At 41.9% G+C, this 129,029-nt stretch overlaps 2 protein-coding genes across 6 annotated transcripts; one reads left to right on the forward strand and one right to left on the reverse strand.

The window, feature by feature from the left end:
• Positions 1-444: 444 nt before the first annotated feature.
• Positions 445-66,749, reverse strand: TBC1D30 (TBC1 domain family member 30). 5 transcript variants are annotated; one of them, XM_081130732.1, is made up of 13 exons: positions 66,289-66,749; positions 62,289-62,453; positions 33,882-33,943; positions 32,853-32,918; positions 30,605-30,730; positions 28,777-28,962; positions 22,856-23,024; positions 20,707-20,875; positions 17,284-17,389; positions 11,027-11,139; positions 9,932-10,071; positions 6,837-7,043; positions 445-3,971 (listed from the first exon to the last, which is right to left on the reverse strand). In XM_081130732.1, exons 1-13 carry the CDS (start codon positions 66,722-66,724, stop codon positions 3,190-3,192), a joined length of 2,727 nt encoding a protein of 908 aa, XP_080986858.1. In that variant the 5' UTR covers positions 66,725-66,749; the 3' UTR covers positions 445-3,189. The 5 variants fall into 5 exon arrangements, with proteins under 5 accessions (XP_080986858.1, XP_080986860.1, XP_080986862.1 ...); XM_081130733.1 differs by having other exon boundaries at positions 451-3,899; XM_081130734.1 differs by lacking the exons at positions 62,289-62,453; positions 66,289-66,749 and adding an exon at positions 37,038-37,568.
• A 13,454-nt stretch (positions 66,750-80,203) lies between these two features.
• Positions 80,204-122,893, forward strand: GNS (glucosamine (N-acetyl)-6-sulfatase). The gene is made up of 14 exons (XM_081129466.1): positions 80,204-80,567; positions 86,389-86,448; positions 89,292-89,498; positions 91,613-91,678; positions 92,374-92,472; positions 93,981-94,148; positions 95,607-95,689; positions 96,965-97,083; positions 98,822-98,925; positions 111,794-111,895; positions 115,862-115,969; positions 116,898-117,008; positions 118,303-118,463; positions 120,227-122,893. The coding sequence occupies exons 1-14, from the start codon at positions 80,370-80,372 to the stop codon at positions 120,303-120,305; spliced, it is 1,665 nt and encodes a 554-aa protein (XP_080985592.1). The 5' UTR covers positions 80,204-80,369; the 3' UTR covers positions 120,306-122,893.
• The last annotated feature ends 6,136 nt before the right edge of the window (positions 122,894-129,029 follow it).

The following is a 129,029-nucleotide window of genomic DNA, read 5'->3' on the forward strand; positions in this document are numbered from 1 at the left end:
CATTCTCTTAAAACAGGTGTCACTTTCCTAACTAGGCGGCCCATCTGCTTCCAACACTGGCTCCATGGTGGGTGGAGGCAGCCGCCGTGCAAGGACTGGGTCGCAGCTCTCCTTTCATCTCGGACCCACAGCCTCGACGGCTACGTTGCACTCTTATTGTTCAACGTTATCAAAGGAAAACCTTAAGGTTAATTTTATACGCGCACATACACATGCTCTCCAGAGATCCCCTCGCTCACTCATATTCAGGAAACCGCTCTTCGGCCAAGTTCTTGGCAGACCACAGGCCACCGTGCAACCCAGAGATGAGACTGGGGGTGAGGGAGCTCACTGGGCTGTCCCCCTGGCCAAGGTGGGGGAGCGTGGAAGGGAGGAGAGAAGAGGAAGGGGGACCTCACAGCCATGTGCTGTGCGCGCGCTCAGACAGAAAACCCCACCACGGCTACAGCAAGGAGGATCTTTATGTACGTATCTTTGTAATCAACATGGTTCTTCAGAACAGCAAGAGACAAAAAGGAATAGAATGTTCTAAACAGGTACAGCCCTAGGTCGACATGACAAACCCAGTTAGGATCGTCTGGAGGCGTCTGTGAGAGACTGAGGTGCAGAGACATCGGAAGGAGTGGCTCCTGGTGTTAGTGCCGACGACAGGTACAGGCATCTCTAAAGATAAAGAAACCAGTGCTCGGTGAGTGCTTTGGGTGCTTGCATCCAGTGTCCGACACGTGGGCAAGAGAAGGAGTCCACGCTGGTCCGTGCCCGAGCTGTGCGGCAGAGGCCACTGCAGATTTCTTTATGTTCTAAAGTCGGCGAGGCTTCTGCGTTGGCTGGTTCATAATTGAAAGCAATTACACGGTACAGTGCATGCACATTACTGGTACAGAGAGTGCTTTAACAGGGAATCTGTTGGTTTCTAAAATTCTGACAAGGTCTTTTTTTTTTTTTAACCTCAAAAGACGATTATCCATTCATTCAAAAAATACTGATCCCACACGGTGTGCCGTCTCACCCATCCCTTTCTCAGACTGGTGTGTGCTGCTGACACTGAGACAATGGGGGACAGCATGCTGATCCTCAGGGCTGCCATCCGCGGCCTCGACACCATCACCTTTGCCTTCCCAGGCCCAGACCCTCAGGGAGCAGGGAGCTGACTCAACAGAGAAAAGAGTAATTCTCTGTACAAGTCAGACATCCCTCAAGGGAAACAAGGCTGTTCTGACTCATTGGGGTGGAGAAGGAGAAAAGAATTCAAGGTGGAATCATTCCTATCTGCAAAGTTCAGCAGGTGGAAGGAAATCGTGTCATTTGCTTGACTTTGGGAAATGCAGCGGGTCTCCGTCCCCGGGTGGTTTGCAAAGTCAGCCCAATCTTCCACCTACACCCTCCCCAAGACACAGGCTGTGGGCTTGGCTGCTTTTTAAGAAGCTACATGCTGACTTCAGGTGGCACAGAATTCAAGCAACACTGCAATGTCTTACTAGTCATGTCTTCCATCTTCAGTTCCTTTGGGGGTAAAAATACTGCAAAAGGAATAAAATGGCTTTTTCTCGCTATATCTATCATTCCTGTGTTTCCTGTTCAAAAAAGCCCACACAACCACATTCTCAATTTTACTATAAAAATGTACACCTCTCTTAGTAAAAGCCCTGTCTAAAACTATAGCTTTGGTTTCAGAATTAGCAATCCAATCAGCTCAGATGAATATTGGCTGCATCAGTACTATGCCTGCAAACATGGCCTCGGTCCACAGGCAGGATAAAGATGCTGTCTATTCTTGTGATGGTGAGAGAAGGGGATTGAGGAGTGAGCCTTCAGTTTAGCCAAATGACAGCTGCATGTAGCAGTTTTTAAAATGCACTATCTGTTCAGGTAAAAAGGGTCGAGCTGGTTTTGTGAGCCCACCACAGGACTGCAAAGAGCTGGAGAAAGGCCCTTGGAGTCAGGAGGGAGTGCAGCGCATGGCTTCCCAGTCATGGTTTGTAGAAACTTTGTAGCCAATGCATCTGTGTGCAAAGAGCATGAAACCCGCCTATTGCAGGAGGAAATGTGGCTAAGTCGCGCTGAGTGCCGGCAGTATTTACCTAGAGTATCTGAAGTGCTACTTCACCTCTCTGTGGCTCAGTTCCCATCTGCATAGTGGCAATAACAGGTCTGTCTCTGACCTGCTGAGACAGGGGGAGGAGTGGGGGAGACAGTGCTAGAAAGCACAGAGGCCTTCTCCAGAGAAAGGCAGTGTTCAAGTAACAAAGTATTCAGAGTATTCCAATCAAAAGAAGCACAAAATTCAAGTAACGGAGTTGCAGGTGCTATGTTCTGGCTTCTGAGCTGAGCCTGGCTCCATCTGCCGTGGAGAGCTGGTGGTTCGAGGGGGGGGGGGGGCAGGACAAGCTGCACGTGGGGCCCATACGCCATCCCACCACCGAGGACCAAAACGCTCAAGAGGAGAAAACGAACCTTGGGGAAAGCTTAGTGGAATTAGCAAGCTGTTCGGGCAGTTGCCGAGTGCATATCCCACTGGTGTTCTCCGCATAAGATCTTCAAGCGAGTGAGTGACCTAAATTTCAACGGAGAAGAGCTTTCTTTGTTTTGCAGGTAGAAATAGGAAGTGAGGGAAAGGCTATCGAGATTTTCCTCCTACACTTGAGCATAAGAATAAAAAAACAATTTGAGACCGGCTGAAAGAAACCACTGAAGGAAAACTCACACGCGCAAACATTCCCCCAATGGGGGATGAAGAGGAAAATCGGGAAGTTTTTTTGCAACTAAGAAACTTACTTTGTACAGTTTCTGTCCTAGCAGGCAAGTGGTGCATGCGCGAGTACCAATAACACCCAAAGGACTGGAAGGTTTGGGAACCCCAAGGCCCTCAGAATAGGAAAAGAAGGGCTAACAGTCTAGATACATAGTCTTTTTGAAACAGCTGACAATGAAAAACTGGAAAAACTTCACATTTTAAAACCACAATATTTATTTCACCACAAGAACCCACGGTATCAATTACCCGTGGATGGGAAACATCCCTCATCTAGTTCCCATGATGAATCTTCCGGTTTCCGTTTTTACGGATGCGGCCTGTCTCCGAGCCTGTCCACTCATGTTCCCGGGACAGCTGAAATTCTTTTGGTGGCATTTAGCTGGAACCCTTGTACCGCCGTGAAAAGGTGAATCTCGATACGACGTTTCTGGGAATCATCGCTTCTTCGTGCTACTATTTCCTCCGCCAGATTTGCTGAAGCTCCTGCTCATGTGAGGAAAGTGCACAGTCGGGGTTCTCTCGGTAGGACCATAGAGCCCCAGATTCCTGGCAGTGGCGGACTTCCGCAGCGGCTTGACGCTGGGAAAGGGGCTGAAGACGGGAGTTTTGGGGTGGCTGCCCTGGGGAGGTCTGCCGGTGGCTTTGTTCTCTCCAGGCGCCTCGGGCTGCTCCGGGACGTGCCGCTGGCAGGGCAGGTGCCCCTGGGGCTCGGTGTCGGCAGCAGAGTCCCTTTGGTTCAGTTCCAAGGCTTCTAACTTCACCTGGACCATAGAGACGTCGGCATCTCCAAACTCGGGCTCCGGAGACTGGCCTTCGACCGTCCTCCCCCTGCGGCCTTCAGCGCTGACACCTTCTCCTCGGGCTGTCCCCGCCCCCCTGGGGGAAAATGCGTCCGCTGCCCCTGGGTGGTCAGCCCTGCAGCCCTCATTCTGTTCTTCTATGAGCCCGACGGTGTCCCCGCAGCCCAGCTGACTCTTGGTCCTCGTCGTGTTCTTTCTGTGGACTCGAATGTGAGTTCGCCACGGAGAGTTGAGCTTCGTCCTGAGGTCTTCGTAGGGGACAGGAGACGATGTGCCTCCCGTGTGCCCGGGGATGTGAATGACGGCGCTCTTGGTAGCTCTGTCGGACACTTTCATCTTCTTCCCTAAAAGAAGGTGGTTTATAACTGGAGAGTTGTTTACCTGAGATGGGAGGATGCTGGTCACCGGTCCTTTGTCTGAAAGAAACATTGAAAGGCTCTGTGAAATGTACCACAAAGAAACACGTCCCTCAGGTGACAGGAGGCACGCAGAGGCTGCCCCCGGACCCCTTCCCAGGTATTCCCCGGGGGCTGGCAGAGACATGTGACTGAAGGCAGCAGAAACGGAATTCAAACCGAGAGCGTGGGGTGCCGAGTCCCTCCTCTTCAAAGGGGGGCAGAGACTCGGATCCCTCGTGACTAAGGAGAGCCCTAATGATTTTGGGGCAGGGAGCTTTTGTCTCTGAGAACCAACCTCAGAGATCTTCTATCTGGGAAATTTTGAGGATTTTTTTTAGAATAATAAACCAAACACTATGACCACACAGACTATCAGCAGCTGGCTTCTGAGAGGCAGGAAACAAACGCATTGCGTATTATGAAGACAGTCAGCAGGATGAAGAGCTGGTAAAAAAAATGCAGCGAAATCACAGGGATCTGACGTCTGGTCCTGGGTGTGGAAAACCACTGTGTCCTCAATGAGAACTGGAAAACCATCAAAAGCTTTGTTCTGCTGGAGGGCACTGCTGATAGTATTACCGTCCCCCTCCTGTGGCCATCACTGGGCCCCTGTTCCGATGAAGCTTAAACACATGTGGCCCGAGACGGCGCAGCAGCAAGTAGGAGGAGCAGGGAGAAGGTTCCACTCTCTCTGCGTGAACAACCTTCCCTCTGACGTCCACGCCACCTGGCTGATCCTCCCACACGCCTCGACCGCTGTCGTCTACCTCTGGTCACAGCCTAAACCTTACCAGCCAGGTCCACCTGACATGGGACGTACTCAACTCTGATATTCTTCTCTTGGGCTCTTCCAGCTCTCGGCCTCTCATGTGAACTCTACCTGGTGCGAGAGACAACTTCTTGTCTGTCTCTGGCCACTGACATCCCTCCTCTGACAGACGCATGGCTGACCGCCTGGACCGCTGCCTCGCCAGTCACCACACGTTCCAGGCATCCCTCTCCCTTTGTCACACACGCCTGGAAAACCCCAGCCCTGGACCCACAATCCACATTCTCTCTTTTCGAACACGGGGCTGCCAAGGCTGCAAAGGGAAAAACCACACGGCCATGTGGACTGACAGCCCTTTGAATTCATAACTCCCTGTTTTGTCAGGTGCTCAAGGCTGCTGATCGATCTTTTTCTTTCGCTCCCCCATTCCTTTCTATGGCCTATCCAAGTCTTCATTACTCTTTAAGCTCCCACCCAACCCCCCAACTTACTCCCAAGAAAACAACCTTTCCTCCAATTTCTCCATGAAAACAGAAGCGATCAGGTCTGAAAGACCTCACCTTCCTGCCCTCCGTAACCCAGGGAGCTGGTACTGCTAATCCTATCCTATGCCATCTCCTCTAAAACCTTCGACTCAGTGTGTGAGCCCCACCCAGCAGCACTGGCATCACCTAACAGCTGTTGGTAAATGCATAACCTCAGCCCCCCTCAGACCTACTGAAACACTCTTCATGTTAACAGATCCCAAGGTGACTCCTATGCACAGGAGAGTGTGAGAAGCAATGCTCTAGAGCTGTCCTTTGAGCAACAATCTCTCTCTAAAAAGAGCCAAATAAACTATGATTGAGAGTGGGGGTTGGCAAACTCTTACTGTAAAGGGCCAGATTATACATATTTTAACCTCTGTGGTGTAAAATCAGTCATAGACAATATGTAAACAATGGTCATGCCTGTATTCCAATAAAACTTTATTTATAAAAACAGGCAGCAAGCAGGGTTTGGCCTACAGACCATAGTGTGCAGACCCCTGAAGAGAGAACAGGCGGTGGGCTGAGTCGGCACCCAGTGGGGATGGTTCACTGTCTCACCCAGAGATTTATACAGTCCTGTTGAAAAAGGTCTATAGAAAACAGGATTCCAGCCCCGGCCGGACCGCTCACAACAGCTCTATAACCCTGGACAATGGCTATGCCTTCCTGAACCACCGCTTCCTCATCTTTTAAAAGAAGAAGAGAATGCCTGCCCTTGCCTTCCTCACAGATTTGCTTAAAGGACCAAATGAGGACATGCATGTACCAATGCTCTGAAAATTGCAGTGCTGCAGTTGTTAGTTTCCTTTGTGATTGCTTTCTTTATGATTCAGGATAAAGTACGAATCTTCAAGAAGTCACCCACCCTCCCTGAGAAGTGGAAGGTAAATTCAGTTTTTGGTGCAAGATCAGTCACATGCTCACCAGCTTCTTAAAAACATGTCAGATTTATATACTGGTAAATTCCGGACGGATATCATTAGAATTTCACTTAGAACAAGACAAACCGATTCCAAAATCAGCATATATTAAACAACAAAGCAGACTGTTCCCTGGGATTTTTGAAATTAAAAAGAAAAAGAAAAGAAGCTTAACAATCCTTGGAAAAAAAGATTTCCACCTGCATTACAATTGTGTTCATCTCGGCAGAGGCCCAGGACACGGCTCACCCATCAGCGAGGCTCACGGGTGGCCTTTTCCTTTTTCTCGGATCACAACATCTGTTATATTACCTCCTAAATGACCAGTGGATAACTAACTTCCTAGTGCACAGATTGCTAAATTCTATTTTCAAATGCCTGGAAATTTCAGAGTCAACAGCTCCAAAGTGTCTCAAGTGCAAGGATTGCTTGGCTTTGCAACATTGTAATCATTTGTAAACCCTTCTCCACAAGCACAGAGGAAAGATGTGTTCAACACCATCAATCGCCTGGTCCTTGGGACTTAAGAAGAACCCATGGTCTTTTTCTTCTTTAAAGGCCGATAAGCTACAGGGAGCGGTCATTCCGAGGACAACCTAGGAATGTGTGTTCCCTCTCTCACAGGCTGCCATGGAGCTGAAACGGACTGAAAGGGTCCCATTACCTGCTCTGATATACACCTGGTGGACCTGCTGCTGCTGCCTCCTTTTAATCCGGGAATACTGCCGCTTCAGAGCGTGGATGTCCGTGGTCATGCGCTCCATCATCATACTGTTGAAAGCGGCGTGGTATTCGCTTCGACAGGAATTGATTGCTCCTGGACTCAGCTCCGCAATGTTATTAGATCTCAGGCTCTGCTCTTCACTGGGTTCTGTGCTCGAGGGAAGGGAGACAAGGAGATGGTGTCAGTGGAGAACAGAACGAACGAGGGACTGATTACACGGTAACTCTAAGTAGCATCATAACCTCCAGGAAATTCTAACCACCCCCCCCACACACACACACACAATTTACAGTAGAATTTGTCTAGTGTGTGTTTTAATTTGGTCCTGAAAATACTTCTGTATTTTCTTATTAGCCTAACTGTGGCTGTGAAATGAGCTGTGTGGGTTCATTGATTTTTATTACCATTTTGTTCATTATATAGACACAAGATCAACTGTTTCCAGATAAAAACCACAGTTACTGTTTTTGTATACTTTTTTTTTTATTGATCTGAGAGAAAGAGAGAGAGAAACATCGATTTGTTGCTCCACTTATTAATGCATTCATTGGTTAATTCTTGTATGTGCCCTGACCCAGGACCAAACCTGCAACCTTGGTGTGTCAGGACGACACTCCAAACAACTGAGCTATCCAGCCAGCCAGGGCCTTCAGTTATTTTCTAAAATGCCCTTAAAAAATATAGCTCCAATGTGTGAGAATTTATAAGTGATTGGTAGTTTATAGCATTTAATCAGTCTTTAAAAGTGAGTTTTGCCCAGCCGGTATGGCTCAGTGGTTGAGTATTGATCTAGGATCAGGAGATCACAGTTCAATTCCCAGTCAGGGCACATGTCCGGGTTGTGAGCTCCATCCCCAGTAGGGGGCGTGCACAAGGCAGCCAATCAATGACTCTCTCATTATTGATGTTTCTCTCTCTCTCTCTCTCTCCCTCTCCCTTCCTGTTTCTGAAATCAATAAAGAAAAAATTATATATATTTTAAAGTGAGTTTTTAGCCCTGGTCAGTGTGGCTCGGTTGGTTGGAGTGTCATCCCATACACTGAAAGGTTGCAGGTTTGATTCCTGATCTGGGTGTGTGCAAGAGGCAACTGATTGATGTTTGACTCTCACATCAATGTCTCTTTCTCTCTCTTTCATATCAATAAAATATCCTTGGGTGAGGATTTTTTTGTAAAGTGAGTTTTTAAGTTATACAAAAAGCAACACATTCTGTGAAACTATCAAGACTTCGAATCACTCTACTACTAGAAATGCATGTTTTTATTTGTTTAACAGCCATTTCCTGACCACACACTATGTGTGTTATGTCTGGTGTGGTTTCTGTTCCTGTGACACCTACACTCACAGATTTGTCCCTTAAATAAAATTGAGATTACATCCAAGAGAGAAACAAGTACTGTGGGAAAGCATGCTCACAGGCTACACCAGCCAAGGAGGATAGACCGAGCTTCTCAAGCACAATATGCAAAACTGGCCTGGGGACCGAATAGGGACTTTGACTACTTTAATATCCACTGACAGAAAGCTAAACGTCTGATAAGTTTACTTTCTTTTTTCACTGAAAACACTTGTGCAAAAGAGAAGGAAATTAAAAGGGGACCTGCACATCTGAACTTAAGTAAAACCCACAAAAAGACTGATGATGAAATGGGAGAACGTGACCATGTCATCCTGGGGCACAGACCTGCGCAGAAAGAAAAACGGGGGGCAGGGGTGGGGGTGGGGGAATGGAACACAGACCCAGGCTTCGGAAATGCCGATTTTAAAATTTTAGAGTTAAAATCCATATTGATCCCATGGCTAGGAACCAAAAGCTGACATCCAAGCAACAGGAGAGGGTGGAAGGCATTACGAAATCAATGGGGCTCTTGTTGGGTTTACATTTTTAAACACTTTTTAAAAAGATGAGAGGAAAGTACATACACCAAGGAACCCAAACTATGAAACAGGCTAAAACTTAAAAACAAGCTAAGGCTTAGGGAAATTACTCAAAACCAGCACTACATGAGAAGGTGGCCCCCCAACTTTGAGAAGGTGGTATAAAGTTAGCAGATGACAATGCAAAGGTGTTTGATTATCTGTCTTGTTTCTGTCCCCTTTTGGCAAGGAGAAGGGTCTTCAAACTAGAAGATGTGGAATTAAATACCCTAAAGGAAGAGCTGCCACTTGGGATGGGAAGGAACGGAGTGAGAACCATGAACTGCTTTGAAAGGGTTATCAACCATGTCTGGACCACAGGAAGTCTATTCTGCACAAATGAAAAACAAACACAGCACGGCCTTCATCAGCTCAGAGCACCGCATTTTAAAAGGGGCACTGCCAAACTGCAGGACCGTTGGCAGTGAATTTATAGAACACTATGGAAGTTCTGAGAGTCATCTCTTATGAGAAATGCTTAAAAGGAATTCTGAACTTGAGCCGTGGAGAAAGCGTTCGGGGACATGACGGCTGTGTCCTCGAAGACCTGAAGAGCCGTACAGTCAAAGGGGGAGTAGACTCACTCTGTTTTGTTCTGAAGAGATAAACTATTAATAGAATGGGTAGATGGAGTGATCTCTTTGCAACTAGAAACCATGGGCTAAGTGGAGGAATCTAACAGAATGTCTTATGAGATATGAGTTTCTTGTCTCTCAAATTCAAGTAGAGGCCACCATAATGTTTTAGATTCAGAGGGTATTTCTACAGTGGAAGAGAAGAAGCCTGTCTCTAATGAATTCAATTAAACTCAAATAGAATGTACTAAGTATCTATTATATTCCAGGCTCTATGCTAAGGAACTGAGCATACCAACTTGAATCAGATGAGTGCAGGGCAAAGTCACCATAAAAAAAGAAGAAATCTATATTATGCATGCAACACATAACACAGAGAGATCCCACTAAATGATAAAGTAACAGAGAAGACACTTTTAATAAAGACCTTCAACAGGGGTAACCAGTTCAGGAAACAATGGCATTTATAGGATACAATAATAACACCTGTGCTATAGCGAACCAACACATCGTGATAATCTAAATAGAGAGCCACCTTCTTACCTTTAATTTGCTTTTGGTACTTCTGCAGTTCGGGTGCCAGGAGCCCACTGAAAGGTCCAAGGCACCCCACGGCATTAGCAATGGCATCTTCGTCATCAGGGTCATTCTCTTCATCACTGTCTCTGATCTTACCATGTCGTCTTGGAAAACATAAAAAAAAAAAAAAAATTCAAAGAGCATGCACATCAACCTTTTGAATTTTTGTTAATCTGACAGGTAAAATAACAGAATCTTAATCTAGTTATATGCTAAATTTCTCTTAGTACAAGTGATGCTGACTTTTATGTAAACTACCTAGTCCCATCCTTTCATCATTTTTCAGTTGGGTGGTCATTTTGTATTAATTTCTAGGAACTTTATTTATGAGAGATATCAGTTACAAATATTTTTCCATGAATATTTTTGTGTCTGTTTATGGAGGTTGTAGTTTGTTCTGTTTTGGTTTTAGTCATACAGAAAATTATTTTTTCCCTTTATTGTTTTTTATTTTTTATTTTGAGTCAGTTATTAAGGCCTTCCCAATTCCAAAGAACTAATGACAGTCTTCCACATTTTTTTCTGCTAATGTATTATTATTTCATTTTTCCCCATTTAACTCTCTCATCTATATGGAATGTATCCTGCTGTCCGATGTGAAGGAAGACTCTAACTTACTTTCTTTCCACAGTAGGTCTCATTGGCCCAGCACCATTTACTAAATAATATACCTTTTCACTACTGGTTTGATGTGCCAAGTTTTCATAGACTGTATTCCTGTTTATTTTTGTCAATTTCTGGTCTTTGCAGTATTTTAAATTAGCTCATCTGTCTTCCATGCATCAGTTCTACATTATTTTAATTACTGAGATTTTAAATATTTGATATTTTTAAATAAGTTGTGGGGTTGATAAGTGTCCCTTCGGTTTATATTCTAATGATCCTTGGAAAGTACACTTTTAAAAAAAATCACTCTCTTGACTTTAAATCAAAACTTTAAAAAATTCAGATTTTAAGTACCAAACTACTTTTAATATATTTCTAGGGCTTAACAACTATTAAGTTACCGTAACAAATTACGGTATTCAGTCTTTTACCATAAAAACAGAGAGCCCTTACCCCGACACGGAGGCAGGTTTCACTGCAGCTGGGAAGGGTGTAATGTTGTACGTGTACTTCTCCCTCAGCTCTGCCAGCTGTGGGAAAGGGAATGGAGCCATGGAGTAAACGGTCTGAAAAACAAAAGCAAAGACGCCAGGCCTGAAACGCAGCTCCTAAATAACTATCAACCTTAGAGCGGCATTAGGATTTGAGTGTGAAAAGGTAGATACTGCTTCTTCCACAGAGAGTGGAAAGATCCTACTTCAATATCCGATTTAGAGAAAGACAAAAGAATACTGATACACACGGCAGGGAGCTGTCAGATCCACCGGGGGCTGCGCCCTCCAGCCGGGAGCAAGGGCGGGCCACTGGGGCGGTCGGCCTGCCTTCCGCTCCGTTCAGGATGGGTGAGTTCAGAAAGCCACAGCTCCTTTAGTTTTTTGGGTTTTTTTTTTAATCCTCAGCTGAGGACATATTTATTGATTTTTAGAGAGAGAGGACGAGAGAGAGAAAGAGAGAAACATCGATGTGACAGAGAAACATCAACTGATGGCGTCCTGTGCACACCCCCACGGGGATCGAACCCGCAACCTTTCCATGCACAGGACAATGTTCCAACCAGCTGAGCCACCTGCCAGGGCAGCTCCCTTACGTCTTTAATAAGAAACCCACTGATGTCCTTCATACGTAGTGCTTGTTTTTCAAAGCATCAGCCTGCTGGATAAAATTAGTAGAAGATCTTGTGATCGACTGCATGCTTTCTCCCAAAACACCACCTTTTCAAATATCTGTGAATGAGCGCTAGGTGAAAATTGCTAGCTGTTTTTTTTTAAGTGACAGTGTAAAGCAGACTGTTAAAAATCTATAAATAAAAATGGGAAAAACACTGGTGCTTCATCCAGAATTTCAAAATTATGTCATTCTATCAGCAGGAAGAAGGTACTCTTATTTGCTCTCTTAACTTTTTAAAATTTAACTGCTCCAAATTTTAATTATATTATTTCTTCAATCCTTAAGGTTCTTATTCACCAGAAAACAGATGTTAATCACACTAACTTTTATTCCTCCCAGGAAGCTTTTCAAATATACTGATATTCTCTAAGGAAATATTTTAAAGGGGTATTTTCCATTTCAGCAGGACAGTTTCTCTGAAGGCTTAGAGGAGACATCTACTATTTGCATGGGTAGGAAAGGAGGGCTCTGGAAGGGGCCCAATTGTGCTGCTGTTTTACTTTATAGCTCAGAGCCACCACTGTGACAGGACACTGTAATCTGATTCTAAGCAGCCTGTATGTCTGACTGTCCCCTATAAGGGAGCCACTTATATCCCACTGTACCACCCCAAGATTCTACACAAGAAAGTGTTAGCTAAAATTCCTTCCCCTCGATTCTCCATTCTTATTATGCAAAGCTACACAGCTTATAGGGACCCCAAAGTCATCTCTAAGCCATTTTATACACTATATATTTGATTATATCCCAAAGGCTGAGATGCAGTACAAATTTACTAACAGTGAACTGTCGCCATGGAGAGAAACAGAAGGTATTTTGTGGTTCCCACTAGTCTGAGATTGGCCAGTTCCCAACCTCTCTGGGCCTTATTTTCCTCACCTGAAAAAGGAAAGGTGTGAAAGTTGGGATTGTGATTACCTTGAAAAGGAGAGAGGGGAGAGGAGGGGAGGAAAGAAGAGGGGGTGGTGAGATCAGAGAGCAGCATCCGGGGTGTTCAAATGTGTTGATGTTTTATTTCCTAAGTTAGGTGATGGGTATGTGAGTTTTGTTATATTATTTTTAATACATTTCTACACGCCTGAAAGACTTCATATAATTTCATTCTAACATGATCAGAGTGAATTCTCTCATCATTTGATCCCACAAGGTTGCCAACAGCTCATCACCCAAGAAGCTGCCTTATTGCCAATGCAGAATTCCTTCCTCCTTGCTCCGTGACCTGTCTTAGCTCCATGTACCCTTCGAGGGAAATGGATATATGTGAAGTCCTCTCCTCAGCACCCCAACTTTAGGTCCAGAGCACGGCGCCTCCACATAGGCCTCAGTCGAGCAGCACCAGCCTCTGACCACCACATACCAAGTGTGGTCCCACCGCTGGCCAAGAGTGAGCCCACCCCTCTTCACTCACAGGACCTTCTTTCCTTAACAATTTAGAAACTTGCCTCAGATATTTGAGAAACCCATGCCATTTGGATTCAAGCTTAAAAGATGAAATCATTAATGCTAGAAATGTCAAAATTTCTTCCAAATGAAGCGAGATATGTCACTGAAGAGAGTTCTTAGCTGAAGGTTCACACTGTGCTTTATTTTTGTCGGTTTTATAAAATTATCAGAATTCCTTATCTAGCCTCATGAAGGGAGTTTACAAGAAAGGAATGGAAAATACATTCTGCCCCTACTTCGCCCCATCCTGCCTCAGGGTAGATGGCCTGGGTTGTTAGCAAGCTCCTTCAGAGACCAGTCAGCGAAGGACATCCTACCAACAGAGAAGAAAATTGGTTCCACTGAGCTTTCATTTTCTAACTTTGGTCTTCCTTTCTCTATTGTCTGCTTTTAGTTAGTTCCTCAAAGATGAAGTCAGCATGCCTGAAAAAAGCTTACAGTCCTTCTGTGCATATATTCACTCGCTCACGTGAAGGTCTCACGTGTCTGAAGGCAAGATGATCCCATGACCACAGGCTTCCCTGGCACAGCACCACAGTGCTCAGGGTACCTGAGTAGGTCCAGGTTCCCAAATCTGTGAGTCAGGGATTTACAACCAATTCCAAGAAAGAAATTCTACTCACCATCTTAAAGCCAGAATGTGCTACACTAACAGAATCTTAGGGTCAGGAAAGAATTGAAACATAATTTGGTTCCATCTCCCTCCCAAGCAGGAGTTCCCTCTCAGCATCTCCCACAGATGGTCACAAAGACGCTGCCTAACACTTCCAGCACACGCTGTTGTGCAGGGCAGACGGTTTCCATTTTTGACAGCGCTAATTAATCAAATATTATCTTTCTATTGAACAAGCATCCATGTCCTTGTCATTTCCACCCACTCACCGATGGAAAACAGTCCACAGTCCAAGGGCAGATCCCGCCTGTGGCACATGAGATCTGCCCCAGGAAACAGTCAATGATCACCTAGCACTTTAGCTTCGGTTTTTCCAAGTATCTATGAGCCCTTCTAATAATTACATCTAACTCACTTTTCTCTATATTGCCCTCAGAGAATTCATGAGAGATGTTGTCAAAAGTCGTTCTGAAATCCATGGCTGCTATGTCATTGGCATTCCCCAAATCTTTTCTTCTAACACTATAAATTATTTTAAATAGCCAATGCTAAAAAGGGGGGGGGGGGAAGTGTTGAGATTTACAGGGAAGAAAAATACAGGTTCCTTTGTGTCTGGCACTTAGAACTGAAAGAAATGGGGAAAGCCAAGCAGGAAGAACCCTTCCATCTCCTCACTGAGCTCACACACAGGTCTGCATTTTTCATCGGGAGCCCTCGCAGGTTTGCAGACAGGCTGAAGGTGCCCCATAATAGGATCACAGCCATAGAATTAATTTTTTTTTAAGAGTAATTACAGAAAAAGAGTGGATTGAAATGACATTCAGCATTTCTTTCCTTAATACTCTATGATGCCAAGGAAAACCAACAAATCTATTTACTATCCAAACTCCCAACACACACTTACATAGACATTTAAATTTAGGCACCACTGAAAAGAAATTCTATTTCTTTTTCATTATTGACATACTTTTACAAGAAACATGAAAACATAAGTTGTATAAAATTAGGCTCAGTTTATCATCACCCTGATGTTTTCTTTGGCAGGGAAAAGAAAAAAAAAAAAAGCTACTAAAAGGGAACCTAGTCAATCAAGCCACAGACTACATTTTCCCTGTAGGGTTCTCTCAAAGCAGGGTAATGAAGGGCTCTCTTTTCTCTTAATACCTAAGGCTGGAAATTCCTAGACAACAAAAGTGACAGTAGTATCTCAATGTATCTCATTCATTCTGGCAATGTCTGGACTTTAAGTGAAATAAAATGTTGCCTTGATCTTCTAAGGAGGATTTCAGCTTTAGAAAGACATTTTTCTAATAAGGTGTAAGCGGCGCGTAGGGTGGTGGGAAATTTCACTGGGCCAGGAGTCGGGGTCTTGGGATCCAGTCCTGGGTCTGCCACTAGACAACCTAAGAAACTGGCAAGATGCTGGCTCTCCAAGTCTCAGTTTCCTCTCTGTAAAGTTCATATGTAAGCTTCTTTTAAGCCAGAGTTTCTCTACGTATTTTTTAAAGCCCATCAGCATCAGAAACACCCTGGAGCAAACACCTGAATTTTAATGCACTCCTGAGGTGTTCCTTATACACAGTCAAGCTTGAAAGCCACTGCCTCAAGTTCTAACGTGCTATGACCCTGTGCGCTCACTGAGCAGCCAGGCGTATTCTTAGAACCGCGCGAGATGCTTGGGGGACGCAGAACAGTACGAGGCCCCTATCACGGAGCTTCCTACTTCATTAGACAAATAAGATGAACACGTTTGAAGTACACCAAACAATTTCACATAATCTGTACTAGCAATAAATCAATTACTGAAAATCTTAAACGCTGAAGGGGTATGGAGGAGGCATCGCTGACGAGGGCTGAGGTAGCAGAGGCCGTGTGGAAAGGGAGAGGAAATAGACTGCGTAGGACCCAGTGGGTGGGTAGGATTTTCACAGACAGTGTGAGAGGGAAGCACAGCCTCCCCCAGGAATGGGCATGGACTCCCAGGGCGGGGTGGGGACAGAGCTGCGACCAGTGTAACAGGTTCTGGTTGTGAAGTGGCCGGGAATACCTCTGGATTAGTGAGTAACAGGGCAGCCAAAGGGCACCTCCAAGGCAGCCTGTCTGAAAGCTGGCTCTTCTTCCTCCCCTGATAAACTTACCCTCCTCTTCCTAAGCCAGAAATGCGTGGGTTTCCCTTGTCCCTCCCTCCCTCCCTCCCTCCCTCCCTCCCTCCCTCCCTCCCTCCCTCCCTCCCTCCCTCCCTCCCTTCCTTCCTTCATCACACCACATCCATTTTCTGCGGCCAAGTCCTATCAACTTACCTTCTAAGTATTGTCTCTCTTCTACCTTTGTTTCTACCTGTCACTGCCCCTCACGGGCCTCTTCCCGCCACCATGCTTGGCCCTGTCAGGTCCACCCTTCACAGAGCTGCCCGTGTGGTCGACACAAGCAGCAACTCAGACCATTTCCCTCCTCTCCTTGAAACCTTTCAGGTCCACAGTTCTTCTTCTCCCCTTTCCAAAGGCTCCACAAAGCCCTAGAACTCCAGCAAGCACGTTTCACAACCCCCGACCTAAAAGATGAAAGCCAAGCTACTTACCACGGGCTGTGGTCTTCTGCATCCCACCCCTGAATACCAAACTCTTACGGTTCCCTTCACACACCGTAAGGGTTTCCACTGCCAGGCTTCTGCTCTCCCCGCCCTCCAGCAGGAACTGCCTCTCCGCTCTACACCACTGCCTCCAACACACGCACACGCACGCACACCTGTATGTGTGCGCACCCATGTATATGCGCACGTGCACGCACATACACACGCACACGCACACACAGAGCCTGACCAACTGCTGTCTTCAAGGAAGACTTCTGACACGTAGAGATGTTCCATAAATCTTTGCAGAAGTTAATCCAGAACCTCGAGGACAAGGCTGAAGCATTGCATTTACTACAGTTAATAACAAGGAAGCACTGAAGGTTTCTGAGTAACAACGAAACGGCCAAAGCCGTAAGTGTAGGCTATTACTCTGGCAGCAAGATGCTGACTGTATTAGAGCAGAGGGAATCGGGAAGGAGGGACATCATCTCTGAAGGCTGTTTAATTCAGCAAACATTTACTGAAGAAGAGAAGGCAGAATATTAATCACAGACTTTCAATAGATATTTGCTTAATGAATTAATAAATGTATGGAGCACCTCTAGGAAAAGGCAAACTGCTACGTATTAGGAGCAAAGCACAGTCCCTGTCCTCAAGGACACCGAGGAAAACAGACACAGACTCAACTCAAAGGAGAGATGAATGCTCACCAGGGAGGTACAAAGAAAAATGTTGTGGTGACTCAAAGAGCTGGGAGATGGTTTTAGCTGAGACTGCCGGAGAATGCTTCATAAAGGAGACGGCATCTGAACTGGAACTTTCACAAGGAGGCCGGCCTTGAACATACGACGGTAGAAGAGAGAGAGACAGGGGACTCCGGGGACCCCGAGCCAAGGCCGGGCCGTGGCCACTCACCTGCATGAGCTCATGGCTTTCCAGAAGATCATTCTCCAGCATCTCCTGGGTAAGGCGCCCCATGGTGCTGTAGAATTCATCTGCTGTTTCACAGCATTCTATCTGCCTAGAAGCAGAAAGGACAGAACAAGGATTTGTTTAGGACACCCATGCCGTCTATCAGGTACACGTTCCAGGTATGATAGGATATGTTGCCTCTTGCCATCAAATCAATCACATTAGCAATCAACAAAAGTCAAAATCCTGGGACACACTCACAATACAGCCTGCTGTATACAGAGAAAAAATACCAAAGGCAACTTACAGGTACTTATTACTGGATGAGTCCCTGTCTTTCCTACACAGCCTCCCAGTCTCAAAGCCCTACCTTTATTGCTTCCATGTGACACGTTTTTTACATCAGAATACCCACCACTGATGAGAAATCATAACCATGAAGTTAGGTTTGAAGAATGATTATTCCCAGTAGGAAATCAGTTGCTGTTAATCTACAGGCTGTGGTATCATGGACAGACTGAAACCAAACCACAGTGGAAATAAAAGATGAGAAATGCTAGAACTTTATCTGCATATTTCATCAGTCCACAGGATGTTTTCACGGGCAGAGTTTTTTCAGTTCTTCTCAGGGCACTGCTGCTAGCTGGAGATTGCAGCCTGCTTCTTGCATTTGGTTCTACATGTAAGTAAAGAATCTGTTCCTTGGCAACCTGTGAGGCAGGGAAGACTTTAATCCTCAAGGGCAAAGAAAAGGAGTCATCCAACACAAAGAGCTATGATGTCCTCTGTGTAGTAAGATGACTCTACTTGCCCACCAACCACAAGAGATATACTATGACATACGCTAATGTTGGGGGATTTTCATAGAGCCATCCCCCCCAAAATAAGATGATGGACAAACTTCAGGCTCTGGAGTGCTGCTCAAATCTCATTGCCACAATCAGGTAGATAAATAAATGAGATGAACTGCTGAGGTGTTATTACAAAAATACACAGTGGCATGTGGGCATCAATAAAAAAGTAGATAAGTTGCCCAGCCGGGCGTGGCTCAGCAGTTGAGCATCGACCTGGGATCCAGGCGATCAGGGTTCGATTCCTGGTCAGGGCACATGCCCGGGTTGCAGGCTCGATCAATGACTCTCTCATCATTGATGTTTCTATCTCTCTCTTTCCCTCTCCTTTCCTCTGTCTGAAATCAATAAAGATATATTTTTTTTTTAAAAAGTAGATAAGTTTACCCTGGGGGATTAGGAAGAGAAATAATGCTGAAGATGAGTTTGGGAAAATATTGTCCAGGTTGACAAGGAAGAAAAAGCATTCCAAAGACATGCATGCAGGAGATGGCAGCAGGCCCTACCCAGGGATCTGCTAGTAGCTCCACATGAGCAGGAGAGAGCTGATGAGAGCTGCAGGTAGAGAGCTGCAAAGAGAGGACTGCAAGAGCCTCGCCTGCCAGCTGAGCCCCTTCTGGGCAACTGTCACTGAATAGGGAATGTGGGAACAGATGTGCCCTTGGCAAGGTCGGCCTGGAGGTGGCATGGCGAGTGAGGGTGTGATGGGGAAACCAGGAAAGATACGTCAAGATAGGCCAGGCACGAGGTAACCAGGGAGCAAGCGAAAGCAACAGGGTCAGGGGAGAAAGGGCACGTAAAAGAGGTGCCGCTAAATGTGAGCCTGTGGTCTACAACTTCTGTAACCCAGAAGTTCCCTTGGTGTGAGAGGAAGACATTCAAGTTGCAGACGCAAGGGGAAAGGAGAGGTCCCGTGGATAACCATCTACAAGGCACATACGTTACTCAGGTATGCATAACTGGAGATTACCTATCTGCTGTTGATGATGATTTTTCCAAAGGAAAGTTTGTGGGGAAAGATCACAGGCACTTGAGTCAGAAAGATCTAGGATTAAGTCCCACCTGCTTCACAGAGCCATGGACAGGACGAATGAGATAACGTCCTTAAACTGCCCAACATAATGACAGCACTACAGGCACTTGATGGTATGATGTATGTTCGTTGCCTTTCCTTCTGCTTAACAAGTTGCACTTTCAAAGCATGTAGAATTATAATGAAAAAGGACTCTGAAAATTTAAAAGTCTACCTGTCTGATTCATATATCCCCTGAACTGCATAAACAGTAGCCATTTATTATCAGTATATTCGCATTATTAAAATCACAGATTCCACAGCCAAGAACCTGGGTTCAAAATCAGGCCCTTCCACTTCTAACCGGGTGACTGTGGACAATTAACTTCTCTGCGCCTCAGTTCCCACATCTGTAAAATGGGGATAATGATAGGATCTACCTCACAGGATGATGAGAGTACCAAATGAGTTAATTTTACATGTAAAGTGCAATGCCTGTCCATTGCAAGCACTCAATGTATATCAGTTTTAAAAGTGTAGCTATTATTATTTCAACGATGTGACATCCCTGGGATGATCATACGAATAAATTCTGATCCTACAGATAATGAATAGATGGGAATAAAATCAGAATCGCTTCTTTTCCTCCTGCCCATAATTAAGAACCAACTCAAAGTGACTATAACTGATGGGCCTACAGTAAAGGGCTTTACTATTCTAATCCCATGAGCTAGTTACTCAGTAAGTGGACTATCACCCCAGAGGAACTTTCACAACTCAAAGAACTTACAAAACGTAGACTGTTTTACTGACTATGTACCAAGCATCATGCTAGACACCTTATACATACTATCTCATTTAATTTCGTCACAGCCCCGAAAGGCCAAACAAAATAAATAATAAAGATTCAAACAAAAATCCAAATTGTGGTAATAACCAACAAATCCACCTACTCCTTTCCAGGCCTCACAGTCCCTCGTGCACCTAAGTCTCCCTCTTCGCAAGTAGTTTCCAGAGAGATGCTAACAAGAAGTAAACCAGCCGGGATGAGCGCTGAGGAGGGGGAGAATCGCAGGTCTAAAAAAGCCTGCCCCCTTCCTCTAAAGTAGATTCCATCTGCCCCCAGCAATGAAGAATGTGCCAGCTGAGCCCCAGCCCGTGTGGCTAAGTGGTTAGAGCATTGGCCCGCACACTGAGGGGTCTCAGGTTTGGTTCCCAGCCAAGGGCACGTACCTGGGTTGCAGGATTGGCCCCTGACCCGGGTGGGGGCACATGTGGGAGGCAACCAATCAATGTGTCTCTCTCACATCTATGTTTCTCTCTCTCCCCCCCCTTCCTTTTGCTCTCTCTAAAAAGAAGCAATGGAAAAAATATCCTCAGGTGAAGATTAACAACAACAAAAAGAACGTGCCAGCTGACATCTCTGAAGGCTGAAGCCACAGCATAAAGTTCACAAGGCTCTCTTCTCCGAGGCTTTGAACACCGATGCCTTACACGTTAGAGCCCAAAGACTGCTCCAGGCCCCGACACCACAGAACAGAAGAGAACAGCAAAGTCACTTACTCTCCCAACTTTGCCCAGATAGCCAGCGACACCCGTAGGATGATTTCCGAACCTTCAAAAAAGACGGAATCCCAGATCTTTAAAACGGTGTGGTTAGGGAGGCACGTGGCGAAGAGAGTCAGAAACCACTGCATGGTGAAGACGTTCGTGAGCGGGGGCTCGTATCCACCTGAAACAAAGCAAACGCTCCATTTCTTCAGAATCGACAGTTTACAAGATATACAAAGACCCTCGCTCAGTCTCCCACGTCCACGCAAATATGCTCCATTTCCTGACTGGTTTGTTTACACGGCTAAATTCTGGTTCTTTCCTCTTTTCCCCTATCTTTTTCTAGAAGAACATAGGTGTGTTTAATAAAAATCTCAATAATAGGAACTTCACAATTCTTTATGATATTTCAGAAATATTAACCTAATACTTAATTTGGTCCTACCTATTATGGGATGCTCAAAATTAAGGAGAATGTTTTCCTCACCAAAAATGAGATAAATAGAAAGGATTTTAGTGTCTCTCCAAAGCAAATGCTGATATTCAAAATATCCTAAAGCCCACTTTTATTCAAAAGTATAAAAGTAAAATTGTTCATTAGGAATTACTTGTTTAGTTTTTAAATTATACACATTCTCAGACCACAATGGAATTAAACTAGAAATCAATTACAGAAAGATAGCTGGGAAAACACCCAAATGTCTAGAGATTAAACAACATGAAATTTTTAAATATGTTGAACTAAACTACACACAGTTTTAAATATCTGGGATCCAGGTCACTTTGAAGTTTCTGAATTCACTAAAACACACAGAGCTCCCTCTCATTTCCTGTGATGGTATAAGTAAGTATTTTAATAAAATAATATGTACATATTTGGACTGATCCTCCCTCCAAATTACAGTCAGAATGTGCATTTACCCAAGTATACGCAAAAAGAGATCTGTTCTCCTTCACTCATTTTCTTCCTTCTTGCCTATGAACAAAGGGAGCATCTTTTTTCAGAGACTGGGATCTGAGGTCACCTCTTGTAGGCAAATGCAGAGCATTTGGGAAAAAATATGAAGCCCAGCAAAGTGTGTCTGACTATGGGACAGGCAAGGCTGGTCTATATGGAAGCCTTATGAAATCCACACAGGTGCATAATTATACTGCACAGCCAAATTAAATGAGAAGATTATGCAAATGATTTAGAGGGAAATGCTCAGAGACACCCAGGTGTCACTAAAATTTCCAGTGTATTTTAATCACAGATTAGGTCTTCAAAATCATTTAATATTTTTCTACAATAAAGATAAATTTAAAAAATAAATAAGTAAATCTCTGTCTGTGATATAAGTCACAAATTTCTAAAAGATAAAAAATTAAAAAATAATAAATGTGTGGTCAGTAACTGGCAACCATTTACAGGAAACACAACAAACTTCTGACCCTTCTTTCTGATCTGAGCACAGCCAGGGAACTGCAAGCAGTGGGTGTAACTACAGCACTAGCTCAGGTAGTGTGGAGCGTTGGGTGATGCCTGCTAGATAGCGGTGACTCCGAGCTGTTGCAGAGCTGTCTCCATCACCACCTTACTCAACCCAGTACCTTCCTCCAGGGTTCAGATTCTACCTGGAGGTCCAGAAGAGCCTTCTCCAGCAAGAACTGGCCCATTCATCTCAAGTAAATCTATAAACCCTTAGCATAAACCAATAAAAAGAACATTAAACATCTCAATTCAAATTATTTCCTATAACTTTATGAAAATACATATTCCATTCTCCCATAACCTCCATGCTTCAGGGAAAACCACAGTTTGTGCTAAATTGTACCTGTATCTCAGTTTTAAAGATCCTATAGGTTTGGTGACAATTGGGTGGCAAGACACGTACACCATTCTTCATCTAAAAGACAATATATTTAGTGGTTGATCTGGTACTGGTGAAGTATGAGGTTCTTGACCAACTTTCTATGACCATTCAAAGGTACAACATGTGGACGTATGTTGGTTTTTCTTTAGTTTTGTTTCTATTCTCTAAAAATCTATTTCATTGCATCAATCTCTCACCAACAGAAATACCTGAAAAGATGTATTTCCATTCAAGGTTTAGGCTCTTATGTACAGTGGAATCAGAGAAGTAAAATTTTCGAAAGTATAATAGCACTGAATCATCACTACCTCCACTCTCCTTATTTGCAGTTTTCTGAAGAGTATCCAGGTGCTGAGATAATTCTGGGAGCTTCAGTCTCAAGAGGTCTCGGAAGACAGCCATATCCACAGACAATGCCCGGAGATTATTGACAAAATAGCTTTCAGGAAGTACCTTATCAATAAGGTAAATCATAATCTGAAGAAAAAGATAAAAAACACATTCAAATGGTAAAATGTAGTTAGCCAAAGCACACTACCATTTAACTGTGTCAGTACAAAATGTTCTGGATTTTCAAGGCTCATCTCCACTCTGGGTAAAGAGTGGGTGGGATCATTATCTAAGTTACCAAAGCAGCTCAGACCCACAGTCTGCTGCAAGACCTACGTCCATCCGTAAGTAACTGTAATTACACAACCCTCAGCCTTACTCTGAAAGTAAGTGATGGAGCACAAGCTTCAGCAGCAGCCAGCAGGAATCTCAACATTGGCTCCTTGCTGTCTGTAGTTTTACAACCTTACTATGAAAAACAAGAGCTGGCCCATCACAAAATACCCTGAAGCCGGTCTCAGGATTCACTTACCATCAACCTGGGTTATTAGAACAACTGATGGTGGCTTTTTGTCCACTTTCCATTCCTGGGAGAAGGCAATGAGGTTTTGTTTGAACAAATGGCACTTTCAAAATCTGGATTTCTTCCATAAGATTGTCTCTTAAGTTCTTTGAATTACTATTGTCATTCTTTTCTATTTGTGTTACCTTTTCTAAGATGTCAAGAACCACTAGAATGGCCCCGCAAAACACACACAAGTTCTACATGTCAATCTCTGGTCCATCCTGTCAGCATGCATGCTCTGCGAATGCCCTCCCCACTGGAAGACCCGCTCATTCCCCAGAGCACAAGAAAACAAAAATTAAGAACAAAATCATAGCTGGCCCTATATGTTGGTGGAAAGTAGCTGGCTCACATTTTGATTTTCATTACATAGCAAAACCCAATTTCCCCCCAAAATTATTTCCTAGACCTACCAAAGGCCCATTTTTTTCACTCAGCCCTGGCCTATAATTTCTACTTTTAGGGTCATAGTTTTGACTAAGTCAATAACGGCGGGGACACATTCTCAAGAAGGCCCCTCTGAGGCTTTTATTATAGAAGAGGGAAGGCCCAGGGAGCTGCGTTAGCCTGCTTATGTAGACACAGAATTCACCAGGTAAATGTATTGTCACTCTGGAAACGGGAGCTTAGCAATAAAAAGAGCATGTTCAATCTGTCTAGGGAGGAGGTCCTGGAGAGCCCAGGCCAGGTGAGGTGGGACAGCAGGTTTCCAGCAGATACAGTGCCCTGGGAGAGACTTCGTATGCTATGGGTAAGAAGAGGAGGGATCTACCAGATCATGAAGGCAAAATTTAAAGGTAACAGTCTATTATTGCACTTTTCATCTAGGATAGGTTATATAAGGCCAAGAAAAATATTTAAGTTTTTTTTAAATCCTCACTTTGAGGATATTTTTCCATTGCTTTTAGATAAAGTCGGGGGGGGGGGGGTGGAGAGAGAGAAGGAAAGAGAGATAGAAACATTGATGTAAGAGAGACACATCGATTGGTTGCCTCCTGCGTGTGCCCTGATCCAGGGCTGGGGAACGAACCTGAAACCCAGGTACGTGCCCTGACTGGGAATTGAACCTGAGACCCTTCAGTGCGGAGATGCTCTAGCCACTTAGCCACACCGGCCAGGGCTATTTAAGTTTTTATGAAGAAATGATGATCCTTCAAAATTACACATACACACACACACAGAAATTACCAATTCTCATAGTAATGAAATTCTCTACCCAAAGGCATCTCCGAGTCTGATGTAAGACATAAGAGCCAGCTATGTGTCATGTCAGCATTGTCACTCAACCCACTACTATATTTCAAAGACCAAAAATTACATCTTTTTAAAAAAAAAAAAAAAAAAGAAGAAATAATAATGGCAATAGAGCAAAGATAGTCTCTTCAACAAATGGTGCTGAATAACAGGACATCCAAATACACAAAAAAAATGAATCTACACACAAACCTTACACCCTTCACAAAAACTGACTCAAGAGAGATCATAGACCTAAACATAAAATGCAATACTATAAAATTTCTAGACGATATAGTCTAGATGACCCTGGGTATGGGAATGACTTTTTAGATACAACACCAAAGGCACAATCCATGCAGGAAATACTAATAATCTAGATTACATTAAAATTAAAAACTGCTGCTCTGTAAAAGACAGTGTCAAGTGAATTAGAAGAGAAGCCACAGTCTGGGAGAAAGCACTTCCAAAAGATACACCTGATAAAGGACTGTCATCTAAAACATATTAAGAACTTTTAAAACTCAATAATAAGAAAACAAGCTTTAAAAAAGAGAGAGAAAATAACTCCATTAAAAAATGGACCAAAGACCTTAACAGAGGCCTCACCAAAGAAAATAAACAGCAAATAAGCACATGAAAAGATGCTGCACCTCACAGTCATCAGGGAAAGTCAAATTAAAACAATGAGATAGCACTACACATCTATTAGAATGGCCAAAATCTGAAATGCTGACAACACCAAATGCTGCCAAGGATGTGGAACAACGGGAGCTCTCAGCTATTGCTAATAGGAATACAAAATGGTAGTCACTTTAGAGGACAGTCTGGTGGTTTCTTACCAAGCTAAACATACTTTTACCATACAATCCAACAGTTGCATTCCTTGGGATTTACCCAAAGGAGTTGAAAACTTATATCTACAGAAAAACCTGCATGCAGATGTTTATAGCAGCTTTATTTATGACTGCCAAGACTTAGAAGCAACCAAGCTGCCCTCCAGTAGGTCCAGACAATGGAATATTATTCAGTGCTGAAAAGATTTAAGCTATCAAGCCATGAAAAGACATGGAGGGGCCTGGCCAGTGCGTCTAGGTAGTTGAGCATCAACCCATGAACCAGAAGGACATGGTTTGATTCCCAGTCAGAGCACATGCCTGTTTCTGGCTCGATCCCCAGTAGGGGGCATGCCGGAGGCAGCCGATCAATGATGTTTCTCTCTCTCCCTCTCCCTTCCTCTCTCTGAAATCAATAAAAACATATTTTTTTTAAAAACTAAGTAGCCCGGCCGGGTGTGGCTCAGCGGTTGAGCATCGACCTAGAATCCAGGCGATCGGGGTTCGATTCCCAGTGAGGGCACATGCCCGGGTTGCGGGCTCGATCAATGACTCTTTCATCATTGATGTTTCTATCTCTCTCTCTCCCTCCCCTTTCCTCTCTCTGAAATCAATAAAGATATATTTAAAAAAATAAAAAATTTTAAAAAATAGTAATAAAAATTAAAACTAAGTAATTTGTTTTAAAAAAGAAAAGGCATGGAGGGAACTTAAATGCATATTACTACGTGAAAGAAGCCAATCTGAAAGGTTACATACTATATGAATCCAACTATAACTTTCTAGAAAAAGCAAACTATGGAGGTAGGAAAAAGATCAGTGGTTATGAGGGGAAGGAAGAGATGAAAAGGTGGAGCACAGAGTATGTTTAGCACAGTGAAAATACTCTGTATGACATAATGATAGATACATATCCTTATACATTTGTCTAAAACCACAAAATGCACAAGTCCAAGAGTGAACCCTAATATAAACTACGGACTTCAGGTGATAACTAATGTGTTGATGTAGGTTTATTGATTTAACAAATGTATCACTCTGATGAGCGATGTTGATAATGGGGGAGGCTGTGCATGTGGAGGGTGGGGCAGGGGATATATGGGAAATCTCTGTACCTTTCTTTCAATTTTCTGTGAACCTAAAACTGCTCTAAAAAAAAATGTAGTATTTTAAAAAATAATAGGGGAGCTTCAAATTTTTAACAAATAGTTAAAAACAAAATAGTTACTAAGTGCAAAAAAGCAAGGGAAATGGTTTAACCTGCATTCAATAAACTATATATTTCCCTAATAATTACAACACGCAGAAACCAAAACAGCTGTTGTAAAAACACTGACACCCAATATTTTCCTTTGCATCAGAGTGTTTCTTCATAAACCCAGCCTTCCTCTGTATGTTAAATGCCTAACCAGATTTCTAAATAATGACAATGTCATTTCATTCCACAAAGTTCACTTTCTTAGAGGCAGAAATATAAATATTCAGTTTCTCAGTTTCATCTAATCCATCTTTTTATGTGACTTTTTACTTTTTCAAGTACTATCACTGAGTCCTTTCATGATTTGATTGGTATTATATCCCTTTGCCCAAACCTTTCCACCCCACCCCCTAACCTGAATTATTTATTCCAGCTCTTCAACAGAACAGTTCCCATTTTATAGTCATACAAATAAAACCTGGGGGGAAAAATGATTAAAGCTGATAGAATGAGTAAACAAGATCGCTTCTTAATAAAAAACATTTTAAAGTCACGTATTTGATCTGTCACTGCCTCCCCCTCCACCCCTGCCTATTTAATGAACAAGTAGTTCCAAAGCTGTTCCCTTAAATACGTGAATGGAAAAAGTGAGAGGGTGAATACAGATTGAGATTGCGTCAGGGTGGATTTGTAATTAATTCCACCACGACGGGTATAAAACCAGGAAGAACATTTGCTTATTTTTCCATATCACATTAGTTAGTGATTAAGAATATCACTAAGCTGTTCACCACGGTCAAACAAAGAACAGGAATGGGGAGGAGGCGCTCTTGAATACAAAGACTAAGTATCCATTCCATCCATAGCAAAGCATCCTAATCAACAGCCATCTGAGGATTCAAATATGAATGAGCAACCCCATACTGTCCCAAGCAAATAAAGCAGCGGTCATCCTCCACCTGAGAAATGCTTCCTTCCTCCTGAAGACTGTATCTGGTGACTCACTGAATCACATTCAGACCTACCTGCTTAAATTGCTAGTGTCCCATCTCAAAGTGTTTCCAGAATTTTTTTTTTTACTAGTAAAGACCCTAGGCATCAAAGATTTAAAGATAATAAATATAATTCACTTCCACAACCTGTCTCCAAGCAAACAGCTCCCATCATAGACATTTACTCTCAGCCTGCCTCCTCCATACCTCACCCCAGATATGAAAGAATAAAGCCACTTGATAAGATCCAACCAGAATTAAGCATAACTGGTGGAGTAAGCAGTTTCTAACATGACCCCAAGGGTTCCCACCTCCTGACAGTCACACCCTTGTATAAGCCCTTCCCCTGGAATATGAGCTGGACCTAGTGACAGGCTCCTAATGAACAGAATATGGTAAAAATGATGAAATGTGGCTTCTGATATTAGGCTACAAATCTGTACCTTAATACCCTGTCTTGCTCACTCTCTTTTACTCTCTTGCTCACTAAGGGATACCAACCACAATGTTATACGGTAGAGAGCCCCACATGGCATGGAACTAAAAAAGGCCTCTGACCAATTGCCAGCAAGGCCCTCAGTCCAAGACCTGTGAGGAATTAAAGCTTGCCAACAACCACGTGAATGAACTTGGAAGAGAATGCCCCCACCTAGTGGAGCCTTCAGATGAGACCACAGCCCCGGCCAACAGTTTGAACGCCACAATCACGGGACTCTGAGCCAGCTAAGCCATGCCCAGACTCCTGACTTAAAGAAACTGTGAGGTAATACGTGTTTGCTATTTTAAGCAGCTAATTTGTTATGCCATGAAAAATATTAATATAATTAACATTTAACTTGCTTGAAAAATAGAATCTCTTGTAAGTGAAACTAAAAAACGTAATCATTCTCTTCACATTTGGGAGCTGCATGAGCCTGTCGCTGGACCTGGCTTGAACCTAGGGAGAACAGTGTCATGGTAATGGCCAAGGTGTGGCAAACGCCTTGAAGGAGTGGTTATCAGGGAAGAGCGATAATAGTTAAGATATTTCACTCTCTGAAGAATTTCAGTTGCCTGCTTCGGGGCTAATACTCACCTTCAGAGCGTCCCCTTCATTGCCTTCCACCACTTCTAGAATTAGCGCGGCCAGGATGTTAAAGCCTTGGCAGTACCCAACATTCTTGTTCCATCGGGCGTAGGCCAGCAGGACCCGCTTCAACACAACCCTGTCCTGCTCAGCCTCCTGGCCGCAGTAAGAGCTGCAGCCTGTGCGGTGAAGATCCTAAAAGAAGAGGGAAGCATTTTTTTTTTTTAAATCACTCCTTATGCTCTTTCTCAAAAACAACAACAAACCTGTAGTTATTTCTTTGCCTTAGCATTAAATAGATTATCAACAGGAACTGTACTTTTTATATGCAACTTATAGACAGGGGCCAAAACAAATTTTTTTCCGTTTCTTTTTTATAATGTTTTCTAATATGCTACGACATTTTTGATAGGAATTATAGTGAGACAAATTTTATAATTAAAGTGTTTCCAGAATTAACACAAACAGGGACTCAGGGTTATCAAAAATTACATTATAATTCCATATAAATTGACAGCTTATTTAATAATATGCCTCAGATAAAACAAATCATTTCAACATATATATGATAGATGCCAACATTATTTCTTTCTACAAAAAATGATTAATGTTTATTTAACTATCAAAACTCCAAATAGTATTAAGGAGCAAAATAAAAATAGCAAAATATGCAACTTGTATTGTAGAGAGGCAGAAAAATTATTCTGTCCAAAACAGGAAAATTATTTCATCCAAATTGCTTTATAAGTTTGTGTAAAACGGACAAAAATTTAATACTTAATCAGGGCAATATCTATAATTTTATTACCAAGCAGAGACTATGACTTTCAGGTGCTGATGTCATTTTACTGACACAGTATTCACTTCAATGATAAAATAAAAGGTCCTCTTAATAACACAGTTGTTATAAAATGTGCATTGCCTTAATTTACAATTTAAACAGAAAAAAAATTCAAATATGCAATACTTCATCTCTGAGAAACACATTCTAAAAGTGAAAATGCAAAGGTTTTTCAAGCATACAACATAAAATTCATAATATTTTTTTAGCATTTGTCTGAAACAGACCAAATTAGATCAGAAAGTAGCTCCTTTTAGTTAGCACTTCCTTCTAAAAAAAAAAAACAAAACCATTTTCTTCAAATCTGCCAAAACATTAGCCATCTTGTGGTGGCCAAAATTTAGATGAAACAACTTTCCTTTAATAGCTTCAGCTTCACGTGACACTTTAATATACTCATATAAAATAAAAAACCGTGTGCTACAGGCTTATGTAAGAGAATAACAGTGAGATCAAATCAAATCAGCATCCTTGGCTTTTGGCACCAGGCTCTAAACAACTGTAATAATCTAGGTAGGCAAACCACAGGTGCCTCCACAGCTGGCTTGAACCCTTAACCATCTGGTTTAAAGTAGACCCACCAGTCAATCTAATTACATTCATAAACTGACAGCTGAGAAACGATCAGACTCTAATAACAGCCCAATTATTCTAATATGGAATATCCTTAACTTTAAATTTCTCAATGACTTTTATGTAAAAATCCAGTTTACAGCACTGACCAATGCTAAAAAAAAAAAAAAAGATTTTCAATCAATCTTCTCTATGTGAGCAAATAGGTTGAATGTGAATGGAAACATTTTCTTCTCACAGGCAACATACAAATTTCTGAAGACAAGGTATAGTCAAAATTCTTCATTAAAAAGTTATTAACTAATGAGGAAGCAGAAAATATACAGACATTCAGACCATAAAGCTTGATGCTCTATGCAGGAAACATCTGACTCTTAGAATCTTCCTTCTAAGTTAGGACATGGACCAAGCTCAGGGCATTACCTTGACTATCTGAATTCCCATTGAGTCATCATCAGGATTACTCCTTTCATTGAAAGTGAAGCGCATGGTTTTGTCCCAGTCAATGGCTATACTGTGCAAATAATGATCTGCCAAGGTCAACCAAACCTAAAATATTAATAAAGAAGAATGCTAAAGTAAAACACATAATTTAACCTTTATTAGAAATAGTAATTACATCCAACAAGAAAACAGGAATGTTCCTAGATCAGATATAGCCCACATATAGAAACCCAGGAGAGCCTCATTAAAATGTGTACTATACTGAATTGCACCAACTAGGGGGCCTTTCATGTATTCTTTCAGTTAATGCTTGTTGAGTTCCTACTATGTGCCAAGCAATGATCCTGACATTGGGGATACTGTTAAGAAAACAAAAAAAAATTTTTTTTCCAAATTCTATTTCAGCTCATTGGATTAGCTACACTATGTTATGAGCTTGTTATACTTGGCTCTGAATTGCTCTCCAAGCTTGAGTAATAGCCACCTGGCATTCATGGAGAATAGGCCTTTTCTCACCACGAAGTGGTCTGATTTTAAATCATCCTTCTCTCTCTCTCTCTCTCTCTCTCTCACACACACACACACACACACACACACACACAAATGACAGATGAGTCCTCATAATGAATAACTTTTTTAAAAGAGTCACTGGATATTTCTATACCTTTGTTTACCTTATCCTGAAAAGCTGTTTCTGCAAGATATATTTATTTCATGTCATTTTCATTGTGTATTTTGAGGAACTCCCAATGTTCAAATTCTAGAAGTATTAGACTAGGTTTATAAATTGATATAATAAGAGAGCATTTCAAGGTTTGGTATTTGAACGTAAGTAAGCAAGAATATCACTGATTAATACAGACTTCTCTCCTAAGCATCAGAATCACACGTCCAAATGCCCACTTGACATCTTTAACTTAGATATCTAATAGGCATCTCAACCTTAACAGATCCAAATCCAATCATCTAATCCACCACCGTCTCAACTACACATACATACATACAAACACACACATCTGCTCCTCCCATCTGAGTAAATAGTAACTCTCTCCCCCTTCCGGTAGCCCAAGTAAAAATCATGAAGCCACTGTTGACATCCCCATTACCTCATATTCAATCCAATAAGAATTCATGTCTACTCAGCCTTGAAAATATATCTAGAATCTGACCCCATCTCCACCTCCACTACCACAGCTCTGATCCATCTCTTGGTTAAATTACTGCAAGCCTTCCACTGGTCTCCCACTTCTGTCTTTGTCCCTCATACTCCCAAGTGAGAAGCCAGAGTGGTCCATTTAAAATGTAAGTTGTATTGCCCTGGTCGGTGTGGCTTAATGGTTACAGCATCAGCCTGCACACTGAAGGGTTGAGGGTTCGATTCCCGGTCAAGGGCACATACTTCTGTTGCAGGTTCGCTCCCTGGACCCAGTCGATGAGTCTCTCTCACATTGATGTGTCTCTCTCTCTCTCCCTCTCCCTCTCCCTCCCTCCCTTGTACTATTTCTGAAAAGCAATGGAAAACATATCCTCACGTGAGGATAAAAAATAACAATAATAAAATATATCCATAAGTGTATCGTGTAACTACCCTGCTCAAAACTACCCAACACCTCCCATCTCACACCAGGCAAAGTCCCACTATGGCCTACAAGGCCCCACATGATCTGCCATCCCCCGAACCTCATCACATTACCTCTCTGATCCACTCTCTCCTATTGCTTTCCCGTTTTTCACTGTGCTTCAGCTGCCCTGTCCTCTTGCTTTTGCTTCTATACTCCTGTGATGCTCCCACCAGAGTGCTCTCTAGAGTACTATTCCCCCAGGGTACCTGCATGGCCCACGGTTCACCTCCTGCACGGCCCTATTCAAATGTCACTTTGCTATTTAAAATTCTACCTCCTTATCTCCACTTCCCCACACTTTCATTTATCTGCTTTATGTTAATCCATGGCACCTATCACCATCTGATGTACTTTATATTTTATTCATTGTAAGCTCCATAACGGCAAACATTTTGGTTTGGTTTTTTTTTTCCACTGCTATATCCCCAGTATTTAGGACAGTACCTAGCACAGAATAATCAATAAAGACTTACTGAATAAATGAATAATGAAAGGGGACATATTTAAAATTACTAAATCTAGAATATCATTTTTGACATTCCAGAGACTTTAAAGAGGGACAGAGTGATGGCCCTTTTGTATTTTAGCCTACAGATCCTTCTTACCTTTCTCCTCCATTCCTTTGGTATTCCTGTTGATAGTCTGGCAACGGCCTTGAGAGCATCATACCACTAGGAACAGAGAAGAAATATTGGCAAAGTGATAATATTGACCTGGATAAGCACCTTTCAACCTTTTTTCCATCTTGACTTCTATAGAGTATAAAATTTGCACAGCACACTGGGGTAACAAAGCTTCTTTCAGCTGGATATGACTGGTCTGAGGACTATGACTGCCCCAAGCCCCACCTTGGGCATCCTTAACACACCTCTGATCCATTTGCAGTCCACACACAATAATTGGGAAGCACTGGTTCAGAAACCAAAACATGTATTATGGATTTAGAATAATAGATGTTTGGTTTTGTAAATTTTTTTCACACTTGCACAATTAATAGAAAGTGCTGTCTGGCTGGTGTGGCTCAGTAATTGAGCATCGACCTATGAACCAGGAGGTCATGGTTCAATTCCTGGTCAGGGCACATGCCTAGGTTGCTGGCTTGATCCTCTGTGGAGGGCATGCAGGAGGCAGCTGATTAATGACTGTCTCTCATCATTGATGTCTCTATCTCTCTCTCGCTCCCTTCCTCTCTCTGAAATCAATAAAACCTTTTTTTTTTTAATAAAAAAAAGTACAAAAATCTTCATGGCAAATATAAACCCAAGCCACTTGTAGCTTCACAAGTTATTTTATCTATATTTTAAACTGACTTTTGTTCTTATGCTTATCAAAGTTTTCCCACTTTGAAATACATGTCAGTATATACCCTGTAGATACTCCAAAAAAAAGAGTATTATCAAAATTGAAACTAAAGTTACCTGCTGGAGGGATGGAGGAGGGTGGGTGGGTGGAGTGGGAGAGAGTAACTAAAGAATTTATATGCTTATATGCACAACCCAAGGACATGGACAATGGTGGGGAGAGGGACTGGGGAGGGGGATGGGATGGGGTGGAACGGGTCATTGGGGAGAAAAAGGGACATCTGTAATATTTTAAACAAAAATAAAATTTAAAAAATAAATAAATAAAGTTACCTGCTGAAAACCATTCTGACCTAAAGATGGCTCAAGAGTGAACTTCAACTTTGTGTCAACTCCTAAAAGAAAAACACATAACTGTTACTTTGGGAGAAAATAAGTTATATCAAAAATAAAAGTAAAAATTAATCTGATTCTACTGAATCATCATGAAAATTTTAAAACATTTACTAATTTTTAGTCAATTTTGTTAAAAAAAAAAAAAATATTGGTTATTACAATAGAAAAATGTCCTATGGCAATAGAGTGGAGCTTTTCCTGTAAGATGGTAGTTTCCACAGCTGTCTGGAGTAGTGCCAAACCAAACCAAAAAAAGATATCACAGGCTTGGAGTCATAGAGATCTCCATTCAACTTTGGTTCCTAGAGTCAAACAAATGATTTAACCTGTCTCAGTCTCAAATCTTTATCTTTAAAATTAGGATAATAACCTCTATCTCAGTAGACAGTTGTGATTAACTGTATATCACCTAGCATGGTATAATTAATATTTATGAAACTTAGGAAGAGAATTCTCTACTTACAGAATTTGGTTTCTAGGACACTTGAGTGGATTAAATCTACTAGGGAAATTTCAGTGAAATAACAAAAGTTATAAAAATAATGTCACTCCCTTCCCACTTATGGAATCCTTAACAATCCTATTTGGAGATTTTCATATGTTTTTAAATTCTGTCTTGATAGACTTAGTTACTGGAGATAAAAGTTTGTATGTTTAATTAGAGACTACAAGCTGAAAATATAACTGAACTCTAATACTAAGTTATTTACAACTTTGATAAACTTCTTTGTTCTAAATCCCAAATCTATGAAATAGAATAAACAGAAGAATAGATAAAGACTACATGCTTAATACTTATATTGGGCTTTTATTCAGAAGTCCACATTAGAAGCAAATGTGCTGTTGTGATTGAGGTAAAATTAAATGACAATTTTTATTCCTACGTAAATTGTATTTTTTATATAATATAATCAAATTTAAAATGCTACATGTTCTTTTCCCACAATTTCAAAATCAATGAAATTACATTTTACATTACTCTTTGAAAGACATTACTCAAAAGTTCATGGATCAAGATATACCAAACATTAGCAATAGCATCCAGTTTGCAATTTATGATGAAATTTTTGCATCTAAGATGTTGACTGCATATTAAGCCTACTGAAAACCTTTCCACAGCTTATAGGATTGGTATGTGGACAGGAACAATCTTCAGAATTTACAAAATTATAATAATAAAGTAGACCTGTCTTTTTAAAAACACATATATATGGAGTCAAGAAACTGGAAAGAGATGTGTCTGATTTGCCCAAGCCCATGAAAGGATGCAGATGCCCTTCCTGAGTCCTGGAAGAGTACTGTGAATACAGGAGCTGGGTCCTAAATTTCTAAAGTCAAACTGCGGCAGAGAATCCCAAGATATTTCTTTTCAAAGCTCCAGGTTCAAAACCACACTCTGCCTAAATAGATAACATTTTCTTCCTGAACATATATCAAGTACCCCCACGGATTCTCATCCCTCTGAGCTGATTTAAATCTCAGTTGACTTAAGCCCGGGCCTGTGCCAGGCCACGATACAATGGCCACAAGGGCGCCTCCAGCTGGCGCGCAGGATTCAAGGCACCAAGAGCCAGACGCGCGGGCGAGGGTGCTGTCCGGGCGCAGGGTGCTGAATGCGGGAGCGTTTACCATGACGTTTGCTTTATTACAACAAAGAGCAGGAAATTCGGTCCCGCGCTGAATAGTGTCTACAGACCTAACAGCCCCGGGTTCCCTGTGTGTATTATTACCGCATATGCTCGCTTCGCTTTTTCAGAGCACCCGCCGGGCGTCCTGCCGACCGCCTTGCCGCGCAGACACCCAGCGGGGTTTCTGAGCCAAAACCACAACTATTTTCTCCTGATCGAAAATGAGTCACAAGATTGAACTAGACTCGATCGTTCCCTGCCTGTATGCAAAAGCTGAAATCAGGTCATTTTCATCTCTTCTTCTAACTGAATAAGGAAGCAGGTTTATTTTTCATCTGATAATCACGGCTGTTCTGGGTTCAGGAATACAAAACACTTTTAACGTGGGAAGGAGGGTGTTTTTTTTTTGTTTTTAAGGGTAAAGGAAGACGGTGAATAAATACTACAATCTCTGTAACTAGACGCTTCCTTGGGGAGGAAAACAAAGGAACCACGCGGTTCGGGAAGGCAGCCGCGCTTTCCACCCTTTGGGGCTCGGTGCCGCGGCAGATTTTCCCCGCAGCCTCAGGACAGCAGGTCCCGACGGCGCCGGGAGGCGGGGCTGGGGGAGGTGGAACCCGCCTGGAACCCAGCTGGTGCCACTTCAGGGACAGATGCGCGCCAAGCACCGGAGCGAGCACAGCTGGCTCCCCTGCGGCCACCCCTGCCAGAAAGCTCGGAGCCCAGGCTACCGCGCCAGGGCCGGGCGCATAAACCCCGGGGAGGGATGCCGGATGGTGGCACAGAAGCGGAGTTATGCCGCCGGCAGAAGCGGGGAGGTGTCAACACAGGCTGGCCGCGAAAAGGGCCTAGCCCAGCACGGTCAGGTGCGCTCTCGGACTTTACCTACAAGATAGGATCTCTGGGCTGCAGAAGTGTTTCGTGCCCGCTCCGCACCCCAACACACACATCAGAGGCTCCAGGCGAGCTGACCCCAGCGCTCACGCCGCCGCAGGGACCCTCAGCAAAATGCGCCCCCCCTCCCCGATTTTTTCCTTCGAAGCCCTCAGATCCAAAGTATCAAACCCGTGCCTTTCTCCGCCTCACACACCCCTTTCGAGGTCTGGCTTCTTGTGAGCCTGGCGCACAATTGGTTGCATGGCCTCCGAAAGCCCGGGCAGGCGCCGGCACTTACCAGCTCCGGACATAAGCAGGGCCGGACCAGGCACAGGCCGCGGGGGTAGGGACCCGCGGGCCGCCGGCGGAGCTGCGGCTCCTCCGCGCCTGGGGAGGCCGCCGCCTCCGCCCAGGCCTCCATCTGCGATCTGCGGTCTGCCCTCCCCGGCTGCCCCGGCCCCGCCTGCGCCAGCCCGTGGTACCCCGCACCCGGCCTAGGCGGGGTCCGGCTGAGGCAGCGTGTGAGGAGCACCAGCTCCCGGGGCGCCGCGCCACTTTCCAGTGCCCCCCCGCCGCCCTCGGTCCTCACCCGGCTCCAGAGTGCAGAGCAGCCGGGGCGCGGTCCGGGAGATGCAGCTGCGCTTCTTGAGCACATTGCTCAGGATGGTGCCCACGCCGCCGCCGCTGCCGCCGCCACCCTGCCGCTTCAGGCATCTCCCTCCGCGCCGCAGGGAGCCGGTCAGTTTGTCCTGCCGCATCCGGGAGCGTCCCGGGCTCCGGGGCAGCCACGGTCCACCTAGGTACCCCCCTGCCCGGCCGCCGCCGCCGGGGTAGAGGCTTCGCGGGTGGTTCCGCGGCTGCTCCGTGGAGGGTCCCTTGCGAATAGCGTGAGCGCGGCCAGCGCGCGGGGGGGTTCGGGGGGACTTGTGGGGCACAGCCGGAGCCGCGGAGCACCGGGCGGCCAGCAGGCATCTGCAGTGCGGAGCTGCCCGGCTGAGGCGGGAGAGGGCTTGGGGCGGGGAGGAGGGCGGGAGCGAGCGAGCGGGCGCGCGGGAGAGGCAGGCGGCGCCCGCCCCCAATCCCGGCGTCACCGTGCGCACGGGGCGGCTCCAGCCGCCGGGCGCCCGTCCCGCTCCCGGCGCTTGGGCCCGGGAGCAGCAGAGCTTCGGCCGGAGACCCCGGAGCGGGTGGGCGCGCCGCTGCGCTGGGGAACCAGAAGCAGCCACGGAGGTTTCTGCGCCTCTCGCTAGGTCTGGGAGGGGGCGGAGGGGACAGGCCACCAAAGGGAGCGAGTCTCAGGTGCCCGACACCGGCGAGATGCAAGTGCGCACTTCATCTGAGCAGCGTCGGAAGGGGCGGTCAGCCGGAGGCTGGCACAAGGTTTCGTCCCAAATTGTTCTGAACTCTTTCCTGGCAGCTTAAAGAGGCATGGGCAAGCATATATATATAAAAAATAGTAATGATGACCATTGTTTATCTTGGAAGTATGGGCTTCAAGAAAAAAAGGAGCGTTCCCAATTAAAAGCAGTTGTGTTTTTTAAAGTGCCTTTTCATCTCTCCAGCTAGAGACCTGATTCAGTAGTTCACAAGGATGTGTGCTTTTAATCATTCTTAAACTATATGGCATTCACGAATAGAATATTATAAAAATGAATGAATGAGGAAGGAAAGGATGTAATATATTGGAATTATTTTTTAAATTCTTATATATACAATAGATAAAGCAAATAATTATGATAATGTCAAAAGGAACCAAGATGTTTTCACTGTAACAGAAAATACAAGCACACCAAAAGTTTTTCTTAAATCTTTTTTTCTTTTCGAAAATACAAATATATCCACAGAATAGGTTTAGAAAGACAGCCCAGCAGCTGTGGACACCTCCAGCACCCAGGTTAGGGTCTCTAAAAACAATTCCCCACTGAGGGAAACAAGGGGTCCTCCGAGGGGTGACCCATTCCATACCTGAGCCAGAAAGAGTACAAGATGGGCCTGAAACATCTTGATGAGATCAGAAAGGAAGGAAGTGTTCCAATAGGAAAGGGGTCATCTCAAAAGGACACAGGAGCCACATACATAGCCTTCTATTGGCCAAAGACGGGGCAATTTGAGCATCAAAAACAATAGCTGTTATTGATTGAAAAGTGTTGAATATTTTTAAATGTATTCCTAGTGATATTCTGAAGGAGCTAAAAAAAGAAGTCATTCTTATGATTTTATGACTCTGGCACACCTATTTTGTAATCAGTACATTCTGGGCTTTGTGAAGTGCCCCCAGAATTTGAGGACAATGTTCAGAAATGGTACAACTCTAAGCATAAAATATACATTCTATATATAAGAAATGTTAAAATGAGATTAGTCATCTGCAAAAATAAACTAGGAGGGTAAGGGACGTGTAAACTGGCTGAGGTAAAGACACTCTGAGACAGGCAGTACCCTGCCTCATCACTTCAGAAGATGAAGTCATCATTTAAGTTGGTCGAGATTAACCGTTTGGCTTAGGTTTCGCACCACGCTCCCACAGAGAAACCTATCCTTCATCAGCACGATGATAGTTTCGGCACATGTTTGTTTTCCTTTAGCTTTCTCTTCGTTTTAAGAGGCTGTTCATTCTTCTGGCCACCTCCTCATCTATGCTGAGAACAATAATAGAAAGAGGTCTGATGCTTGGCTTTGGCCAATTTTTTATAGGGCACAACAGGCCTGTGGGGTTAAGAGGGTGATGAACACCCAGAATCAACGGGAGAAAACTGGAAGGAGAGGGGAAGTCTGGGAGAACAAGCTGGTAACTACATGTACAGTCTCGTCTTCCAGAGTTCTCATCTACTCAACCCTTAGAGGGTTTTGTGTTTTATTTTAACAAGAGAGACTATTCATGCCCAGTTGCCAGCACTGGGCCAGCAGGAAAGACAGCCTTGCCAGCCAAGAGGAGGAGCAATGCCCTCTGCTCTCCAACGCTGCCTCTGGGGTGCAGAGGGACATCCAGCTCCCAGGTGGCTGACGTATGCCACTCAGACCATCTGGTCCCTTTGGCTCTGACTCCGTGTTCATCGTGCAAACTTTTGATTGTCATTTTGCTTCCCATACAGATTTTGCCACAGAGGAAAAACACACTAACCAGTTAACAGCAGTCAGTACCCCCGAGTTCACTCAACTCTCCGTTGAGCTGAGGAAATCAAATTCCTGGATGGCCAAAGCTGAAGCCTTAGACCGTAGACTGCCAACCCGCTCAGACACAGGGTGACTGACAACAAGGCCTCTGTCGCAAACTCTTCTTTAGTTACATTTTTTACTAGTTGTGACAGGGCTTGTTTACTTTCAAGACGAAAACTCTATTTCACCTCTATTAGGTTTATTACAAGGAAAATCTGGCTGGCCTTTTTTAAAAAAATAAATAAATAAAAGCTTCCTTGAAAATGTCCCATTCTAAACTCATGCAGTTTAAAACCGGAAAAAAAAATTTTTTTAAGACTTTCTACTATTATAGCAATAACTACCCAGGGAATTAAATATTATTATTTTGTTTACATTGGAGAGGAAAACCAAGACTGCCAACTTTTATAGCAAACAGATAATTAAATGAGCACTAAAATACAATGCTCTAAAAGCAGCCACGACACAAGCCTACTATTATAGTTATTGTATGAGTCATGGTTTCTTATTCACGTCTGGAATATTGTTTGCAGAAAGCAAAAGCTGTCACTTGAAGTCAACCTGCAGAGGAAACAGTGCCAGCATGGACTTTGTTTGAGTATCACACACAGCTGATGAGATTTCCAACCACTCCAACTCTCCATCACTCTTTACTAATCAAGTGATTTTTACTAATCAACTAACATCAGTGAGTTGGCATTTGGGCAAATCATACCTTGACATGGCCCCAAACAATTGTGTTTTATGCTGAATTTGGGGGAAAGAAGGCTCCATGAAAACTTAACATGGGATGAGAATCTGCTACTTGGATTGCTAAAGAAAATGAGTGCTTTGACAAAATGCCCTGACTCTCAAGACAGTCCAATACCCATGAAACATCCCCAAAGATGCAAGCTCCCAGGAACAAGGAAGTCAGGATCTCCAGGCCTACGTGCTGGGAGCAAGGCTTCCTTGAGAACAAACTATTTCTTTAATGGGAAATGGGGGAAGAAGCCAGAAGAAAAAGGAAGCCCCACATAAGAAATAAAAGCTATGTCCCAAGGGCTTCCAGAAGGGAATCGGGTCTGGGACTTCTGTGATTTCCTAAGGCTGCTATTTTTGTATAACAGTAAAATCTTAAAATAAAAAGGGCCTACGTGCTTATCTGCAGGGACTGAGCAGAACTAGTGGTGACAATTACCAAGAGAAAAAGCCCCGGAAGCCTGCTGTGCGGAGAGAGAAAAAGCACAGGGAGCCGGCAGCCCAGTCAGGGGCCTGGAACTCATCCTGACAGCCTCACTCAGGCAGTGAGCTGTTCACCAGCACGGAGCCTCTGAGGGTCGGAGGGGTCTGACCAGTATTAGGTCTAGTGCTGCCTCCCGTTGGGCAGCAATGGGTACATCTCTGCCCTCCTGCTAGCAGAAAGGGTGCCGGTCTGGTGACATAAAAGCCACTACTCTCCTCTCTGCTTTCCCCACAATACTTGAAGGTCTGCAAGCAACTACTGAAAGCAACAGTAACTGGCCAGCACTGCACGAAGTTAACATTCTCCTCAGACCTAAAAGCAGGGCCTTAACAGGCAGTTCTTTCTACTACTCCTCCAGGACAGAGCCCACACACGATGAGCTCACTGTGACAAGCATCAGAACCATTTTCCCCTCATGAAAGAGACACAGAGTCAGGGCAGCAGAAAGAAATCGAGGGGGAAGGAAAAAACCTTACAATTATCTGACACATCGCATTACGTACATGGGACATTTTATTTTCTTATTGTATGATTTTCTCTTCTTAGTCATAAAAGCCAATTTCTCTTTTTAAAGACAGGCATTCTTGAAGACAATCAGGTGTGCCTTTTGTATTTTGTTCATTTCGGAGAAAGGATTCTGTCAAGCATGGAACAGGGAGGCTTTGAAATTCCAACACCAAATCCTACTCAGCACTATACCTCCTAATGGTCCCTGTTTATGCTTTCTCAGCACCATCCCCCTTTAATCAGATATTTTCAAAAACAAAAGCATCCCTCACATTCCCCCCCCAAACACATAGATATTTTGGGGGAAGTATTTTAAGAGTAACCAGTTTTATTTACAGACCAGAGATTTTTATGTTAGAAACATACATAATAATGTAATTCGCAGCTGGAGTGGAAGTCCCATTTTAAAGTATCATTCCAGAAATGTACTTGAAGCCCTGCAGCCAGGTCCACGGAACCTGACACTAAGAGATGACCCAAGGTTTTAGAAATCATCATACTGGTCTTCTTGGCTTGTTATTTCCTACAAAGTATTTTCTTACCTCAAAATAATTGAAATTGATTCAATATCACTTGAGGCATGTTGACCACATAAAGACATCTTTATATTTCTTTTATTTATTCATTTATTCATAAAATAAACATTTGTTCATCAACTGCTGCAGAAAAGGCATTGTACTATGTATGGCCAAATAAATGTATGAGTTCAGTACATTCTCTACCCTCAAGAAGCTTACAGTTTACTGAGGGAGAGACAAATGGGTAGTCACAGGACAGTATAAAAGGTACTTTGGAGGGATGCCATTATCTCTACTGCCTCCTAAGATCGTATACAGTATTCCAGTGTTTTCCCAGAGCTTCATTTCATTGAACCATTAAATTTCACCTGAATGTAGGTCAAGGACAAAGCTCATCTGTGTTCTCATAATTACAGTATTCACAATGACAGTCCACATTAGGAGTGAGTGTAACTGGAAGACCTATCACTTTGGAAGATGAAATAATTAGTTTAACCTGGTCATGATGAACTATTTAGCTTAGGTGTCCCAACCTTTTACACTCAGCCATTCTAAGATTCTTTTGACTGTCAAGGGATATGAAAGGAGAAGTTTCTCATAACTAATGATGACGATTAGTTTGGCTTAGAAATATATGTTCCTGGAGAAGGCTGGTGCCTTTGAAAAACTATGTTTGCTTGGCCGGTGTGGCTCAGTGGTTGAGCATCAACCCATGGACCTGGAGGTCACAGTTCGATTCCTGGTCAGGACACATGCCCAGGTTGCAGGCTCCATCCCTGGTCGTGGCTGTGCAGGAGGCAGCCGATCGATGATTCTCTCTCATCATTGATGTTTCTCTCTCTCCCTCCCTTCCTCTCTCTGAAATCATAAAGATATATTAAAAAAAAAAAAAAAAGATACAGGAGTCCATCAGTGTATCCTTGGGAATGGTCATATATGTGTTCAAGTTTTTGAAAATCAACTTCAAATTTTGGTAATAGAGAAAAACTCCTAAGGAAACAGAAAGCTCTTAATAAATACACTTCCTTTGTGTGCCTTCCCTTCTAGAAGCAATATGAGTGTGGCCCAGTATTCTCATGCCCTTAATATAGCAATGCTGGCACCTTTAATTACCACTATCTTTAGTCCCAGCTTACCAGAATGTCATCAGCAGTATATCAGTCTGGCCTAGTGCCAGTATCAATCAGCTATACCAGCTTCTAGGGAGGGAACAGATTATGTCTTTAAAAAGTTACCTCTGGTTTCTCTAAATTTTAGACCTTCCTACTACTTAAAGACCAGGTCCCACAGTGTATTTTAGGAAAATTCAAAATTGTTTTCTAGCACAGGGCCTAATATACAGTAAGAACTCAGTAAGTGTGTTCTAATTGTATCTACGACACACAAAGTGCACCAGATTGGGATCCTGCTGACTGGACATTTAAAAATGGCACCGGCCTTAACACCTGTCTTCCATATGTGCGCTTCTCCCACTCCCACACCTGATTCATCCATGCCCTTGAATTATTTACAGGCCGACCTTTTCCTCTCAATAGAGCATAAAGTCCTCTGAGCACAGGGACCAAGGCTTATTCACTGCTGTATCTCTCCCTCCCCCACCCGCAGCTACCATGGAGCTTCCGCAGACACTGGACGCTCAGCACACGAACATTAAAAATAAAGAACATCATAACCTTATCCTGTCGAGAAGAGAGCCACACATTCCCACTCACTAAAGAAGTGCTTTCTATCCAACCACAAGAGAAATGAGCTGATGTGTTTATGAAGGGTTATTTTGACTGACATTTGTGCACGGTACCAAGAAAATCCACAAATACTATTCTTAGTTCCCCTGGCAAGTTTCCAAAATACATGAGGCTCAAAGATCACATATTTGCTCTACTTATAGGTAAGAGATGCTCTTGAAATTCTAGCTATAATGGCATTCAGTATAGTATAGTATAAACTGAAAATCAGACTCTAGAACCAGCTGCGGGATTTAACACTGGCTCCTCGGGCTTAGCAATGTAAACTCGGGTAAGTCACTTATCTCCGTTTCCTCATTCACAAATGGTACAAAGTACCTGCTTCAGAGGGATTATTCTAAGGATCCAATGATACGGGCAACGCACTGACCCACAACACTGTCTGGACATGCTCTCTATGCAGACAGACCTCACTTTATTGCACTTGGCGTTATTGGACTTCACAGATGTTGCATGTTTTCTGTCTTGTTTTGTTGCAAATTATAAGCAAGACCCTTTACCAGCAAAAAGATTTCAACTTGCTTATAGTGGTGGTCTGGAACCCAGCCTGTAATATCTCCGAGGTATGCCTGTGTAAGTTATTACCTATTATGTCACTTATGGTATTAAAAGCAGTTAGACTTTTTTAAAGGGACAGCATTATTAACATTGTCGTAAATTACAAACCATGCTACCCACTCACTCCAGCTTCTATGTTCTTTAATTTTGCTACCACTCGTTTTGGCGTAGAGATTTCGGTGCAAAACCAGTCTAAGAAGTCCACAGAGAGGAACATTCATCTAAATTGACACGTTGTTCACATTTTTCATCATCTTGATTTTTTTAACATGTTACTTGGGGGGAATTTGCTTCAATAAAGATAAACTAGTCCTTCTCTGCTTTTCATAAGTTAATAAGCCCCAGCATTAATTGCCTGACGGAAGCTTGCTCTGCGAGGTCACCGCAAGCATGAAATAAATCAATCTTTTCACAACAGGGTTTAAGGTAGCAATTTTCTTCCCAATCCTTCTATCCCTCCAATATTATAGCTTTTTAAATAATGTGTGGAATATTCTTTAACTGGGTTCAATCACTTTATTTAAAGAGTTTCCCAAATGCAGCCCATCATTTATTAGAAAGTTCTGGTCTTTCGATACGTAAATAAGTTTCATGATGTAGTCTACATTCCTCCATGCAGTAACACCAATTCCTCAAGTTGGGGGTTGCAAATACTTCCTACAAGGAGAAAGAGCTTGTCAAAAGAAATCGTTTTTATATGTTCGTCAATTTGCCAGGACTATATTTTCTAATGGAGATGTACAAGGAAAGAAGCAAGCATAGGAGGAGGGGAACACTAGTAACAACAATGACCACACACCAACTGTCTGCTGTGGATCAGGAACTGAGCCGGGTGCTTTAATTATCTTATCTCATTTTAACGCAACAAGGTAAATATTGTTTTCCAAGCAATGGGGAGTAAAAGGAGAGTGTACACATATACTATTGGGGTAATTTTTAACTAGACATAGGGAAAAAATGGCTAAGAGGAAATATAGTCAAATATAAATAGCTAATTCTGGGTGGGGGGAATATGGGAATTTATTGTATTTTTCCTTGTACTTCTCTGATTTTTTTATTCACAAAGAAGGAAGGAAGGAAGGAAGGAAGGAAGGAAGGAAGGAAGGAAGGAAGGAAGGAAGGAAGGAAGGAAGGAAGGAAGGAAGGAAGGAAGGAAGGAAGGAAGGAGCAAACAAACCAAGAGGTTAAGTAACCTTCCCAATTTCATACAACTAATAAGCAGTGGAGTTGGGATTTGAATCCAGGTCACTCTAAAACCACACTATCCACTAAGTCAATAAAATATAACCAGATATTTTTTATCTGAGCAGGATCAAAAACATTTTGGAAGCTCTGAATGGAGGATTGTTCACAGCCCCACTTATGTTATCAAGTAAATGAAATGCCCATCATTTCCTCATATCCCTCCCTTATATTATTTACCTATTAAAACAAATAAGATGCTGGTAGAGATAACAAAGAAGTGGCTTCAATAAGGTCAGCTTAGCACAGTCAGTTAACAAAAAAATCCCACGATGCCAGAGCAGATGAGAGAAGTTCTTAGGCGAGGACTACAGAAGACTGGCTGTACCTTACAAGATACATGGCAGGGCCTGCAGGAGTTCGTTAGGGCCCACAGAGAGACAGGGCTTGGCAGAGACATCATGGGGCATGTCTTTCTGCCTCAACCTCCCTACAGTGCATCCAGGAAAAACCTGAGCCACCTTGAAGTTCCCCAAGAAACTACAGATATGATTTCCTCTCTAAACATAATTTGCCAAATGGGAAAAGGGAAATAGGAAGCTGGTTAATTAGCTGAGAAAGCAACAAACCAATGACTCACCATAGAGAGAAAATGTTAAATGATAAAAACTCGGGGGATGATCAGTTTTGAATAATTTTTTGAGCCACTGTCATGTACCCTCTTGTGTAGGGAGTAGCTGCCATAATCACTGTCTCACAGTGAGGATAACATCTGAGAGGATTCAGTCCAAACTGCCCAGACTTTTTTAAATGTTTGAAAATTCTTGCACAAAATCACACACAGTAGAAAAATCTCATTAGCTGCCAGTAGAAGCTGTGATGCAGTGAGTCAGCGTCTCAGATGTCTCCTTGCTGTATGTCCGACACTTGCATTACAAAATTTGGTGTGCAATTTGATTGAAAATGAGCTTTAGTCAAAAAGAAATGTTTCAAATACTTCCTCCCTCCTGCCTGACCTCATCCGGGTGAGTTGGAAATACAGGGAGGGATATTACAGGCAGCAAATGTACCATGAGGGAAAAGCTAGGCTAGGGTAGTGATGTGGGTTACCGTCTAGCTCCTAACCCTCCTGGCTTCCTAAGTAAGAACAGCTGAGTTCTAAAATAGGCCACTAGAGCCTAAAGGAAAAGACTGTTGGAGAGAAATTCCAAGGAGAAGAAAGTTCAAAGAACATTTAAGAATAATACTGTCTGAGACTTCATTCAAAAGTCAGCCATTCCCACACGGCAGGCATGGCTCAGCGGGTGAGCATTGACCTAGGATCCAGGAGATCGCTAGGATCCAGGAGATCGCAGTTCAATTCCGGGTCAGGGCACATGCCCGGGTTGTGGGCTCCATCCCCAGGAGGGGTTATGCAGAAGGCAGCCCATCAATGACTCTCTCATCATTGATGTTTCTATCTCTCTCTCCCTCTCCCTTCCTCTCTCTGAAATCAATAAAAATATATTAATAAAAAAAAAGTCAGCCATTGCCTATTTCCTTCCAGGCATTACCCTGAAACCTGCAGTGAAGTGTGTTACTCACAGCCCGCCTCCTGCCAGTGGTACTTTGGGGAATGACAGAGAAGGAACAGGTCTAGAGTGAAGTGAAGGAAGCAAAGAGGAAAAGAGAGCATGTGACAACAGAGAACCGGGATGGCTCCCATTGGAACAACGTGAAAGAAATTGCTCTTCCTTTGCCCAGACCGACTAACAAGGGCTGTTGGGAGGGCATTGTGCTGTTGGTCGTCTCTAGTAAAGGTCACTTTTCATTTCTCCAAGGCCTGGCGATCGCAGCGGGGCGGGGAGGTGGCCAACAAGGGGGGCTTCCTGACGGACAGAGCCCGGGACGGCTGCTGCCAGGGAATCCTCCTTTCTCTGATGGGATAGCTGGAAAAGTAGAAGATACAGACCTGGAAGGGGGGAGACAAACGGAAAAGGGAAGAGGGAAGGGAGGATATTCTATCAAGAGCACCCAAACACCATGAGGTACAGAAGCACGTCTTCAGACTGGACTTGCAGCATTACTGACCCGAAACCACAAACACAGGGGTAGGCATGCATCGCAGTGCAGGGGGAAGCCGCAGAAGCAGGTTTGAGTAAGGAAAACAAGTCACAAGATCAAAGCTGGAACAGGACAGAAAGGGGATGGGTGGAGAGAAATGGTTCAGGATGGAGGCTGTGAAGAAGTTGGGGTAGTAAAGGTGTGTGTGTATGTGGCGCTGTATGGAAGGCACAGAGGCAGGCCTGCCTCAGGTGGGAAGTCAGAGCACCCCGTGTTCACAGCAGCGCTATGCACAACAGCCCAGGGATGGGAGCAGCCCAGGCGTCCCCTGACGGCTGCATGGGTCAACAAAGCGTGGTGCATACACGCCGTGGAGTATTCGCCTTTCAAGGGAAGAACATTCTGACGACATGGATGATCCTAGAAGACATTATGTCAAGCAAAATAAGCCAGTCACAGAAGGACAAATACTCAATGGTGGTTGCCGGGTGGTTACTGGGGATTGAGAAAGGGGAGTTATTGTTTAATGGGTGCAGAGTTTCAATTTTACAAGATGAAAGAGCTCTAACGATGGACGGTGGTGGTGATTGCGCAACACGAATGTACTTAACACCACTGAGCTTTATACACTTAAAACGATTACGATGGCAAAGTTTATATTGTGCGTATTTTACTACCATAAAAAATAAGAGATACCCCTCTTAAAAAAAAAAAAAAAAAGGCACGTTTTGCAGATCAGCGACTGTTCAGTTTTCAACGTCTCTCTTACAATAGTACCTTCCGAGATACAGTTCATCTCTCAGCAAACATTTTCGAGCACCTACTCTGTGCGAGCAGCGTGCTGGGCATTGGGAATATCGAGACTGGAGGCACCGTCCAGCGTGAGATGCGGGCCAGCAAACAGCATGACGGTTCCATGTGGCCAGGAGGACCCTGAAAAGAGTAAGCGCCTAATTCAGACTATGTGGTCAGAAGTACTTTCCAGAATAGATCATGCCTCAGCTGCTTCCTGAAATGGAAGGTACCATACAGAGGGAGTGGAGAGAAGAGAACCAGGCAGAGGACACAGCACAGAGCGAGGGACTGTCGTGAGTTTTAAGCACCACGTGCAACTCCTCCTGCCTGGAGCACAGGGCGGGAAGGGGCCATGTGGAGAAGAGAAGAAGGTGGGGGCTGAGCAGCACCTAAGCATCAACAATGAAAATTATTTCTCTGGATGGTCATAAACCAGTTGGGGAAGGATGCTTTAGCTTTTCATGATCAGTTTTTCCTGAATGAATGCCATGAATGGTGCATTAGGACAGAAAACAGAATAGGGAGCTGAGAGGAAATGCAGCACCAACTGCCCGTGTGGCCATAAGAATCGTGTGTGTGTGTGTGTGTGTGTGTGTGTGTGTGTGTGTGTGTGTGTTAAAATACACGTAACGAAAATTACCATAATAATAATTTTCAAGAGTACAGTTCAGTAGTGTTAAGTACGTTGAAACTGCTGTGCAACCACCTCCAGGGTTCTTTTCATCTTCCCAAACAAAAACCCTCCACCTAATAAAGAATAAATCTCTATTCCTCCCTCCCCCAATCCCTGGCAACCACCATTCTACTTTGTCTCTCCGAACCTGACTACTCTAAGTCCATCATATATGTGAAATCATACAGTATTTGTCTTTTTGTGACTGGATTATTTCACTTAGTATCATGTCCTCTAGGTTTATCCATATTGTAGCATGCCAGAATGTCTTCCTTTTCAAGGCTGAATAATATTCCACTGTATGTACAGACCACATTGTGTTGATCCATTCATCTGTGAGGGACACCTGGGTTGCTTCCACCCTCTGCCTATTGTGAATATTGTTGCTATGAACATGATTGCACAAGTATCTCTTCAAGACTCTGCTTTCAATTCCTTGGGGTATATATCCACAAATAAAATTGCTAGATCATATGGTAATTCTGTTTTTTATTTCTGAGGAACTGTCATATCATTTTCCTTAGCAACAGCACCATTTTACTTTCCCACCAACAGTGGACAAGGGCTTCCATTTTTTCCACATTCTAGCCAACACTTGTTAATTTGTTTTTCTGATAGCAGCCATCCTAATGGGTGTGTGGTGGTTGTAAATATCTATTTAACCTTTCTGAGCCTTCAATTTCCTCATCTGTAAAATGAGTGCACTGGACTAGATGGTCCCCGAGGATCTCAAATTTCATTGTTCTATGAATTGAGAGGAGAATTGGGTTGATTTACTGGAAAAACTCAGTCAGGTCATTTAATCACTCTGCAGATCACATTCCCTAACTATATGCACAGCACTGACACACACTCTGGATATGGTTTCAAGGAAAACACAGACTGAAATTCAAGTGCAAGGAGCATTAATTTAATGGGAAAGTTTCAGAGAGCTTGGTCCCAGCCATCCATGGAGAGGACATGGAAACCACTGGATACTGACGTTGACTGGTCCATACAGATGGCGTAAATTTTACATTTCAAACCACCCCCCGCAGGTGGGGTTGACTGTTAGCAATGACTGTAATAGAGACACCTACTCATTGCACAACTTTCACTCACGTAATAGGATAAAACTGCAACTAAATAAAAATATGGTCAGGCAAGGATGCCAGACAAGTTATCATTCCCCAGGGATTGTTATGTTTTCTGAGGTGGGATGAATCCTCCCCATTCATATAGCGACTAAAACTTTGAAAAAGGAAACGCATTTTCTCAATGAGACCCCCTGAAGAAGTGTCATCAGTAAGTCCCTGGGAAGAAGACTGTGCTCACAAACAGGTAAACAAAGGCAAGCAGGAAGATCTGCAGAAAAACCAGTAGTATTAGAACCAGAATCCTGGAAACCTGAACTCACAGCCCAACAACACTGTTTGCAAATTTAGCTCCTCCTCCAAAAGGGAGGATTATTATTATCACATCTTTCCAAGAACGAAAACAAAAATCTATTACTATAGGTATGCACAGTTTAACTACATAAAAGCCCGTGTTTTTTGTAGGAGTGCCGCAGCGTTGTGGGCCTTGATGTGGAAATAAAAAATGAGAAGCCTCTTTAATGTTCTAAGAATCATCTGTAATTATGTGTGGTGATGGATAGTAACTAGACTTATTGTGGTGATCCTTTCACAATATATACAAACATCACCTGAAACTAATATAATGTTATATCTTAGTTATATCTCAAAAAAAAAATCATCATCCAAAACCTGAAGTCCACAAACCTCTCCACATTATAAGAGTTGAAGGTTGAGTCACTTGTACCTTCATGGGTGATCTTCGGAGAATTAGGGCAGAAAAACCTCAAACAAGGGCCATCAGTGTGGGCTAAAAGAGACCTGCCCCCAAAGAGTCAATATGTACTGAGAAAACAAGAAATTACTTTGTGGCCCCTTTTCCACTAGTTTTTAAATATATTACATAACTGATTCTAGAAACTGTCATCTGAAATCAGAAAACTGCTGGATATCAAAGACAGACAGACAGGCAGGAAAAAAGGAGTCCAAGGCCCAGATCAGAGAAAGCAGCATGCCTGCCCTCTGCTGGCCATCCTGGGTAGTGGCAACTAAATATGAGGAGACCCTTTCTGTCTTCCACCTTCTGCTGGAGGACCTAGACATGCAAAAAACCAACTTGCTAAAGTACCTTTGATGCATGTCAGAACCCTTCTAGGAGAGACTGCAGGCCAAACGGCAAAGTTTGATGTTGCCTTAGTGAACGTATCTTGGAAGACATCTTTTTTGCAAATGATGTTAAAAAGGCAATATTGGACAGAACCAAAAAAGAGCTCTGTCTAAAAGGCTAAGCATGGGCTATGCTGTGCATTCATTAGAAACTATTATTTTCCGACATAAGATATCAAAATATATTTCTATACAGAGTTCATTACAAACACCTACTTGTTCATGGCCTCACCAGGAAAAAAAAAAAAAAAAAAGACATTACATTACTGCTCAAAGGTATATAATCCATTGAAAGTAAAAACCTCCTGCAATGTGGGAGGGAGGCAGGGTCAGATGCATATTTGGAACTGGGTAGGTAAAGTTTTACAATGCTGTACGGAGATACTCTATAAAGACAACACAGCTGAATTATCTGTATTTGCTAGTCTCCTACTGCCTGATACGTATATTTTCACATAATTTTTCAGACTTTCTTTCAAACTAGAATGATGCAACCTAATTTTCTCTATTCACTCCACCCTTGTATAGAGGTAAGATTGTATTAACATTTTCAATTAAATGTGTACTTGCCGAATGGTCAAACTTTCTCCCAGCTTTCAACCCAGCTAGGAAGGCAGTTCACATACACTAGTGTCCTGTGTTCAACAGGCAGCTTATACTAGATTCATTCTGAGATTTCCTCTAGCTCCAAAAGTCTAAGATATTATAACTTCACAAAATTAATGCATTTTTACTAACTAAAAAGTTTCAATTTCAGTTGTTCTGAGGCTGTTCCTTTCTCATCAGTCCAGTTCCCATTTATCAAAGTGGTAATTCTAAATACATCCTGTTATTCACAAGCTCTGAGCCTGTTCTAGCCTATCTCTCTTACTTTCATCACCAAGTCGCCTGCCTCACATGTGCACACACACAGGACCTTGGACCCAACCTCAATTTATCTGCCGGCCCAGCTATCTATCCATCCATCCATCCATCCATCCAACATTCAGTGAGCCCGACTATAACGCTAAGTGTCTACTGTAATAGATACTGAAAATAAAAAGATGAATGATTTAGCCCTTCCCCTAGATCTATATCTAATGGTATAAAGAGAAAATTTACCACAATAAAAAAGGAAACAAATATAATAAAATATTATTGGTGCTCCTATAGAAGTGAGGATGGAAAATGGTGGGGTTCAGAGGGAGAAATGCTCACCAATATAACCAAAGGTGGGGTGGGGGCCGCAAAGTCTCTCTACAAGGCAGGCTGAACAAGCCCACTCCTCATTCCATCTCGCCTCTGGGAAGAATATCATACCCTTGCTGTATAAACCAAGTGTAATGTGGCTTCTGTCTCCACCACCTGACTGAAACAGAAACTCCTCACACATTTTACAATGGCAAAAATCCAATGCCCTTTTTAATTATTTTCCTGTTTGACATCCCTATGGTAATTATAGGTGCACATGCATGTGCTTTATATAGTTCTTGAGAATTGTCTCCAGAAGCAAAAACTGCACCTCCAAAACTCTCCTGTCCTCCAGCAGCTCCTGGGCACTGCTCTCCGAGGTGCCTCTCCGATTGCCCATGGCCCTTTCTCCCCTAGCAGGCCGGTGTGGGTCCCCTGAGCAAGGAGCTCAGCTGTGCGCACTTACTGGCTCCTCCCACACCTTCCCCAAGCCCTCAACTCCCACATTCCTCCTCTTACCATACCCCTATCCCAGTCCAAGTTAATCTCCTTCCTAAATATCTCCTTGCCTTCTCTCCATGCCCAGAGCCCATTGATTCTACTGGTTTACTGCATCAGCCTCCTCCTGATACCCCTCACGTCCACTCACCCTCCCCAGCCTGCTGCCAAAATGGCCTCTGAAACATGCAAATCCAATTGTGCCACTCTTGTGCTCAGCCATGGTGCTACAGGACACAATGTAAACTCCAGCCTCAGCTTCTGCCACTTCCCTCCAGCCTCCAGTGTTATATCCAGTAATTCCAGATAATTAAAAGTGTCCCAGAAACCTGATGCTCTCACAGCCTCTGCACCATTACCTCTGCCTGGAATGTCTCCCCAGCCCTCCTACCCTCACCTCCATAGCACCTTTCAATCATTCTTCTAATTCTAGCTCTTCTTTGAAATGCTTCCTGGTGCTTCAAGGAGGATTTTGCTGGTCCTCAGCTTTGCTCCTACTGCCCTTTGTACACACAGGGAGTTACCTACTTTGATACATAACGTGTGTCCAAAAAACACGTTTACATATCATCTTCTCAAATGAAACCCAGAAAGGAGCAGCAATCTCCTTGCATGTTATTGAAGAAGAGGAAGCCATCCTTTCCCAAAGAGCTAATGAATTATAAAATCCCTACTTACGATTATTCAATATCTCCTCCTCAAATAATCCCATCCCACTGATTTCTTTTAATGTGAGGAGCCCCAGCAACCTTCACAGTTGCCTTAAAAAGGCAAGTATGCAAATACTGGTGGAAAAGGCAGCCTCTAAACCTCCCCATAGCAGGAATAATGGCAATAGCAATAAATAATAGACACAGTTCTAAGCATTTTATATACTTTAACTCACTCAGTTCTCACAATGACCCCGCAAAGTGGTTACTATTGTCCTACCCTTTTTCTGATGAGAAAACTGAAGCACAGGGGTGTTAAGGAACTTGCACAAAATCACACATCTAGAAAGTGGGAGACCTGAGATTCAAGCCCCAACAATAGTTCTTAGGAAAGTTTTAAAAAGGAGAGCTCCCCCTGTTGGCTGTAGATTGAATTTTCTTTTGTCAAAACTGAGCAAGGGCACCAACCAAGGGAGTCTCGACTGAGTCACCAACCAGCTGAGCGAGTTTCCGCCACGCTATTGACTCTTCCAAGCATCACTCTGCTCAGCCACAGGCTGGGAGTAAATAGAAATCAGGTTTAAGTTCTCTCCTAGCTCTAAATTCTTGTGACTTTGAGATTCAGATTTTTCCCCTAAAAACCAGTTTTCTTTGTAATGAGGTGCCAAGAAACATCTTTTTTCCAAAGCCGCAAGAATCTCTGAGAAGTTGGAGGTTCAAAAGCTATTACTGTACTTTCAAATATCACAAAATTTACAGTATGTGTAAGAACAAGTAAATGATGAAAAAATGGAAAAATGACAGTTACAAGACACTGAAGAGTTTTAAGATGAAAGTGTGGCTAAAATATATTGCAAGCAATTATAATCCAGTTTCTTTCATCTAGTCATATTCATACCAACTTACTCCAGGGCACACCAACCTGCTAATTATATATCAAAAATATACCTAAATCTGTTATCAGTATTAAAAAAAATTGTGACAAAATTCAAAATTCTACAACTAACATTCAAATTTAAGGCAAATCTACCTTAATCTAAATGCTGGCTTCTTTATATGTCAAGTATATCTCAATAAAGCTGGAAAAAATGCTAACTTCATCTATCAAAACAAATGAACTTATATGTAAAAGGAACGTACACATCTAGGTTAAGAAGGAAGATTGAAAAAAAACTACATTTAATTTTGGTCCCCACCAAAACCACTAAAAATACAGGAAATAGGTTTTTGTTTATCATCACCCACAAAGACCGGGGTGGGAAAGAAAGACGCCAGCAATAGAATTTGAAGCTGAAATAGCATATGGGCAAGTAGAAATTGACTTAGCAGATCCTAGAAAGACAAATCCCAAATTGGCACGGGAAACCTAAAACCCAACCTCTATGACATCACATAATCCACAAAAGACTCAGAGACAGGCAGCCAGCTCTTGAGGAGGCTTAAGGAGAACTCAGAGAAAACTGTTGAAAAGCAGCTGGCTCCCTGGATCCTCTCTTCTGCTTCTCCCCCATCCCTGAAAAAGTTTGAAGGCTGCAATTTTTTTAATATTTATTGATTGATTTGATAGAGAGAAGGGGGGAGGAGAACATCGATCTGTTGTTCCACTTATTTATGCATTCATTGGTTGCTTCTGGTATGTGTCCTGACCAGTGATCGAACCTGCAACCTTGGTGTATCGGGACGACGCTCGAACCACAGCTGAGCTACCTGGCCAGGGCTGAAGGTTTCATTTTTGAAGAGGGTTAAAACACAGAGTTGCTGGAAAACCAGCTTACCTAAAAGAGAGGGATTCAGTGACCGTATGCACACTGAATCCTGAGACCCCAGGTCTTACCCCCGCAGACCTTCACTGCCCAAGCAGGAGGTCAGAAGACACTTCCCTGAGGAGTCAGACCAGTCCCAGAAGAAATACCAGACCACATGGACCTGGGGACTTTATAACAAAGGACCCGTCCAGATGACCCTTCAGTGAAGCTTTTCAAGTTAATAAGCGCTACCAGGGAGCTCAGAGTTCAAGTCATAATTTTCGACTCCCACACTAAATTATGAGCAGACGGCCAAGGATGACTAGATAGCTCAGGAAGGAGTTTAAATATAAGAGCAGTTTTGAAAGTTTCTTTCCTCCCCGTACAATCTATTTCCTCTACATTGTTATTTCCTGTTTGCCTGTTTTAGTCTCCATCACTAATATCCTCAGAACAAGAAAATATATTGCATCTCCGAAACAAGAAAGGATACAACTGTATAAAAGAAACATACAAATAACAACCCCCTCCACTCCCAAAATGGTCTCAATAACAGGATTGGAAAATAAAGTTGAGAAAAATAATCTCTGAGAAAGTAAAGCAAAAAAGGGGAGGAGGGGAGAGAGATGGAAAATAAGAAACAGAAGAATATTACAGAACTAATCCAGAAGTTCTGACAGCCAAACTGTAGAATCACAGAAACGGGGGGCAGGGGGAGGAAGGAAAGCATCAAAGAACTAATACACATACGTTTTACAGAACTGAAAGACGTAAATTGCCTGATTACAAACAAGAGGCTGTCTAGGCCCAGCACAATGGGTGAAAACAGACCCACACCAAGCAAGACAGTCGTGAATTTTAGGACACCGAAAACAGATTCCACAAGCTTTCAAAGAGGAAAAACAGGACAAAGACTGAGGATCAGAAGGGCTTCTGACTTCTCAAGAGTAAGACTGGAAGCAAGAAGTCAACGGAGCAATCGTGGACTTGTCAACCGAACTGAGGATTTAATAAAAACATTTTCATTCCTGCACAAGTTCCAAAAATTTACCTTACGGGCAAGAGGTTATGGGCAACAATATAAAAAGAATCAAGAAACAAAAAAACACAGGACGATAGAAATAAGAGATCCAACACAGGAAAGCGGCAAAGACAGCCTCCAGGACGAGAGGGAAGGGAGACCCCAGATACAGCACGACCAGCCCCGACTGGAGCAGTGTGACTCCAGCGACACTTGTACTGATGTCAGTCGACAAAAGGTGCTTCCTGCTATTGGAACCGTCTTTCCAACATGAGGACAGAATGCCCAGGAGATCCGGTCCAGACTCTCCTCTGTGCTTATCGCATGGCGAGCTGGCGAAGCGCCTGCTCTCCCTTCCCCTCCACGTCCACAAAAGTGTTCTGCTTTGACCTACTTCTGAGAGCAAGAGCAAGGTCATGGTGAGCTCTGAATCGAAAATAAAAAGCAGGCCCCTCTCCCAACCTAGCTGATCATTCAGCAACTAGGCCTGGCAGATGCCACGGGACTCATTTATAACCTTGCCCCTGGCTCTCCCAGAAGAGGGTGTGTGTGTGTGTGTGTGTGTGTGTCCCTGTGCATTGTGTGTGTGTGTGTGTGTGTGTGTGTGTGTGTGTGTGTGTGTCCCTGTGCATTCTCAGGGGAACCCCACCTCAGACTGTGTGACCCAGAGAATGTTTATTTTTGAGAGCTTTTATTTAACAGAGGCACCATTACCTGTCCCCTACCCAGCTAGACTTGGGCTTGCTACTTGGTTTTTCAAAATGATATGTTGCTTAGGAATATACACAGGAGATGGAAGAACTGTAGAGAAGAGCAAGGGAATAACTGACATAAATGTGGGAGAGAGAAGAGATTTCAACCAGGGAGGCACACACAGGGACTTCTAATGTGACAGTAATATTTATTATTCAATCTTGATAGGTAGATATCCACATACATAGATCTTTGTTTAATTATATTTTAATATGTTTTTATTGATTTTTAAAGAGAGAGGAAGGAGAGAGAGAGAGAGAGAAACATCCATCTACTGCCTCCTGCACACCCCCTACCTGGGATAGAGCCCAAAGCTGGGCATGTGCCCTGGCTGGGAATCGAACTGGCGACCTCTTGGTACATGGGATGATCTCACCCAGCTGAGCCACACCAGCCACGGCTGTTTAATTATTTTTTAAAACAGATATACATGTATTAGAATACTCTTCTTTATGATGATACATTCTATAATAAAAAATGTTTTAAGTAGTGAATTCCTGTTTAAATCAGTAAAATTGTTTTAATATCTTAAAACACTAAAGGAACCCAAAAAATATTATGCCCATAAACGTGAAAAGTTATGTGAAATGGCAAATTCTATATAATTTACCAAAGCTAATACAAGAATAGAAAATACAGCCCGGCCGGGCGTGGCTCAGCGGTTGAGCGTCGACCTGGGATCCAGGTGATCGGGGTTCGATTCCCGGTCAGGGCACATGCTCATGTTGCGGGCTGCAGCAGATCAATGACTCTCTCATCACTGATGTTTCTATCTACCTCTCTCCCTCTCCTTTCCTCTCTCTGAAATCAATAAAGATATATTTAGGGAAAAAAAAATACAAATAATCCAATAATTATTTTGTTTCAAGTTGAATCCATAATTTAAAACCTTCCTACAAAGAAAGCATCAGACCCAAATGTTTTGCCAGTGAATTCTACCAAACATGAAAGAAATAATATTCCAGTGTAACACAATCTCTTCCAAAGAATGGAAAAGGAGGGAATACTCTGTAACTTCCTTTAGAGGCTCCCAAATCCTGACAAGAGCATTACAAGAAAGGAAAATTATAGGTTAATCTCACTCATAACATAGCCATAAAAAATCATAAACAAAACATTAGCAGACCAAATCCAGATTATATAAATATACATGTTTAGGATTTTTCCAGGACCGCAAAGATGTTTTAACATTCAATAAAATATATAAAATTCAACATGTTATCTCAATATAGCAATAAAGTATATGACAATTCATCATCTTAGCAAATTGGACAAGAGAAATTCCTTAATTTGATAAAGAATTTCTTCAGAAAACTTTTAGGAAGCATTGCTTTTAACAATGAAACATGAAAACAAAACTTCCCTCTTATGCAACCAATCGACACATTGATGTTTCTCTCTCTCCCCCCCCCCCCCCCCCGCCTTCCACTCTCTCTAAAAAAGCAATGGAAAAAAATATCCTTGAGGGAGGATTAAAAAGAAAACAAACTGTAAAATATTATTCAGATACATTTTAAAACACCATATTTATAGACTGGAAGACCCAACATTGTAGAGATGTCAATTCTCCCCCAATGAGCCAATCATAACCAAAAGAATCTTGAAGAACACGCTGTAAGAACCTATACTATCAGGTATTAGCAGTTATTAGAAAGTGCAGTAAGTGAGACAGTGTTGTACTGGCTCAGGATAGACAAATAAGACAAAACAGAGCAAGAGCCCAAAAAGAGGCCAGACACATTGGATACCTGATTTTATACAACAGTGGCACCACAGAGAAGTTGGTGAAAGGATGATGGTCTCTTCAACAAATGGCACTGAGTCAATTAGATATTCACGTGGACAAAATGAAATAGGACTCCTATCTCATACCCCACAAACATAATGGATTAAGTCCAGATATGAAACAAAAAATAGACAAGAAACAAAATAATAAAGCTTCTAGAAAATAATGTGGGAGAAATTCTTCATGAGTTTGGAATTAAAAGAAAAAAATTCTTAAACAGGATAGAACAAGAACCAACCATAAAGGCAAGACTGGCTACATAATTTGTGAGACACTGTCGCACCCCCGCCCCCCCTTGTTCAAAAATTAAGAACTTCAAGAAAGCAACAGCAGGGCACCAAACCAAGTGTGGGGTCCTACTGAGCATGGGGCCCTATGTGACTACACAGGCCATGTGCCCATGAAGTCAGGCCTGCAGAAAGCTAAAAGACTAATAAATTGAACTACATAAAAACTAAGAACGGTTGTTTATTAAATGTCATCCTTAAAAGAGTGAAAATGCAAGCAAAAAAAAAAAAAGTGGAGAAGATATTTTCAGCATATATATCTGACAAAGAATCATACTCAGAATGCATAAACCTGAAACTCTGTATTATGTTCTAGGCATGTTACAAATTTCTTATTGTTCCATCCACATTCCAATAATATTACAGAAGTATCAATCTAATTGCTAAGAAAAAGGAGGACCCTCTTATGTCACAATTTATGGTAGAAAGAGTGGACTTTGGAGACATCTGTCTTCAAATTCCATCTCAACCACGTGTCATCTGTGTGACTTCAGCAAATTAAACTTTCTGAATCTCAGCTTCCTAACACCATGTGCCTAAAGATACATACCTTTTTGGAATTGCTATGAGAGATGAAACTAACATTTTGGCAGAAAGCATGTATGTAATGAATGGTTACAGCTGCTGCCATTCTTATTATTATTGATTTTATTGTTGATATTAAATTGGTTATACCATGATTATCCTTAGACGAATGATTAAATATAAGGGGAAAATCTGCTCTTGTATAAGGTAAATATTGCTCCTCCTCTTCTTATTCCCACCCCAGTTTTAAAATAAAGGGATTTCTGCCCAGCCGGACGCGGCTCAGCAGTTGAGCGTTGAGACCTAGGATCCAGGAGATCGTGGTTCGATTCCCGGTCAGGGCACATGCCCGGGTTGTGGGCTCGATCAATGACTCTCTCATCATTGATATTTCTATCTCTCTCTCTCCCTCTCCCTTCCTTTCTCTGAAATCAATAAAGATATATTTAAAAATAAAGAAAATAAAGAGATTTCTACCACAAGGCTTGGTGTAGGAAACCATGAAGTCTAAGCAGTTATATCAGCTGTTAGAAATAAAAATGATCTAGTCACTTTGGTTCATAATCCACACTTACTTATGATTCTTATTTCAAAATTATTATATCCCCTTTGGTGTATCAACAAGAAAGAACCCATTTTAATAAAATGTTAAAATAGTTTATTCCATAGCATGTTATGGAAGGAGGAAGTCACTTACGGAAAGAACTGTAAACATTAAATCCATGTGGGAAAAATAAAGGTTATTTGGACTTTTGTATGTTAAATACAAACAAGTCAGCATGTATGTTGTATTTTGAATGCATCAGTGCCAATCACTATTAAAATCAAAGTTCAGTGTGATAGTAAAATCTCAATTCCTCAGAACTCTTATTACAAACATATTTTTTATTAGTTGACCTTGAAGAAAGAGGCAAAAAGTGCAACTACTGGAATCAGGCATTTAGTTACAAAACATCTAACCTCTGGAGATCTAAAAGGTATAAAAAACACATACACAAAAAAAAAACAAAACCTAGTCAAGTTTCTAACACTGTCTATCTACATCATAAAACAGTATCATATTATGAAAATGATCATTTTGATGCAACATTATTTCTTAACTCAACAAAAAAAAAAAATTCTGTTCCATTTAATAGTCTATTACCAAGGTGACAATTGAACTCCAAAGGAAAGGAGCCATTAACCCCATATTGTCTGATATGCAAAACCCTGTCTAGAATTAAAAAGACAAACTCTAAAATACCTGGGAAGTGGGCATTCACCAATTTACAAATTAAATTGGTGCTTGTGGATGCATTTTTCTAAAAAGGCGTAAATGCTGGTCCTTTCATCAGGCAATTAAGTTCCAATCAGAAATGATGATCAGTCGCTGGTCATTATCAGCCCATGATACCGTGGAATCCTGACATTATTCCCTGGCTCCTACCCTGGCTCCATCCCCCCTTATGCTTTCCCACACATCCCAACTCCATGCATTTACGGCGCTGTGCTTTTAACTTCTGATACCAGCAACAATAATGGGTAGGTGAAAACACAGTTGAAAAGAGAACATCAAAATCAAGGTATCTTAAAATAAAAGAGGAAACCATTTTTACTTGGCACTACAGATATATAGATGTCTGTCTATCTATACCCTACTTCTCTAGCTATTTCGGACAAGTGCCTGGCTCTGGAGAAAACTCTATTCAAACACAGTCTACTCAACTACATTCCTGCTTCTTGTACGAACCATTGCATCATTATGATAATCGAGCAGCACCGTATTTAATATACATTAGGTTGAAACCTTCCTTAGTAAACAGCAAGAAGAATGATTTGGGGATAACAAACAGTGATATAATAAAAGTGAAGGAAGAAAACACAGTGCTTTCTTTTAATAGTAAACGTAAGAACAGAGTTTAAGCCATTAATGTTATCTGAAACGAACCAAGCTCGGGAAATTGTTTCATGAAAAGAAACAGATCTTAATTTGGAATTTTAAAAAAACTCTAGGAGATGTCACTTTACACATAAAATGTGACAGAATAAAGGAACAAGAAAAGGCAACTTCCACATGCATCTAAAAAGCTGCCACAGGTGTTGCGAAATACTTCATTGGTGCCTATGTTTACCGTACCTGAGCACACTGCTCTGCCATGCTGCATGTTAATAAAGGATACAAAACAAAAATAGGGACATGTTAGCAGAATAAAACATAAAACGGTTGCATGGAGAATTACAAAATTAATTCACAAGCTTTTATCTGGTATTTGACATGCATTAGCAATTTAACTATTTTTAACTCAATTAACAAATCATGCATCTCTTAGTTATGAATGTATTACCTACTAGATGAGTTTAATTTGTTAAAATATTTTGTCTCTTTCAGGTTTCAGGGCAAGTTGTAAGATCCTGTTACAAGAGTCTTCTTCTTTCAAAACAATTTTTAATTCAGGGATTAAGCAACAAAGAGATTCTAAGAAAAGAAAGATGTGCCTTTTAGGTTGTGTCTATTTGATGCTGTTTTAAAAATAAAGATGTTAGTCACTATTTAGCATCATGTAAAAGTAACCAAGGTCACAGTGAAGTGCTACCGCAAATCTAGAACAAGAAAACTAAGTTTGTAACCTCAGACGTTTTAAAGCAAAACACAGGAAGCTGTATGAGTTGTTCACAGTTCTTAGTTTTGAGGGGATACAGTCCCATGGAGAACTTTTCAACGGATTCAGCAACACGACCACTGACTCGGCTCGCTACCATTCCAGTCGCACGGGGCGACAGGGCTAACCCCGTGCCAGCACTTACTTCTCTTCTGTGACACCGCCTGCAAGCACGCAGTCACAACGTCGCAGTTCCTCTGGACTTTATGCAGAAGCCTATCTTTCTGCTTCAGCTGCCGAAGCAACTTCGCCGACTGAATGCCAATTCTGTACTTAAGTTCTCGAAGGATGGTCTTCAGTTCATTAGTGTCTATTAGAAACGAACATTTAAAATAGAATAAACACCCTGAGAGGAATACAAATGGGAGCGTGAGGCTGATCGTAAGGTAATTATCCAGAACATCCACTTAAACCAAGTAATTCTGGGTTCTCATCCAGGACTACATGTACCTATTCAGTTAAGATATTCTGATCAAATAAGTCACTCATCCATTTCTTGCCCTGTCCATAAGACAAATCCTGCGAAATAAATTCTATTTACCTATTTCATTCCTTGAAAACCAGCATGTATATTTGGGATCATTAATGTACTTACAGGCTAAGCTGCAAGAAAAGAATCTTTTTCAGTCTGTTGCATCAATGATAAACCTAACAGCTGATAACAAATGTTTTTAAAAGTACTCACCTTTGTTCGTAAATAATCAGTTAAAAGGAAATACTACTGACACATTTTATAATGCAGATAAATGTGAAAATACTGGTCTTGTTTTAAATATACTGTTTTCCAACAGCTTGACTATTAGGTACAATATCTCATCTTAGAGACTCAGTAATTTTTCAAATGTGTAGAAAATAAATTTCCTTTCAATAGATACATTAAAAATATTTCTACATTCATAAAGCTAATTTTCTCAACAGCAGTTTTCAACAAGTGAAAAAAGACTTGGGAATCAGAAATGCTAACAATCTTAATGTGAATGATCACTACAATTTGGGAGTTTTGTTTGTCACTCTTGATATTATCATTAGTCACCACGGTGTGACCCGCCAGGCACGCAAGCCTTCCCCTCAGCTTGGCATGGGGCAGGCCCTCATTAGGTGTCCTGTGTGGGGCTTGGATCTACTCATGTTGAAAACGATTTGGAGAAACTAGGGAGGATCAGAAGAGAACAAAAGAAATGTTCAAAAGTGAGAAAAATACTTCAGAAGTCAAAGGAAGTGAATTTTTAGAGCCTGTACAAGAGAAGTGCAGGGCGTTGTTAGCCGCCGCCAGAGCTGACCGCGTCATCTGGAATGTGCCATCTGACCCTGAGTTAATAAGAACTTCCTTTGTACCAACCAAGCATCTGTGTGATCTTAGGCAAGGTAAGGCTAGATTACTTGATAATAATTTAGATTACTAAATAATCCAGATTAGATACTAATATAGAATGCTAGGTTATTCTGAGAAACAAGTGTGAATACTCTTTATAAACATTAATTATACATAGCACGAAAATAATAATGTCTATGAAGGAGCGCGCAAAGACCAGTTATTTCTCTCACCTCGAGTTCAAACATGGTGGGATGGAATGGAAAATAGAGCTCACTCGGATCAAATGAAACTCTCTGGGTTCTAAGGGTGATTAACTGTGAGAACAAGCTACCAGAGAGCAGCTCCCATTTGCTCTTCATTCTTAAGATATCTTCAGGGCAAATATCCTTTCTCTGAATGTTTAAAAATTTCCTTCTAGGGGTAGGAATATCATCATCTTGCATTTAAATTACACTTTCTTCCACAAAAGAGTCATTTTCAGTGATTCTTAAGATAACTACAACTCTGGGGGTCTCTGAATTATATGTTTTGTCCCACATGGGGAAAATCTGCAGAGTTGAGTTTGGAATTCTACGGTGTTATTTGCTGGTATGTAAGCACCCCAAAGACAGGAATAAAGTCTTCTTTATCTTTGTATGCCCCACAGCATCAGCTACAGCTCCCAACACGGTGTTAAATAAACCGGGAAAATGAAATCATCAAGTGACTGTGGACAATTTTATCTCTAAGGAATCCCAGTGTATATAATAATAATTATTATTACTATGTCTAACATTTATTAAGCACTTTACACACATTAACTTATAATTCTCACTACAGCCCTCTGCGGTAGGTATTTTTATCATCATCCCTGCTTATAAGTGAGAGAAATGAGACAGAGAGGTTAAATCACTTGCCTGAGGTCACACAGTTAGTAAGGAAAGTGGGAGGATATCAGCTCAAGCATTCTGACTCCAAAGTTCACCCCTTAATGAAAACACTGAGAACAGAGTGTAGATTTCCCAAGAAACCATTTCATTGTCACACATGCTCAATAGGTGACAATAGGTGCTACAATGATGCTACAGGAAAATCCCAGAAAGAAGAGAGGAGTACTACACGGGTTATCTGCATTATATGAGACTTCCACGATGTATTATGTTAAGAGATTTTTTTTACCCTGAAAAACAGGTAACCTAATAAGCTGTAAAATTAAGCTGACAGCTGTTTCTATCACCTGATTCTTTTTTCTTAGTACTGTAATGATGTTTATTGATAAAGGGGGGAGGGGCTATTATAATATGGTATCTTTTTCATCCTAACAGGATTGACTGCAAGAAAAGATTAACACACAACTAACCATGCGATAAGACTGAGACTTGGGCAAAACAGGCCCATGGGTCTTACGAATGATTACTAGAGCGGTCACTTGTTTGAAATCCACTTGGGAGCTGTACGGTTCATTCTTTAAAAATTAGTTTCCCATATTTCCTCTTCCAAAAGGAAATTTACCAATCCTCCAAATTTGCTCGGTAATGAAAAGCGAACAGCTTTATAAAAACAGAAAACCAAATCATAATTCCTCAAAATTAATTTTGTTGGATTCTGAAAGAACTCTCTTGCCCTACGGAACTCGAGGCATAAACAGACACTCTGAGAACAGCCAAATAATTGTATTAAGTGAAATGGCACAACTCCAGCAAAGTCCCAGGCAGAGGGAGGAAGGTGGAAGTCATTTGTAACAATCAGCTGGGGGAAAAAATCTTCACTAGGAAGCCAAAAGAGGAAGCTGAAAGCTGTTTACATAGATTTGAGAAAGCAGACAGATTTATTCCTTCTCTGGTTAGTTTAGTCTTGTTTTGTTTTCTAGCAACAATTAGTCTGTTTTTTGAATTAGAGGAGACAGGATATCATTCTACAGTATGCATTCTCTCTTTCCTCTCTTCCCTGGTAATTTAGGACAAGCACATTAATTCAACAAATGCTGTGGTTTAGCATCTGTTTTCCACACCTCACTTCATCTTGTAAATTGAGGTCTTGACATGTCTATTTAAAAAAAAAAAGACAACTGTAACAATTGTGTTAGTGCCTGAAAGGCAAGCTACTTACTAACAGTTGAGGGGGAGGAAATCTCAATTAGGACACAGCATCAGAGTCTGATAACAGAAGAAACACCAAATTCGCCTCTCCCCCAGAAAACCAAGGCCATTTTCAGATGACCTCTCCAACTAAAGGTACAGTTACAGCCCGTGATAATGCCAACCCTCGAGGGCCCTCCACTAATAAAAAGTCCACCTCCGTGAGCTTCTTGAAACCAGACGTTCAGCCAGAAATGGAATTCGCACGTTCTGCTTAGAAACCGCATTATCGAATTACTCTGCCTCACCAAGTAAACACTATGCAAGTGGTGTGACCAAGGAGGCGGATTATTTAAATTAAAAAAAAAAAAAAAAAAAAAAGCCCCAGGTGCATCTCTTCCCCGGGCGCTCGCTAGGTCACTTCACACGTACCTATCATAAACTCCAAGCCCGTCCTAACAGCTGTTGGGGCGAAATTAGAACCTGGGCTGACCCTCCCCTTAGACTGCGCCCCACTGGCACATGGGGCCCCGGGGGTGGAGACCCGCCGCCACCGCGCCAATGGCAGAGGCTCCACTCGACGGCTCGGAGGGGCTGGGCTGGGGAGACAATAGGAAGCACGTCTGGTCCAGCATCCCCGACACCGCGGACACCCAAACTTAGTATCTGTGCGCGCGGCCGCTCGGTCCGAGGGCGCCCGGGTGAGCGCGGGGCCCGCGCCGCCGCCTCGCGGGCCCCCCCGCCCCCGCCCCCGCCCCCGCCCTCGCCCTCACCTTTCTGCCGCAGGTACTGCCTCTGGTGCAGCTGGCTCGGCCGCTCGCGCAGCTCCTGCAGCACCCGGGAGTCGCCGGCGCCGCCGCGCCCGCCCAGGACCACGTCGGAGCCGGAGGCCTCGGTGGAGCTGTCGAGGCTGTCGCGGCGCCGCGGGCGGCCCCCGGGCCCTCGGGCCCCGCCGGCCGCCTCCTCCTCCTCGGTGCAGCTGTACAGCTCGGTGAGCAGCCCGCTCACCAGGGACGCCGTGCGGCTCGTCCGACCGCCCGGAGGCTCGCCGGGCTCCGGGTCCTCCTCGCCCTCCCAGGAATCCGGGGGCGCCCTCCGCAGGGATGAAGCCTGGGACCCTTCAGGGACCGCTTCCTCCGCGACGTCCTCCGGCCTCGCCTGAGGCTCGGGGCGCCGCGCCCCGCCCGCGCCCACGGGAAGGACCTCCATGGCCCCCGGCGCGCGGCCGCTGCGCTCCCGGCGCTCCCGCCGCTCCGCCGGGCCCCGCCCGCCAGTTCCGGGAGGAGGCGCGGCCTGTCCCCCGCGGGGTGCCCGCGGCCCGGCTCGCCGCCAGCGGGCTCCGGATCCCCTAGGCGGTAGTCTAACCGCCCCCGGGCTGGAATCCAAGTCGCCGCCCCTCGGCTCCGAGAGGGGAGGAGAGCGGGGTGGCCCAGCCACTGCGCTACCTGGGGACGCCTGTAGCAGGTGAGGCCCGACTTCGGCCGGAGGGGGAGGGGCGCTCGGGCGCTGCCACCTTCACTTTTAAGCGCGTGATTTAACTCAAAAAGAGAGCAGCTCGTGCGTCCTGTTGAGCCACCAGCCAGAAGTAATGCCCGAGAGAGTGCTAAGCGCCGGGAGTGGGCGGGCGCCCCGAGCGCCCTTCTGCGCGTCCCGGGCCGCGGGGCGCAGCCGCGCTCGCCCTCCGCCGGACCTGGGCGCCGCTCAGGGCGCTCCTGGCTCACGGTAGCCTCCTGAGGCCCTGGCGTGTGCTTGAGACTTAATGACGCTGTGAACCTTTCCCTCCAGTAAAAAATAAACTACTGCAGGATTAAGGTCAACTGATTCCCTGGCACAAGACCTAACAGATTAGGAGGACTTGATAAATGCCCCTGGGGTAACCAGACCCATAATAAATTGAGGTCGCCTATTCTGACGGTAAACTCAACAGTTTACATGATACCCTGAGGGCTGTATGTTTAGGGTAGTCCTCAGTAGAAGAACTCTGAGGCACCCCTGCACCGCAGATATTTTCGCAAATTGGATAATAATTGTAAGCGTTTGTAACTGCTTGCTTTGTGCCAGGCACTCTTTTGTTTTTTGTTTTTTAATAGAGCCCAGAGAACTCGCTCACTTTAACCCTATAAAGCAGGTAAGTACTACTTGTTTAATTAAGGTACAGTTGACATATAACATTATATTAGTTTCAGGTGTACAACATAATAAATCGGTATTTGTATGTATTGTGAAATAATCACCATAATAAATTAACATCCCTCATTATGCATAGTTACAAAAGTAAGTACTATTTTATCCGCACTTTCAGATGAGGGACCTGAGGCATGGAGAGTCTAAATAACTGCTTGTTCACAATGAATAAAGCGAACCTTTTTTTTTAATACTGCATTGCTTTTCACAGAGTGGGGGGAGGGGGGAGAGAGAGAGAGAGAGAGAGAGAGAGATGGACATGGATTGGTTGCCTCGTGCACTCCTGGGCCGCCACCAAGGTAAGTGCCTCTGACTGGAATTGAACCCAAGACCCTTCAGTCTGCGGGTTCACGCTCTAACCACTGAGCCAAACCGGCCAGGGCAAAGTGAACTTTTCTTAAAGCCAAAGTCTGGCTTTCATTATGGATAAATATGTATTTGTCTATCTTCTAATGCTATTAAATACTTGCCATATTTCTAAAAGAAGCAACAGTGCACCTAGTGAACAAGGGTGGTGCTTGATGTTTGTTCTGCACACTTTTTACTTTTCAAGGCACTTTCCTAATAGAGCCTTGCCCTGCAGGTAGAAGCCTGGTGTTCCTTGGCACCACCGCCACAATACAAGTATAGAGTGAGAACAATAGGACCCTTTTTTGGTTTTGTTTTAAATATTTTTATGTATTTTTAAATATATCTTTATTGATTTCAGAGAGGGAGAGAGAGAGATAGAAACATCAGTGATGAGAGTCATCATTGATCAGCTGCCTCCTGCACGCTCTCTGCTAGGGATCAAGCCAGAAACCCGTCATGTGCCCTGACCAGGAATCAAACTGGAATCTCCTGGATCTTAGGTTGATGCTCAACCACTCAGCCACTCCCAGCCGGGCAATAGGACCCTTTTTGAAACTGGAGTTAATATAAGGAAAATAGAAGTTTTACAACTTTTCCCTTAGATGACCGTAATTTAAAATTATACTAGAAATATTATTTTATTATTTTATAACTATCAACTACTTCAGGAAAGGGCAGGAAAAAGGGGACACCTGCAATTATGTCAACATAAAAAATTTTTAATTAAAAAAGTATGAACTAGAAGGAATGGGATTATTTATTATTTTGTTGTTTTGTTTTTTTTAAGGGTATTTTTTTCTGTTGTCTCTGGCATTGAATAGAGTCCTGAGAGCCTTGCTTTATATGCCAAACTTTGCAACAAGCAGGACTCTTATAAAGGGAAACACTGAAATTGGATCTCTTTTCTTAGTTGACTTCCCAGCCCTTTCTATCTCAGCCCAGTAAGAAATGTGATAACTGCTAGTCTTCAATACTGTTCTCATCTAGGGTATCTCTATCAGGACCTATGGATAAAGAAACTCAAAGCGAGCTAAAGGGGATGGTGACAAAGCCCAGGAAAAACAGCAGGTCATTGACAGTCAACATTTCTAAATTAACCAGAACTTCAAAATTATTTCCTATTCCCCATCATTACCAGATTACCTGAGGAGAGGAGTTGGCAAAATAAGAATAAAGAAAGCAAATTCAAGATCTTTGCACTTGTTGGAATGACCTTCCCCCAAATAGCCATGACTCTTCTCTCACCAGGGTCAAGGCTCTGCTTAAATGTCTTCTCGGTGAATTCTCCTAACCACTCTATCTGAAATCACAGCTCCCTACTCACCCTTCCAGCATTCCCTTATTCCCTCTCCTTGTTCTCTTTTTTTCCAGCATACTCACCACTTCCTACTATGTCATCTACTGATTTATTTTGTTATCTGTCTTCTGCCAGTGTCAATCAATTTTGCCAAGAACTGCAAGGCAAACAAAAGCTTTATTTGGAGGTCCTAGGAATTGCAAATCTAGAAGTCACAGATTTGGGTAGAAATCCAATGTGTTCTGAGGAGGGAAAGAAAGAGACAGAGTGTATAAGGACAAAAAAGGAGGGTGGCTTTCAAAAGGACTACATAAATTGCCTTGAAAGAGCTGTGACTGGGGCTGGCAAGCCAACTGATACTATGCTATCCATGACTTATTGCTTATGTCCACTTATGGGGGAACATTTTATTTTTTAATAGAGGATTTAGTGATGCAAAGCCAGGTCCAGAAACTGTATCAGGAAGTAGCCATTTGGTTTAGCCCAGTTCAAAAGTTCCGTTTCACACGGAAGAGAGTGAGTTAGGTCAGCTTCCCAGAGACCTCCCAGCTCTATTTTAGATTGCTCTCTTGACAACATCAACTCCATTTTGCTGTTTTTCTTTCACATTCCCCTCTTTTGATTGAGGTCTTTCCTTAGAAAGCATCTATGATCAACCACTGGGAAATATCGTTGGTATGTCATTGGAAAAGCAACATCGATCCCTCATCTCCAGGAATGCTCATTCCTGATATGTCACGTCCCAATAGAAGAGAAAGTAGTCTCCTGAGTGTACAGTAAGAGAGTTTATGGCCACATTCAAGCAACAAGGAGGCTCGTCAGAAGCAGAGCTAAGTCACATAGTCCTCAGATCAAAAGTTCCTTTGTAGAGGTGGTCGCAGTCGAATTTATTCATTGTAACACTTCTAGGCATTGGGCTACCATTATTCTGGTAGCGCCTGTTAGTTGTTGTTTGACGCACCTGATCAGACACCTAATTAATATAGTGAACAGTAAAATCACAAAAACCAATACAATTAAGTTCTATAATAGAGAATGAAACCCTATTCCTTTAGGAAGCCAGCTAAATAAGTCTGTCCAATCCTAACCTATAGATTAATGAGTAATGTTCTGTCTGTTAAAGGATTTTAATATTTTGTTTTAGTACCTCAAGCTAACATACCGCTTTACCTAATTTGTTAATATAGAATACTTTCTTCATCCAATAGGGCATAAGTACTGCTTTGCTGGACAGCTATCACATCTAGAACCCTACAGTTTGGCAGTACTATTTCAGGCAGACTGTCGATTATTATTTCCTGTTCTGCAAGAGCAGTTGTAGTAGCACTTAATATTCGTGCTACAAGAATAGAAAGATTTCTGGTAGTCTTTTCTAATTCAGTTACTCCATACTCAGAAAAGAATGCTCTAGTGAAGGCATACCCAAAGCCATATCTATTACAGGGTATCAGGTGGAAAGAGGACCGAAAAGACCATCCCCAAAATCCCAATTCCATTTGGTCTGTTTTGGTCGAAGTTTATGGACAAAAGATCCTAGATTGAGGATAATGGCAGAGGAAGGGAGAGTCTTTCTGGTGATGGTATCAGGTATTGACATTACAGTACCACATCTGCCTCACCATCGGGTTGAGGAAGTGAGTTACATTTGCATCCCACACAAGAAGAAACACCCCGTACTTTCAAGTGAAACTGTGTAATTAGGCCCTTCAACCCACACTTTGAGGGGAGTAGTAAATCCTATTTATGCAGCAGACTTCATATCCTTCATATGCTGGATGGTCATAATAGTTGTCAACACAGAAGATATTCAAGTTATCATGAGAATGATTAAAAGAGTGCCTGAGGTTTCTATATGTTGGTCAGGATTGAAAGAGTTTTCCCAAGTTTGCAGGCTGGAATTCATGAGAGAGATTTTTATCTGTTTTACACCAAATACCAGATTTTTTATCTACTCCCCAAGTAGTATATGGGAGCAGGACATTTGCTTTCCAGGATTAAGTGGCATTATTCCTTGAGTTTTCCAACATTAGAGAGACACCACAAGAAATAGTACTGTAATTGCTTAAGGCCATTGAAATAGTACTGTAATTGCTTAAGGCCCGTGCAAACTCACGGTCATTTGCATCATACAAAAAGAGTAGAGTCATACATTACTAAAGGGACAAAGCCCAAAAGTATGCCTGAACTGTTTATATTTTCAAAACAGATAGACAAGTTATCTGTAAGAGTGTGGACTGTATTCATGGGTATCCCTTTGTGGGTTGGGGAACCTTATGAATAGATCTGGCTACAGGAAGGTTATATGTTCCATCAATATTTTTTGAGGTTTGAGAATAAAAAATGTTTTTTAAATACGGAGTTATGTCCAGGTAGGTTTTGCAAACTTTCAAAGTTTAAGGGCCAAGCCACTAATTCTGGTTCATCATGAGTATGGTTAGCTCAGTTGCATATCCAACAGTCAGTTAAATTAGTGCTGTTGGATAATCACTGGATAGCGGGAGCAAAAGGGTGTTGAAGGGCAATTAGGGTAGTCAGTGCAGTAAGCAGATATAAGAATCTGAGTATTTTCATCTTGAAATCCATCTAAAGAGCTAGGAGAGGGAAGAATGTTTTCTCAAGAGGTTTGTTCAGGCAAAAGGAAGGTCATGATAGCAATACGATCAGTAAATGAAGCAAAGGTGCTCAAAGGGAAGAACTAGTGCGAGGGTTGGTGTGTGGAATCACATATGACTGACTGGCCTGCCCGAGGTCTTGGGAGAGCCCTCTACATCAGGTGCCATCTGCTTCAATCCAGGAATGAAAATTCTAGTGGTGGTCTTCAGTTGTTCAGAGATTTTCAGCTTAAGGTCTTCAGTAGGCTGAGATGACCACTCAGGTGTGGGTATCCTCTTTAAATGAGAAACATGAATCCGTGAGTCAATACCTTTAAGTTTAGCAGCTGAAGGGTTAGTTAATAATACCTTATATAGCCCTTCCCATTGGGGCTGAAGGGCATCTTTATTGGAGATGACATTTCCAATAGAAATAATCTCCAGGCTGGAGATCATGTTTGTAGATCTTTGCCTCCTGGGAGCAAGCCAAGTTCTTTACAGTAAACAGGAGGTCTCCTTTCAGTGGTGCAGGTTCATGCATTCCTTGATCTAATCTCATGGGTCTCCAAATAATAATTTCAAAGGGAAAGAGTCTATATTTGCCAAAGGGAGAAGATCTTAGGTTGAGCAATACCAAGAGAAGAGCCTTAGACCAAGGCAAATTAAAAGACTCTATGAGTTTTGACAATTGAGTTTTGATTACCCATTAGTCTATTCTACAAGACCAGAGAACTGGGGATGATAAACACTACAGAAAATGTGAAGTCAACCAGATCTTACAAACATATAATTTGTGTAATTTGTCCTGTGAAAATGAGTTCCCTGGTCACTATGGAGCTTTAGGGGATTCCCCAAGTGGGGAAGATAATTTCTAGGCGTAATTTATTTACTGCTGAGACTGTAGCTCTGCGGCATGAAAATGCTTCCACCCAATGAAAAAACATATGAATCATTAGTAACACATATTTGTATCCTTGAAAAGGAGGCAACTGAATAAAGTCCATTTGCCAGACCTCAAAGGGTCCAAAAGGCAAGGGAAAATGCCCCTTAGACATATGAATGGGTTTTCCAAGGTTTTGCTTTGGGAATATTTGGTGGTTTTGGTCTTCCTGGGAAGCTACCTATGGGAAATGGCTTCCAATAGTATTGTTCTCCCCATAGAACCATTTTGTCAGCATTCCAATGAGTTAAGACATGTACATACTGTAATATGTGATGTTGTATGCAACTAGGGAGGCTGGTCGTTCATCTGGACCTACCCGTAAGTTTTTTTAGGGTCAAATTTACAGGCTTGTTCTAACCATTTCTTTCTATCTTGTCAAACAGCTAAATGCTGTGCTTCCATAAAGTTATCTTTTAAATCTCCAGTCGCTTCAGCCAGTAGCATAGGTGTTTCCATTAGGGGCTGAGATTGGATCATTGCTTAGTTTCAGTCTTTTTCTAGTTGACTGTGCAGACAGACTAACTTGGGGATTTCAAAAGAACTCCAAGTTGGCCAGTTTAACTGTAAATAGTCCTGGATAATTATGGTCCAGCAAGACAGAAATTTGCAGGATAGGGGCTCATAATTTTAGTATATACATACAGCAGGAGTTCTAGCAGGTGGTTCTTCAACAGCTGTTCCCTTAGAAAGTGAACTTTCCATTTTTTGAGAGTAATTATTCACCAGACAGGTGTTTTAAGTCCCGTAGACAAAGAGCCAGCAGCAGAGGACACCCAAACAGAGACTGAACCTCGACCAAGGGGAATGACTCAGGTCTAGGAGGACTTAGCACAACTAGATGGGCTTTTACACCAGTAAAGTGTAAGCTCCTAAAGGCAGGAATCTTTGTTTTATTCATTGATGTATGCCCGCCACCTGGAACATTCCCTGTCACATTACAGGTACTCAATAAATAGTTGTTGAATGAATTACCCGAGTTAATAAAATGAAAACTAGAGATAAGACCAATCAATTACCCACTTTCCTAAGTAAAGTGAGTTGCATTAAGTAGAATCCTAGAATTAGTAAAGAGAAGCCCATTTTTGCACACTATACTCCTGCTGCCTGGTGACTGGAAGGATATGAGAGAACCACTGGCCTAAGAATATGATTTCAAACTGACCGTGACTAAAGATCATAGCTAAAATTAAAAGTAATGTGGTTAGTTACGCTACTGACAATAATCAGTATTTTAATTTGTTTGGAACTTTAGTTTTAGTATTTAAATGATTATACTAGTTATTTTATACCAGATATAAGGTCCAATGCTTACAAGGAGCTAAGAAGCGTTTATCTCGAAGTTGAGTACAATTTACTATAGTCTATCAAATGTATCTATGTAAATCTAGTGTACAACCTACAGACTGTGAATATTTAAATTATTTCCAAACCTGTATCAGGGTCTTGCCAATAACCTTCTGACACCATTATTTAAAACTACCTTAACAAGACTCAACATTTTTGATAATTTGATAATTTTTTTCCAGCATGTGCAGACACATGTAAAAACTGAATTGTTATGATGAAACCTTTTATTATTTTTGGAATGGCTGATCTGTAAAATCTGGCAGTTAACCTTTTACTTTAATCCTGCAGGGATTACTCATTCCTGAATCACATGAGAAATGCAAAAGGTCATCGCTGTGTTTCAGCTTTTCCTCATGGTAGCTCACTCTTGCTCTTTAGATCTGCTGATTACAATTTTCTACATGCTTGGAATACAATGAAGTCTGTTTTCAGTTTAATAACTATACATGAAGAAGACTCAAGTTGGGATGAGAGGTAAAAACAGGGTTTTAGTATTTGTAAAAGCTACAGGTCTTAGACCTTATAAAATGCATAGTAATACATAATAATAAATAAGAGCTATTATTGTGGAATGACATTTAAGTCATAAAATTTGAGTGCTTAGAGGAACTTTAGAGATCTTCTAATCTGACTCATGCTTAATTAATATTTAATCATTACACTAGATTTCAGAATAACAGAATATAAGCTTTCCTTTGCAGTAGTAAAAAGTTGTGATTGCTCAATGCATATCAGCTGGGAATCAAAATTCTGATCTCTCACCTGTACTCAAGTGACATTTTTTTAGAGTAAGTGAGGTGCTTTCATGTCAGCACTTAGGTAGCCACTGACAAAGGCTGGCTAACAACTTACTAAGCTTTTTTGTCTAATTCGTTGTTTAGTGCTTCTTCCATGGTGAATGCTTTCTGCTGAGTATAAGCATGTCATACAAAGATCTTCACACTTTGTGCCTATTCCTATATGTCTATTCCTGTGCCTCTATCCCAGACCTCCCAATTTCTAATCTCCTAGTCGTTTCCCTGCCTGGCTCATCACCAGTCATCCAAGGCCATTCACTTCTGCCAATGAGTCCATATATAGTCTAACCTCAGACTACTTCTCTTTCCACACAAACTGGGTAGTCAAATGCACCAACCAGAGCTCTAACCATTAGGATGCTTTTCTCTCACCACTGTCATTCAAGGTCATCGTGAGTGAGACTGTGTTGCAACCACCATCCATTTCCACTTTGCATCCATATGCCAAGCTGTTCTGTCCATAAACCAAGCTCAGACTTTCTCTTACTCCTTCAACTGGTCAGATAGTACCCTGGGTGTGAGTACCCTGAGCGAGGCATACCGAGTAATCATGATGAGTGATACAGATGTCTGGGCTACCTCTTCATGCTCTCATGCTCTTGTTTGTGTCCTCTGGTCTTACTCATGCTTGGTTCTAGACATACCATTTCACCTTATGTAGGTTTACTGCTGCTGATCCTGACCAACTTTATGACTTGGTGGACCCCATAAGGACCCAACTCATGATGGATAGTTCAGGAAGCATGATCATTTGGTGCCTCACAGGAGTTCCATCTCTATCAGGGCACAGTACACTAGGAGCTGTTTTTCAACAGATGTGTAATTCCTGCTATGAATAGCATGACCCTGCTCCAAACCACAGGGGCCTGCATTGTGATTTTCCTATTGGGGTTTATTCCACACTGCATCTTTTCCTATCACTGACAACTGGAATAACCACAAGGTCTGCCAGACTGTGTAGCCCATGAAGAAGAGTTACTTGTGTCCCAGGTTGGATCTGCCACCAGGACAGACTGAGATGTGACCTCGCAGTTGCACAGAGCCTCACTCACAGAAGGTCTCCACATTGGGCTTAAATGCTTTGTTGTCACCATCTTGAAATTGTTAACAATTTTATCGTTGAACTTGTATCTTGTAAGTGAAGTCCAATGGTATGGAATGTGTATCACGGCAGAGGAGATAAGCCAGGACAGGGCACACAGCAGGCAGCAACGAGACACCAAGCAACTGTTACATGCACATGCCTCAGGGCCATCCAGGGAGGTTCAGGACCTCAAGACAAAGACCAAGCCCTAGGTTGGTGGCAGCAACAGCAGAGAAAGTAGTGGAGAAGCATCATTGGTGGCAACAGTGGTAGGACAGAAAAGGGACTCAACACAATGCCAGTGCTGGGACCTTTGTGGGGGGTCTGTTCCCAAATCCCATCTTTGTGACGTTTGCACAAGTTTTTGAGAGCTGGGACAGGAACTGCTAGCTTTCAGGCAATACACTTTGTCCATAAATTATTACCAAAAAAAAAAAAAAAAAGTACACACATGGACAGAGAATTAAGAGAATTCTTCAGATTTTGAAAACTTCTGCAACATGGCAAGTCAACTATCCACAAACTCAGAGGTAGAAATTAAATTTAAATATCATCGCATTTGATGGAAAAGAACATTATCACCATATGAAGCTCCAGATAAAGCAATTTTTAATGATGAAAGCAATTTAAAATTAACTTCCCATGTAATTGAAGATGCAGTGACAGAATGCATAAACAGGCACTTTGAATTATATGAAAGCTTGAAGCCACTGAAGCCACTTGAACTTTCTTGCACTCCCTTCACAAGTTACAGAAAATGTAAGGAAATACTATATCAGTTACAACTTTATAATTGCAAAATTACAATAATTTATGATTTACATTTAAAATAAAATTCATATCTAAATAAAACTGATCTGTAGGAAGAGTTAAATGCTTTTAGAAAAATTGTTCACAAGAATCACCAGCCCTGCATGTGCTAAAATTTTTATTTTTAAATAATCTGTCAAAAATGTATCCCATTGTTATATAGCCTATACAATACTCTTAACATCTCCAGCAACAATTACATTGGCAGAAAGATCCTCATTAAAATTAAATATTATCAAAAATAATTGGCAATCATGTATTTGCCAAGAGCAACTGACGTTGCTTTTGACTATATCAATTAAAAATGAAGTCACGCCCTGGCCGGGTGGCTCAGTTGGTTGGAGCATTGTCCCATACACCAGAAAAAGGTTGTGGGTTTGATTCCCGGTCAGGGCACATACCTAGGTTATGGGTTCGATCTCCAGTCGGGGTGAGTGTGGGAGGCAACTGATCGATGTTTCTCTCTCTCTTTCTCTCTCTCTCACAAATCAATAAACATATTCCTGGGTGAGGATAAATAAATAAATGAAGTCACTGAAAGTATACATTTTGATGGCTTAAGAAATAAATTTTCAGGAAAGCAAGCCAGAAAAATCATATAATTAATCAAGATATCACATTAATAAGGCATCATTATTTATTGTATTATATAAATTATAACAATATTTTTTGTACTTTGTAAGATTATGGTGTTACTCATGTATCACTATAACCCTCATTGCTTTTTGTAAGTAATATATTTTTTTAAAGGCTTTATATTTTAGTGCCTTCAGTGGCATTTTTTTTCCTGCCTTTTTTTTTTTTAACAAAGGGCCCTACATTTTTACTTCACATTGGACCCCACCGATTATGTATCCAGCCTGTCTGCTACGAGTGCTTTTCTCCTCCAGGTGCCACTCAAAACTGGCAGCATTGCCCAGCCAGGTGTGGCTCAGTGGTTAAGCATCAACCTAGGATCCAAGAGATCTAGGTTCGATTCCCTGTCAGGGCACATGCTGGGTTGCAGGCTCCATCCCTAGTTGAGGGTGTGCAGGAGGCAGCCAATCAGTGACAACTCTGATCATTGATGTTTCTCTCTCTCTCTCTCCATCTCCCTTCCTCTCTCTGAAATCAATAAAGATATATTTTTAAAAAACAAACAAAAAAGAACTGGCAGCCTTTCATGACACTCAGTACAGTAGTCCTCTCCTTGTGGAGGGGGGTGAAAGACATGTTCCAAGACCCCCAGTGGATGTCTGACACTGTGGATAGTATATAATATATATACTATTTTTTCTCCTATATACATTCCTGTTCACTTAACAGAAGCATTTTAAGGCTCTTTGGCATATCTGAATTGCCAGCATCACTACTCTTGTGCTTTATAATCATTATTAAGTAAAATAAGGGCTACTTGAACACAATCACTGTTTAAACACATAGTTATAGTAGGTGTTTTAACACCTTGATTTGTTAATTCCCTCATCTCTGTCATTTACTATCTGTTTCTATTGACTGATTTTTCTCCTGGTTTATTGGTCATATTTTCCTGTTTGGGGGCCTGTATAGTTATTTTTCTATTGGATGCAGGACATTATGAATTTCACAATGTTGGGTATTTGGATTTCGTAGTCTTCCCTTAAAGAGTGGGGACCCTGTTTGAGCAGGCAAATTATGTTTCTTGTAGGTCAGCTTGGTATTTTGAGACTTGTAAACTTTGTTATCGTAAGTATACAGTTCTTTTCATTTATGATAGCTTAGCTTTACTACTAAGGTATAACTTCTCTGAGTTCTCAACGGAATGCCCCTTGTGATTAAGAAAGACTTTCCCTTCTGGCTGGTTCTCAAGCATCTCCACCTCCTTTGAGAATTATTACATCTCCTTATTCATTGTCTTACCTTATGATGCCTTCATCCAATGAATGCACACCTTAGTGCTCAACAAAGTCTCAAAAGGATATCTATGCAGATTTTGGAGCTTTTCACCTACAGATAGCTTCCTCCTCTTTTGAACTTTGCTGCACAACTTCCAGCTGCCTCAGCCTCCCCTAAACTTAATCTCTGTCCCCTCAACTCAACTTTGTTCTACATGGGACGCTCTTTCTGGATCCCTGGTTCAGAATGTGCCACCAGGTAGAAAACTGGGGCAACACTCCTTTTGCCTAACACTTACAGTTGTGTATACGACATTGTAAAGTACTTCCACAATTATTTTTACCTTATAGTGTAGTGCTTTCACAAGTTTTCATAGACTTTGTGTGTTGGATGATCCAGCTTGGAGAATAATACACTTCGTGAGGAGCGAGGAGGCACAGCCTATGGCTCTGAGCTGGGAATAAGGCTTGATCGACAGCTCAGCCTGCCCGGGGAGTTTCCGTTTTCATGCACCTCCGCTCAGGGGCATCGTAGAGCTGCTCCAGAGCCACCGCCGCAATTTTTGGAGCTCTAGTTTAAAGGAAGTTTTTCCCTAAAGATTAAGAGGTTGGGTGACCATGTTTCATGGATTTTGGTTTTGTTCTATGTAGACATTCTCAAACATCTAAGAGGGCTTTTTAAAATGCACCAAGATGCCCTGGCAGTGTGGCAGCGTTGGATGAAGGGTCACCCCCTCCTCGGGCAGGTTCAGAGGTCGCGGGTTCCATTACCTGTCAGGGCACATGCCTAGGTTTGGGGGGGGACACCCGACCCGACCCAACCCAACCCGTCAATGTTTCTCTCTCTCTCTCTCTCCCCCCTTTCCTCTCTATGAAATCAATAAACATATCCTCTGGTGAGAATTTTTAAAAAAAACTCACAAGAAATATTAGGGTAAATATTCAAAAATTCACCGAGGAATATTAAGGCTGTCAGGATACCCTAAATTGTTGGTTTGCTTGAAACCGCCACGGACAGCAGAGGAATAACATAACCAGGCCTGGAGTTGAGAGCGCTGTCTTGGAATCCAGCACCAAATTTACGAGCTAAGTTTCAAAGAAAATGAAAACCGATTAAATTCGCGTTCTTTGTCTTGGGGATTAGACGTGGTCAAGCCCAGACTTTGCCCACCAGCTGGTCGTACAATCCGGCAGGTAGCGTCCTCCTTTCTCTCCCTCCTCCGCATCTCCTCCTCGCTCCGTTCTACGTTTCGCACCAAGCGCGCAGAAACCGGTCCCAGCAGAGCCGGCCGCGCCGAGCCGGAGGCCGCGCGGGTCGCTCTCGGCGAGTCCCTCACAGCCGGGGCCCGCTTCCGGGTCCGCCCCCTTTCCGCACGCAGCCCCTCCCCCCGCGGCCGCCCCTCACGTGACCGCGCCGCGTGCTCCGCCCCCGCCCCGGCTCACGTGACCGCGCCTGGGGAGAAAACGCCTGACCCCAGCTCCCGGCTTTCGCCCTACCGCGTTTTCTTCCTGCGGCGCCTCGGCCTGTCGCCCCTCAGCCACCTGCGCCGCGTCCCCCCCCACATCGTCCCGGGGGCTCCCCGGAGCCCTGTCCGCCATGCGGCTTCTGCCTCTGGCCCCAGGTGGGCCCCGGCGGCACAACCGCCGCCACCTGCTCCCCTGCAGCCCAGCGCTGCTGCCGCTGCTCCTCCTGCTGGGCTGCTGCCTGGGGGGCTCCCGGGCGGCGGCGGGCTCTCGGAGGCCCAATGTGGTGCTGCTCCTCACCGACGACCAGGACGAAGTGCTCGGCGGCATGGTAACTCCTCTCTCTCTCTCTGCCCCACCCCTCTGTCTCTGCAGCGGACTCCCTGGTGCCTTGCCCTCTTTTCCCGCCCCCACCCCGACTCCCCGACCCGGGGTAGGTTTGCCTTTGCGGCGCGGGGCCGTTTCCGCAGGTCGGGCGCCGCAGGACTCTGTTTCCTCTTGGTGCTCCGGTGACTTCTGGGCTGACACACGCGCGCTGCGCAGAGCTTCTGGTCTGGACCCTACTACTGCAGAGTTTGAGTTCGGTCGGAGCTCGAGATACCCAGGTGGACGCGAGTTAGGGACGGGCTGAGCCAACGAGGAGCAGGTGTTGGCTGAGGGTACCCGAGCCTTGATTATCGTTTGGATTAGAAGACAAGTACAGCCCCGAGTGAGGACCAAGGCCGCCTCTGCCTTTGTCCCTGGCTACAGTGCCTGTGCCTGATGTTTATAAAATAAGTGCTGAAATGAACTAATCCGGTAGTTAGGTCGTCGAACTATTTATTCAGGGTGTGCTTTGCCTCACAGTCATCGAGAAAATCCAATTAGCCTAATTGAACACCTGGCTGATGCGTTAGGTACTGTCGGTGTTCCATGTGATATCATGTGGGTGTTGTCATGAGACCCCATTCTTTCCCAGAGTTAATTTTGCTTCTGTGTGCTAGTCTTGAAGTTTATGACCCACAGGAGTATCCACCCAACCCCCCTACTCATGATGAGAGTGGCTTGTCCAAGGCACATAGAGTTGAGGCCGTCGGGTCAAAATCCTAACTCGTGCTCTGATCCTGGGTATGCGATTCCTCTTTTTAAGAACAAGTGCTTTGTTGCTTTTCTTCCTTTCAGTTCTCTTTTTGCTTTCAGCAAAATGCCGAGATTATGAAAACACTCAGGCAAGCGGTTCCTAACTTTTACTGTGTGGTAACACCCTAGTTCAGTGTCCTTCATCCTGCTGATTTCAGCCCATAAGTGTTGTGAAATCAGTTTAGTAACTACCAGCATTGTCACTTCCCTGTGGAATAGAGTAGAATAGGAAATGTCTGTGTGGTACATTTGGTAAAGGTAAGCGTATCCATATGTATGTATTTCTGGGTTGTGAATTAATATACTTCTTAATTCAGGCCCATGTTTAAGAGTATGAGAGTCTTTACTAGCTGATGTTTAAGATGCTTGCATTTTAACTCCATACTTCCTTTCACACATCCCTCGTTGCCTTTTAATTCCTACTCAGCCACGTTGACATTGAAGAGTCTAGACTTAATTGCCCTCCTGGATTTTACTTTGTTTTTTCCACCACTCCAACACCTAGCTCCTCACAAAAGTCCTTGTTTCAAAAAAAAGGAAAAATGTATTTTGTGTCCTTGAAAAGTATTTTATCCAGAAAAGGCAAGCCACTTCTATCAAAAATTAATAATAGTTTAGTGACTAAAGCATAATTAAAAGGAAAGCCTTCACATCTTTGTTGAAAACAAAATTCATCACATAAGTATAAGGTGTGGTGTTCAGAATTCAGTTTCTTCCATGTTCATAGACCACAGATGTGGTCTGTGTATACATATTTGAGGTCTCTTCCCCTTAGCATGTTAATCATATTTGCTTCTTTAAACTGCAGCAGATTCTTTTTTATAGGTGTTAGTTTGTACTGGAGAGAAGAGCCAAAATTGAGTGGAGGGAACAAGTCGAATTTAATGCTCCAACACTGGAGAATTCTTGCTTCTCTTGTAGGCTTTTCCAGACTATTTTATGACAAGTTGTCTAACAGGACCTGAAGGGGAAGAGCTAAGACAATAACAGCATTTGAGATTCTACTTGGAGCCAGAGTGTGAGGTGTTTTATATTTGTGCTTCAGTTCATCATAGGAGTCCTCTGCTATAGGTATTGTCCTTATCTTAAATAAGAGGAAAGTAAGTTTAGTGGGGGTTAAGTAACTTGGTCAAGATTCATATAGCTAATGAGGGACAAAACCTGGTGTCTTATGCTTTTTCTCCTGTTCAGCTGTGATAATACTGACTGATAGATGTCATCCCACATACCCACAGCTGCATAGTTAACTTATACCATAGCTCAGAGATCTTTCAGCTAACATTCAGGAGCACCAGTGGGGGTCATGGAACTCTGTAATTTACATGTAATAAATATTTTGTGTATATTATCTTCATTTTTGTGGTGAGAGGGAGGTCTGTGACCAAAAAATGATTATAAATTGCCACCATAGTTGGCAAAATAAACAGTAGTCAATCCCCCAGACTAACTAAATTGAAAGGATTAGAACACTTGTATGATTGTGGTTTAATGTGGAATCTATCTTCTTTGAAACAGTCTTTTTATGTGGTAGCATTATCTTTAGCATTTCACTATATTTGTTGCTGGTATCATCTGTGGGATTCCATTTTTCGTGTTTTTTTGCCCAGGGAACTGTTTCTATTGATTTCTTGATTTATTATTTTTTTAATCCTCACCTGAGGACATGCTTATTGATTTTAGAGAGAGGGGAAGGAAGAGAGAGAGAAATACTGATGTGAAAGAAGAACATCAGTCATTTGCCGTCTGGTACCTGCCCCAACTGTGGATTGAACCCACAACTTGGGCATGTGCCCTGACTGTGAATCACACCTACCACCCGTCAGTCCAACAACCAACTGAGCCACACCAGCCAGGGCTCAATTTCTTGATTTTATTTGAATGTGATTATGGTGTGATGGACATACTGTTCTTCACAGATGCACAGGATGCTCTTTTTAAAATTATTCACTCTAGAAAAGTGACATTTGGTTAAAATTTCAAAGAAGTGAGGGAAGGAGTGTAATAAAATGTAGGGAAAGAATGCATCATGTCTTTGCTTTGCTTAAAGCAAAGTGGTTTTCTATTGGAAAGGGAAAAGTTAGCTGTAGAATTATCAGAATTGTCAAAACTGTATTTCAGAGCAGGTATGCACAGGAGCTAGGAAAGTAAATGACTCCTTAGGACTTTTATGGAAAGGACTTTGCTTTAGATGAATAAAGTAACACATTTACCCATATGTAAGTATAAGATTGGCTGCTTCACAGAGAATGTTGTATGGTCTTAACCTCACCAGCCACCATCTTTGCTTAGATCTTAAGGGTAGGGTCCATGTTAGCATTCAGATTAGCACGGACACACATACACATTTTCAGTACAGTGTTCTTGCTTGGGATTTATTTGATTAAGCACAGATTTTATGCTTACCACTTGTACTACTATGAGTAGTCTAAAGATTATGGTTATTAATATAAATGTTTTATACTAAACTCTGGATTCCTGCGCAGCCCTGCATCAATCCTCTGTCTCATCCCACTCCCCCCTTTACTGACTGCACTGCGTCTGCCACACTGGCCTTCCTCCTGTCCCTCACATGTGCCTCTTTCCTTCTCTGGCAGCCTTTGTACTTACTATCCACTCAGCCTATAAGCGTCTTACCCAGGACCTTTGTGTGGCTGACTCCTCATCACGTGATTCTCAGTATTGGTTACCTCCTGAAAGAGGCCTTTCCTGACCTACCAGCTAAAGTATTTTCCACCTTTTCTCCTACCAGCTGTAAGCACACCATCCAGGTTTATTCTGTTCATAGCACTTATCACCACCCAAAATGATTGTTTGTTTACCTGCTAGTGGTTTAAGTCCCCAAGAGTACAAGATCTTCAAGGCAGGGACCTTCTGTCTTTTGTCCACCATTGCCAAGACCAGTGCCTGGCACAAATTAAGTGTTTAACAGATATTTCGTAATCACACAGTATAGTCTTACTATAAATCAGATAGTCGTCAGTAACTTTGCATATTTATCAATTTGGTGATTAAGTCCAATATAATTAACTCACATGGTCCTTTTCCTCACTTACACTTTGCATTCTTATTTCCCTTCCCTTTATCCTCATTGTAACTCAGATTCTTCATCCAACTAATGTTTTATTCTGCCCAGTGTTCTGTACTTGAGGGTAACACCCAGTGATGTTTTATGGGAGATTATGGCTGGTGACATTGCTTCTGAAGGTTACCAAAGACCTTATATATCTCTAGCATTTCCTGGGGACCTATTATTTATCTACTCATGAAATTATCAAAGCTCTTCTTGAATAAGCTAGAATTCTCATCCTTTTGCGCTTATGGGTTCCTTAGGGTTTCTACTATCTATGTAAAACAATGGGGAAAAGTAATTTATACAGTATTGAAAATGAGGCTCTTGTTAACACAATTATATACGTGGATTATCCTTACGGAACTATTATACAACAAAATACATGTAAAGCTGCATTCATCATGAACTGATTCTCATAATACGCCTAAAATGATCCTCTTCAGTGGTTCTCTCTTGCTATGAATAAAGATTATTCAGATTTATGTTCCTTTTTATTTGTATTTAACTATCATCATACTTTTATCCCCACTCTAGGATTTGATATTAATTATTCTCTATACTTGTCAGAGTCTTAGATTTTGAGCAAAAGATAAAAAGCAAGGATATAAACAAACTAATTTCTGACCAATCTTTTGCTTGTATGCCTGTTTCCCACCTGGTTCAAGTACATACCTGAGGTGGTGATTCATCTAGTGCAGAGGGCCGTGAGTTCATAGTCAAGAAGTGTGCATCTGAGCTCCACCACTGAACATCTGATATTTTAGTTAGTCTCTGCACCTCAGAGCCGTGCTGGCATTCAGAACTTAAGTGTTATAACCACTTTAAAAGGTGGAAGGCTCGCCCTGGCGGGGTGGCTCAGTTGGTATCGTCCTGTACATCGAAAGGTTGCGGGTTCATTTCCTGGTCAGGGCACATACCTAGGTTGCAGGTTTGATCTCCAGTCGGGGTATGTACAGAAGACAGCCAATCGCTGTTCCTCTCTCCTTCAAAAAAAAAAAAAATCAACATCGCCCTGGCCAGTGTGGTCAGAGTGTCTGCTTGAGCACCAGAGGGTCTCAGAGTTGATTCCTGGTGAAGGGCACAAACCTGGATTTCAGGTTCAATCCCCTGCCCTGGTCAGGGCTCACAGGGGAGGCAACCAGCTGATGCGTCTCTCTCACATTGATGTTTTCCCCCAGCCTCTCTTCCTCTCTTCTTCCTCCCTCCCCTCCCCTTTCTCTAAAAGCAATGGAAAAAATATCCTCAGGTTAGGATTAAAAACAACAACATATCCTTGAATGAGGATTTTTTTAAAATGGTAGAAGACTTCCCTTTTATATGATTTCCCACATCCTGCTTCTAAAGATTAATTAATGGAGATAGTTCTGCCCTATCTCATAAGGGGGATGGTGACAAATGAGATAAGACCACAAAGTTTCCTTACATTGAAATCAGCATTGCTAGAATAATACCATCAGCTGTGAACCTTCTCTTCCTGCAAGCATTATGAATCCCTGAACTTTTGCATAGGAAAGAACCGACTAACCAAACCTGTTCGCTTCATCTCCAGAATCACTCTCTTGGCTGTTTCTTTCTTTCTTTTTTTTTTTTAAATCCTCACATGAGGGTATTTTTTCCATTGCTTTTCAGAGAGAGTGGAAGAGGGGGAGAGAGAGAAACATCGAAGTGAGAGAGACACATCGATTGGTTGCTTCTAGCACTGGCCCTGACCGGGCCTGAGCCTGCAGCTGAGGTACGTGCCCTTGGCTGGAGGTATGTGCCCTTGGCTGGAATCAAACCCACGACCACGGGCAATGCTCTAACCACTGAGCAGAACCAGCTAGGGCTCTTGGCTGTTTTATAGTGTCAGATGGAGCTGATTGGTTGGAATAAGAGGTTGAGATAAGAAGCAAAACCCACGAGTTTTAGTCTGTGTGTTGTTTATTGGAAGAAATAGTTTAACAGATAATTATTTGCTTTACAGACACCACTAAAGAAAACCAAGGCGCTCATTGGAGAGATGGGGATGACTTTCTCCAGCGCTGTAAGTTTGGAAGCTAATTTAATTTTCTTAGACTGTAACTGTGTTAATGTTCTAAGAAGAAACACTCTCTTTTGGGTAGTGTGTGTGTTTGTGTGTTTTCCTAGTTACATGCCTGATCTAAAGAAAGGACTTTATTTAATGTGATATAAATTGTGTTAATTGAAATACTACTTCTTACCAATTGAAAATTAACTGCAGGCAGTTTATAAGCCAGTTCTGATCTGCAACTCAGAACTAGAGAATTTTATTTCAAACCTGACTGTTCAAGGTTTGAAAATGGATTATAAGCATCAAATAACATTTATGCTCTGTAAACTGTTCCATGGTAAAAGCTTGCAGGCCACTTTACAAAGCCCAGTTAACCCTGGTAGCCAAACCTGACAAAAACAATAGCAACAAAACCAACAACAACTGTGTGTGTGTATAAAACATAAATATATGTATATAAACATAGATGCAAAGACTCAAATACTAACAAATTTAAGAACCATGCACATACACAAGTAAGTGGTAGCCTAACTAAATGAGGAAATTCATTGAACAGCAGCCTAGTGTTGTGCTTTAGAGCACTGACTCTGGAGCCAGACTACCTAGTTTCTAATGTCCTCTGCCTCTTTTCTAGCTCTGTGACCTTGGGCAAGTTACTAAGCTTTCTGGCCCTTGTTTTCCACATTTGTAAATGGGGATACTAAAACCTATCTCAGGGTTTTTGTGAGGTTAAGTGAATTGATACATGCAAAGCAAGTACTTGTACCAGTGCCTGACTTACACTAAGTGCAGTCATCCCTTGGTATCTGAGGGGTTGAGTCCAGGACCAGCCCCATCCCCAGAGATACCAAATCTGTGGATACTCAAGTTCCTTAAGTGAAATGGCATAGTATTTGCATGTAACCTATGCACATACTCCTGTATACTTGAAATTATCTCTGGATTATTTATAATACGTAATACAATGAAAATGGTATGTAAATAGCTGTTATACTATATTGTTTAGGGAATAACGACAAGGAAAAAAAAGTGTACATGTTCAGTATGGATATAACCACATCACAGACCTAGCTACACTCTTCACTTTAGCAACAACGTAACTTCTCTGTGCCCCCCCCCCCAACATTTTCAACCCGCCATTGGTTGAATCTGGATGTGGAACCCACAGATGCAGAGGGCTGACTGTTCTACATAATGATGGTTATTATATTATCCAATGTGGAATTGGTAGTTGAAGGAAGGAAAATTATATGTTCATCTCAATAGATGCTTGAAAAGCCTCTGAAATTTTAGCATCCTTCCCTGGTAATTTATTAAACTGTCAGAAGAATACCTCCTTACAATGATTACATCAGACAAATAGCCTACCTGTAGTTAAGGTGAAAAACTCGGGTCACTGCTGTTACGGATGAGACAAAGGCATAATACTTGGCACTTAACGTTCTGAACTGTCTAGTCGTTGGCATAAGTCTTATGGAATTAAGAGGTAAAACTATTGGAAAAAGACAAAATTATTATTTCTACTTGTTTGAATTTTTCATCCATATAACCAATTAGAGAAATATGAGAGGAGAAAAGATCCCATTCACATAGCAGGAAAATTCAGACTCTAGGAATAGCTGGTGGTGGCCAGGAATAGTTATTTAAGACCTATGTAAATGAAGTTACAGAACTTTGTGAGTTGATATAATAAAAATAATAGGAAGACATACACATTACTTTCTGTTGGAAGTCACAAGATAATAAAATATTTATTCTAATCAGAATCCCAATAAGATTTTTTTTATGCTGAATTAAGTGATTCCAAAGTTATCTGGAATAACAAGTAGGTTAGAACAATTAGGGTAATTTTTTTAAAGGAAGAAATTGCTCTACTGGATACTAAAATGAAATATGAAGATACAATAAACAGTGTGGTATTCTCCCAAAACAAAAAAGGAAAAGAATTAAAAGAGTTGCCAGTGTGAAAATTACAAAAGTAAAACATCTAACAAAATTAAAAGACAAAAGTAAAAATGGGAAGTATTTGTAATATGACTGAATCCTTCCTTAATTCAAATTTTATGTAACAAGAGGCCAACAACGCAGGAGGAAAAAATGTGCAAAGCACATGAACAGGCCATGCACATAAACACAATTGTTCCCATGCATGTGGAGAATGTTCATTCTCACCAGTATTTAAAAATGTCAAATCCAACATGAAAGGCCAAATAAATACTAAGTATTTAAAAGGGATAAAATGTAATTTTAGCAAAGGTGTGCTTGACTGAGCCTTCCTTCTCTGCTGGTGCAAGTATAAGCTAGTATTACCCTTCTGTAAAATGGCTTGGTGATATGTGTTGAGTTACACAGATATTATTGGGTTGAATGGGGTAAGTCTATTGATGACAGTAGCTAATAGAAACGTAATTAAAGTAGGAAAAAAATTTGTCTTGTATAAAGTGATACAGGAAATACATAAAGCTGCAGATCAGCCTGAAAATGAGCCCCTACTTCTCAGCTACATTAAATTCAAGTGGTATTCTTTATCATTGGTTAAGACCTAGCTCCCACCACGCTGTGCTCCTCACATGTAAATATTTATTTGAGGTGAGGTTAGAATAAGGCTATCCTGCAGAAAGAAACCAGCTGAAAAAGAAATCTATTCTCTTGGTTTGTTTTATCAGCTTTACTGTCTCTACTGTGTTACTTAAAGCAGCTCGGAAGTGCGTCATGTGTAAAGAACATCTCTCTATTCCATGGGAAACTAGAAATTTGAAGTTAGAGTATTGAGCAGCTTTCTTTATTCTTTTTAGAAATGATGAGAAATCCATCTTTCTTGTGTAACGTCCTTTATGCTTCTGTTTCCTTTGTAGTATGTGCCAAGTGCTCTTTGCTGCCCGAGCCGTGCCAGTATCCTGACAGGGAAGTACCCACATAATCATCACGTTGTTAACAACACTTTAGAGGGAAACTGCAGTAGTAAGTCTTGGCAGAAGATCCAAGAACCAAATACTTTCCCAGCAATTCTCAGATCAATGTGTGGTTATCAAACCTTTTTTGCAGGGAAATACTTAAACGAGGTATGTTGAATGGTCTAATTCCCCCTTTTAAAAATAACAGCTTTTTAAATGTGAATTAAAAGAGTTCCATGTTAATTGTTTTTTAATAAGTATCCATTCAAGTCATGTTAAAGGATTTTTGTCAAATGTTTTCTCCTAGTCTGCCCATAATAAGAACTTATATGAACATATTTACGTCATTAGGGTGCTGTAGTTATTCTTATTTTAAATAGTCTCAGGAGCATTTATTGAAAACTATTCTAGGACTGCCCCGGTCAGGTGGCTCAGTTGGTTGGAGTATCATCCTGTACACCAAAAAGGTTACAGGTTTAATTCCTGGTCAGTGTGCATATGGGAGGCAGCCAATCAATGTTTCTTTCTCTCTCTCTTCCTCTCTCTCTAAAAAAAATAAAATAAAATCAATAAAAGCATATCCCAGCCTGGCCACAGTGGCTCAGTTGGTTGAGCATTGTCCTGTGCACCAAAAGGTTGCCCGTTTGATTCCTAGTCAAGGCACGTACCTGGGTTGTGCACAGAAGGAAAGAGATCAATGTTTCTCTTTCATCTTGATGTTTTTCTCTGTCCCTTTCTCTAAGCATGTCTTCAGGTGAGGATTTTTTTTTAATTTTTTTTTTAAAAGCATTTCCTAGGGTGAGGATTAAAAAATAATAATAATAATAAATTATCCTAGGATATCCTGGGACTGCTACTGCATGATGTGTCTTCCCCTTTTTGCTTGTCATGTGGCTGTCATGGTATCTTTGTTTCCATTTCTCCCTTATTAGAATCAGAATGAAGAAGAGTTTCCTCTTAGTATCTTCCCTGAATTACAACTTATGTTCAACCCATTTTTTAACCTGAAAAGTGGGAACAAAATGTAGACATATCAGTGATAAAGAGAAAGCACCCAGAGCCTGGGACAGTCAGGCCCTTAAAGCAGGTGACTGAGTGGTTGGTGAGCTGGCCTCTTGGGCCTAGATGGAGAGAGATCACATTGTGACCTGCCAAGGCCAGATTTTATGGCCTCACATCCACCACATTGGCCTTAGCTTTTAGTCAGAGTTCAAGCTTAATGGAAATAGTGCATTTGAGGATGTTTGGGGTTATCTCTTACTGTAAGACTGGAGCACAGGACAAAGAGAAGATGTACATTTTCTTACATATTTTATCTGTGGTTGCTAGAGGTGTTAATATCTGTTCTGAAATTTCTTTTACTTCTCTCCTTTTCCACAGTAATTAGAATTTGCAACTTTGTAGGTTTGAAGGAAGACTCAATTTGAAAAGAATCATGAGAAATAAGTACAGATCCAGCTTATTGTGTTAAGGCTATAGGTCATAAAGAGAACTTATGCTACCTTGCATATTAAAGATCATCTAATGTACATACAAAATTAGGAGAAATTCTTTAAAATACAAAGATTTAGTTCTCAGGTGTTAAATTCTGCCTTAAATGGGCAGTATTAAACCTTGTTGAGATAGAATGGGATGATTCTGTGGTCCTTCCTCATCTCATCAGCAGGACAACTGAAATTATAGGCTAGTAGCTCACAGTCAGATTATTTTCACTGTTGTTAGTCACAAGGTCAGTTGGATTATTCAGTGTATGCCATCTGTAGCTCAGCAAATGAGCCCTGTGTCCTAAGCCATGTGGTCTTCTTCTGTAAAGGGCCAGAAATAAATAGTTTAGGCTTTGAGAGCCATATGTCTCTGTTCTGAGTATCCAACTCTGCCATTGTAGCATGAAAGCTGCCATAGACATTATGTAAACTGATGAGTGTGGCTGTGTTCCAGTAAAACTTTGTCACCACTGAAATTTCAATTTCATTTAACTGTCACATGTCACAAAATATTCTTTTGATTGGTCTTTATATTTTTTAATGGTTGGAAGAAAATTCTTAGCTTGCTGGCCATACAGAATAGTTTGCAGGCTAGATCTGGCACGTAGTTTGCCAACTCCTGCTTCAGAAGTTTCTAGGATCATAGTGTACTTTACTTTTTGTTGGTTTGTATGTTTGGGAAAAGTGAGCACCTACCATGTTTCAGGAACTGATCTAAAAAGATTCTACACATTTTCTGTTTCTTTGTGGTCTCGTCATGCCTAAGGACTTCTAATGCCCTGCTTCTCTGCTTTTCAGTATGGAGCCCCAGATGCTGGTGGATTAGAACACGTTCCTCTGGGATGGAGTTACTGGTATGCCTTGGTGAGTGGTTATTGAAGTCAGTTACAGTTACACTTAGCCCTACGGATGCAAAATATGCTTGTTTTATGATTTAGCTTTGATATTGACATAACTTGGTTTGCTTTTATGATTAGCTGTTTTATCTCCCTGAAGGAAAGTCTTTGATTTGCAGGTAATTCCTTTTTGGGGATTTAGCAATATGTTTTGTTGTTCTACCTGATCCATTCCTGTTTTGTTTTTTTTTCATTTTTTTAAAAAGTAAGACAGCCCTGGCCAGTGTGGCTAAGTGGTTAGCCACTGGAGCTGTGCACTGGGGTTGTGAGTTCGATTTCCGGTCAAGGGCATGTACCTGGGTTGCAGGTTTGATCCCCGGCCACAGTTGGGGCGTGTGTGGGAGGCAGCCAGTCTATGTATCTAACATATATTTCCCTCTCCCCTCTCCCCCACTCATTCCCTCTCTCCCTTCCACTCTCTCTAAAAAAATCAATGGAAAAATATCCTTGAGTATTAACAAAAATAAATAAATAATAGGACATATTATTGAAACTATGCTAGTAGTTAATTAAAACTAGACAAAAAATCCAATTCAATGATTTGAGTAATTACCTTTTTTTTAAATGTCTTATTACTATTTAAACGGTATAGATTAGCCTAGCATGGTTTCCAACTCTCATTGTGTGTGCTGAGGTCATAATAAATTTTCCTTTCTTTAATAGGAAAAGAATTCTAAGTACTATAATTACACCCTCTCTATCAATGGCAAGGCACGGAAGCATGGTGAGAACTACAGTGTGGACTACCTGACAGATGTTTTGGTGAGTCACTGAAGCTCTGTCCTGGCAGATTTGGCTCATATTTGATTGAAGACTTTGCCTAGAAAACCTTTAGTTGTATTTGTTCATGTTGGATAATGCTAATGAATAATGACTCGATCTAACTGCCAAAGAATATTTCCAACCAATTAAAAACTCCTGAGGGTATTTTTCTTTGTATATAAGCCAGGCTCAGATCTAATGTGCTTGAAATTCCAGCAACAAGTCCTCCCTCCCCCCGTTTTTTTTAACTTGAAGAGGTTTTACTTTGTCAGGGTTTCTACTCTTGACCCCAGTTTTACTCACAAGCTACAAGATGACAGCTTCATCATGAGGGTGGGGTGATTGATAGGGATATGGGAGTTCGTCAAGCATTGTGCAGTTGTATATAAAAAATACTGAAATTGGTTGAATTTGGGACTTCCCTTTCCTGTCTAAGGTGTTTCTAATGACAATCTTTTTAGAGCATTCACTCACCAGCTATTTCATCACTACTTATAGTGGCTGTTCAGCAGTAAATGAGGCATAGTCCTTGGTTCTGTGGAAGGTAACTTTTTAGTGGCAGATTTTATTTACACGTGTGTATATGTGCACACACGTTCATTTATTGTCGTGTTAGATGATGCTCAGTTAGAAAGACGGAGCAGGTGATGGGGGTTACTTAGATAACATTTAAGCAAAATCCTGAAGTAGGTGAGAGTGAGCTGTAAAGATCATGGGAAAGAATGCCACAAAAGGAATGAAAACTGTCTGTGCACTTAAGTGAGAGTGTGCCTGGCATGTTGGAGAAACTGCAGGTTTCTTAGAGGCTAGGGTAAATTGGTAGGCAGGTTGCTGATGGGAAATTGATGCAGTCAGTGGTTTTTGAGTTTAATGTTGGGAATAAGTGAAGATATAAATCAACTAGAACAGGTAAAAACATGACATGGATGTGGGATGCTTTCATTTTCATAAAATGTCTCCAAATAAGCAAATGAAAAATGTAAGTCATACATTAAAGCCCTGGTGTGATTTATTTGGGTTTAATATTACTCATTTATCTTAGCTAGTTTAGCTGGCATCACTTACAATATCTACTCTACATATTTTTGTAAGATTAAGGTAATTTAATCTACCTTTCCCACTGTTGTGAGTTAGATTGACTCTATTTTTATATTCTTTAAGGCATCAAATGTATATACTGTAAGATGCATTAATGTAAGTTAATACTAAAAGGGTCAAATTACTGTTTCTTTCCAATTGGAGGCATAACACTTTTTTGATCATGTAAAATCAAGGTCTTAATTGCCTCTTAGGATAGTGTGTTTTTCACTTTTTTATTATAAGTATTGCCAGAAGGCCAAATATTTGTTCCAACAGCACACTTGCCATTTGACTGTGACATACATTGTGCGCTGAGGTTTGTTAAAAGCTAATATTACCCTGTCCCTTCTGTTCACCAGAGAACATGTATCTATCAAGTCTGCAGCTGTTGAGTAGGGTAGGAGATGACAAATCTTTGTATATGTCAGGCTAATGTCTCCTTGGACTTCCTGGACTACAAGTCCAACTTTGAACCGTTCTTCATGATGATCTCCACTCCAGCACCTCACTCGCCTTGGACAGCCGCACCTCAGTACCAGAAGACCTTCCAGAACGTCTTCGCACCAAGGAACAAGAACTTCAACATCCATGGAACGGTAGCTTCCCTAATCCTTGAATTAAGGCACACTCAATATAGTTAACTGTATAATAAACTTGTTAGAGAGCCTTGAACCATGTAGTTGGTTTTCTTTCCAGGTCTTTTAAAGGTAATTAAACTTGTCTCTAGTAAGATAGATAGTATAAACTTGCTTCAGAAATACAGATAAGGTTCCTGCCACACATCCAGGGAGCAGCTAGAGTCCACAGGGAATATTAAAGAGATGCCATCTTCCTTGGCTACAGGCTCTCTTGATAACCTCTGTGCTGGCTCTCTTCCTGGCAGTGACTGACACATGTCCCTTGGGGCCTAGCTGGGCCTGCAGCAGCCTCTGGTGGCCCTCACCAGGCCTGAAGCATAGGAAGACAAGGGGTGGCGCAATTCAATATGATTGGGTAGGGAAATAAAATGGAGAAATGAGCCAGAGCAGGGAATATAATTAACGTCTACAACCTAAATATTTGCTTCATATGTCAGTTACTTATCCTTCCCTTGGCACGGGATTGGCAGTTCACTGGTTCAAATGCAGAATGCCTCTACTGCCTCATGCCTATTTCCCAGACATCTTCGTTGCTTGTGAGGTGGTGGAAAGAATGAATCTTGGAGTTAGACTCAGCACTACCACCTTCAAGCTTAGTGACCCAACAATGAGCAAGATGCTAACTTCCATTTTTCATGCAACTGCTGTATGGACTGAAGTATGTGGAAAAACCTAGTGTATTGCCTGGAATATTGTAAGCATGTGCTGCTGAGTGAGCTGAGTTTTACACTAGAGGGCCATTCTCAAACTGCGTTCCAAATAAAATTGATAGGAGTTTCCATGACCAAGTAAGTGCAGAAACTTTAGGTTAAATAAGTCACTCAGCTGCAGGATTCCTCGGAGTTATTCATGTTCTAACGTGAATTTCCAGCAGGAAGACATGCTATATAGCATTTCTCAAACATATTAACTAAATACTTTGAGGATCATAGTTTGGGAGATAGCAGCTTAGGGGTTCAAAAATAGAGAGGAGGGAGATAATTAACGTTGTATGGGAATGTTTTTTAAACTGACTTTTTTATTTAAGTCAGAACAACACTCCAGATTTGGACTTGAAGTTTTAGGAAATTGCTATTATGAGATTTTCCCAGCAGTTTAGGATGATCGATAAAACATTGATTTATTAGGCAAAACTAAGAGGAAGAAAAAGGTAATATTTATTAATGCTACTGACAAAGGATCCCAGGCCTTCTGCCATTAGGGAGGTGGTAGGAAGAATCTAAAGAATGAATGATAATCCACAGAAAGGTTTTTTAGGAACACAAGGGAAGGAAATGGAGAGGAGGGAAAGTTGCTTAAACAGGTTCCAGTTAGTTCTTCTTAACTGAAGTATAAAATGATCCCTTTCATGATCTACTATAGCAGTTTATTTGACTGGATGACTTGATGTTAACAGTTTTTTCTTTTAAATTTCAGAACAAGCACTGGTTAATCAGGCAAGCCAAGACTCCAATGACTAATTCTTCGATACAGTTTTTAGATAATGCATTTAGGAAAAGGTAAGAGGTGCTACTTTCACAATCTGGGGGGACCCTCCAAATCAGTCTATGAACAGGGGACTGTGCCACATGGTTATCTTTGAGACAAAATCAGAGGGTAACAGGTTGATGAGAGAGACTCTTTGATCCCAGGGGTTGGGGAGAGGGGGGATCTGTTGCCTCCAAAGCAAAGATTCCTTTACATTTTGGTGTGCAAGGTGGCCTTTGAACTCCCAAACTAATTAAACAGTCTATTTATTTATTTATTTATTTTTTAAGAAAGCTGCGTATTTATTTGGATTTACAGTAATTGGCTAAACAGTCCTTTTTTTGACTTCTTAAAACTTTGGAACTGAAGCCATTTGATTTTTTTTACAAGTTACCTATATCTAACAAAAAGATCAGTTTGTTAGAGATCTGTCACCCAATATTTGCATAAGACCTAATGGCTTAGATTAAAGCAAAATATTTACCCTTGCTGTTTGGAATTTTCAATAACTTCTTTTAAGTCAATTTTTTTAAAAGTCCATTATTTAAGTTGTATATAGTTTAGACCAGGGATTGGCAAACGTTTTCTGTAAAGGGCCAAGTAGTAATTATAGGCTTACAGGCCATATAGTCTCTGTCGCAGCTGCTCAGTTCTGCTGTTGGAGTGCAAAAGCAGCTGAAGACAATACGTGACTGAATGAGCATGGTTGTGTTCTAATAAAACTTTATGGGTATATAAAAACAGGCAGTGAGTGGTTTAATGGTCATTTCAGATTTGTAAGCTGAAAAAGTTCTGGAAATCTGTTTCACTATGTGAATATACTTAGTATTAGTGACCTATACACTTAACATTGTTAACATGGTAAATTTTATGTTATGTGTTTTTACCACAATTTAAAAACAAAACAAAAAAAACAGACAGTGGGCAAGCTTTGGCCCATGGCTGCAGTTTGCTGGTCCCTAGTTTAGATCACATACACTGTTGTGGCACAGGTCTATCCGTATTAATCTGTATTAATCAGTGCTGAGTTGACAACTTGCTTTTCCAATTGTCTCTACTCTCATTACCAGTGATAATAAATAATAAAGCTAACTGGTATGAAAGCCTCATTCATTTCTTTGGAAACAGTTCAATTTAGATTGCGCTAACTATTCTAAAATTTTCTAATCTGTTTTTTTTGCAATGAGGCATCTGAGGAAAGGAAATTTAGAAATTTCTTCCATTTTTGGGAGAATGGTTTTGAGGTTTTGCAGGTGTCCCTGAGCCATTATCTCTGAGGTCCAACACCACCCTCTGTTCACATCCAGGTGGCAAACTCTACTCTCAGTTGATGACCTTGTGGAGAAACTGGTCAAGAGATTGGAGCTCATTGGGGAGCTGGACAACACTTATATCTTTTATACCTCTGACAATGGTTATCACACAGGTAAGGGACATGGCTAGGTATTTCTGAGATCTGTGAGGTGCCTTTCCTTTTTCATCCAACTGGGAGCACTGGCAGGGAGCTCTGGTCCTTTTATAACAAATTAGAGGCCAGAGGGAGGATCCTGCTCTCAGGACCCCTCTGGGTTGAGGGCCAACTCATTCCCACACGGAGAGACCAGTTTCCTTATTTGCTAGTCATAGGCTAAATTACGTGGCATTCTAGGAATCAGGAGCAGAGTGAGCTTGATGGGTTGGAGGCAGGATTTGTGAAGGAGGTAAGAAATTGAGCTAGATTTCAAGGGCAAGCAGACCTTAGAGGATAGGGGTAAGATGTTTTACACAAGAAGATCAAGAGAAGGTTGTCTTGAGGAAAAACCTCTTTCTTAAGAAATTGTGAAATTCATTTTTTAAATTTTTGTTTGTGTGTATGTGTGGGTTTTGTTTGGTTTTGCTTTATCTTTTTAAAATAACAGTATGAATCAGCCCCCCGTCTTTTACCTTTATCCTTTCTACTTAGACCTTCTGGAGTTAAAAACCAGTGTTTTCTTCTTTTCCCACCTATAAATTTCATAAACTAGAATGGAATTAACCTGAGGCTTGCTCGCATAGAGCAGATTGATTGGGAATTTAATGTATTATTGAGAATATTTTTAAGCACTTGAAGTAGAGACTGATAAAATAACCTTCGTTATCCAGCCTCAGTTTTCAGTTGCATGTGGCCAGTCTTTGAAATTCTTCCTACCTTCCCCGTGTTTCTCTCTCTTAGCTAGAAGGCTTTGAAGAAACTCCTGAAATTGCGATTGCACATATCAACACTCAATTGTGCCTCTGACTGGTTTATTATGTATCAGGATCTAGACAAAGTCTACACGCTACCTTTAGTTTTTATGTGTCCTAAAGCTGTCATTGCCACTGATTGACTGGAAAAACAAGTCTTTTGTTCTTTAGAATATCTCACATTCTGGCTTTGGCTAATGGCTGTCTCATGTTATCCTAACTCGTTTATTTATACTCAACATTTCCTATAGATTGGTAGTCAGATCTAGAGTCAATAGAAATTCACATTTTCACCAAGAATGATTTCTTGGTGCTGCTGCTGTGTACTTCCTGTTGCATCACTTCATGACGCCCAGGGTGTCTGGCTGCCCCACTTTAGGGATGCGGGTATTGATTGATGGCCCATGTAGTGTCATCCTGAGCCTGTCCTGTGAACCTTTTGTGACTAAACCTTCCACTGATGCTTAAGTCCATTTTTCCCTCAGTTCTTGCAAAATGTTGACTTCATAACTCTGTCCTTCCTTTTGCATTTATTAGCTGGAATTTCTCAGAGAAGAACTTTTCCTTATCAATTGTTTGGTTATCTTGAAATACAGTTTATTCAGGAAAGGCCAGATAAATGTTTCTGTCCCTTTATTTACCAGCTTTCAGAATAACCTCATTCAATTATGATCAGGTTGAGTATCATACATAAATTATGCATTTGCATTTCAGTACTTCCCAGTCACTCTTTGCTGAATTTGTCCTATCTTAGACCAGGGAGTCGTCCCCCTAGGCTTTTATTTAAGGAAGATGAACTCATTGTTTCCTGCCTTGTAGTAATGAGACCCAGGCAAATTCAAACCTCCTATTTAAATACCATAATTAGTGGAACAAAGTTGTTTTTGCTGTTGATTAAATGAAAGAATATGCATGACACTTCCCCCTTGGCTCCATCTTTACCCTATGTATTTTGATTTCAGGACAGTTTTCTTTGCCAATAGACAAGAGGCAGCTGTATGAATTTGATATCAAAGTTCCACTGTTGGTTCGAGGGCCTGGGATCAAACCGAATCAGACAAGCAAGGTAGGTGTCTGACAAGATGATGCTGTTTATAGGTAGCACTTGCCTGAGAAAAGAAGACTGATTAGGTTTCTCCTCCAATAAGGATGGAGGCTGATTGATTGGCTTAAGATCTTGTATGTGTATTTATAAGCCTTAGAAACAGTGACTTTTTTTTAAACTCCTGACCACCCCATATTAACTGTATCCTCCCCCAAATATATATGTATGAGTGTGTGTGTGTGTATGTGTATGCACACACACACACAAAATAGCATGAATAGTTTTTGTCTTATTTAAATTTTTTAAAATTATAGTTAACATACAATATATATTAGTTTCAGCGTACAACATAGTGATTAGACATTTATATACCTTATGAAGTAATCACCATGAGATAAGTCTAGTACCCATATGACACCATACATAGTTATAACAGTATTATTGACTATATTTCTTATTCTGTACTTTACGTACCTGTGACTAATTTTATAACTGGTGATTTGTATTTCATAATCCCCTTCACATTTTCCAACCTTCCCCTTACCACCTTCCCATCTGGCAACCATCAGTTTGTTCTCTGTATCTGTGAGTTTATTTCTGATGTGTTACTTTATTTTGTTTTTCAGATTTTACATATAAGTGAAATCATATGGTATTTGTCTTTCTCTGTCTGACTTATTTCACTTAGCATAATACCTTCTAGGTCCATCCATGTTATATATATGCACCACATCTTTATTCTTCTATAAATAGATACCTAGGTTGCTTCCGTATCTTGGTTATTGTAAACAACACTGCAGTAAACATAGGGGTGCATATATCTTTTCAAATTAGTGTTTTCAATTTCTTGGGATAAATACCCAGAAGTAGAATTGCTGGGTCATAAGGTAGCTCTATTTTTCATTCTTTGAGGACTCTCCATAGTGTTTTCCACAGTGTCTGCACCAGTTTGCAATCTCACCAACAGTGCAGGAAGGTTCCTTGCCAACACTTGTTTGATTTACTGATAATAGCCATTCTAACAGGTGTGCGGTAATATCTCGTTTTGATTTGCATTTCCCTGATGATTAGTTATGTTGAGCATCTTTACATGTATCTGTTTGCTGTCTGTATTTCCTCTTTGGAGAAATATCTGTTCAGGTCCTCTGCCCACTTTTAAATTGGATTGTTTTGTGTGTTTTTTATGTTGAGTTGTATGAGTTCTTTTTATATTTTGCATATTAGCCTTTTATCAGATATATCATTTGCAAATATATTTTTCCACTCAGTAGGTTGCCTTTTTGTTTCATTGATGGTTTCCTTTGCTGTGCAAAAGCTTTTTAGTTTGATGTAGTCTCATTTGCCTTTATTTTGCTTTTTGTTTTTACCCTAGGAGACATCCAAAAAGATATTACTAAAACCAGTGTCAAAGAGTTTATTGCCCATGTTCTCTTCTAGGAGTTTTATGATTTCAGATCTTACACATAAGACTTGAATCCATTTTGGGTTTCTTTTTGTATACAGTGTAAGAAAATGGTCTAATTTCATTTTTTGCATGTATCTATTGTTTTTCCCTGCATTTATTGAAGAGACTGTTCTACCTCCTTGTTTACACTATTTGGGCATATAAGCATGCGTTTATTCCTGGGGTCTCTATTCTGTTCCATTGATCTACATGTCTGTTTTTATGCCACTACCATATTGTTTTGATTACTATGGCCTTGTAATATAATTTGAAGTCAGGTAGTGTGATAACTCCAACTTTGTTCTTCTTAATATTGCTTTGGCTATTTGGGGTGTTTTGTGGTTCCAAAAAATTTTTAGGGTTATTCTAGTTTTGTGAAAAATGCCATTGGTATTATGATAGGGATTGCATTGAATCTGTAGATTGCTTTGGGTAATATGGACATTTTAACAATATTCTTTCAGTCCACGAGCACAGTCTGTCCTTCCATTTATTAGTGTATTATAGTTTTCAGAGTACAGGTCTTTTACCTCCTTGGTTAAATTTTTCATTCTTTTTGATGAACTTAAATGGGATTGTTTTCTTTCTGATAGTTCAATATTAGCATATAAAATCTCAACAGATTTCTGAGTATTTTGTATACTGCAGTGTTACTGAATTCATTTATTAATTCTAATAGTTTCCGGTAGAATCTTTAGGGTTTTCTCTCTATATACATAATATCAGCAAATAGTGATAACTTTACTTTTTTCTTTCCAATTTGGATGTCTTTTATTTTGTTTTCATATCTGATTGCTACATATCCTTGTCTTGTTCCTGATCTTGGAGAAAAAGCTTTAATCTTTTCACCGTTGAGTGTGATGTTAGCTGTGGCTTTGTCATATGTAGCCTTTATTATGTTCAGGTATATTCACTTTATCTCCACTATGCTAAGAGTTTTTATCATAAATGAGTGTTGTATTTTGTTGAATACTTTTTCTGCATCTATTGATATGATTATATGATTTTTATCCTTCATTTTGTGTGTGTGATATGTCATGTTAATTGATTTGTGGGTATTGACCCAACCTTGCGTCCTTGATCATGTTGTATGATATTTTTAAAGTATTGCTGAATTTGATTTGCTAATATTTTGTTGAGGATTTTTATGTCTATGTTCACCAGGGATAATGGTCTATAATTTTCTTTTTTTGTAGTGTCTTTGTCTGTTTTTGGTATAAGGATGCTGCTGGCCTTGAATGAATTTGGGAGCGGAACTCTTAATATTTTGGAATAGTTTGAAAAGGATAGGTATTGATTCTTCTTTGAATGCTTGGTAAAATTTACCTCTGAAGCTGTCTGATCCAGGACTTTTGTTTGTTGGGAGATTTTTTTATTACAAATTTGATTTCAGCCCAGCCAGGCGTGGCTCAGTGGTTGACTGTCGACCTAGGATCCAAGCGATGGGTGTTCAATTCTTGGTCAGGGCACTTGCCCAGATTGTGGTTCGATCCTCAGTCGTGGGCATGCAGGAGGCAGCCAATCAATGACTCTCTCATCATTGATGTTTCTATCTCTTTCCCTCTAATTTGATTTCATTACTAATAATTGGTCCGTTCAAATTTTCTATTTCTTCCTGATTATGACTTGAAAGATTGTATGTTTCCAGGAATTGATCCATTTCTTTTAAGTTGTCCAGTTTGTTGGCATATAATTGTTTGTAGTATTTTCTTATAATCCTTTGTACTTCTGTCAGTTGTGTCATTTCTCATTCTCATTTTGGATGTTATTTATTTTGGCTCTCTCTCTTTTTTTCTTAATGAGTCTGAATAAAGATTTATCAATGATGTTTATCTTTTCAAAGAACCTGCTCTGATTTTCATTGATCTTTTCTGTTATTTTTTTAGTTTCTATTTCATTTATTTCCACCCCAATCCATATTATCTCCTGCCTTCTAACTACAGGCTTTGTTCTTCTTTTTCTTGCTCCTTTAGGTATAAAGTTAGATTGTTTTTGTGAAATGTTTCTTGTTTCTTGAGGTAGGCCTGTATTGCTATGAATTTCTCTCTCAGAACTGCTTTTGCTATGTCCCATAGATTTTTGGGTCATTGTTCTTTCCATTTTCATTTTTCTCAGGGTATCTTTTAATTCCCTCCTTGATTTCTTTATTAACACACTTAGTATTTAGTAGCACGTTGTTTACCTTTCATGTGTTTGTTTTTTTCAGTTTTTTTCTTATACTTGGTTTGTAGTTTCATGCTGTTATGATCAGAGAAGATGCTTGATATGATTTCAGTCTTTTTAAATTTATTGAGACTTCTTTTGTGCTCCAACATGTGGTCCATCCTGGGAAATGTTCCATGTGCACTTGAGAAAATGTATATTCTGTTTATTAAATCCATATGATCTAATGTGTCTTTTAAGGCCACTCTTCCCTTGTTAATTTTCTGTCTGAATGATCTATCCATTGATGTGCATGGAGTGTTCAAGTCCCCTACTATTATTGTATTACTGTTGAGCTCTCCCTTAATCTGTTAGTACTTGCTTTATGTATTTAGGTGCTCCCCTACATTGGTTGTGTAGATGTTTACTAGAGTTATATTTTCTTGCTGGATTGATCACTTTGTCATTATGTAATGCCCTTCTTTGTCTCTTGTTACAGACTTTGTTTTAAAGTCAATTTTGTCTGATAAAAGTATTGTACCCCAGCTTTTTTTTGTTTTTACTCGCCTGAAATATTTTTTCCACCTCTTTACTTTTAGTCTGTGTGTATTTTTCTATTTGAAGTGAGTCTCTTGTAAGCAGTATTATCTATGGGTCTTGTTTTTTTTTTTTAATCCGTTGAGCAACCCTGTGTCTTTTGATTGGAACATTTAGTTTATTGTACTTAAAGTAATTATACATAGTTGTTGCTATTTTATTGATCATTGTCTGGTTGTTTCTGTGGTTCTTCTCTGTTCTTTTCTTGCTGTCTTCACTTATACATTGATGACTTTCTGTAGGGATTTGTTTGAATTTCTTTCTCTTCAGTTTTTGTTTATCTCTTAATGGTTTTTGGTGGTTACAATGAGGTTCGTATATATCAAGCTATGTTTATAGCAGTCTGTTTTAAGTTGATGGTTGTTCAAATTTGAATGTATTCTAAAAGCACAACATATTTTACTCACCTTCTCCGAGTTTGTTTTTGTGTATGTGAGTATATCCCTTAATTTGTCTTTCTAAATTTATCTTTACTGTTGAAAGTTTTACAAACATCCTTTCGCCCCCCTGCTGACCCCTTCCCCCCCACTCCTGCCCCCTCCCCAGGCCTTCACCACACTATTGTAGGTGTCTGCAGGTGATGCATATCTGCATATAAGTTCTTTAGTATCACTTCCTGCTCCCTGTCCCTCTTCCCTCTAAGAATCCTCCGTCTGTTGCATGTTTCCATGTCTCTGGCTCTATTTTGTTTGTCAGTTTATTAGATTCCACGTATAAATGAGATCATGTGATACTTGTCTTTCTCTGACTGGCTTATTTCACTTAGCGTAATACTCTCCAGGTTCCTCCATTAATTTGTCATTGTATTTATACATGATCTTACTACTTTTGTCTTTTAATCTTCATACTTGCTTTATAATTGGTTGATCCACTACTTTTATTACGTGTTTGCCTATATTAATGAGATTCCCCCCCCCCCCGTATTTTCTTATTTTTAGTTTGTTGTTTTCTTTTTGGCTTCAAGAAATTCCTTCAACATTTCTTGTAATGACAGTTTAGTGGTGATGAACTCCTTTAGCTTTTGCTTGTCTGAGAAATTCTCCTTCAATTCTGAATAAGAACCTTCCTGGGTATAGTATTCTTGGTTGTAGATTGTCCCTTTCATGACTTTGAATATATCGTGCTGTTCCTTTTGGCCTGCAGAGTTTGTTGTTGAAAAATCAGCTGATAGTCTTGTGGGAGTTATCTTGTACATAACTAGTTGCTTTTCTCTTGCTACTTTAAGATTCATTGCCTTTAACTTTTGGCATTTAATTATGATGTGTGTTTGTATGGGCCTCTGGTTTTATCTTGTTTGGGACTCTCTATGTGTCCTGGATTTGGAAGTCTGTTTCCTTCACCAGGTTAGGGAAGTTTTCAGTCATTTCTTCAGATAGGTGTTCTATCTCTTTCTTTCTCTCTCCTCCTCCTGAAACCCTTATGATGCTAAAGTTGGTATGGTTGAGGTTGTCCCAGAGGTCCCTAATTTTTAAAATTTTTTCTCTGCTGTTTTGTTTGGATGTCTTCCACTACCTTTTCTTTCAGATTGCTGATTCGATCTTCTGTTTCATTTAATCTCTAGTGTATTCTTCATTTCAGTTATTGTATTCTTAGTTCTAATTGGTTCTTTTTTATATTCTCTGTCTCTCTGTTCAAGTTCTCACTGAGTTTTTTTAGTCTTCTGAGTTTTCTGAGCATAACCATTGTTTTGAACTCTTTATTTGCCAGATTGCTTGTCTCTGTTATGTTGGTTCTTTTCCCGGAGTTTTGTCCTCTAATTTGGAATATATTTTTTTGTCGTCTCATTTTTGCTGACTTTCTGTGTTTGGATCTATGTATTAGGTAGATTGGCTATGTCTCCTGGTCTTGAAAGAGTGACCTTATGTAGATGTCATTTGGGGCCCAGTATCACAGTCCTCCTGTTCACCTGAGCCAGGTGCTCCAGAGGTGACACCTGTGTGGGTCATGTTTGCCCTCCTGATATAGTTTGGCCTCAGTTGCTGCTGGCACGTCAGTGGGTAGGGTTGACCTTCAGGCTGACTGGCTCTGAGTACGATCTGCAACAGTGGGCAAGCTGTTGTGCAGAGGCTAATGCCATGGAGTGCCAAGGCTGCCTGTCTGGTGTGTCAGTTGCAGAGCCACTTGGGTGGGGCTCCAGAGCTGTCTGAAGTCAGCCACTGGGTGCTTTGGGTCTGGAACCTCTTGGGATGGGCACTGGTGTGGGCTGAGGCCAGCCACCATTTGTGCCAGGTTTAGGGCCACTTATTTGGAGCTATGTTGCAAGCCAAGACTTTTGGCAGGCTTAGGGCCACTTAGTGGGAGCTACAATGCGAGATGAAGCTGGCTACCACTTCTGTGGGGCATGTGGGGGCTTTGGGAGAGTCCTCCGTGCACACCAAGATCAGCTGCTTCTTGTGTGGAGGGAATGGAGCTGCTGGAAGAGGTTTTTGCTGGGCAAGCAGAGCTGGTTGTGTGGGGCAAGGTGTCAGGGAGATGTTGGAGCAGGGCGAACGGTGTTGCCAAGTTAATGGAGAACATTAGTGCCAACTAGGTGGGAGGAGAGCTCAACAAAGCAACAGTGGCACCACCAATGCTTCTGTTCCCGGAGAGAACTGCCCCAACCCCTGCCCCTCTAGCCCATCCCTAACGTTTGTTGATTTCATTCCTCTTCATATAACCAGGTGCTTCTTGAGCTGCTGCCTCTCTACTGGAGCTTGGAACAAGGGAGTTTTTGTGTGAGCCCTTGAAGATCAGCATCTTGGTCTCTCACAGCCCTTTGTCTCAGACATAATCCCCTTTGCTTTTCAAAGCCAGATATTATAGGACTCCTCTTCTGGCACAGGTGCCTTAGGCTGAGGGCCCAGCATGGGACTTGGGCCCCTCACTGCTCTGGGGAAACCTTTGCAGCCAAGATATTCCTCCCATTTGTTAACCACCACACCATTGGTATGGACCTGCTTGGTCTGTGTCTCCACCACTCCTACCTGTCCCCACATGGCTTCTTCTCTGTATCCTTAATTATAGGACTTCTATTCAGCTAATCTTTAGTTGGTTCTCAGTGATGGTTGTTCTATAATTTAGTTGTAATTTGGATGTATTAGTTGGAGGAAGTGAGTTCGGTATTTACCTGCTTCTCCATCTTGACTTTGCCTCTTTTTGTTTCTCTCTTGAGACTGGATCTTTACTTTGTCTTGGAGCAGCAGCTCTCTACCCTCTGAAGTTGTGAAAGTTTCAACATCTAAAATGTTCTGAGTGACTCACTTGGGCTAGAATATGGACCCACCCTCTGCTTTTTTCTGAAGTTTACAGATGGTTCTGAGAGGCACCCCGGTTTGGAGCCCACTACCCGGTAGAACAGAGCTCCTCAGGCCTTATGTGTGCAGATCCCTGGGGCCTTGTTAAAATGGGGTTCTGAGTCTACGGTTCTTACATGCCCCCAGGTGATGTCTGCTGCTGGTCCTACCTCATTTTGAGTATAAGGCTTTGGAAAGCATGTCTTCTGAGAATTTTGTTCCTCTCTTTGTGAGATTCTTCCTTACTGATGCTTTTCTGCTCTACTGATTCTCCCTCCTAGAACTATCATAATGTACCAGATTCTTTTGTTGTTATTTCCATTTGGTTTCAGTATCTTTCCAAACTTGGTACCTAATACTAAGGCACTTTGTTTCTAAAGATCATGGCACCTTGATCCAAAGCTATCTGGTCTAATGCTCAGGAGATAAAAATTGAGAGGCTCTACCAGTTATGTCTGCTCTCTTTCCTGATTCACAATTTTTGCTCTTCTGTGAAACAAAAGAAAATGAGCAAATATATAAGCTGGACTTAGACAATGGGCCAGACTTTCTGGGTATACGCTAGTTTAATTTGGGAGTTTAATGTTTACTTTGCTTAAATGTCTGCCATTCACTTACTTCCTTATACAATGCTCTTATGGAATTCTGTTAAAATTCTCTCAGAAAGGTACCATGGCCTTCATAATTGCCTTTGAGTTTTCTTTTTCTCTTAAGACCCATATTCTTAAAGCCACTCACTTCCCACTACAAATTCAATATCCTCTAAACAGGCCTCTTCTTACAAAGGAGATAGGCAAGTTTGGAAGACCATTAAATTTAAAAGCGTTTTATTGATCTTGGTGCTGGGCGCTGATTGAGGAAAATGTTAGCAGCTGTGTGCATTTCTAAGGAGCAGGGCTGCTAGGACCATTTCTCACCAGTGTGGGGAAAGAGGCTGAGTGAGAGCAGAGTGCAGTGTGTCAGCCAGCTGCCCGTGGAACAAACTGGCCCTTTTTCTTCAAGTTAACAGTGCCATCTAAATGTTAAAATTAAAAACTTCACCCTTTCTAAGCAATCTAATGAAGCCTGCTTCCTAGGAAGTCATTTCAACAATAACAAGTAACATTTATTGAATGCTTAGTGTGTGATAGGTGCTATTCTAAATGTATTATCTATATCAACGCATTTAACCTTCACAGTCTCATGAGATATAGGTACTATTAGCCCCATTTTACAGATGAGGAAATTGAGGTACAGAAGTTGTTTGCCCAAGATCATATAGCTAAAGTATATCAGAGCCCTGTATTTGAATTTGGTCAACCTGACTCCAGAGTCCACACACTTAACAATTACACTGTATCTCAGACAAGTATTTATGAAGTATCTTGTGCCAGCACGGTGTGCCAGGAACCTTGGGTACACAGCAGTCATCAGTCCAGGAAGATAAGTTCCTAACTCATTCTGTCAGGGAGAGCCAGATCTTTTAGCTACAGTTGTCATTGAAAGCCTCTGAAGCATCCGAGCAGAGACCTGGGTGTTGAGAGGCTTTAGTCACAGAGATCTGTGGGAGGGTGTTCTGGCAGAACAGTAAATGTAAAGGCACAGACATGAGAGTGAGCGTGGTTTGTTCAGGGGACAGAAGGTGGCCCTGGTACTGAACTACTTTCACTTCCTAAGTGAACCATCTCTCTCACCTCCTTGCCCTGTCTGGAATGCCCATCTCATGCCCTTTTTCACCAGGCTATGTTAATTGTCTTTTAGGGGTCCCCTCTGGGAAGTCACTACAAACCCCCGCCCCCACATAGGGTAGGTGCCCTTCCCATGTCCCTGGCCTTACATTGACCACACCCTACTGAGTTTGTCTTTTTTACTCTAGGAGTTCCTAGAAAGAAGCACTGTCTAAACTTAGAATACCCAGCCCTTAACATTGGGGGACATCCATGTTAGTTGAATGGGTATTACCAAGGTCACATAATAAGTGGCAGACCAGGACTGAAAATGAACTGTGCCTGTTCTCAGAATGCATAGTTTTTACCCTGCTGTGCTGACAGATGTAGTTTGAGAAGTATGAAATTCCCAGCTTTCATCTAGCACAGAGAATGTCAGAGGCGGTGGTGATTCATCATGTGTTGGCAGCACAGTTGTGTCGGTTCCAGTTGTTCTGTGTGAGTTGGGCATAATGAGCTGAGCTGTCAACAGCCTAATGGCAGAAAAGGGACACATTTGGCTCAGTGGGTTTAGCTTTGTGTTGGCTACTCGGGAGAGCAGGGGCAGGGGTGGTTTGTGGTTCCCCAAGGTTGGCTATTGAAATTTTCTCCTCTTGCTAGAAACTAATCTAGCTTTAGGTTTGGTGGCAAAACTTCTTCAAAGAGGTTTTAAGACAGGAAAAGGTTTGTAGGAAAACTAACATGACCAGCATGATTCAGGGAAAATAGAACTGAACTGGGAGTTAGGAAGACCACATACTGGCTTTAAGACTTTGGGACAGAATAAGCATTGGTTTCCTGTGTGAAGTTGGGAGGATGTTCAGTGCAAGTAGGGGATGCCTGGCTTCTTCATTATTAGAGAATCTGGGCCAAGGGATACATCCAGATGGAATGGCCCAAGAAGGGGGAAGTTGTCTGCTCATACTGTTCCAGTGCTTTCCCCTCAATGGGAGCTCTCTGATCTGCTTTGAGACCTTTCTTTGATATCCCTACGTGAATTCTTTAACATCAGGGCTTAAATGTCGATTTGGAAACCGGATGTATCCTCCTGAGAGCCCTCTTACTCTTCTCATTGATTCTGCAGCACCATCATTCTTCCAGAGCTAAAAAATAAGCCCTTTCAAGGCGTGATGCCCCTTGAGTTCATGCCCCAGGGTTTTCTAGGGCTTTTATTTGATCAGAATGCCATATATTTAAATCCCAAGAACATTCCCAAACTGAGGCTATGATTTATGAAATCATCTACTTTTGGTCTTGTCCAAGCTTTTTCAGTTTCAATCTGTAAGTGAATCTTTGAGTTTATGCTTAGGGGTAAAAGCAGTACAGGCGGTCCCTGACTTACAGCGTTCTGATTTACAATTTTTTGACTTTATGATGGTGGTGCAAAAGTGATACGTATTCAGTAGAAACCTGATAGGCTAAGCTATGATGTTTGGTAGGTTAGACATATTAAATGCATTTTTGATTTATGATATTTTTGGTTTATGATGTGTTTATCAGGACATCACACCATCTGTACCATTTAGGAACTTAAAACGCTAATGTTTGTAGAAGTTATTACAGTGATGGACCCATAGTATTTGTTTTAATTCTGGGTTGTATAAAAGCCAGAGATAGATATAATTCTTGGGTGAATTCTTCACTCATTCTCAGTATTCACTAGGAGTCTCCCATCTCCTGACATAGCATGCTAATTTTGAGATCTACTTCTTAGTCAAACAAAACTCTAGAAGGGAAAAGATCATTGTAGTTATCTGGGAAGAGAGTCCTGGGATAGCGTATGTGGTATTTGTGCTGAGTCATAGTGCCATTTGACTTGTACTGGAACTTACAGACCTTTCTCCTCTTAGAGCAAACTGCTATTCGAGAGAGCCTCCCATCATGCAGCTAATGACTCTTAATTCCTGGTGAGACGGGCAGTCACCATTTTATATCTCTGTGGGTTTTGCTATTTGGGTGTTTACCCTTTTTCTTTTCTTATAAAACTGCCTTCAACGTGTTAGTAATACCTGTGGACTTGGCTTTGCTTCATTAGTATTCTGGACATCACTGAGGATCTGTCAGTGACAAGTCAGGGTCTTGTTGCCTTGATCTGATTCTGGAGGTCGTGTCTCTGCTTATCTCTTTCCTGGCATGATATCTTTTTATTCATACCCACTCTTGTTGACCCTATTCCAAGCTTCTCAGTCTGCCTGGCGGACTTGGAACTAGGCAAGATCTCTAACCCAGGTCTGATATAATCCCTAGAGACATTGCCATGGGTTTTTTTTCCTCGGTAACATATGGATTGCCTTTCCCTTGAGCTCCTGCCACTGCGTGGTCATTTTTGACAGCCGCAGAATTAGTTCACACTAATTGATTCAGAGCCAGATGAACAACAATCTGAAAGTGTTTTCTTGCCTTTAGTGTCTGTACTTTTGGTTTTGTTTTTAAATTAAAAGTACCAGGGTTAGGAGGGGTTGTTTTTCTAACCCCCGTGTGGCCTCCCCCAAGATGACCTAAGTTTTCTTAATAATTTTGAAGACTGTTATTTCCTTTGAGTAAATGATAGCTTTTCCAGTGACAAGCTGTTGACTTTGTTTCAGTTACTTCTCTTACATTTCCTCATCTGTAAAATGAGGGAAATACTGCACCCTAGGATTGTGGTACAGATTAAATGAGCATAAACACTGAGTTCTGGCGCAGAATAGGTGCTCAGTAGGCATTAGTTCCCCTTGTTTCCCTAGTGGGTTGTCATCACCACTCTAAAGCTTTTCCTAACCTGTGAGCAAAGTGGTTGCTAGGTTTGTGCTTAGGTTCTATACAGGCCTGCACTGTCCACTATAATAGCCACTGGCCACATTGGCTATTGAGTCAAAAATAGACTATGAGATAGTCCAAACTGAGATATCATTTTTAAATGCCACATTTCACAGACTTGGTTCAAAAATAAAACATAAAATCTCATTAATTTTTTTGTATTGCTCACATGTTGAAATAGTTTTTTTTATTTATCAAGTTAAATATATATACAATGAATTTCCCCCTTTTCTTTTTACTTAAATGTGGTCACTGGATATTTTTAAATTACATAGATGGTCCTATTTTGTTTCTAATGGAAGACTGTGCTGGTTTAGGTTCTGAAGAGGCATTGTATACAGAAGAAAAATGGTCTAATAAACCAAGGAAATAAGAAAAGGAATAAATGCAGGATAGTATATTTAATATCTAGGATGTTTGTTTAAAACATCTAAGTTCTGTGCTCTTTAAGGAAACTTTTTGATGTACTGTTGGAATAAGTTTTTTGCCATCTTCAAAGTCTATTGCAAACATTTTAAGGGCTAATATCCTCCTTGGTGGTAAGCATTCAACCTTTAAGGCTTTCAAAATTGTCAGGAGTCTATTTGAAGTTAAATTTAGTGAACTAATAAGAATAATCAAGTTGGAAAACACTTTGTATAAAATAGACCAACATTTTTCTCATGATTCATAACAGACTCTAGGCAATCCCAAATGAGTTTTTAAAAATGTTTTGATCAATAACAGTATGGATGGAATAAATATATAACTTCCCAGGGGCATATGTTACAAGCTTTATAAGCCTTTGTTTTTTAAATTACTATAGTTATACTTGAATATATAAATCAGTAAGATCTAAGTAAGTATGGGCTGTACAAAAGGTAGTAGTAAATGCTGTTTGTCTCGTGGGTGAGGTTGGGGGAAGAGAGTACAGATAGAAAAGGAAAACTTTATTTTTCTCATTCCCATAGATGCTTGTTGCCAACATTGACTTGGGCCCTACTATTTTGGACATTGCTGGCTACAGCCTGAATAAGACACAGATGGATGGGATGTCTTTATTGCCCATTTTGGTGAGTATAAAGCCCTCAGTCAGGCCTGAGCCAAGACTCTGAAATAAATTCCAGGTTGTATAAATGTAAGCTTAAAAAGCTATTAAAGTTGGGGAACAGAGAATAGAATTTTTCTCTTCTCTGTGGTAGGAAGGAGTTTTTAAAAAAGAATGATCGGACCACGTATAAACAGAGTTCTGTATTCTTCCTACTTTCCATCTCCTCCCCGAAAAAAATCATTGTAAACAAGATTAAGACAGGTGACACAGACATTTGCAACATATGTGAAAAGGGGTAATAAGTTCTAATAGAAGCAAAGATTAATATCCCAGTAGAAAAATGAGCAAAGTAAACAACTAATCAACTCACCGAGGAATTAGAAATGGTCCAAGTAAATGCAGAAAGATCGAATCAATGCTGATCAAAGAAATGCTTAACTGAAGGAGGCCTTTATTGCCTGCAGAACTGGCCAGGACACCCACTGTTTGCAAAAGTCTGAGAAAATGGAAACCACTCAGACTCTGTTCATAAAAGTGTAGTCAGTATACACCATCAGGAGGCTAATTTAACAAGACATATCACTTCAGAATATACACATCAAGCAGTTCCATCTGGGAATCTCTTCTAAGAAAACAAAATACATTCAAGTATCTACTGTGTGCCTGGCACTGTACAAAGCTAACTATAAAATATGTACTTGTAGTGTTAATAGAAGAAAACAAAAAACCTAAATATCCAGTAGGGAATTGGTTAAATTGTTGCACCATTAAACAATAGAATATTAAACCAACACAAAATAATATAGATCTGTGTATTTTGACTCGGAAAGGTGCCTACCCCATACTGTGGGGAAAAGGTGGTTTCACAACAGCATCTCTTTGTTATTAAAAATGTATTTTAGCCCAGCTGGGCGTGGCTCAAAGTTGATCCAGGCAGTCAGGGTTCGATTCCCAGTCAGGGCACATGCCCGGGTTGCGGGCTCAATCCCCAGTTGGGGGCGTGCAGAAGGCAGCTAATCAATGACTCTCTCCCTCTCCTTTCCTCTCTCTGAAATCAGTAAAGATATATTTGAAAAAAATAATAAAATAAAAGGTGAAATGTGATCCATTCCATTAGAATCACAATAAGAATTTTTTTTTTTAAATGTATTTTAGTATGTTTAAACATAGACAAGTTTGGAAAGATTGGTTCTGAAATATTTTAGGCACTTACGGTGACTCATAGGTGAATCTTACTCATTGACTTTTCTGAATCTATTGCAGTTTATTGTTAGGTAGTATGTGATTCATACAAGAGAACACATGTAACTCAAATTACTTATGAAATGCAAGAGATACCATGAACCCATCTTCTCATTTAAGAACTCAGATATTCCCAATACTGGGACTTCTACCTATGTGTTCTTCCCCATTCCATCCCTTGCCTGCCCCATGGGAGGATCACTTTCCTGAATTTCATGGTTCTCATTATCTGGCTTTTATTTTTTAGGGTTATTATGTATGTGTCCCTAAACAACACAACCTGGTTTTGATCATGTTTTGCCTTCAAAAAATGACATCCTACTGGATGTCATTTGGAACTTTTTCCAATTCAGCATTTTTTCGAAACTGATCTATGTTGTTCACAGGTGTGTAACATTCCACTGCATGAATGTATCACCACTTAATTATCTGTTTCCTTGTCAGTCAATGGACATTTTTGTTGCTCTAGCTTTGTTTTAGGAACAGTTCTGCTAAAGCATTCTTATACATGTCTCCCAGTGAGCACTCATGTATGTACCAAGGTTACAGGAACTGCACATGTTCAATTCTACAGATACATCGAGTTATTTTACAAAATGGTCACTGATTTACATTCTCACCAGCAATGTGTGACAATTCCCCTTGCTCTATATGTACTGGCAGGCAACTTAATTTTTGCCACCCTAGTAGGTGAAAAAGACCAAGATTTTATTTGGTCTTACTATGCAAAAATATAACAGCTTAATTCACTTACTATACAGTTATAGTAAGTGAATTAAGCTGTTAAAAAATATATATTTATCATTAATAAAGAAATGCATATTTGTTTATTAATGAGATAAATATATATATTTTTTAACAGCTTAATTCACTTACTATACATTTCACTAATTTAAAGTTCGTAAGTCAACAGTTTTTGGTATATTCACAGAGTTGTGCAGCTACACCATAATCTAATTTTAGAACATTTTCATCACCCCAAAAACATTAGCAGTCACTCCCCCATTGCTCCCTCTCCCAGCACCAGCTAGCACTAATCTATTTTCTGTCTCTATAGATGTGCCTATTGTGGACATTTTGTATAAATAGAATCATACAATATGTGGCCTCTTATGACTAGCTTCTTTCACTGAGCATGTTTTCAAAGGTCATCTACATTGTAATGTGTATCAGTACTTCATTCATTTTTATTGCTGAACAATAATCCATTATATAGATGTACCACATTTATTCATTCATCAGTTGATAGATATTCGGGTTTTTCCCCCTTTGGGGCTATTATTAATAATGCTATTATGAACATTTGTGTACAAGTTTTTTGTGTACAAATGTTCTCAGTTTGTTGGATATATACCTAGGAGAATTGCTGGGTCACATGGTGACTTTCTGTTTAACCTTTTGAGAAACTGCCATACTGTTTATGAAGCAACTATACCATTTCATATGTTCCCACCAGCAGTGTACAAGAGTTCTAATTTCTCCACGTCCTCGCTAACACTTGTTACCTTTTTTTAAAAATTAGTATTATTTTTAATTTTAGAGAGGAGGAGAGAGAAAGAAGCATCAATGTGAGAAACATCAATGGGTTGCCTCCTGCATGCACCCCAACCTAGGATTGAACCTGCAACCTGGGTATGTGCCCTGACCAGGAATCGAACCCGCCACCTTTTGGTGTACTAGACGACACTCCAGCCAACTGAGCCACACTGGCCAGGGCCTTGCTGTTATCTTTTTATTATATTGTAGTCAGTGTGAAGTGGTATCTCATTGTGCTTTTGATTTGCATTTCCCTGAGAGCAGGAGGTGAATCTCCCATGTGATAGCTGCCGTCCCTGCTCCTGAGGGCTGGGAGACAACCCATCACAAGAGTTAAGAGTCGAAAGCCTTGTACCACCTTTACTAATTTACTACCCAGGCCCAAACTTTGTTTAGATTTCTCACTAATGAATACCCAAACTTTGCTTAGATTCCTTTCTAACGAGCACTAACTTTATCGGGCCTGTCACTTTCTCACAAATTTATTGTTTCTTTGTCTAAAAAGTATAAAAGGGTGCCTAGTTCAATCATGCCTTTGAGCCTCTTTTATGATCGGAGTATCATATTGTGATCCTCCCGTGCACACATATTAAATTGGTTTTTCTCTCATTAACTTAGTCTTGTATCAGTTTTACTATTTTATTTTACTACTCCAGCTATAAGAACTGAATGGGGGTGGGGGGAATTCTCCCACAAGTTCATGGGTGAGTGGTATCTTCATTCTGACCATCAAGAAGTACTTTGAACCTATTACCGTCCTTAGCACAGCCCTGGTTAATACTTGTGAGTTTTTGTCCTTGTGTATATTAAGTTATAAATTTCTTAGTATGAGCTTAGACTAGTTCTTACACAGTTTATGGGCAGCATTGTTTATTCTAACCTGGACTTCAGCACCTTGCACTGTGACCGATTCTTGCTTAGCTACTTTGTTCGTTTCCATTCCTGACCTGCCTCACAGAAGTAAGCTGTCTTGGGAGGTAAGTATGAAATGCTCAAAGCATTTGACTGACCATCACTTTCGAGGGCTCTATAAGATACTCAGTAGCCTTAATATGCATCAGTTTTAGTCATTCCCTTTAGTTACTGAATGAACAGTCCAATTAGGTTTGACTGCCAAGGCTCCTGTAGCAGTAGAATAAATAACTTTGTGGTCCTTTTCACAGTCTATATATATATGCCTCACAGGAACCACTTTTGCTCTTCTTTCTAGAGAGGTGACAGTAATGTGACTTGGCGATCAGATGTCCTGGTGGAGTATCAAGGAGAAGGTCACAATGTCACTGACCCAACATGTCCTTCCCTGAGTCCTGGAGTGTCTGTGAGTAATGGTTTGAGTTGGCTTGGACAGCTTTCCCACTGACAGCTCAGCAGGGCATTGGTTTGGATGTATCAAGTATTGAAACCCTTAATCTGAGTCCTGCTTCTCTGTCACTGGACTTTGTCACTTGACTGTAGGAGATTAGTAGATACGCAAAGGTAAACTCAAGAATCCCAAAAATGGGGGGGGGGGGGAATTATGAAAATGATGCTGCTGACCTATTGTCAGAATGTGCACTTTGAATTCTTCCAGTTTTTGTGACAAGTACATGTGCCTGCCCTTATTCTTACCTTATTAATCAGCACCCCTTCCTGTCTTCCTGCCCTTCCCAATAGCGGTACTGTTTTTTGTTAGAGATATAGTCAGAGGCATCCAACAGAGAGATGGGCTCCCACCTAGGTATTGGCCTCACTTTGGACAGTGGAAAATAGGCTTCCATTTGGAGTTGACTCTTTAATACCAAGGTGTTATGATATAGCTAAGCAACCAAAAGTTGGTATGGAAGACTTGAAGAAACAAGTTAGAATTAAGTCCTGTTTGGTGATAAAAACACTCATAAGTAACTTACCTGCTGATGATTCCACAAAGCTCATTTTAGCATTTTTTCCCCAGCCTTTTAGGATGGCAGTTCCTAATATACCTTAGCAGTGACTCATTTGAGGATTGACTTCTCCTCCTTACCAACCATACATTTTACAGGGGCCCATGACAACAGTCTACAAACAGAACCACCACAACAATGTTCCTTAGTCAAATTAACCATTGTTATCAGTAAGGAACAAAGCTGCATACCTATTTTTGATTCATTTCTCTGTGGAAGGTTTCCTAATTTCTGTCCAGTTCTATGTTTGGTTTGGTTGCCCCTGTAGGCAGGTAGCTGTTACTATAAAAGAACTATCTTCATTTAACTCTTCAAATATCCCTACAGCAATGTTTCCCAGACTGTGTGTGTGAAGATGCTTATAACAACACGTATGCCTGCGTGAGGACCATGTCAGCACTGTGGAATTTACAGTACTGCGAGTTTGACGACCAGGAGGTAAGATGCCCTGCTGCCTCCCCACCCGTGTCTGTTGCCAGCGCTTCATTGGCTGGACTTGGTAGCAGAAGAGCTGTTCCAGGATGCTCTCAAGGGAAGATGTGTTTCTTATATGTACTTCCACTTAGGTGTCCCTCAGCTAAGGAAATAGCATTCCCCAAGGCCATTTATAATTCTCTGTGACCTTTCTGGATAGGGCGCTCTCCACTCCCACCACCACCCAAACATTCACTTTTTCAGAATGCTGCTTCCCTGCTTGTTTGGGGTGAGGGTCAGACACCTCAACTTGTTCAGAAACGACTGTCTCCACCACAACACAGTCCAGTGCTGCTCAAACAGATCAGCAGTGGAAGAAGGTGGCTGTCAGCCAACAGATCAGTGTGGACTGTCTGAAGGACCACGTGGACTCCAGTCCCTGTGGTTTCATACTGTTTATCAGTGGGTGCTCACCTGCCCCATCTGGCTCCCCACATCTTGCCATATGGGGCCAACGCTCATCGTGTTTCTCAGAAGCTGACTCACTCGCCCTTTGCTTGTAGCTCATGAGCACTTTAGACAATATGCAAGAGAGCTCCAGCTCAATCCCTGTTCCTCTTCCCCCATAATCTTTCTCAGTGTGATAACTACTTTGTGTTGTCCAAGGGCAGCCACTTGAAGCCATTATAGGCAAAGTTTGCCTACCATCTTCCTAGTCTATCACTTGACTCCAATTTGGAGAACAAAGTACAGAGTGGGGGAAAATGGTGATATTAGACGTGTCTAATATTAGAAATAATAGTATTGTATCTCCAGCAATGCGTCCAAAACTGCATTTTAAATAAGAAACCCTAACATTTGTATAACACAGGTACTTTCCTATTTATTCTTATTTGAATCTTCACAATTCTAAGGAGAAAATAAACCTTCAGACGTCAACTCCCACTCAGTAACTTCATTCCCAAGTCTAGTCTCTGAGGCTTTGCCATTTGAGGGTCATGCCTTCTGTTGTCTGCTTTAATTACAGAGAGTAATAACCACCCCCCAACCCCCTCCTGACTCTGCCTGAAAAGGGCCCTTTCCAGCATGTGGGCTGTAGACCGAGGCAATTTAACCCCAGAACAGATGCTCCCTTGTTGCATGGATACCCTCGGGCTTTTGAGGATCTTTTTTTTCTTTGAGGATCTTGAGACCAGATGATACTTTCCTGGGCCTTGGGTGTTGTCTACCTCCTCCCTCCACATTTAGAAAGAATTCACATGAGTATTTCTTTAAACGTAACCCCCTGCTCTTTCCTCCATCCTTTCGTTTCCTATAGGTGTTTGTAGAAGTCTATAACCTGACTGCAGACCCACACCAAATCACAAACATTGCTAAAAGTATAGACCCAGAGCTTTTAGGAAAGATGAACTACCGGCTGATGATGCTACAGTCCTGCTCTGGACCCACCTGCCGCACTCCAGGGGTTTTCGACCCTGGGTAAGTTTCCATTTCCTTCAGTGACTTTGCCAAGTTGGCTCTAGCAGTCATGCTGTTCTTGAAGGTGAGGGAGGCCAAGGGGTCCTTTCTGCTTTGAGCTGTTCTGCATTTCTCCTCCCGCTTTAGCGTGGGAATACTGTGTCTTAGTGCATCCGCCTGTGTGCTGGGAAAATGAGCTGTTTGAAACTTGCACTTTGGTGCCAGTCCGTGCTTTAGTTAGAGGTAGCCCCTCCCCGACCACTGGGGCTCCTCTGCCTCCTGGCTGGGCTGCCTGTCCAGGTGCCACTTGATTGCATGGCGACACCTGGGGCTTCTTTAGAGTAACCGACCAGGTGCTACCCTGTTCCCTAGCCCTTCCGAGAGCATGTGCCTGCATTTCTCAGAAACCCCAGTTACAGAAATGTGAATACTTGCCAGTAAACTTAATGTATTAAATACAATGAAACAGAAGGTATAAACTCTCAAATGTTGAAATGTGTAAGTCCACTGCAGCATACAAAGGTAGGAAAGGTGTCTAACTACCAGCTACCAAGGCAGCGCCTTTCCTCTCTCTCATTCCTCTTGAGCAGTGACTTCACCACTAACACTGGGCTCGGCACACCGTGCATTTGAGCCGCCTATGGCAAAACCTGTCATCTTTTGCTTGAAAATTAAAAATTAAACTTTCACTGGGAAAGGATTATTTCAGTTCTTACCGTCTGATTGTAGGAGAGAGGGAAGGGTGCTGTCCTAAGGCAGTGAGAGTAGTGATGTTATTTAGCCACCTTCACAGGAAGTGCTCTTCAGTCCAAATTAGAGAGGAATGTGCGTGGATGAGTAAGGAGCAGGATTCTAGTTTTAGAACTCATTTTCTTTTAAATCCTTAGCCATAGCTTAGTCTCTTCTGCCAAACATTTAGGCCTGTAGAATCCCACAGGCCCATTCCAGCCACTCCTGTTAGAACAGCCACATCTTCAGTTATGTACTGTGTGTGGCTGTATTTACATTTCAGTAACATTGAGTAGCTGGGACAGAGACCGTATGGTCCACAAACCCTAAAATATTTATTATCTGGCCCTTTATGGGAAGGAAAAAAAATGGCCAGCCACTATTGTAAAATAATCCCAAAAGATAGCAGATAAAGCAGAAGTAAAATAGTGTTATTTATAGCCTTCACATACATGTAAACTCTCTTTCCAGCCCATCTATAGTCCTTATGTTTGCAGTCTCAGCTCAAGTTACTTTCCCATGGGTGGTAAAATAAGTCATCTTATGTACCAGCCGTTGTACATAAATTGCCTTACTATTTTATTGGTGGCCAGAGGGGTTAATGACTTACCAAAGTTCATAATGAGCCAGATTCAAAGCCATGTCTGTGGTACACACCTGTGCTCTTACCCGCCACAGTCTTGGTCTCAACTGTAAAAGAAGGGCTTTAGGGCTTTGAAACTGTTGGTAGGGCCTTCTACCAAGTGCTAGACTCATCCATCAGGCTACTTTATACCTTAGGGATCACCCCCTACCCCCTCAAAAAAAACACAGCTCACATCTTGCCTCCTTCCTAATGCCTTCCAAGATTAACCTACTTCTGTTTCTCTTCTCCTCTCTACTTCTACTACACTGTTTTGTGCTGGCTGATATGCCCTTATTATTAAGTCCCCGTTTTGTACCATAATCTGTGCCACTAGATTCCCTTCCTGCCATCCTTTACACTTAGCATTCTGAGTGAATTACTCGGTGGTTAACTACAGTTAATGTGACATCCTTTTATTTTTCCTCCCCAGATACAGGTTTGACCCTCGTCTCATGTTCAACAATTATGGTGGTGGCAGGACTCGAAGGTTTTCAAAACATCTTCTGTAGCGACCTCTGCACCTGGGCCCCTGCACGCCTGTCTGATGAAGTGATTGTAGTAGGTGTCTGTAGCTAGTCTTCAAGACCACGCCTGGAAGAGTTTCTGGACTGGCTTTGTTGTAAGTCCTGTTTTAAAAAGCAACCCCGTCAGCCGACCTCCCTGTGCAATGTGTTAAACTGTGAACTCCGCCCTTATGTCAGGAGCAGCTGTCCCTGGTCCTCCATTCAGCTGATAGGACTGCTCCTGGGGTCTTTGTCCTCACCTTACCCTCTCTCCTGGGGCTCTAGTTCTTGATTACTCCCCTGTGGTCAGAGTCAGAATTTGCAGATCCATTCAGATAATTGGCAGTGCTTCAGGGGAGAAATGTTTTTGGTATACAGTGTGATCTAAAGTCAAAGGACCGGCATAGCATTTCAGATTGAGCACTTCACTATCAAAAAATACTAACATCACATGGCTTGAAGAATAACTATCAGAGCTAAATCATCTGATTAAGAACAAGTACCATTGTTTTCAGAGTAGCAGAAATACATTGTTTATAATATGCATCCACCACAATGTGGTAAGTCACAAATTCAAAACATGTCAGCCAAGCTCAGTTCATTTTTGGGGTCTGGGCTGGTACTGCACCAAAATAGGATAGTAAGCTTTTGGCAAAGGCTAATTCCAGGTAGTTCGTGAGGGTGATAGCCATCTATTTTCTGGTGGCTGCTAACCACGTGGAGTACCCGGTAACAGCAGGGGTATTGAGGGAATGTCTCTTCTCAATACTCGGCAGAGAACAAAGACTTCAAGGGCTGGGGAAGGCTGTGTTTTCTGCGGGCCTTCTGTAGAGAGGGCGCTTAGGTTGACAGGTTGAAGGGCTTGAGTTGGGATGCAGTAAGTGCCTGTCCAGCAGGGAGTCTGGGTTTCAGTCCCACGTGTGAAGTTGTTCCAACTCTCTCAGCATTCTATTCATTTGTTAAGATAAAAATTTCTTATAGTTAATGCAAAGCATCAGCCACTTTACCCTACCTCTTCCCTTTCAGATTAGTTCTTCCTGACTTTTTGGAGTCTTGTGTAATTTGGGTTCCATCCACTATTCTCATCGAAACCAGATGTTGAGGTTTCCTCACTAGAACACCTATATTTTTGTTTCTTGGCTTGAAGACCAATCTCGTTTCCACTGCTTTCTTCACAGGAAGGTTAGTCAGTGGTGGGACAGCAGGAGAGGAAGAGCTGTGGTTTGTAACTTGTTCAACTCAGGCAATAGTGATTTTAGCTTTATTTAGGGGCCTAGGCTGAGCTTTAAGCACTTTGTAAGACGTGGTCATAAGCAACTTTTCTACCAGAATTCCAGATAGCCATGGTCAGTTAATAGCCATTGGGTCTATTCCTTTACCTCATACAATCCATTAACTGGTAGTATTGGAGGTGAAATAGGCAGATGAAATGAACACCTCTGCTGTAAATGTTCTAGGGAAAGAAATTATAAAAACTTGTAACTAAAAGCAAACTACAGTGTTGAATATGGGTTTCGGCTTTATTCAGACTTTTGATTCTTAACGTTACTCAGTCAACTTCCACATTAATGAAAGTTGACCATAGTTATTCCCAAATAAAAAGAAACCAACTCTTACCAGGTCTTGTACTGTGATGTCATATTATTCAGTTAATTCATTTTCTGATGCTGGTTCCTGAAAGCAGGTAAAGTCATAGAATTACACACAGGTCAGCTGCTGATGTATCCGTCACTGTCAGCAGGCGTCTGGATAATGGGGATCTGCAGTGAGCCCGCTCTGTTGGTGCGTTTCCTAACTGCTGAATGGACTTCATTCTGGATCTGTGTTAAAATCATCTTTCATTATGAGGCTTCAGCTTGTATAGTCTAGCAGACACAGAATGCACTGAACTTCTCAAAATCTCTATGTATGAGGGACCACTGTATGAGGCTTGCCTGGTCTCTCTTAATTGTACTGATTTATTAAACTTTGGTTATTTTCCCTTTTCAGAACGCCGGGTCCCTATCTGTTGGTGCCCTTCAGAGCAGAGAACTGTATGCCCATTAGTATGAACAGAGGCGGTAGGAATGAATAGATTTTTGCCTTATAAAATTTCCTATTACAAAGCTCTTCCTCACATACAATCACCAAGTAGGAAACACCTTTTGAACATCTTTGAATTTGACCAATGGTGCTGTTGCAAAATACATTTTTTGTCAATACAAATTGACAACACTAGGGTTTTTGTACAAAATAGTAATAGCCATGGAAGTTATACCTTAATCTATAAAAAATGTTCTTAAGTTTATTTTTAAGTGTCTAAATTAAGGATTAGTGTTTTAATGAAAGAATTGTCCCAGGATCCTTATTAAGAGAAAGCAAAGGGTATTTCCTCTGATCTACCAATGGAATTAGATGGGAATACTTGGGTTCTTTAGTTTTACCACCACTTACGTCACCCTGAATTGTGTGAATTCCTGTGTTTGCATCACCTGTTCCTCGAAGTTGCTCCACCCGGTTCTATGTCATTTCAGTCATCTGACTTAGAAAGTGCCCTTCAAAGGACCCTGTTCACTGCTGCACTTTTCAATGAATTAAAATTTATTTCTGTTCTAGTGGAAGTGTGTCCTTTGTCTTAGTCCACAAGTAGTAATTCTGACAAGATCCTCTCTTTTCTTGATGCTGTTTCATGCTCTAGTCACTCACCTAGTACTGGAGACTGGTCATTTCCACACTGGGTGCAATAGTCTGTACCTGGAAAGCTCTCCTACACGTGTCCCTGCTGGCCAAGCTCCCTGAATTAGCACCACGTAGAAAGTCCTTCCTGATAAACCTTTATGCACTTACAACTATGGAGAAGAATCATCTTACCTTGGCTGGCTTCAAATTAAACTAAGCTCACCTTCCAGTGTGCTTTGCCTTGATGTCCAGTCATGTGATCCATTGCCCCAAATAACTTCGTATGGAAGTTGAAAACTTTTCTGAAAGGGAGAGTTTATGTTTTAGGCTTGTAGGCCATATGGTCTCTGCTGCAACTAAACTCTAAAGTATCCCTAGTCAATACTTAAATCAGTGAGTGGCTGTATTCTCAGAAAACTTTACAAAAGCAGGTAAGACATGATTTGCCAACCCCAGACCTAGTAAGTTGCCTTATATCTTAAAAATTAAGGCCAAGTAGAAAAATGAGATGTTAGAAGTCTCCATAAAAGTGCCAGATTACTACTAGAACAAGTAATTCGGGTATATCACAGTGTGAAACCATCAGCAAGAAAAAGGAGAAAGTTGACTTGCATAGACACACAAAGTGAGGCCAAGTACGTACATACCTATCAATAATTACTTTAAATGTAAATAGACTAATTCCTGCAATTATAAGACAAGAGTAGCTAAAAGGATTAAAAAACAGGACCCACCTATATGCTTGCTGCCTACAAGAGACTCACTTCAGGTGTAAGAACACATACAGACCGAAAGTGAAGGGATAGAAAAAGGTATTCCATACAAATGGAAATCAAGAGAAAGCTATACTTACGTGAGACAAACTTTCAAGACTAACCAGACACACAGGGCGCTGCATAACGATAACGGGATCGGCCCAGGAGGACGACGAAACATCATAAACACTTGTGCACCCAACAGAGGGGCACCTCAGTATATACAGCAAACATGAACAGGCTGAAAAAAGGAAAAGATAATTCGTCCCTGATGCCTCTATTTACAGTACAATTCCATTTCAGACAAAGAAGGGGAGGTGCCGCTACCATTCAAGTGGCTTCTTGTCCCAATTCATGGCATGGCTGTTGGAAAAGAACTCGAACCAGAGCTCTTCCCACCTCATTTTACTATTCCCAGCATGGCTGTGGTAAGCAGTGTCCGAGACGGCTCCCAGTGATCCTGTGGGCCCTCCCGCAGTGCATCAGCACTGGTCCACGCCACCCAAGGACTTCTGAGGCTAGGTCATAAAAGACATGGCCACTTCCACCTGTTCTCTTGGATACTCTGGGGGAAGCCTGCCACCGTATGAAGAAACCCAAGCAGCCCTATAGTGAGGTCTACGTGGTGCAGATCTGAGGACTACTGCCAGTGACCAGCCCCAACTTGCCAGACACGTGAGCCACCTCAGAAGCAGATTCTCCAGCCCAGACAAGAGTGTATATGACTACATCCAGCCCCAGCCAACATCTTAACTCGTGAGAGACACCCAAGCCAGAACCATGAGCCACCCTGCTCCAAACTAACTCACAGAAACCACGTGATAGAGTAAATGTTGTTTGAAGCTGCTGATTTTGGAGTATTTCTTATGCAGCAATATATGGCTAATATAACGACCAAAGCTAGCTTACCAAGAGAAAAACGGGCGAGGCTTTTGTCAAAACCTACCCAATTGTAGCTACCTGGGACAGGGCAAAGCTGTCTAGTAAAGCCTCAATTTATCTCTGAAGGGGAAAAAAGTCATGTACCTTACATCCCCGAAGAATATAAACAAACACCGGTTCCCAGCTATTGCTACTAAAACCAAGTAGATGTTTCTTTGTTGAAATGGTTGCTAAAATGTTCTCAGCACATGTTGGAAAATATTTTAATGGACTCTCTTTGGCTGGCAGTCTCCAGTCACAAATCCACATCTTCTCTCCAGGGGTCCCCATAACTCACAAAAGCTAATGCGGAGGAGAGCAGAGCACAGGGCAGAGCAGCGTTTAGCAGCTGCAGTATGTCAGGGTTCCGGCTTGGTTCCTGAGGCACCTGTTGTCCGAATCAAGACCATCAGTCACTACTCCCTCACCTCGTCCCAAGGCCAGGAGAGTAGCTCAGAAGTGAACTGATTCCGTTCCTGCTTACTTCCCTAAGAAAGAGTCTGCTTTGTGTACTTCTCTTCCCCTGATCTCCCAGCACCCCCCAGGGTTAGGGGAATAGGGAAACACCAACTTTATTAGGTCTGAGATCAACCCAATGACCTGCATTCTTTGAACAGTCTGGAGTGCGTGACTACTGACCGAGTCTAAGTGCAGCCTTCAGCCTTGGACTGTGCTGTTACGGATGCGTCCACAGACAGCGAAGCCCAGCAGGGGCAAACAAGAACTGGGGCCTCAGTCCTCCTGCCCCCTTCTTCCTGCAGTGCCATGGAGAGCCCTAGTTCAGAGCTCAGCCAGGGGTAAACAAGGGCCTCGGGAAGCGGCACAGTGGCTGTTCTGACACATCTATGAAATGTGTAGTCCCACAGATGTGCCCCGCAGGTGGGAGAGAGACAAACTGAGCTGAAGATACAGTCCAGAGGATTACTATCTTGGGGAGAAGTCACGTGCATGACGACACTGAGCAGCAGCACCTGCAGGGGGCCCTCTGGCCTGGATGTCTCAGCATCACCCTCCTCGCAGTGACCCGACAGCACGGGCATCCCTCAGTCCCAGCCGCTCTGAGCACCCGGCTCTAACCTGCCAGAGAAGAAAGACGACACTCTGCCACTGTACTTATGGGAAGCACAAGGGAAGGCGCTGAATATTGATTTCTTGATCTGCCAATCGCCCTAGAATCTTGAGTGTTTTGCTTATAACTCCATTTCCTTCCCTAAGCCTGAGTTTAAAAAGCAAAGTTCCTGCTTAGAAAAATGTCCCTCTTGGAAATTGCATGAATTTCAGTGTCAGCACCTTGGCCCAAGAGTAGAGCAGCCATTAACACCACTGCAGGAACAAGAGCCTGGAAAATAGCACCACCTTGCACTGTACCGGGCTTTACACTGTACAGAGTCCCTTCACACTCACCATCCTGTTGGTCGTCACATCAGCCCTGTGAGGTAAGCAGACACTTTACAGGGAAAAAAGCTGCGTTTGAGCCACAGCAACTGCCACTGTAAGTTTTAACTCTGCTCGTGCCAAAGATGAACTCTCAACCTGGGAAGAGTTATTGAGCCCTAGTGGAAGTTATTTTCTCATAATGGAGGAAGCAGCAAGAGCGACCCTGATATAACACGCTGCCAAAAGACCTCAGAAACCAGCCCACCATGTAGGAAATTTTCTTGTAAGTTATGAATTCTGCTTGGTAACTCCTACTCATCCGTAAGATCCCAGCTCTAAATCACTTCCTCCAGGAAGCCTTCTCTAGCCTCCTAAACTCTCCTAACCCTCTGTACTTTATCTTCATGACACTTGCCAGTTTGCATTACATGTGGACTCTGGTTTCCATGAAGACAAGGGTCATGATGTTCTTTCTCACCGTAATCTACCCAGCACCTCACATCCTCAGGGTGATTTATAAAGATTTGATGAATGAAAGAAATCGAAACACTTGGTGTTCTACTCAAGTTTCTTTTAGTGCAATGAACAGAAGAAACTAATATAAAGTGAAAGGTTAAAAAAAAGGATGGTTAAAAGAATACAGATAAGATATAACAGAACCCAACATCAAACCAGATACACTCATTCCTCAAATATGATTTAGTTCCAAGCCGTTGGCTGGGAAAGGAAAAAAAAGGAAGGGGGGTAGGGAGGGTAAGGAGAAACCATAATCTCCTTTTAATAAGCATCAATCCTACCATATTTCTAATAATATGAAAGTTTCAATGTTGTTAGAACATTATTGATCCTATGCATTAAAGCTGTGTACTGCAGATAACTGTAAACTGCATTCCTGAGGGAACCAAGGAGTTGGTAGCAGCAGTAACATCAGCATTTGTCACTTGGCAAGCTTTTCAGAAACTAGGCAAAATTAGGAATATACAGAACTCACTACTCTTGCACAAATTACCAACTTTTTTTAAGGAACTATTTCAATACAAGGACCTCATTTTTTCTTGCAATCTTTCAACCGATTCTAAACACTGCCCTTTCCCAACTACCAGCTTCATAACAAATAACTTTTCCCAAGCCCTACTGATCACCTTACTTGCAAAAGAACAAAATTCTAAAAAGCAAACTGGGAGAGAGGACCATGAGGTGACATAGGGGACAGAAGCATCATCCGTGGCCTCTCCACACCCCTCCACTAGCCGGTTCTCTGCCTTGACGCTCACGCCCTTCCCCAGCACACACAAACTCCCGGAGGAAGTTTATTTGGTAAAGACGCAGTGGAACTTGGACTTTTCTGAAAGCTGAGACCCAGGCGCCTCGATTTCTATAGCTGCCCCTGTGTTCTCAGACAAGCACCTTTTACTGATAAGGCATTAGAGGATATGCTTAGTTTTACCTAAAAATCACTGACTTTAAACATCTTCCTTAAGAGAGCACATATGCAAGGAAAAGCACTCGAAATGTTTGCCATTTTGAAAAGAATACGAAGACACCATTTATAGTTCAGATTAAGACTGGAACGTGAGCAGGTGCCTCCCCGTGTACCACCATAATAAGTCAAGGGTTCTAAGCTTTGGCAAGACACTCCGGTTTGCTGCTCCAGAATGCCTAGAATTTAAGCAAATGTCATGGCATTTGATCATCAGAAAGCCCTCGAGAGCCCCCCGAACTCCAAAGAGAAGGAACCACATAGGGTTTAATTAATCCCACATGTCCACAAAGGGCAGGTAAGGGGAGGTGTGCAAACGCCCCCAGCTCTGTGCCACTCAAGAGCAAGGCCCATTAAAGGTAAGACTCCTTGTTCAGAAAGATAGAAACAAACCATCCTGGTTAACAGAACTCCCTCCCAAAACGAATCCAAAACCCAGACTTAGCCCTTCTTTCGGGTTTGTGTGTAAGCATTTTAAAATTGCAACACTCACTTTTCTTGGAAACGGGAAGAAGAGAGGAGCTTTTGGAGTTCAGCTGCTGCCAAGCGCTACCTCAGCCAAACCTGAAAATCACAACTGCTTTTGGAAACCATTACTGAAGATCACAGGGTCTTTCCTAGTACCCCACCATTCTCAACTTGTAGAATTAAAGGGGAAAATTCACCAAAAGACAAAATGAAACCAAAAACCACTAAGAAACAAAAGAAAACCCAAAACTCTGCAGTTTTTATCACTGCCCACTCCCCTCTCCCTGCCCCATTCCCCCAATCCTTATAGGAAGCTGCTTTCTTACACAAGCAAGAAGTGATTCACACCAGACAAGTGGACACTTAATGACTTTAAGTACTTAGCTTCCTATGTTCCTTTGAACAGGATCACCCTTGATGGGGAGTAGAACTCCAACCTTGCAAGTGTTTGGGGCTCCTCAGGAACTTTGAAGCTAGTGTTCTGGTGGTTCCAGGGGGTTGTCTTGCTAATTGCAACAAGAACACTGGGTTGGGTCACCTGCCCTGTCAGTTTCTCCCATGCAACAGAACCTGTAAAGGAAAACACAGGTAGGTGTTTCACTTTATGTAACTTAGTATAATCACTTAAATGGAATGTTAAATGAACAAACAAATGGATAAAGCATCTGACATCAAGGCTGCCCTTCCATTTCTCATAAATCTCAACTACACCAAAAAAGGCCTGCTTTCTGATGAACTGCGTGTTAGAGGCAGCCGAAAAGGCTCTGAAGAGGCAGTGCAGTTGGGAAACTGGAATGTGCTTGCTCGCAGGAAAGGATGGAGAGGCACAGCAGCTCGGCTGCCAGGACCTGGCCCTGCTGCTGGCTCGCTCAGAGGGGCCACGGGCAAGCTGCTGGGCCTCAATGCGCATGTTTCCTTACCTGCAAAAGGGGGGAGGGGAGGAAACGAGTTAATACACAGTAAAGCTTTTGAAAATAACGCCTGGCACGAGGTAAGCACTTTGTTTGAAAATCGTACTTTCCCTCTTCTTTCAAAAACACAAAACCCATATTTGGGATCATCGGACAGATT

The sequence above is a fragment of the Miniopterus schreibersii genome (assembly GCF_964146895.1).
Source record: "Miniopterus schreibersii genome assembly, chromosome: 2".
NCBI classification, from domain to species: domain Eukaryota; kingdom Metazoa; phylum Chordata; class Mammalia; order Chiroptera; family Miniopteridae; genus Miniopterus; species Miniopterus schreibersii.

Excerpts from the sequence above, each read along its gene's own strand:
- TBC1D30 (XM_081130732.1), bottom strand. The coding sequence starts at position 66,724 with ATGGAGGTCCTTCCCGTGGGCGCGGGCGGGGCGCGGCGCCCCGAGCCT. Across the intron at positions 28,963-30,604 it reads TGGGAATTCAGATAGTCAAG|GATCTTCACCGCACAGGCTG; the intron begins GTAATGCCCTGA and ends CTCTTCTTTTAG. Across the intron at positions 11,140-17,283 it reads AAAGCCATGAGCTCATGCAG|ACCGTTTACTCCATGGCTCC; the intron begins GTGAGTGGCCAC and ends TTTGTTTTTCAG.
- GNS (XM_081129466.1), top strand. The coding sequence starts at position 80,370 with ATGCGGCTTCTGCCTCTGGCCCCAGGTGGGCCCCGGCGGCACAACCGC. Across the intron at positions 95,690-96,964 it reads GATAATGCATTTAGGAAAAG|GTGGCAAACTCTACTCTCAG; the intron begins GTAAGAGGTGCT and ends GTTCACATCCAG. Across the intron at positions 111,896-115,861 it reads TGTCTTTATTGCCCATTTTG|AGAGGTGACAGTAATGTGAC; the intron begins GTGAGTATAAAG and ends TCTTCTTTCTAG.